General features: G+C 37.3%; 14 protein-coding genes, 1 non-coding gene and 2 pseudogenes across 19 annotated transcripts in view; 7 read left to right on the top strand and 10 right to left on the bottom strand.

Annotated features, from left to right (window-relative positions):
- Positions 1–29,774: 29,774 nt before the first annotated feature.
- Positions 29,775–58,709, bottom strand: LOC141830832 (exosome complex exonuclease RRP44 homolog A). Its single transcript, XM_074718274.1, has 24 exons — positions 58,418–58,709; positions 58,204–58,341; positions 57,970–58,127; positions 57,648–57,703; positions 50,902–51,024; positions 50,691–50,821; positions 50,359–50,599; positions 50,136–50,289; positions 47,643–47,883; positions 47,365–47,521; positions 47,230–47,298; positions 45,588–45,713; positions 45,389–45,441; positions 44,554–44,660; positions 44,005–44,059; positions 43,788–43,887; positions 43,613–43,724; positions 42,739–42,859; positions 42,576–42,635; positions 42,390–42,495; positions 41,430–41,525; positions 31,513–31,594; positions 31,370–31,435; positions 29,775–30,162 (listed from the first exon to the last, which is right to left on the bottom strand). Exons 1-24 carry the CDS (start codon positions 58,469–58,471, stop codon positions 29,961–29,963), a joined length of 2,808 nt encoding a protein of 935 aa, XP_074574375.1. The 5' UTR covers positions 58,472–58,709; the 3' UTR covers positions 29,775–29,960.
- Positions 36,687–36,788, bottom strand: LOC141831284 (small nucleolar RNA R71). Its single transcript, XR_012602029.1, has one exon. It is a non-coding gene; the product is annotated as a small nucleolar RNA R71 (small nucleolar RNA).
- Positions 58,710–66,472: 7,763 nt separating the features above from the next.
- LOC141830574 (pentatricopeptide repeat-containing protein At5g67570, chloroplastic) lies at positions 66,473–70,312 on the bottom strand. Its single transcript, XM_074717979.1, has 7 exons — positions 69,686–70,312; positions 68,764–68,955; positions 68,516–68,597; positions 68,234–68,425; positions 68,011–68,124; positions 66,738–66,831; positions 66,473–66,663 (listed from the first exon to the last, which is right to left on the bottom strand). The coding sequence occupies exons 1-7, from the start codon at positions 70,297–70,299 to the stop codon at positions 66,473–66,475; spliced, it is 1,479 nt and encodes a 492-aa protein (XP_074574080.1). The 5' UTR covers positions 70,300–70,312.
- Positions 70,313–70,487: 175 nt separating this feature from the next.
- Positions 70,488–72,946, top strand: LOC141830699 (small ribosomal subunit protein eS1-like). The gene is made up of 7 exons (XM_074718117.1): positions 70,488–70,561; positions 70,645–70,692; positions 70,808–70,913; positions 71,844–71,981; positions 72,054–72,239; positions 72,329–72,529; positions 72,631–72,946. Exons 1-7 carry the CDS (start codon positions 70,551–70,553, stop codon positions 72,724–72,726), a joined length of 786 nt encoding a protein of 261 aa, XP_074574218.1. The 5' UTR covers positions 70,488–70,550; the 3' UTR covers positions 72,727–72,946.
- A 132-nt stretch (positions 72,947–73,078) lies between these two features.
- On the bottom strand, positions 73,079–77,616 carry LOC141830736 (mitochondrial outer membrane protein porin 5-like). The gene is made up of 6 exons (XM_074718159.1): positions 77,527–77,616; positions 77,337–77,404; positions 74,218–74,328; positions 74,057–74,143; positions 73,773–73,981; positions 73,079–73,687 (listed from the first exon to the last, which is right to left on the bottom strand). Exons 1-6 carry the CDS (start codon positions 77,570–77,572, stop codon positions 73,381–73,383), a joined length of 828 nt encoding a protein of 275 aa, XP_074574260.1. The 5' UTR covers positions 77,573–77,616; the 3' UTR covers positions 73,079–73,380.
- A 904-nt stretch (positions 77,617–78,520) lies between these two features.
- Positions 78,521–83,882, bottom strand: LOC141831249 (uncharacterized). Its single transcript, XM_074718660.1, has 10 exons — positions 83,417–83,882; positions 83,127–83,286; positions 82,926–82,987; positions 82,758–82,852; positions 82,308–82,421; positions 81,709–81,774; positions 81,513–81,607; positions 80,994–81,427; positions 78,757–79,996; positions 78,521–78,689 (listed from the first exon to the last, which is right to left on the bottom strand). Exons 1-9 carry the CDS (start codon positions 83,826–83,828, stop codon positions 78,930–78,932), a joined length of 2,505 nt encoding a protein of 834 aa, XP_074574761.1. The 5' UTR covers positions 83,829–83,882; the 3' UTR covers positions 78,521–78,689; positions 78,757–78,929.
- A 616-nt stretch (positions 83,883–84,498) lies between these two features.
- LOC141830814 (uncharacterized) lies at positions 84,499–91,526 on the top strand. The gene is made up of 9 exons (XM_074718245.1): positions 84,499–84,720; positions 85,259–85,339; positions 86,666–86,783; positions 86,861–86,955; positions 87,763–87,834; positions 88,455–88,790; positions 89,039–89,144; positions 90,228–90,399; positions 91,231–91,526. Exons 1-9 carry the CDS (start codon positions 84,697–84,699, stop codon positions 91,316–91,318), a joined length of 1,092 nt encoding a protein of 363 aa, XP_074574346.1. The 5' UTR covers positions 84,499–84,696; the 3' UTR covers positions 91,319–91,526.
- A 2,006-nt stretch (positions 91,527–93,532) lies between these two features.
- On the top strand, positions 93,533–95,157 carry LOC141830402 (uncharacterized). 3 transcript variants are annotated; one of them, XM_074717836.1, is made up of 4 exons: positions 93,533–93,582; positions 93,823–94,024; positions 94,297–94,518; positions 94,612–95,157. In XM_074717836.1, the coding sequence occupies exons 3-4, from the start codon at positions 94,432–94,434 to the stop codon at positions 95,053–95,055; spliced, it is 531 nt and encodes a 176-aa protein (XP_074573937.1). In that variant the 5' UTR covers positions 93,533–93,582; positions 93,823–94,024; positions 94,297–94,431; the 3' UTR covers positions 95,056–95,157. The 3 variants fall into 3 exon arrangements, with proteins under 3 accessions (XP_074573937.1, XP_074573936.1, XP_074573935.1); XM_074717835.1 differs by lacking the exon at positions 93,533–93,582 and adding an exon at positions 93,623–93,661; XM_074717834.1 differs by lacking the exon at positions 93,533–93,582 and having other exon boundaries at positions 93,805–94,024.
- Positions 95,158–95,347: 190 nt separating this feature from the next.
- LOC141830401 (protein SYM1-like) lies at positions 95,348–98,501 on the bottom strand. Its single transcript, XM_074717833.1, has 4 exons — positions 98,170–98,501; positions 96,856–97,084; positions 95,571–95,695; positions 95,348–95,492 (listed from the first exon to the last, which is right to left on the bottom strand). Exons 1-4 carry the CDS (start codon positions 98,464–98,466, stop codon positions 95,394–95,396), a joined length of 750 nt encoding a protein of 249 aa, XP_074573934.1. The 5' UTR covers positions 98,467–98,501; the 3' UTR covers positions 95,348–95,393.
- A 2,282-nt stretch (positions 98,502–100,783) lies between these two features.
- LOC141830354 (uncharacterized) lies at positions 100,784–101,659 on the bottom strand (annotated as a pseudogene).
- A 744-nt stretch (positions 101,660–102,403) lies between these two features.
- Positions 102,404–105,543, top strand: LOC141830400 (biotin carboxyl carrier protein of acetyl-CoA carboxylase 2, chloroplastic-like). 2 transcript variants are annotated; one of them, XM_074717832.1, is made up of 7 exons: positions 102,404–102,623; positions 103,168–103,200; positions 103,299–103,453; positions 103,807–104,128; positions 104,223–104,294; positions 105,237–105,302; positions 105,381–105,543. In XM_074717832.1, the coding sequence occupies exons 1-7, from the start codon at positions 102,468–102,470 to the stop codon at positions 105,402–105,404; spliced, it is 828 nt and encodes a 275-aa protein (XP_074573933.1). In that variant the 5' UTR covers positions 102,404–102,467; the 3' UTR covers positions 105,405–105,543. The 2 variants fall into 2 exon arrangements, with proteins under 2 accessions (XP_074573933.1, XP_074573932.1); XM_074717831.1 differs by having other exon boundaries at positions 103,168–103,215.
- Positions 105,544–106,204: 661 nt separating this feature from the next.
- LOC141830404 (uncharacterized) lies at positions 106,205–106,761 on the top strand. Its single transcript, XM_074717837.1, has one exon. The coding sequence runs from the start codon at positions 106,237–106,239 to the stop codon at positions 106,591–106,593; it is 357 nt and encodes a 118-aa protein (XP_074573938.1). The 5' UTR covers positions 106,205–106,236; the 3' UTR covers positions 106,594–106,761.
- A 5,858-nt stretch (positions 106,762–112,619) lies between these two features.
- On the top strand, positions 112,620–114,426 carry LOC141830399 (flavonoid 3'-monooxygenase CYP75B137-like). Its single transcript, XM_074717830.1, has 2 exons — positions 112,620–113,534; positions 113,641–114,426. Exons 1-2 carry the CDS (start codon positions 112,623–112,625, stop codon positions 114,295–114,297), a joined length of 1,569 nt encoding a protein of 522 aa, XP_074573931.1. The 5' UTR covers positions 112,620–112,622; the 3' UTR covers positions 114,298–114,426.
- Positions 114,427–115,015: 589 nt separating this feature from the next.
- Positions 115,016–118,890, bottom strand: LOC141830605 (uncharacterized; annotated as a pseudogene).
- Positions 118,891–119,284: 394 nt separating this feature from the next.
- Positions 119,285–127,359, bottom strand: LOC141830604 (uncharacterized). Of its 2 annotated transcripts, XM_074718006.1 has the most exons (11): positions 127,056–127,359; positions 125,417–125,566; positions 124,999–125,163; positions 124,447–124,599; positions 123,841–123,993; positions 122,847–123,008; positions 122,438–122,617; positions 121,550–121,724; positions 121,272–121,464; positions 120,008–120,146; positions 119,285–119,825 (listed from the first exon to the last, which is right to left on the bottom strand). In XM_074718006.1, the coding sequence occupies exons 1-11, from the start codon at positions 127,261–127,263 to the stop codon at positions 119,806–119,808; spliced, it is 1,698 nt and encodes a 565-aa protein (XP_074574107.1). In that variant the 5' UTR covers positions 127,264–127,359; the 3' UTR covers positions 119,285–119,805. The 2 variants fall into 2 exon arrangements, with proteins under 2 accessions (XP_074574107.1, XP_074574108.1); XM_074718007.1 differs by lacking the exon at positions 124,447–124,599.
- Positions 127,360–129,230: 1,871 nt separating this feature from the next.
- On the bottom strand, positions 129,231–131,860 carry LOC141830372 (ACT domain-containing protein ACR4-like). The gene is made up of 8 exons (XM_074717809.1): positions 131,737–131,860; positions 131,288–131,360; positions 131,169–131,214; positions 130,954–131,068; positions 130,787–130,866; positions 130,119–130,715; positions 129,928–130,032; positions 129,231–129,765 (listed from the first exon to the last, which is right to left on the bottom strand). The coding sequence occupies exons 1-8, from the start codon at positions 131,738–131,740 to the stop codon at positions 129,421–129,423; spliced, it is 1,365 nt and encodes a 454-aa protein (XP_074573910.1). The 5' UTR covers positions 131,741–131,860; the 3' UTR covers positions 129,231–129,420.
- Positions 131,861–138,332: 6,472 nt separating this feature from the next.
- Positions 138,333–141,932, top strand: part of LOC141830717 (microtubule-associated protein 70-5-like) — a 3,770-nt gene continuing 170 nt past the window's right edge. The window contains exons 1-10 of the mRNA XM_074718133.1: positions 138,333–138,432; positions 139,487–139,572; positions 139,663–139,728; positions 139,821–139,991; positions 140,117–140,287; positions 140,365–140,520; positions 140,609–140,755; positions 140,945–141,016; positions 141,093–141,626; positions 141,705–141,835. Coding sequence (XP_074574234.1) covers positions 138,333–138,432; positions 139,487–139,572; positions 139,663–139,728; positions 139,821–139,991; positions 140,117–140,287; positions 140,365–140,520; positions 140,609–140,755; positions 140,945–141,016; positions 141,093–141,626; positions 141,705–141,830 — 1,629 coding nt within the window. The 3' untranslated portion in view covers positions 141,831–141,835. The remainder of the gene's footprint in view (positions 138,433–139,486; positions 139,573–139,662; positions 139,729–139,820; positions 139,992–140,116; positions 140,288–140,364; positions 140,521–140,608; positions 140,756–140,944; positions 141,017–141,092; positions 141,627–141,704; positions 141,836–141,932) is intronic.

Here is a 141,932-nt window from a genome sequence, read left to right as displayed (position 1 = left end):
AAGGACATGGTCACATATTGTGAGAGTCACAATTAGTAGTCACTATGGTGATGTTGGATCTCAACATTCTTGTAACTTGGGTAACAATGATGTGTTGCTAGATACCGCTCATTGTTTATGTTTCTAAATTAGTTTAGAAGCATTGCCAATGTTACAAGAACCTATAGGGTCACACACAAAGAGCAATTAGATGGAGATTAGGTTCATTTGATGAACCAAGAGGATTAGATTCATGTGATGAATCAAATTGGATTAAGTGTAATCCAAACTAGACTAATTGAGTTGATTTGATCAACCTTGGGAGATTAGAAGTCAAGTTTGACTTGACTTGAGAAGGAAGATTTAATGGTCAATTTTGACTTGACTTTATGCCACGTCATGGTCAAGTTTGACTTGACTTTATGCCATGTCATGGTCAAGTTTGACTTGACTTTGTGCCATGTCATGGTCAAGTTTGACTTGACTTTATGACACCTCATGGTCAAGCTTGACTTGACCAAATGACTTCTTGGTGATGTGGCATAAGTGATGGCCAATGATGGTACTCCACATCATCAAGCATGCCACCTCATGGGAGTTACCAAAGGGTTGTAACTCATGGCATTAATGGGATTGTGTAACCCCCTTGCTTGGAGTGGTCGGCCACTATAGTTGAATGAAGATTGATTTTTTCATTCATTCCCATTCAAGTCTTCTTCTTCCTTAGCTCTTTCTCCACTCCCTCTCATCCTCCTTGGCCAAAACTCCCTTGGAGTGCTAGCACACTCTAGAGTTTCGATTCTCCATCCTTGTTCATGTGAATACGTGTAGAGGGGTCTACACTTGACACCATCGAGATCCGACGATCGCAAGGACGAGTGGGATACGCGAAGGGCACGCATCGAGGGTAAAATTCTTTACATGTAGATGTAAGAGTAGCTAGAATATGTACAAGTAAATTTTTATTTCTTCACACGGATCCGTGACATGGGTTTTCTGGGTTTTCGCAACGTAAAAAGCGGTTTTTGTGACCCGTAAAACCCAACAACAGGATCGTAGGAAAAAAACTTTGTCTAATGATCTACAAGGTATGGATAAATAAGTTGTCTCCTCGAACCTAAGACGTAACTCAGTGGGAAACCTAGGGTCGGTCGAGGGGGTCCTAGAGGAAGCAGCCTCTCTGCCTCTCCTATATCGTCTAAGTATAAATTTTAACAACATTTAACAAAATTAATTAAAGAAAATGCTGAACTATTATCAAAAAGAGAAAGGTTTAGTGTTTTACTTGGGTATTTTGTCAGTAGAAGAACTTTCCTAGTTGACGTAGTATCTTCTGCGGTGCGAAAATCGAGAAAGATTGGTAGAAAGGAGGTTTTCGGAATGGATTGTACGGTGGGAACCGTGGTTGTTTTATAAACCTGCTCGAGTCGACTTGAAGGACTCGAGTGAGCGGTGGGAGTCGACTTACACTTGGGTTCAAGTCAACTGAGTCAGAAGAACGGAATTTTCGCAGGAATTTTGTCGCCATTTTTCTGACCTGGCTAAGTCGACTCGACTGTAGCTTGGAGTCGACTTGAGTCGATTGATTTTTATGATTTGATCATTTTATTAATTAAATTTTAATTAATGTTTCAGTTATTAATTTTGAAAATAGATTTAAGTTGTTTAATTTTGAAAGTAGATTTAGTTTAGTTTAATTTAATTTTCAAAATAGATTTAGTTTAATTTAATTTTGAAAATAGATTTAATTTATTTAATAAATTAATTTATTTAATTTTGAAAATAGATTTAGTTTATTTAATTTTGAAAATAGATTTAGTTTAATTTAATTTTGAAAATAGATTTAATTTATTTAATAAATTTAATTTATTTAATTTTGAAAATAGATTTAGTTTATTTTAATTTTGAAAATGGATTTAATTTATAAATTAATTAATTTTTAAAATTAATTAAGTTTTTAAAATTAGCTTTGAAATTAATTAAGTTTTTAAAATTAGCTTTGAAATTAATTAGGTTTTGATTAGGATTAATTAGGATTTTATGATTAATATTGAATTAGGTGGAATTATTTTCGTTTGTTGGGTTATTTTAAAATATTATTACCTAACTCATCTCACCTAGTCTAAGTTATCAAGCAGTGATCCTATGGGTATTTGTGAGATGATTTTTTAATTTTATCTTTGTTTATTATGAGAGGTATCTATATTTGATTACCTTTGAGTTAGATTCAGGTTTAACTGTCAACTGACTAAGTTCACATTTCAGAAATTGGTTTCCAAGCAGTGGCGAGGCACAGAGGCCTTCTTGGTTATCGGAGCAACGACCACGTTCTAAGACAAAACCAATTTGGGAAATTATGAACTTAGCCAATTTATTGATAAACCTTGCTCTAACTAGTCTAGGATGTGGCAAGGTAGCTTCGATCAGTTCGGTTCGACTAAGTGAGTCAACTCAGGTACTCCTTACCCTTCTTGATTACTTAACCTAACTTCCTTGACGTACTATCATCTCGCCCCACCCTGTTACTAGGTTGGCAAGAGTTAATCAAATAGTTCATCCTTAATCTAACCTAATTTTCTATTGCAAAAAAATAAATCTAACTTAACTAGGTAATTAAACAATGAGTCTTGGTTCCCCCGGGATCATGCCCCTTGATTGGTCGAACCAAGTGAACCTGATCCTTAGGAACCAAGTATTGGTTCAGTCCGACTGGGTTAACCAGTCTTGACTTAGGAACCCACGCTTGGACTCTAGTTTGGTTTCGGTTTCTACGTGTTAGTGCAATGAATGACCTATTTTTAGCTGCATACCCGATGCCCGATCGATTGTATCCAGCCTTCTGCGATCCAAGCATCATATCCAAATATTTGGACATGAAGGTGAATTTTTCAAGTGATATTCTAAGCTCACTGACTTGAGTCTTCAGTTGAGCATTTTCTTCCTCGAGTTGAGCTCGAGTCGAATCCTCAACCGATTCATTCTGAGTCGGTGGCTCAGGGTTGACTTTCTCCTTGAGGAGTACTAACTCCTCTTGGAGCGATTCAACCAAGGCATCGGCCTTAGCTAACTTTTTACTTAAGCTAATAATTATGGAAAAAAGACGTTCGTTACTTACATTGGGGGATCGGGCCTTCTGAATCGGATACGGATAAGTGGCTTTCATCACTGTCCGAGTCGTAGTTGCTCCGGTTCGGTTCATCCTGGGCTGGTAGAGCAAGGAAGCTGGTTGTCGGTTCCTCGTCTGATTCTTCGGAAGACAACTCGTCCCAAGTCGCCTTCAGCGCTTTCCATTTCGCCCTTTGATCTTTTCGTTGGTTCGGGCAGTCTACGATGAAATGTCCTTTCCTTCCGCATCCGTAGCATTTCATCTCAGCTTTTCTAGGTGGACGGCGGCTTTGTTTTGCTGACGACTTTCTTTATCTCCGATCATCTTATTCCACGCTTGTTCCAAAACATCTTCCGGACGAGATTGACTAACTCCGTAGTTACCTCGTTGTCTGCCTCAGATTCTGACGATTCTGAGTCCTCCGATATTTTCTTCTTATTTTTCTGTTCGGTACCTGCAAGCAAAGCAATACCTTTCTCCTGCACTTCCATATTAGATTGTTCATGAAGTTCAAATTCAGAAAACATATCGTCTAACTTAATTTTTGAAAGATCCCGAGAAACTTTGTATGCATCCACCATGGATGCCCACAAAGTATTTCTCGGAAAGGCTTTCAGGGCGTACCTTATGACATCGCGATTTTCCACTTGTTGTCCGATCGCGTGTAGGTCGTTGAGGATGTCTTGGATTCTTGCGTGTAGTCCGTTTGCAGTTTCTCCTTCAAGCATTCTAATATTATACAATTTATTTATTAGAAGGTCCCGTTTACTTACTTTTGTATCGGATGTCCCTTCGTGGAGCTCGATCAGTTTAGTCCAGAGGTCCTTTGCGCTGTTGAAAGGTCCTACTCGATTCAGCTCCTCTTTTGTCAGTCCACATTGCAGTGTTTGTGTGGCTTTCGCATCAGCTTCTATCTTTTTCCGGGTAGAAGCGTCCCAAAGCTCGCAAGGTTGTGGAGTACCATCACTTTCAGAGGGGATTGAAAATCCTGTCTGAATAATTATCCACATCTCCACCTGAGTTTTCAGGTGACATTCCATTCTGATTTTCCAGTATGGAAAATCGTCTCCTGAAAACAGGGGAGGTCTTGCGGTGCTGAATCCTTCCTGGTGGGCCATTTATCTAGCACACAAGAAAAGACAACAATAAAAAATTCCAAGACTTGGTCTTGGATTAGTAGTGCGGGAAGAAGGAAAAAATAATGAAAAACTTTTGAAAAATCAAAAATCTCCTCGATCAGTGGTTGCACTGGATTCGAGGACCCCGCTTTGATACCAATTGTAGGATCGAAGAAAATATGCTAGAGGGGGGGTGAATAGCGTGTTTATGCTTTTTCGATTTTCGATTGTATACGCGGAAGCAAAACACGGAAGCGAGAATCTTAAATAGAAAAGAAAGATAGAAAACAAAAACACACTTTGTTTTTACTTGGTTCACAGCCCAAGGCTGCTACTCCAAGGCCCACGGTCCTTGACCGTTTACTGCGGGCAATCCACTAAATCAACTTGCCCCTTACGGCAGCAAGTTAGCGATTACAAAATACAATTTGAACTTAGCAACAATTAAATAACAATTACAAATTAAATTACCCAAAGTCGAAGTCGGATCGTGCTGGATTTTGAAATTCTGGCGAACTCGGCGTAGCGACGGCTCTTGGGATGCACAAGATCAAGTAGGGCGCCAACGTCACGAGAGTAGCATGAAGGAATCGAAGAAAATGTTGTCTCTTGGCTGCTGCTCAGACGTTTCTTTTATACTGCACTTGAGTAGACTCAACTGTGATCTTGAGTCGACTCGAGTCCGACGTGGCCTCGTACCGATAGCTTTTTCTTTCCCGCTCGTTATCCGCTATCTGAGTCGACTCGAGTTGCCTTCTGAGTCGACTCTAGTCCGATGTGGAGTCTTCCAGATAGAGTTTGACTCTGAGTCGACTCCCAAGCCACCTTGAGTCGACTCAAGTCCACTTGGTGAAAAACCGATGGCGCTGACTCCCGAAAGCTGGCTGACTAAGCTTGAGTCGACTCGGATCTTCACTTGAGTCGACTACAACAGCAAAACTTAGCTAGTTTTGCTCGGAGTCTGCATTTCTCAATTTTTCCAATCCTGCACAAATGTTAGTAAAATAACATGCAAAATAAAAGTGTTTAGAGTTAGTTCTTGGAACTTCCTCTGGGTCTTAACTTCAGGTCTCCAGTGAGACCCTGGGTTAGACCAACGCCTATAGTTTCCCTAGGGAACACGTCCTCACCCACTTCTCTCAGGAGAATTTTATCTGTTGCCAACCGAGCCCTCCTAACTCGTTGGTCTTTTGTTCGGATCTGTCCTCAGCTCCCAGGGTTTATGCTGTGGCTCAGTCCTCCCTAACCAGCCTAGTCTTCTGCGGCGACTCGATCCTCCAGATCAGTCCAGTCTTCTACTGCGGCTTGGTCCACCAGACCAACCCAGACTTCTGCTGCGGTGTGGTCCTCCAGACCATCCCAGACTTCACCTGGTACTTTGACTCTGCCAAGACTTCTACCTAATATTCCATATCAGGGCTTTTCAATTGCCTATCTTTCACTAGGACTTAGGTCAAACCTGTGTTCCCTGCACACTTAGATCAACTTTATTAGTTCAATACACACTTAACTTAAACCTAGTTCCATTATCAAAACTAAGATTCGATCTGCTGGTGCTCTCTGCACCAAGAAAAACCACCACTAGTTGGAGAGAACTTGTAGATTGAGATATGTTGGTTATGCACGTCGCCCCTCCTTTTATAGCATGCTCAATTCGACTCTAGCAGATCTCAAGTTGACTCCACTTAGGCAACGATGCTCTTTCTCCTTGCTGACTTTGCCTTCAAGTCGACTTGAGTCCCTACTCAAGTTGACTCTAGTTCGACGTGGAACTTGCTGATAAACTTTGCCTTCCACTGCGTTATCTGATGCTCAGGTCGACTTGAGTACCTACTCAGGTCGACTCCATCCACTCAAGTCGACTTGATTCCATCTCAGGTCGACTTGAGTCACTTTAACTCAGGTTTGACCTTGTTGGGTTGCAAGGGTGCAAACATAGTCCCACATCTAAAACACATGGGAAAGATCATGGGTTTAAAATGATGAAAAGTATCTCCATTGGCATGAGGCCTTTTGGGGAGAGCCCAAGAACAAAGCCATGAGGGCTTAGGCCCAAAGTGGATAATATCATGTCATTGTGGAGATACGAACATCCTTTTAGACCCAACAAGTGGTATCAGAGCGAGACCGCTCTTCACCAGACTAACCGCCGGATGAGCCATGATCCAGATCTAACCATGTGGTTTGAACCTTAAACAAAGGAAGTGGGTGCTTCCGTGTCTGAATCAAGAGGACCATACACCAGGTGAGAAGTCCTAGTAGGTCGGGTGGACCGAGGGGCAAAAAGTCCTAGTTGCGGCTAGGTGAAAGTCCTAGTAGGTCAGGTGGACCGAGGGGCAAAAAGTCTTGGTGGGTCGATGATTTAGACCGGGGGGCCTGTGGTCCTTTGTTTGAGGGGGGATTGTTGGGTTGCAAGGGTGCAAACATAGCCCCTCATCTAAAACACATGGGAAAGATCATGGATTTAAAAGGATGAAAAGTATCTCCATTGGCATGAGGCCTTTTGGGGAGAGCCCAAGAACAAAGTCATGAGGGCTTAGGCCCAAAGTGGACAATATCATGCCATTGTGGAGATACGAACATCCTTTTGGACCCAACAGACCTGATATAACCCCGGACTTGATTCAGCTGCCTTTGCTTGCTTCACCTCTTCTTTCTTCATCTTGCTTCTAGCTCCTGGTTCTTGCAAGACAAGCATACAAACAAACAAAGAACCTAAACCTTACCTTATGGGTCTAACTTCACCTTATGGGTCCAACTTCAAATTTCTACTGAAATCCTAGGTTAGTCTGACGCCTACTATTCCACTCCGGGAACACACCCTTACCCACTCCACTCGGGAGAAGTTTTGCCAACAAGTCCTCCAGACTTGTTGGACTTCCTGATTAGCCATGGTCCTCAACCCCCAGGAATTTTCTGCTATGACTCGGTCCTCCAGACCAGCCCAGACTTCACCACTCTGGTCCTCCTGATCATACCTGATTGAATTTCTGTTGCGACTCGGTCTTTCAAATCGTACCTGATTAGATTTTGGCCATGCTTCCCGATCCTCCTGACACTGCATAGACTTGCACCTGGTGCACTCGACCTACTAAAACTTCTGCCTGATCCTCCAAACCAGGACTTCCCTTCGCCTAGCCTACAACTAGGACTTTCCCTTGCCTAGCTTCACTTACCAGGACTTCTACTGCCTAGTCTAACCGACTAGGACTTCTCACTAGTCATCTAGTCTAATTAGACTTCACTCGCTTCATCCAAACATCAAGTCCTATTTGGATCAACCCCTTGGTCGAACTGACCAGACCTAGGTGTATTGTCAAATATCGAAACTCTAGGTAAGATCTAGTGCTTCTTGCACCAACAATCTCCCCTTTTTTGATGTTTAACAATTTCTTAAGTTAATATGGGTCAGGGTTTAACAATCTGGGAGAATTCTATATGATTAACTTAAGTTCCCTTCTCCCCTTTTTCACACATCAAAAATATTAAGTAAATTTAAGTTCATTTTCTTTTGCACCAATAATAATGGTAAGTCTATGATGACGACTAAGTCTTGACAGTTCTTGAAAGACCATATTAGATTTTTAAATAAAAAATAGTTTTTCAATAATAAGTTTTGAAAGCTTCTTCCAAAAATTTTCAAAATAGTGTTTTTAAGTATTTTCAAACTAAGTTTTGAAATAATTTTTTAAGTAGTAAAGAATTTTGCAAAATAGTTTTTTTTAATATGTATTTTCAAGATAGTTTTCAAACATTAGTTTTGAAAAGATTTTTAAAATAATTTTCAAGAGTATTTTTAAAATAGGTAGATTTTTGAAAAATTAATTACTATCTTTTTAATTTAGAATCTCCCCCTTAACCAGACACGTGCTCAGGGCTCTTTGTTAACCACAAAGCAATCTCCCTGTGTGTCTTAGGATTTGACCCAAACCAAAAAGACAATAGATAATATGTAAAATAGTTTTTGAAATATGATTTTTGAAATAATTTTACTTTTTCAATTTGGACCTCCCCTAAATCTGACACTTCCTTAGGGCTCCTTGTTAACTACAAGGCAAACTCCCTAAGTGTCTCAGAGGTTAATCTAAATCAAATAGAGCAAATAATTTATGATTTTTAAAATATAATTTTTAATTAAATTTTTAAGCTTGGACTCCCCCTAAATCTGACACTCCCTTAGGGCTCCTTGTTGACCACAAGGCAATCTCCCTATGTGTCTTAGGGGTTGTTCCAAGTTAAAGAACAATTAATAATATATTTTACAAAATAAGATTTTTTAAAAATAATTTTTGTATTTTTTTTAAAGTTAAATTTAAGAGGTCTTTTAAAAAATAAAATCTTTCAAGAATGACCTCCTCCTGAACTAGACACTCTCCTAGGGCATCCTTGTTGATCACAAGGATTTTCTGCCTATGTGTCTTAGGGTTTTGAGTTAGTATGGATCTAGAGGTTTGTGTCTAAGTGTTGGTCAACCAATTTTCAAATGTATACAGTTTTGAAAACTATATTATAGATACATTCAACAAGCATGAATTTCAAGTAAATATCAAGTTTTCAAAAATAATTTTTATAAAAATAGTGATAATAATTTTTGAAAGCCTTTTCTAAAATATTATACTTTAATTATTCTTATCACCTCACTCATACTAAGTGTCGTAATACATGACATACATGGGTAACTTTATGAGTTATGTGAGATGAGTTATCAATTTTATCTTGACTAAGTTTAAGTTAAGTTCTAATGAATGTTTGACCTTATGTTAGATTCAGGTTTAACCGTCAATTAATTAGGTCCACATTTCAAAAATCAATTTTTAAACAGTGGCGAGGCACAGATGCCTTCTTAGGTATTGGAACAACGACCACGTTCTAAGACAAAACTGATTCAAGAAATTTTGACCTTAATTAATTTCTTGAGAAACTCTGGTCTAACTAGTCTAGGATGTGGTGAGGTAGATTCAGTCAGTTCCACTTAGCTAAGCAGACCAAGTAAGGTACTCCTTACCCCACTTGACTACCCAGACTAAATTTCCCTAACGTACTATCATCTCGCCCCACCCTAGTACTATGTTGGCAAGTATCAACCATTCATATATGTCCTTAACTAACCATTCTAGATTAAGCAATAAATAAACATGATGACATGATATTTTATATGTATTTAAAATAAAATATATGAATGGCATGTCAAGTATGCATGAATCAAATAATTCACGTAATAATTGTTAGTTTCTAATAATATATCAAATTCTTAATTTGATACATTTCGTGTGGGCCCGCGAATGTGTCAACCCACTTTGATATATTTTGACTTTTATTTTTCTTGCATTCGGTAATATTTTAAATTAATTTCATAATTATAAGTGTTTTTAATTAAGTTCATAGCTTTTAATTTTTAGTTTCGAATTTAAGTTTGAATTTTTAATTTAATTTTTAATTTTGAATTTTATGTTTTGAATTTTTATTTTAATTTTTAATTTTTATTTTAATTTTTAATTTTAATTTTAATTTTTAATTTTTAATTTAATTTTTAATTTCAAATTTTAAGTTTCAAATTTTTAATTTAATTTTTAATTTCAAATTATAAGTTTCAAATTTTAAGTTTGTATATTTTGATTTATTAGTTTGTTTAAATTATTGATTTATCTAAGTTTTAATTATTAATTTGGCTAAGTTTGATTATGTTTTGGTTAAATTATTAATTTTATTATTTTGATTAAGTTTTTAATAATTAGATTTGATTTGTTAAAATTTATAAAATTACTTTCCTAATTTTTAGAATTTAATTTCTAATTTTTTTTAGATTCCTAGAATTATTCATTGTTTCATAATTAAAGGGTACACGATTATAGTAAATTTTATTATTATTTAATTTCAAATTTTGAGTAAATAATTTCTTAGAATTATTCAATATTTTATAATTAACGGGTACATAATTATAGTTAATTTTATTATTAAATTCTAAATTTTTAATATTTAAATTTGAATTAGTAATTTTAAGATTTGAATATTTATTTTAAGAATTTTTAAAATTTAATTTTGAATTTTTATTTGTTAAATTATCAATTTTAGATTTTATCATGGTGGAGTTTGAATTTTTTTTATTATTATTAAGATTATCTTGAATTTTTAATTTTGAATTATTAAGTAAAATTGAATTGTTTAACTTATCTTAATGGTTATTAATTTTATCTTGTTTGGTTGAATTTTTATTAATTTTTAGAATTATTAAATTAATTAAAGTTGATTTATTAAGTTTATCATTATCGTGGATGAATAAGTTAAAAATTTGGTCTAAATTTTTATTTATTTGAGATAAATCTAGATTAATTATGTTTGAATTAATAATTGAATTGGTTAAATTTTAATTAGTTAAATTATTATTTAATTTAGATTTATTAATTAATTTATTAAGATTAGATGAATTTTTCTTGTTGATAATTTCTAAGTTTGAATTTTCTAAATTATTTAATTTAGAATTATTTAATAAAATTTTGGTTTTATTTAAATTTTTCAAATTTGAATTGGTCAAATTTGAATTGGTCAAATTAATTAAATTTTTTAAATTAGAATTTTCAAATTTGAATTGTTCAAACTTGAATAAGTCAAATTATCTATAGTTGAATTTTTCAAATTATCTAAATTATCTATGTTATCCAATTTTGAATTGTTCAAATTACTTAAATTATTATATTTATCTAGATTTAAATTTTCCTTTAAATTTAAATTTTCTAACTTATCTAAAATTTCAATGAAATTATCTAAATTTGCAAAAGAAGTAAATCTAGCATGCGCATGCAACCTTGGGGTATTTTTAAAATTTAATGGACTTACCCGAATCGCATCCTCTAATTTTGGTTTGTTCTTCCTCGTCTTTCTCTCCGGGCACCGGTTCTTATAGTGTCCGCGTTTCTAGCACTTGAAGCATTGGATGTGATCTTTATTCTTCCGGGCTCCTGGCATCGGTTGCTCCTTTACCGCCGGTTGTGTCGTCTGAGTCTTATGAGTAGGACACTGGTTTTTATAGTGCCCTCTCTCCCTGCACTTAAAACATATAATATGGAATTTAAAACAAACTTTTGAAATTGTACCTTTCTCCCACTTCATCTTCATCGTCTTGCTCCCTTGGCAATTAGTCCAATCAAGAGTGCACTGGCTCTGATACCAATTGTAGGATCGTTGTAACACGCTAGAGGGAATAGCGTGTTGTTGCTTTTTCAAAATCGTTCGTTCTAACAAAAATACTTCCAGCGAAATATTAGAAACACAACACAGGGGACACGCGGATTTTTTACTTGGTTCCTACATCCAAGGCCTATGTACGGGAGGCGCCCATCCACTAGTGGTCTCCTTTCCGAACTTTGTTTAAAGGTGGAGAAAGCTGTCTTACAGTCCGTATAAATAAAAATAATAAATAAGAACAAATTAGGACTAGTAAGAAATTAAACCAAAATACTTGACACCGTTCTGGAAATCCTGAGAGTCGCGCACTCCTCCTGGATCTTCCTCGGTTGCAAGATTCTAGCCTCGTTTGCGTTCAAAACCACCATTAGTTAGAGAGGAGAACTTATAAATTGAGATATATTGGTTGTGCACGTCACCTCTCCTTTTATAGTACTATCTCAAGTCGACTCTAGCAGATCTCAAGTCAACTCCACCTAGGCAGCGATGCTCTTTCTCCGCGCTGACTTTGCCTTCAGGTCGACTTGAGTCCCTACTCAAGTCGACTCTAGTCCGACGTGGAACTTGTCGATAAGCTTTGCCTTCCGCTACGTTATCTGATGCTCAGGTCGACTTGAGTACCTACTTAGGTCGACTCCATCCACTCAAGTCGACTTGACTCCATCTCAGGTCGACTTGAGTCGCTTTGACTCATGTTTGACCTGAGATGACCCCGGACTTGGTTCAGCTGCCTTTGCTTGCTTCACCTCTTCTTTCTTCATCTTTCTTCATCTTTCTTCCAGCTCCTGGTTCCTACAAGACAAGTATACAAACAAACAAAGAACCTAAACCTTACCTTGTGGGTCTAAACTTCACCTTATGGGTCTTACTTCAGATTTCTACTGAAATCCTGGGTTAGTCTGATGCCTACTGTTCCACTCTGGAAATGCGCCCTTACCCACTCCACTCGGGAGAAGTTTTGCTAGCAAGTCCTCCAGATTTGTTGGACTTCCTGCTTAGCCATGGTCCCCGACCCCCAAGAATTTTTTGCTGCGACTCGGTCCTCCTGACCAGCCCAGACTTCATCAACCCTCTGGTCCTCCTGACCGTACCTGATTGAATTTTGGCCATGCTTCCCGGTCCTCTCAACACTGCATGGACTTGCACCTGGTGCACTCGACCTACTAAGACTTCTGCCTGATCCTCCAAACCAGGACTTCCCTTCACCTAGCCTACAACTAGGACTTTCCCTTGCCTAGCTTCACTTACCAAGACTTCTACTGCCTAGTCTAACCGACTAGGACTTCTCGCTAGTCATCTAGTCTGACTAGACTTCACTCACTTTATCCAAACATCAACTTCTGTTTGGATCAACCCTTGGTCGAATTGACCAGACCTAGGTATATTATCAAACATCGAAACTCTAGGCAAGATCTAGTACTTCTTGCACCAACAGTCTTAGCAAGGTCAAGTGCACCAGGTGCAAGTCCAGGAAGTGTCAGGAGGACCGGAAAGCATGGCAAAAATCCAAGTAAGTCAAGAGGACCGAATGCATGGTGCAAGTCTAGGTGGTCAGGTAGACCAGTAGCCTAGTAGCAAATTCTAAGAGCCGAGGATCATGGCTAAGCGGGAAGTCCAACAAGTCTGGAGGACTTGTTGGCAAAATAGGAATTCTCCTAAGTGGAGTGGGTAAGGGCGCGTTCCTAGTGTGGGAACAGTATGTGTCAAACTAACCAAGGATTTCGATAGAGATCCGAAGTTAGACCCACAGGGTAAGATTTAAGTTGTTTGTGTTGGGTTGCAAGGGTACAAACATAGTCCCACATCTAAAGCACATGGAAAAGATCATGGGTTAAAAGGATGGAAAGTATCTCCATTGGTATGAGGCCTTTTGGGGAGATCCCAAGAACAAAGTCATGAGGGTTTAGGCCCAAAGTGGACAATATCATGTCATTGTGGAGATATTTTGATTCCATCGGTACTTACAAGTGGTATCAGAGCGAGGCCACTCCTCATCAGACTAACCGCCGAAAGGAGTACAAAGCTAGAAGAAAAAGAAGGAGAATGCATCCTCAAGATGGATTCGGATACAACATCCGAGTACCTCCACCATTTGGCTTGGAAGAGTTTGATCATTGGAAGTTAAGAATGGAGTATTTCTTGAAGATGGATATCGAGCAATGGTTTGCTCTAATAGAAGGATTTGAAGCCCCAATGGATAGCAAAGGAAAGCTCCTCAAGAAAAAGGAATGGACCGAGGAACAACTCCAAAAATCAAAGACAAACAACAAGGTAATTGAAATATTGGTAAATTTAATTCCTAATGATATATTGTTCAAGATAGGGCAATATCGAGATGCAAAAGATCTATGAAGTATGTTGGTCAAGCTTCATGAAGCTCCAACCTCAATGCAAAGTGAAGATGAATCCAAAGAGGGAGACTCTTTGGAACAAGAAATTGAGGAGTCGGAAGTTGAGAGGTGCTCAATCTTCCAAGGAGGATAGAACATTGACATTGGAACAAGATGGATCATCAACATCCGGAGCCAATGAGGAAGATCATGCTACCTCAACAACATCAAGGATTGAGGGGGTGGATAGAATATTGACATTGGAGCAAGATGGATCATCAACATCCGGAGTCAATGAGGAAGATCATGCCACCTCAACAAGTCAAGAGAGCTCAAATTATGAAGGTATATCAATTTCAATTCATAAAAATAAGAAACATATCATATGTTTTGAGTGTAGGAACAAAGGGCACTATAAGAGTAAGTGCCCACAATTAATCAAGAAGAAAGTTCAAATGACACCTAAGACAAGGGAGAAGCCAAAGGAAATTGAACCCTTGGTGCGAAAAGGCAAAGAGCACATTGTGTGCTTCACATGCAACCAAAGAGGACATTACCGACATCAATGTCCAAGGGGGAGGTGGCAAAACAAGAACAAAGGAGAAAGCTCAAACTTAGGGGGAGCTCCTAAGGTAAAGTCTAAGGTAACATTTTATAATGCCATTGCCTTATATCATGATGAGCATGTTAGAAATAGATTTTATCATCTTGGTGCTAATTATCATGAAAATAGGAAGCATGAGAATTCTAAGGATAATTTTAAGTCATATCATACTAAAATAATTCCACCTAATGATAGAAATGATCTGAATAAAAATTTTAAGAAGATTAGACATATGCCTAGAAATAGAAATATCAAAGTAAATCATGAAAAGTTAAAAATTAATGATTTGGAGAAAGAAAATCAAGTTTTGAGATCAAGACTTGATAAATTAGAAATGACCCTGGAGAAAATGACAAACAAGATTAAATGGTCTAAAAAGGAACACCTAGGTTTAGGTGAGCAAGAACTATTTAAAGGCAAGAAAGGTTTGGGATACAAACATAAATCTAAGGAGAATAGGTTCTCATACCATAGAGTTCCATATAGCTATGGAACTAACCCTAAGTTTAGAAGTCAAATCAAAATCACAAGAGAAGTTATTCCTAGTGTTAACCTTGAGGACACTAGCATGACTAAGACTAGGAGAGTTATTAGGAAGGTATCTAGGGAAGTTATCCCTAGTGAGTACCTAGTACACCCAAGGAGCTCCAATAGTTATTGGGTTCCTAAGAGTGTGATTTCTTCAAACTAAATGGGTACAGGATATGCCAACCTTAATTGGAAGGGTAGTTAACCCAACCTTAATGAAGTTGGCATTTTAAGATATTTTCAAAGTATCATGATATTTTGAAAATGAAATCTTATCCTTGAGGATCTTATAGTGTGCTAATAAAAGGGGTAAAGTCTTGAGATTGATTAACATTGATACAAATAGAATAGAATCACCAAATGTGTCAAATATAAATTTTTGCCACAATTCAAGGGAGATAGGGTCGCTTATGTTAAATTGTGTAGTTGACATAATGATTAGATGACAATGTTAAGAATTCAAATTTAGATATTTACATTCTATTATAGTTATCATGCTTATGTGCCCTATCACATGTCATCATCATTTCATGCATTAATCCTGTTATATGAATTGGTATAACCATGTCATATCATACATGAATCAGTTAAGTTATAATAGAATTTTAGTTATGGATTTGATATATGTCATACTCATTTACATGCATTATTTCAATAGATTGTAATTAAGGATATAAATGACATTATTTGATATCCTAGGTAGGATGATCAAATATAGAATGCCTAGATAGGAATGCATGATCCCTTAAGTCTTAAAAAAAAATTAATTTTACATCTCACAAGACAATAGGATTAACTTGTATGTGTATTAAGACACATTAGACACAAGTGAGATGTTAGGATGATGAACTAAGTTCAAGATGCAAATTTGATGTACCAAATGAGCTTTAGTTTCATCAAAACAAATTGATGTTGTGTTGGCCAATCATGGGGAAAGCAAATGTGCAAGTCATGTACATGTAGCCCATAGATCATGGTTGGAAATTGGTTTTGAAAATGATTTCAAAAATATTTTAGAAAACCTTGGTGAAGGCTATTTGTTGATAGGAATCACCATTGATCAAATTGATACAAAGTTAGAGTGAAACATTGAAGTTTTCAATGGTTTTCAACTTTGTATTATTCTTTGGAAATAAAATATATTTTCTTATAAAACTATTTTTCCCTGATATTATTTGACATAAGTAAAGTATGTATCAAATTTTATGATTTTTCCAAAATTATAGAATTACTTATGCATTTTTGAAATTTGGTCTGAAAAATTGAAAGTGCAGCTTCTTCTGTTTCAGTCGACTGATATCAGTAATCAGTCGACTGATATCTATATTCTTCACTAAAGTGCATTAGTTTAAGGTATTTAGGCTTACCCCAAATAACTTAACTATCCCTAACCATGTGATATGCTTGGATAGACATTCAAAGGTGATTTTCTTAATGAAAATAAGAAAGGGATGTTAAAAATGGGAAGATAAGGATATGAGAAGGAGGTTTAGATTCAAGGTTAAAGTTTTAACCTCATACCTTACACTTTTGGATTTTCTAAAGATTTATGAACTCCAAAATCATTGTTGGTGCAATGATAGAGGTCGGAGCATGTCTTGAGGGGGAGGTCGACATTAAAGGCATGAATTGGATATGTTGTGTGATGGATGTGTGTTTTATCTATTGCCTTATTTCTTGTCTATATCCATACATGTGTGTCTTGTTTGATACATGTGTTGCAAGATTATTCAAATGCATGCATAATTTTAGGGGGAGGTCTTGCTCTCTCTATCTTATTTCTTTGTATCCATGTGCTACTTTGTGTTTACTCTGTTTTGATATTTGTCAAAGGGGGAGAAAGGTGCTCTAAGGTTGTTGGGTTGTCAAACATCAAAAAGGGGGAGATTGTTGGTGCAATCATGCCCATATGTTATATTTTGATGTTTGACACCAATAAACCTTAGAGCACAAGATGAGATATCTAACATGTGTGTTAAGTGTGCAGGAAAGTCCTTACGAGGTAAGGCAAGTGGAGGAAAAGTCCAAGAGGGAGTCTTGGCATGAGGAAGTCCTTGCGGGTGAGAAGACCAGAGGCAAGGCAAAAGGAAAGTCTAAGAGGGAGTCTTGGCATGGAAAGTCCAAGAGGGAGTCTTGGCATGGAAAGTCCAAGAGGGAGTCTTGGCATGGAAAGTCCTTGCGGGTGAGAAGACCGGAGGCAAGGCAAAAGAAAAGTCCAAGAGGGTCGGGGAGCGAGCTCTTGGCGCGGGAAAGCCCTTATGAGGTAAGGCAAATGAAGATCAAGAAGGTCGACGAGAGGAGTCTTGATCAAGCATGGAAAGTCCTTGCGGGTGAGAAGACCGGAGGCAAGGCAAAAGAAAAGTCCAAGAGGGTCGGGGAGCGAGCTCTTGGCACGGGAAAGTCCTTACGAGGTAAGGCAAATGAAGATCAAGAAGGTCGACGACCAGAGTCTTGATCAAGCGAGGAAAGAACTCGATAAGATTTCATTTCAGCCATTTTTCACTGATGTCAGTCGACTGAAGGGTAAGTTCAGTCGACTGGGACCAAGTTATTACGCCTGATACGCCTTTGTAGTCGACTGAATTATTGGCCAGTCGAGTCGTTTTTTATCTCAGTCGACTGAATTTTAAGGCCAGTCGACTGAGGAAACTCAGAAGCGAACAGAAGCCAGAATGACTCGACTGGTCGTCCACACCAGTCGAATGAGGTCAAAATCAGTCGACTGAGGGGAAAATTCAGTCGACTGGATTTTGAATTCTGACAAAAATCAGGCGTGATATCAGCAGTTCAGTAGCCGTTTTCGATGTTTGACCATATCAGTCGACTGGAGTGGTAAATCCAGTCGACTGGTGACTTAAAAACTGAACTGGTATAAGAGGTGAGTGCACTTCGTGGAAGACTCACTCACAACCCTTGAAGCTCCAAGCTCCTGTGCTCTAGTGATCAAGAAGTGATCTGGTGATCAACCCTAAAAGCTTGGAGCAATCTTGTGAAGAAGAAGAAGCCTTCTATTGTGTAAACATCTTTTCCTTCTTCTTCATTCGTGTGCTTGATTTGTGTAAACTGGTGTAACTTGGTGTAAGAAGGTTTCTCCGCCTTCGGTGGTTTGACCGAGAAGGAGAGGAATAGTGGAAGAGTGGCTGAGTGAAGATCCCATGTGATTTGAACCTTAGATATCTAAAGCACATGGAAAAGATCATGGGGTTAAAAGGATAGAAAGTATCTCCATTGGTATGAGGTCTTTTGGGGACAACCCAAGAACAAAGCCATGAGGGCTTAGGCCCAAAGTGGACAATATCATGCCATTGTGGAGATATTTTGATTCCATCGGTACTAACAGTTTGTTTGTATACTTGTCTTGCAGGAACCTAGAGCTAAAAGCAAGATGGAGAAAGCGTAATGAAGCAAACAAAGGTAGTTGAACCAAGCCCAGGGTCAACGCTAGTCAAACCCGAGTCAACTCGATCCAGGCGACTCTATCCGATCCAGTCGACCAGATGGTCCAGGCGACTCGAAGGTTGTAACGCCCCGACCTCTCATGCTTACTTGCAAGGCCGGGTTCGTTACTATTGTACATGCATAAACTACAGCGGAAGGTTTACTAGGGTGACTAGAACTGTCTAGAACAAAATTTTCCTTGAAATCTAAATTATTCCATATTTAGAGGTTGGAACCGGCACGGCCGTGCTGCTTAGCACGGCCTGGCCGTGTCAGGTTCTGGACGCACGGCACTTCCACGCCGAGAGGCTGCCTGGCACGGCCGTGCTGCTTAGCACGGCCTGGCCGTGTCCGTCTCTGGACGCCGAAGGGCTGTCTGGCACGGCCGTGCTGGTTAACACGGGCTGGCCGTGCCAGACACTGGACGCCGAACGTCTCCAACCAATTCACAGCAATATGTCAACCTGCTCTAAAACGCATCACAATTATATACTACCATGGCTAAACATATATCTTGGCATAGCATGAGAAAACTATGGAAAATTATCATAGTCTAAAACATGTTCAGAAACTATAAACTGTTAGACACAAAGGTCAGATAAGATCGTAGTTCCAGTTCCTTTAACCCACACACATCCTTGCACTTTTGCATTGATCTTCCAGCCTCCACCAGTTCATCAATCTCTTTTTCCCTTACCTTTATCTGCAGTATAGGGAAAATAGAATCTGTAAGCTAAAAGCTTAGTAAGAAACATTCTACCTCACTAAAACATGTACGATGCATATGTTTTGAAAACATGGTTCTTGAAATCATATATGAACAGGAATTACATGGCATGGCATCGCATAAAGCATAAACTGAAAACTGAACATAAACATAAACCTGGATCGTACTGATACCCAGAATAGTGCTGAGTACACCATATAGCATGGAAACTGAGGTCTGAGCTAAATTATCTAAACTTAGCTATTCTTGTGCCTATATTGTGTTCACCTAGCTGGTCTGTAAACATGGAAACCATATACATAATAGTTGAAAATATTTATCTCATGTTCTTAATTTGGGCCCGGCACTGTACCCTGATATACGCATGCTAAGGGCGACTGCGGGAGCCCCTCCCGGGATGACTGTGGGAATCCAACCCATTCTAGGTTATCTGAACCTAGGGACCGACTGCGGGAGTCCAGCCCGGGATGACTGTGGGAATCCAACCCATTGGATCCAAGATCCTGTACAGTGCCTCATATAATAAAATACATTCCTTACTTGTTCGTATATCTTGTTTTCATAAGGGTTATCTGAACCCGTGCTAGGTTGTCTGAACCTAGAGGCTACTATGGGAGCCTACCCATGAACCGTAGTTCCCTATAACTGAGGTAAGACTACATAGCATGTCCTAAGGTGCTTAAACGTGTCTAGGCATTTTATCGAACACGTGGCGTGCACTAAGGTACACTCCAATATATGGATTCTTGCATATCACTTTATCTAGCAACCGTAAAACATAAAACGAAGCCCTATACTGCAGGTGAGGAGTTTCTTACCCGTTTCGCTAAATTTCCTTACGATTTAACCTCTAGATTTTTCGGAAACAAGAGTCGTTCAACGATTTGCTTGCGTCGATGAGTTCCTCTCGTGGAGACGAGTGCTCTGGTACTGGAGTCTTCGTCGGAAGGTGTTCCGTCGGCCTTGGAGTCTCCCTTGGTGTTCGGCGTGAAGAGAAGAAGGAGAGAGAGTCGGCGGTTGGGGGAGGAAGAGAAGGAGTTCCCGATTAAAAAAAAAATCCCTAACTTCTCTCTTAAGTTGCCTATTTATATTAAGTGGTAAATAGGTCCCAACTCGACTATAAATATATTCGGATCTCTTCTCTTTCAGCGGCCGCTGCTGGCACAACTGGTTCCCTCTATTCTGCTTAAGTCATGGGTCTCGGATTCAATTTCTGCGCAGACCATTTAAGCGACTTATTTCTTTTTGCTACTTCCGATACTCTAAAAATTTCATAAAATATGCATAAATTCCAGAAAATTCATATCATATTTCTAGAATTAAATCGAGAACTTTCGGGCGTTACAAAGGTGGATCGAGGCGACTTGATCTGGAAGACTCAGCCCAGATAAGATCGAAAAGATCGGATCGGATCAGATCTTATCCAGTCAACCGGATAAGGTTTCCAATCACCTTGAAGGGGCTATATAAGGAGGATGAATGTGCACATCAAAAGACAACTTCTACAAGTCATCTTCTTCATATAGTGGTGTTGCTGAACACAAACGGGGCCAAGCTCGTGCAACCGGGAAAGTTCCAGGAGAAATACACGGCGCTCAGGACTTCCGGATCGGCTCGACACAAGTGTTTGGTTTTCTTTTATGTCTTACTGTTTTAATTTATTGTTATTCTTTATTGGACTGTAAGACGGGTTTCTCCGCCTCCGAACGAATGTTCGAAAAGGAGACCACTAGTGGACGAGCGCCTCCGTACATAGGCCTTGGACATACTAACCCTGGGGGGTTAAGAACCAAGTAAAATCCGTGAGTTCCTATGCTTGTGATATAATTCCGCTGCTTAGTATCTCTGATAGAACGAATGAACAAAAAATATGACAACTGCACTATTCACCCCCCCCCCTCTAGCGCGCATCCACGGTCCTACAACAAACTTTTGTCTAATGCAATCAAACTATAGCACACTGTCATTAGACAAATGTTTTCACATCTGTCAACATGATGATGTTATGTCCTCTTAGTTTGATCAACACAAACTTTTGCATACAGACAAAATACTCATACAATTAGGCAACCCATAACAACATGTCCTACTTCTATATCACATATAAAAAAATTTTGTATAATCTTTCGCAAGTGGCTCTGATACCACTGTAGGGAATCCTATGTGATAATCAATAAATCACAGTGGAAAAAGGATCCCTTTAGTAATCCATGCAAAAGCGAACTCATACAAGTTTAGATATGTAAAATTATATCTAATAGGGTATACCTTTGGAGTGTACCCTTCGCTTATCCGGCTTGTCCAAAGTTTGTTGGATCTCTTGTACGTTCAAGTGTTCATGCCTCTATGCATATCCACACGAACACTTACTTTTGGAGAAAGTTTTGGTTGTGCTAGCAATCATTTGGTGTAAGTTTCAGCCAAGAAGAAGAGAGGGCAAGAAGATGAACATCCCCTCTCAATTTTTGGAAGAAAAATTTTTTTTATACTCAAGTCATTAATACCAAAGGTTTTTAGGCTTTTGGTATTCCCTCATCAATGCATGATTAATCCTTATTAATCAAGCATGATGAATTTAACTTCATCTTCTTCAATGCATGATTAATCCACATTAATCATGCATGATGAATCAAATTTCATTCATCAACTTGGTTTAATTTGAGTCTAACTCAAATTCAACCAACTTGAGTATAACTCAAGTCTCGGCCATCCAATGAGTTTAATTGTTCCTTTAGTCAAACTAAAATAAACTCATCTCCAAAATAAAATGTTATTTGTGTATGACCCAATAGGTTCTCAAAACATTCGCAATGTCTCTAAAACTCATTTTAGAAATATAAGCAATTAGTGGTATCTAGCAATGCATCATTGCTACCCAAGTAACAAGAATGTCGAGATCCGACATAATCTTCATGACTATAATAATGTATGGTTATGCTCTTCTATCCTCGATATCTAGATTGATCAATGAGGCATAAACTGTGTCATCCTCTTATCAATCTTTCACTACAAAAAAAACAATGATTCTACGATGAATTTTGGGATAAATTTCAAAAATAATTCATCGTAAAATTGTTTGCGATGAATTTAAATTCGTTGTTATGAAGTCATCGCCAAACTTTGCGATGAAAAAAAGAATTTTCATCGCAAAATTTTGTGACGAAAAACTAATTTCGTCGTCAAATTCGTCACAATTGGCGACGAAAAAAATTTCACCACCGATTGGCGACGAAAATGGTTTCATCGCCAATTGGCAACGAAAATGACTTTCGTCGCCAATTGGCGATGAAATTTTTTTCGTCGCCAATTGGCGACGAAAATCAGATTCGATTGGCGATGAATTTTGTGACAAAAACTATTTTGGTCATAAAATATCAATAAATAGTAACTTACAATAGATTTGCGACGAAATTATTTTTGTCGTAAAATTCGTCGTCAATCGGCGACGAATTCGATTTTCATTGTAAAATTCATCGTAAATTTTTTTTTTTCCCTAATCTGCTTATTCATTGATTATCCACATCAATACATAAATGATAAAACAATCCATATCAACATCTATTCATTATACAAAGATCCATTTCAATATGCAAATATCCATATCAATATCTATAATCCATATCAACATGCATAATATACAAAGATCCAAATGATACAATCCATACAAAGATCCACAATAGACATGTACACATGTCTATAAATCCAACCAACATCCAGTCATAAAAATCCAAATTCATACATATAAGTGATACAAACAAGTCTGAAGACGAAGAAAAGATACAATCGAATCATCGTGCTCGTTTTTGCTCTCCAGAGACTCTACTTCCTTCTCTGTCAATATCTTTTCTTCTCCTGCATAAGAAAACATGATAAAGAGAAAGTATTATTCTTAAAATTAAAACTTAACCCTATAAACTAAATATGTAAAGACTTACCTCTTCTTCTAAATTTTCTTTAAAAACCTGTTTAAAAAAATTAACAGTATTACTAAAAATCTATAAATTAGTAACTTGCAACTCTAATAAAATGATAAATAAATAAAATAATAATTATAAAAAATTCATACACAAAAAAAAAACTCATTCCAAAGTGCCAGAATGGTGATTATGTAATTTCTCATACAAAGAAGGCATTCAAGGAAAAAAAGTAAAAGAAAATTTCATCCGCATAAGTGAGAGATCATATTAATATTATTCACTTTATTCAGGACAGGGATACACAGATGATGTAAACATAGTGAATTTGTTTGTACATTGCTAAATGCTCACACTAAAGTGTACATGAAGGAATTCTGCCAACTTCATTCTCAAGTCATTGACAAATTCAATGAAAAAAAGTATTTACACTGTACACCTTGCATTTACAAACTATAGCATGTGTTAAATGCATAACTACATGGACAACTCTGATTCCTTGCGAGATGACAAGGATTGATACTATGTACACTCATATGCACAGGTGATGAGTCAACCAGATCTCTACTAGTCATTCAGGTTTAATGTGCATTTCTTGATAAGCTTTTAAAACCAACAAGAAAATAGTTGTGTTGGTACTGTACACGAATTCCAGTAGCATGGTTGTGCATACCTGCATTTTTCTGATCACTAAAGCATTAACTATGGTATTATAACATCTAATCTTAATATTAATTTGGGAACTAAATAAAATTAAGAAGACCAATTTAGTGAACTTTAGTCCAAAATCCAAAAAAGTAGGATGGTTGACAGGTGCACAAACCAAAAGAAAAACATGACAGTCTTTGCATTTAACATATTTTGACTAAATGAGATCCCCCCCCCCCCCCCCCCCCCCCTCCCCCAAGATTAACTAAACGAATTGCAATGCCCAGGATCTTAATGATAAAAAATAGGCGTCTTCAATCCTAATACTTGATACATTACAATTAATCGGGTTTAACCTTTTTGTATGTGGTTCGAAGGCCCTACAAATCATATAAAGCATGCTTTGCAATTTTTGTACAAATCCTATGTGCCTTGTGTATACGTTGTCTCATCATCATGTTAATTCCTTCCTCCATTACATAATGGTGCTCTATGATACTTGAAAAAAAGACACACACACAAGATAAAATAAAATCAGGCGCCATTTTGCAACAGCCAAGTGGATTTTCTAGTATATTTTCAGGTAGAGGAGACCAAATTTACCCGTGGCGAATGGTGGGTAAATAGTAGGCAGCAAATTGTGATGTATATTGCCTCTCTGTTACCAATTGGATAAACTTTCTTTTTGCAAATACAAAGACAAAATATATCACGAAGTAACAAGAATAATGGTAGATAAACATCGCGGAGCAAAGGTGAAAACCCCTAGATCTACCATCGGGTGAGATGGATCCGTACCAGCAGCCAGCGGCCAGCAGCAGCGGCCGGCAACCGACGCTTCCGGAGGCTGTGCGTGGAGCAGACGCGCGATGGAGTAGGAAAAGAAGGGAGGAAACACCAGCCAAAACAAAGTGTTTTCTGGCAATGGGCGATGGCGGCGTCAGCAGATCGCGCTAGAGAAAGGAGAGGAAGAAAATAGATTGGGTAAGTGGGTATCGGGGCAGACCAGGGGATTAAGTGTTAATTTTGGCGATGAAACCGAGTTTCGTCACAAAATTCATCACCGATTTTGAGACGAAATCGGGTTTCATGGCCAATTCGGAGATCCATCTCGCGCGATCAGCGACGACAAAACTCCATTTCGTCGCTAAATTGACGATGAAATCGAGTTTCGTCACTAATTTTATGATGAAACTGGGTTTCATCGCCGATTCCACGATGAATGCATCGATGAAACCTAAATTATTCGTCATCAAATTTTGTCGAATATGTGACTTAGAATCGTTGGTTTTGAATTAATTTGGCGACGAAATTAGTTCATCGTAAAATTCATCATGAAATTGGTGACGAAACCTTGTTTCATCGCCAATTCATGATGAAATGGTGTTTCGTCACCAAAATCTGGTGAATTGGCGCCAAAGTTGCGACGAATATTTATTTCGTCGTAAATTGGCGATGAAATAATTTTTTATCCCAAATTGACGATAAATTTTGTGACAAAAAATTATTTTACAATGACTTTTCCAATAAATTTTATATGTTACAAAATTTGCAACAAATATTATTTCATCGCCAAATTCATTGTAAAATAGCGACGAAATTTATTTTCGTTGCAAATGTCGTTGCAGATTTGCGACAAAAATATTTTATCCCTAATTTTCGTCGTAAATTTGGCATTTTTTGTAGTGTTTATGTTTCTTGATCCCCAAGTAGACTCACTCAAGCAAATGAGATCAATATCTCATATTGACTCATTAGGGCATGGTCATGCATTTCATGGTCCTACTCTATCAAGAGGCCTCAAGATATCACTCTCATCATATTGGAGGGATAGATCTCATCTACATCACTCACATCACTCACATCCCTCTACATAATTTGTTACATACCAAGTGATCGTCTTTATAATCCACCCTAGTGATTTCAGGTCTAAGGACTATTCATACCAATAGTCACATGAGAAAGTTTATGACACTCATATAACGATCCATGAAACTTTCTCATGGTAGGTCAATTCAGTATACATTCTCTAATGTATACCTATGTGTCAACTCGATATTCCATATCCATGACTTGTGAGATCAAGTCATCCAATTGACCTACATGCTAATCTCAACGCATTAATATCGTCCCTGAATATTAATACTTGAGTAGGAATGATTAAGAGTAGTATTCTCTACATTATCTCACTATCAACTCAAATAATCAATATGATGTAGATTAGAACAACCTATCCAAAAACATTATTATACTTAGTTATATGGCACAAATATAAAGTAAGTATAATAATCAAAAATCTTACCTTTATTAATAATAGAATATGATACAAAAAAAAATCCTAGTCAATTATCACATAATTAGCTCTAGGGCTACTACTAACAACTTGGAACTCAACGGGTCGTATACAATCAATCCGGACATGGATATAGAGCTAAAGCATGATTCAAATAGTACTTATCATTAGTGAATCGAACCAATAGACAATGACTCAAGCATGGATTCCCAAGTCCCACTTGACTAATTAAGTCGGACTAAACCAACATTAGGTCCCCAAGGATTAAATTCACTATCTGACTAGACCATATAAGATTCATGATCCAGGAGGAGCCAATAGAAAAATCATCATAGCTAATTAAATTGATTGTTCTTTTTTTTTTTTTGTTTTCTTTTGCTTCTGAACTTAAACTAATGGTAGGGTGAGATTTTAGTATATTAGAAAAATTTAGTCTAGGTAGCCAATTGAGGTAAAAATTACTCTACTTGGTCTACTTAGCTAAATGAAACTAACTGAAGCTACCTCGTCATACCCTAGACTAGTTAGACTAAAGTTTTTCAATAGGTCAACTAAATATATAATTTCATGAATTAGCTTTATCTTAGAAAATGATCGTTGCTCTAATACCCAAAAAGGCCCTGTGCCTCGCCATGGCCTGGAAGCTAAAATGTGAAATATATACTTAATTAATCAACGGTCAAACTTAAATTTAACTCAATATCAATCAAGTCTTAGAATTTAAAATTAAATTAATCAAAAATAAAATTGACAAGTCATCTTACACAACCCATAGAACTAACTAATTAAAAATCTATAAATGAGTGAGATGGATTTAGGGCTTAATTGGAAACTAATTAATTTTAAAACTCAATTAAACTTAACTTAAATTCTAACTAAATTTAACACTCAACCTAGTTTTAACTTAACCATAATTAATTTAATAAGTTAACTTAATCAAAATAAACCCATTAACTACCACTTAACAATTCCAACCTAATAATTCATAAATACACATAATAAGCCTAATTAAAATTTAAATTAAAAACTAAATTAAAATTTAAAACTCAATTAAAATTAACTTAAATTCTAACTAAATTTAAAATTCAAAGCATTTGAGGGATGTATACTTTAAGGCTTAAATTAAACACCATGAGAGATTTGAGTGGAGTGAATTGTATAAAGGGGTGAGGGTTAATAATTTAGACGGGCATGACGTTAGATGTGGTCAAAGTTAGGGGAACTAATTGATTGGTGTTGGAATTTAGTTGATTGGTGGCTTAAAAAATTACACCTTAGATGTATAAGGGGTTTGCGATTTTATTGGGTGTGTATTAGTCAATTGACCGCCAAAGTATCAATATCCAATGTATTTTTGGATTTTGTGATTTGCTTAATCAATTGGTTATTGGGGATTAGCTGGTTGGTGGTTCAATACCAATCAATAGACCAAGTTAGATCTGATTGGGGTATTTTGGTTAAATTTATCAAATGATGGCTCAAACCATGACAAATGAATAAAAGAATTTTTTCAATCGATTGGTCTAGTTGACCAAGGTTTGTTTGGAAATAAATAAAAAATTATGCAATCAACTAATCTAGTCGACTGTGGTTCATTTGAAGAACAAAAAGTTTCAAGTTGACTAGTGTAGTCAACTAAGTAATAATCAGTTGACTGATACAACAATTACCAATTCAAATATAAAAGATAGAAGTTCCAATGTCAAGATTTGAATAATATTCAATTGATTAGTTGATTCATGACTAATGATCAATCTATCGATAATTGTCACATCAGCAAATTGTAAGATTCAAAATGAAGGTCATAAAAGGGGCTCAAGTGGCTACAAGATCACATATTAATCTAGTGCAAAACAATACCCAAACCCCGCCTCTACAAGAGCTTAAGTGTAGACTCTTCTATTATTTTTACGGCTTGTATTTGTTGTTGTAAAAGGTTTCTTCACCTCCAATTAATCGTAGAGGACAAAGATAGTGGAATTCAAGGTTAATCCATCTGACGGATCATAAACCTAAAAGGCTCCAAATTTGGGGGAAAGGAACATGGATAAATTCAAGGGATCACTAGGAGTATAATGATGAAAATTTAGAATAAATGTAAGCTCTTTAAAGTCATCAATGACTTTTGATAAAAAAAAATACATTGATGATCTTAAATGACTTGATTTTTTTAGAAAAAAAATAGATAGATTCAGGGAGTCATTAAAAGTGTAACTCTATTTATGACATAATTTTGAGATCTTTAGTTTCACCAAACACTTCTGATTAAGGGTTATCAAATACTTTCAATGCAAAGTAATTGATGACCCTAAAGAATTTCACATCTAAAAAAAAATAATATGAACGAATTCAGAAGACCATCAGACGTTAAATGATATAAATTTAAAATAAATCTGGATGTATATATTCAAGAAATCACTAAAACTACAACAATATCAATTTGACATTAATCTAAGATTTTTATATCATCAATGATTTCAAATAAAAGTACTTAGTGAAATAATTAGGTTTTTTTGCCTTGGGTCGATTCAATTTAAGCAAAAAAATTACTTTTTTTTTTCTATTTTGATATCAAGCAGCAATGAATAAAAGAAGAGTATTTTTAAAAAGAAATAAGTTCTTTGCTAAAAAAATATAAAACGGTGTGCAGTTCGATGACAAAAACTTAAAGAAATAGGAAAATATGTACAATTATTTAAGAAACACAGAACACGGGTAAAATGAAGTTATAATTTTAATATCATATATAAATTGCACGGAGAGAGAAAAAATTACTAATTTTATTGTTGAAGTATAAAACATATATTATCAAATGATAATTATAACTATTAAAAAATAACGTGACTAATTATAGTATTAGATAATATTGTAAATTTTTATAGATTGAAATTAATTGATATATGTATGATATTTTTAAGTCTTAATTTTATTTTAATTTTATAAGTTACATTGCCAAAAAAATCTCTCCTTTTAAAAAAAAACATTGCAGGAAAAGCTATAGAACTAGAATCACTGAAACAAAGGCTCCCTGACACTAACGAAGCTATTGAGAATCTCAAAAAAAACACACAATTCTTCATCATAGCAAGCGCATGATGGAAATTTTAATCACATTATGGAAACATTGGATGAAATTGCAAATGAGCCCCTATGATTGGTGAAGGATCCAAAAAGACACCCATATCCCGTGACATATGAATCAATTTTACTTTTATTGAACCATGTCAGCCTTGGCTTGGCTTGGCTTGGCTCCTATGACAGAGCAACGCATTCAAGTCTTTAAATATAAAGGCATCAACAATAGAAGCATGAATGTAGATGATATATGTAATAAAACATTTATAAATACATTAAGGAATAAAATAAAATAAAATGATAAAGAAAACTAGTATTACCTTAAAATGATATATAACACATATAAATGATATAACCTTTGTTTAGCCTCAATAAATGTATATGATATATGTAATAATATTTTATTAAAAGGAATTGCTCATCATATGAGCTATGCCTTAAAATAATTTAATACAAATCCCCACTCCTTGCAAATCCAGCCATCCAATCATGATATACTAAAAAATGGTAGCAACTGTACTGCTATAATTTTTTAAGTTGCGGTATTCAAATAGATGATGTTATGATATCAAGGTTGGAAGATTACCCAATCCGATGTGATTTAAGATACATAAACTAACAGATTCATTCTCAAAAGTTGGATAAACGCAAGAGAGACAAAAAGGATTGAACAAAAACCTTTCTGCATAGTGCCAGCAATAATATAGCCATTCTAAAGCAGTAGCAAGAAATCCTATCACAAACCTTTACAATTTACCACATATTATCAAAAATAACTTGACATCCTAAACCAACAAGCTCTAAAACTAGAAAAATAAATAGAACACGATGATTAAGAAAAAGGAAAAACTGATACAGATTTTCTTATTGTTTGACAAACCTGAGGTACAATAACCTTTTATATCATACATACATATTATCCTAAATTTTTCTTGCATTTTTTGGTAGAAATAAACAGAGAAGAAAAATAAAGGCTAACTTAAAAATCCACCTGATGAAGCAGAACAACGTACAATGACTAAATAATTAGGGTAAGTTGAAGTTTTGGCCGGTTCGGTTGTGGCTCGACTACCTCCATATGAATTCTCACCGTCTGCAGGATGCCGTAAGTTATTTTTGTCCTAGCCTTGGTCACTTTTTGATGTGCCTCATCCACCACCCAATCGCTACTTCCGTTATCCCCTTTAGCCACCAAGTAGACCGGTCCCTCTATCCCAAACCTGAAAAACATGACAATTTGCAATCAACATTTTCACAAATATTTGTTGCATGCCAATGTCATAGAAGCAGTATCAATACCAACATGATTGAGAGGAAAAATGAACACATAAAGCAATTCCATTTCCAACATGCACATGCAGTATGCTAACCATAAGCATTGTCCATCCACTCCTGGCTATTGAAATCCATGGACGTTGCATGGGGGTCGTCAGCCCACATATTTGAAGTATTGTGGATGTGAAAGCATATGCAGTCATGCAATGTTAAATCAAAATATATAAAAAGGAAAAAAATATCAATATAATTAAACAATATTAACATTTAAGTTAAAATAGGGCACTTTATAGTAATGGTCATTTGTTTCAAATATTATGGTTTCCAAGAATATCTTTTCCTCATATTGCAGTCTTTGGCACAATGCGAAATTGTAATCAACTGAACATATCATGTTGCCAAATGAAAAATGAGGTTTTCCGGGGTAACACCATTCTACCCACCTGTCCACTCTTTCTATGAATGCCACCCCAATCTATCACGAACCCATCCCCTCCCACCCACATAGCTGCAACCTCCGGTGTCACCAGTCAGCCTCCATGCCTCAACGTCCATCAATGTTGACACCTTAGCTAGCCCTAGCCACCCTCTACTCAAATGAGCACCCCCTCAAGCCAATCCACCCCGTCTACCTCCTCTTTGGCTTCAGTAGTTACATTGTGAAGCGGCATGCACAGGAGCTCGAGCTTGAGCAAACAACCTAAGCGGTTAGGGATTGACACCATGGGGGGCACGATCAATTCATGCCATTACAAATGATCGCAGTGAGGATCAACATGCAGCAACTCCACGGACAAGCAACTGCTGGTGGTGCAAGCAGACAATCAAGGAATGGAAGGGAAATATTTTTCTTTGTACAGAGCCAAACAAGGGGGAAAATCTCATAAAATATTTTACATAATATGTTCTTTTTTGAAGAAATGAATCTTATGAGCAAATATAAATGTCTAATGCATAAATTATTGTCCTGCATATGATGCATTTTGGTTAAGATATATGACACATGATATCAAAAGATGAAAGGATAATAATACTAAAAATAGTATAACATATAGCATATGTATTGGTGCATTTTTTGGTCAAGATAAATAATGACACTAGATATCAACAAGATGCAAGGATAATAATAGCGAAAATATTAATGGAACATACTTGGGAACAAAAACTATAAATCCATTTGATTTGATCTTCAATATCCTAGCCTCAGTGTCCATTGGCCTGCAAAATAAAGTGTAAACTAGAAAACATGAAGATTTTAAAAGAAATGATAAAAAGATTCAGACAAAAAACTTTACCGATTCCTGAAGAATATAACTGTGTGAAGTTCAACTGAGGCTCGGCTTGCCATCTGAGCATTTCGATGTCGATAATTCAAATCTATAAAATACAAATTATAAATCAAAAATAAAAAATAAAAGGATTGTACACAAGGCGACATGATCTTAGAAGACTACAAAGGGCATTCAAAATTGAGACAAGGAATGAAAGCACATGTTAAGACATGCAATCATGAAAATGTATAAATCTTGAAAACAAAATTAAAAAAAAAAAAGCTATCCACTATAGAAAGAAGCAAACAAAATAGAGAAGAACCACTAGAAGAACGACAAAAAACAGAAAAAGAAGACAACAAAATAGATAGATAGAACATTATAAGCATAAAGATGCAGTGAAAAAAGCAAAGGCACAATATACTTGGGATCTTAAATTTATCCATGAACCTCCTAGGTTTGAAAAATACCTAGAATCAAGGTTCAAAGTTTCGAGCCATGATAGAGTTTCAATTTTTGGCTGAAACAAAATTATTTTGGTATCGTGCCGATGTTTTGATGCATGACACCAAAAATTGATTTGAGTTGAAAAAAGAAAGAAATGAAACATAGGAAGGAGACATTATTTATGTCGAGCATAGTTTTAAATCTTATACTGTACCGAGTGAAACAGTCGAAATATATCATTCTGATAAATTATCAAAATTTGCTACCACTCAGCACAGATAATAGTCTTCCTTTGCTTCGTCTCCTTCCTTCAACCTCCAATTTGTCACCAACACCATGAATTGAGCTGTTGGCACAACACCGAAATAGTATCTTTTCAATCAAAGACTGAAATAGTATCTTTTCAATCAAAGACCAAAACTACAACACGGTTTGAGATTTGGAACTTTAATGCCGAATAATATTGAATTTCGGTGATTTACTAGAACCATATGTTTCGACCATTTTACACAATACAGTACAAGATTTCAAACCATGCCTAGAACTCTATTAAACTGTTACACTTGTCATGGCACAACAAATATTGTTGAAATTTATCTTTGAGCCACATCATACTAAAACCTGAATCAGGTCTTGCTTGGTTACTAGTGGGATTGAAGAGAGACCTGAATCAGGTGATATAGCCTGCTAAGACAGGTAGAACACCAATTCTATCTGATCTAATTAAAAGTTATATGTCTTCTGCTCGCATGAGGGCATACTAAAACCTGCAAAAGATTTCCTATTTATTTTCTCACAAGTTCACCACCCATCAACTCACTACTTACTATCTAATCACCTAAGAAATCCACATCAACATTTAGGAGCTTTGCCACAAGTCGAAGGGTTCAAACATTTTCATTACAACAAACCAAGAAGTCTAGACAGAGCCAAGCTGCAATCATTGAAAGTTATATGACCTCAGTAAATATCTCATAACAAGGAAATGATTGTTGAGTAATGGGGAAAAGTTAGGGAGTCCAATCCAAGATTTCTTATGTTTTTTATTCATCAATGTAGAATTACACTTTAAAATCTGTAATATTTACTAGTTACATCAAGCCCTTCAACATAACACTCCCCTTAAACTGGCTCAAACAAATCTTTTACACCCCAATGCGAGTTATTCTGTGGATTGGTATGAATTTTTTACAAATGTAATTTTTTTTTTAAGTATAGCTATTTTTGGACTATTAATAGCATATGTTTTATATGGGTATGTTTATTCATTGTTCCAGAACTTGGGAATTCATTAATTCATTTATAAAAGGAGGTCCTAAAAGAATTTCTTAGACAAAATAAAAAATAGAATATACAATTGTGGTTATATAGATATATTTTTTTATACTATAGTTTTTACCTTGGGTATAAGGGGGTTAACCAAACTAACTCAATTTTTTGATAGAATTATAATTGATGAAATTATCAATGGGGTTGTTGCAAGTTTATTTATAGGGGAAGGAGTGTCTTTCTATTTTTTTAATTTTTCTTTTTGATTCAGTCATAAAAAAAACCTATCAATATTGATCCCAAGCCCGAATAAAAAAAGGTAAGGGTTGTGTGTTAGATTGTCAACCAGCGACGTGGACTTTCAAGTAAATATTCAATGAATGGATACATCAAACTATTGTGTTAATACTTGGATGTTCTCGATAAAAAACACATTGCAAGATCCGATTGTAACATTTTGGCAAAGACCACTACATCTTCATGAGAACTTAGTATAATATTAAATATGCAAGAGTTCTCACACTATAGATTGGGTAATAACAAATATTATAGAAAATTTAATTGAGTAAGATTTGGAATATAGAATTAGGAACACTCACTGATAAAGCAAAGAAAGTAGTAAATACGATGATTAAGAGAAGAATTAATATTTTTTGTGTATAAGAAACAAAATGAGTAAAAGAGAAAACAAAGATAATAAAGAATTCAAATTTTAAGTAATAGTATACAGGAAGGAGTAAAATAAAAAATAGAGTAAATATTATTATCAATAGTTCACTAAAGGATGAAGTAGTAGTAGTAGTTTAAAAGGAGATAAAATTATAATTTTCAATATAGTGGTGGCAAAAAAATTATTAATGTAATTAATATATATGTACCTCAAGTAAGATTAGATAAACATGTCAAATTTAAATTTTGGGATGGCCTAGATCCTCGTATTATAAAATATTCCGTCAATTGAAATGATTTTAATAGGAAATCTAAATGAACATGTAGGAGAGAAAAATAAAAAATATAATAGGATGTAAGAGGTTATGAGTTTGAAACAAGAAATAAAGAAAATTTATATTGGATTTTACTATAACATATGACCTTAAACTAGCCAATACATTTAAAAAAGAAAAAGAAAAACACATGATCACATTCAAAAATGAAATTAATAAATCGCAAATTGACTTTCTTATAGTTAAGAAGAATGATAGAAAGATTTATAAAGATTCCAAGATCATCCCTTGAGAAAACTTATGTGTGTGATTCACACACAAATTTGAAGTCTTATTTTGCATTTGTTTCCAACATTACATGAGCATATTTGCATTAACCTTTAGCATTTCATTTATTTTCATCTTTTTAGTTCAGGAGATTTACTCTTTTGCATTTTATGTTGACAAGATATGGAGCATATTTGTATTAACCTTTAGCATTTCATTCATTTTCATCTTTTTAGTTCAGGAGATTTACTCTTTTGCATTTTATGTTGACAAGATATGGAGATCTTGGCAATTGGACAAATTTAGAGGTGGAAAGCCTTATTTCAGCACCTTACACGGCCTACTCGTTGCCTCTACCATGACCGCGTACCACACTTGGAAGCAAAGCGTTCATCGGAGCAACAACGAAGATTCCAACACCGAACACGGCCTGATCGTATCACCTAAACAGTCATGTCCACCACTGCGTAGTGGACCATATCAGCCAGGTAACCACATGGTCTAGCCATGTTCTCCAACACAGTTGTAGCACATGTGGCTGTTTTCCCCCTAAATATTTGGAATCGATTAAAGACTAAGCAAACTTCAAAAGCTATTAAAAGGGATAACGGGGTGTCAGCTAAAAGGAAATCAAAGAATCTGGAGGCTTGTGATAGAAACCCTCATTAAGAGAGTCGTCTTTAAGGATCGAAGATTATTCCGCCGCCAAAAAGCACATGGAGGGTTTTCAAAGACATCGAGATTGTCTACAAACTGAGTTCCTTCTATACTTCCCTTTTATTTCTAGTTGTAGAAGGATTATTCTAAATATTTGTGGCTTGTAACTTGATCGCTATGGAGTAGCCTCTCTAATTCTAGAATTAGGGAGTAACTTGATATTTGTTTAACGAAATAATGTATTGATCGTCTTTTATTAATGATACGTGTGATTTTTTATTGGTTCTAGTTCGTTTTCTCTCTATCTATCTATGTTGTTGGATTCAAGTTATATAGTAATCTCGTCGGGATAGGGTGAAGGGTGAACCCTAACCCAAAATCAAGATATATAAATATACGATTGGATCCATAGAGAATAAGATGCGGACCTAACAGTGAACCCTAATCTCCGACCTATAGAACTGACTTGAGAGTTCATCTTACGAAGGGTAGTATCCAATAGATCTAGGGCTCTCATGATAAGAATTTCCCTAAGAAAGCATCTCCTAGTACAACTACCACGAAAGTAGTCAACTCTTCGAAGGCTTTCACGATCTATTATAGAACTTAAAGGATGTATCCTAATTCACTTTATAAGTTACAATTGGAACGAACACATCGGTGTTTTCTTACTTTTCTTCTCATAGACACATTCGATTATCCTTGGACAAATCCCTTCAACATAACCATACGTTGAAATAGAAGCAATGCATTCATCAACAATCATTATAGTGAAATTGAAATACTAGGATTGATTTCCGAATCAGCTTTCTCACCATTTTTGTTTGATCACTTTTGGTTCTCTTTCCACGATACACCTTTTCTTGATTGTCTAGATAATCCGCTTTGCGAATAATTTGGTACTCAATAATATACTTCCAGTGGACGATATTTTTATTACTTGACAACACCATGCACTTGCAGTACGACCTACATCAAGTTTTTAATGTCGTCGTCGGGACTGTACCTTTGTTGATGTTAGTATTTTTGCGATTTAGTTAATTTAGATATTTTTCTTTCTTTTTCCTTTTTATTGTGATTTCTCATTTCTTTCTCTTGTAGGTGGATGAGTTCTTTCTTTTATGCGAAGATCTAATAGATCGGACATTAGTCTGTATTTAGACCCTGAGATAGAAAGAACCTGTCGTGCAAGAAGAAAACTCCAAAGACAGAAGCTAAATCAACACCAACCATGGCTGCAACAACAAAAGTCATCTTCTAAAAGACTACGCCGCACCTAGTGTAAGGGGATTGAGGTCTAACATCATAAGACCTCCGATAGAGACAAACAATTTTAAGATAAAGCCATCACTGATTTTTATTGTCCATCCACACTAATTTAGAGGCTCACCCACTGACGACCAGAATCAACATCTACAGGTATTTCTAGAAATTTATGAAACTTTAAAAATTAATGACACTTCTACAAATGGTATCAGATTGTGACTGTTCCCTTTCTCGTTGAGGGACACAGCAAGAGCTTGGCTACATTCCTTACCCTCAGAGAGCATCATGATACGGGATCAAGTGGAGCAACGGTTTCTCGACAAATACTTCCCTCCTAGCAAGACCGCACACCTTAAAAATCAAATCACGAGTTTTTCACAAAAGGGCGGAATATTTGTTTGAGACGTGGGATAGATTCAAGGTACTTCAATAATGCCCTCATCACGGATTGAAAAAATAATTAATCATCCACACATTCTACAATAAAATCACCTACGCTGCTAGTGTTTCATTAGACTCAACTGCTGGAAGAGCCTTGATGAACAAGATGTTAGATGAAACCTACGACATTATTGAGAACGTGGCATTGAATCACCATCAATGGGCTTACGAAAGAGGTGACCCTGGAAGGAGTGCGGGTAAGTATGCGATAAGTGCTTTAGAACTTATTTTTGCAAAGATGGATGCTCTGTCAAAAAGGTTTGATTCTCTTAATGTTATTGTTGTGAACGTTGTTAACATTTTCTTGCAAGATTTGTGGTTCATCAAGGCACACAACTGTGAATTGTCAAGCACTTTCACAAGGAGATCAAATAGAGAAAGTGCATGTAATCAACAACTACAACTAGAGGTAAAACAACCATATTCCAACACTCACAATCCTAATTGAAGAAATCATCTAAACTTCTACAGAAACTACCAAGAGCATAATGGGTAAGGAAATTACAGAGCACCACCAGGTTTCAACAAACACAAAAGTCTAACTTGAAAACTAAGCTAGACAACTTCATCTCCGCTCAGGCCAAGCAGAATGATTAGTTCAAGAAACTACACCACGATATACGAGAAGTGCTCAGATAAATGTTAGGTAAGTTAAACACTTTATTTAATCATACTAAAATGTTGGAAACCCAAATTGTATAGGTTGTGAGTACCTCTTCAAGAATAGCAAAGAGATTTCCCAGACAACCAAAGATGAATCAAGTGGAACATTGCAACGCCCTTACCTTAAAGTGCAGTAAAACTTTGAATGGCCCAAGGGAAAGCAATAAAATTGAAGGTACCATTGACGAAGATGAAATAATCCGCACATCACTTATTAGAGAGTGCACAAAAGGAACCGAAGAGACAATTGAAGAGCCTAAAGCCAAAGCACCATTGAGGACGTTTATTCCCTCAACGATTGACCAAGGAGAAATTAGACGAACAATTCAGCCAATTCCTAGAAAACATCAAAAAGCTTATTGTGAACATACCCTTCCTCGACGTCTTACAACAAATGCCGACATATTCGAAGTTCTTAGAAGATATTCTTTCGCACCGGGGGAAAAAACCAAAATAAATGCCGACATATTCGAAGTTCTTACAACAAATGCCAACAAATGCCAACATATTCGACGAAGGAGTGCAGCACATTAATCCAAAATAAATCGCCTCTTATACGCAAGGATCTAAGTAGTTTCTCTATCCCATGCACAATTGATGAGACTAACATCAATAGGATTTTTTGTGATCTTAGAGCTAGCATAAGTCGCATGCCTCTCTATTTGTAAAAAACTTGATTTAGGTGATTTAAAATTGACAACCATAGCCCTACAACTTAAAGATCATTCCGTAAATACCCACTTGGTATTCTAAAGGATGTGCAGATGAAGGTGGGAAAATTTGTGATGTTTATCGATTTTGTGATTTTGGAGATGAATGAAGACATTCAGATCCCTATCATTTTAGAGAGGTCTTTCTTAACCACCGTCGAAATCATAATAGATGTTAAGAACTGCTCTCTTTGACGGTTGATGAGGACAAGATTAAATTGGATTTATCTAAAGCCATTAACCGATTCCTATTAAGAATGTATGTTGTCGAGTAGATTGTTTGTAGGTACAAGAACCCCGAGAACATCCAACGAGTTGATCCGGTAAAGAAGGGGAGCATTGATGAAGGAATTGACGAGGGAAAGCTAGACAAATACATCATCCCATTGCGAGCAAAGAAGCAACTCCAAAGTAAGTTTGTCCAGAAAGGAGGGAAACACAACCCCCTCAAACCGAAGGCTCCAAGTTGAGATTTACAAGGGTCAAGCTTGCGACCTAAAACAAACTCTTCTTGGGAGTCAACCCAAATCTCTCTCATTTTTCCTTTGAATTTTTCTTTTATTTCCTTTTTTTCTCTATTTTATTTTCAGCACTAGAAAGTTCCACAAGCTAGCCGTGGCAACCACCACGCCCGTGGGGGACACTCCAAGAAGCACAAGGAGCACGTAGCAACCGCCACAGGCATGCCAAACTTTCCAGAGGAAAACACGGCCTGGCCATGTTCTCCAACATACCCGAATCAAGACAAAAATACAATCCAGATCGCAATTTTGCGAGCAAAAGATGAAAGTTGTAGAGATGAGAATGTTAAGATAGATGTGCGAACATACAAAGATAGACAGAATAAGAAATTAAATATTAGAAAGAAAGTTGGGATCGTACATATTGAGGAAAAACTTAGGAAAACACATTCAAGATGATACAGACATGTATGTAGGCATCCAATAGATGCACCAGTTAGGCGATATGAAATTATGACAAATGTATACATCAAACAAGGAATAAGAAGACCCAAAAAAACTAAGTTAGCAACAATAAAACAAGATAAACTTATTTAAATATAAATGATAATATATAAGAAAGTTCAATGGCGTAGAAGCATCCATATAGTCGACCTCACCTAATGGGATAAGACTTGGTTGTTGTTGTATTCGGTCATAAATACACTATATAGAAATTTTCTTTTTTTAATGAATTCATCCATCTTTTTCTTTTTTATATGACGAAAATATATTATGAAACTAAAACATAAAATAAATCCTAGGGTTGTAAGCAAATTGATTAGCAAATCTACTAATAATCATTAATGTTGACAGATTAGAGCTGACAAATAATGTAATAATCTTATTTGATTATGCTTCTCTAACAAAGCCAAAAACTATCTTTTGTGCTCATAGGAAATTAAGGGCTATGCGCATGCAACGTTAGTTATCATGATCATAATTATAACTATTGGTTGATACCAACACAAATCAACCAACTTGGGACCAGCATCAGCAAGAGTTCATCCAATCTTCACTCATATCGGATAAGTTCTCAAGGATCATACAAAAATAAAATCAGGAATCATTGAGGTCTCACAAAAATGTAGTCATGTGAATAATCAGGAAGACCAACAATTTTTTAAACAAGAGAAAGAACAATAAGGAAAAGAAAAGGTTAATTTGCCTCCATCAACAAGGATAGGGCTGCCCTTTGAAACTTATGGTGCTAGTTCACATCAGAGAAGAGAAGCAAGCACAAGAAGAGGGGAGAGGCACTCAAGCCAGGGAATTTCAAGGTGGGAAATTGCTAAAGTTGCAAAGTTCATGTTGCAAAGAAGAGAAATTGGCTGGGGGATTTGCTAGGTCATATGCGCTCAAGGGAGGAATAAAGATTTTAAATTAATTAATATTTTATATTAATAAGCTAAGTAATTGACAATAAATACATTGCTATAACACCTACATATCCATCAATATAAAATTACACTTCAAACCTTGTAATACTTAGTATTTACAATCAGATTCTTTTGTACTGATATTGGTCTTTTCCTTTCTTATTAATTTATTATGATCAAGATGGCATTTAATCCCTGAAACCATTTAGTTGTGCTCGAATATTGAATTTCATATGAATTGTGAGTTTTTTCTCTTTCTTTTGGATGTTGTGACTAGGATTATGTAAAGGGTGATTACAGAGACTTTTTGTGTGTACGCATTGTGTATACACACATACACATGTGCATACATGAGCATGTGCAACTGTACGCACATGAGCATGTGCAAGCATGTGTTTGTGTACCTACATTTGTGCTTAAAAAAGGTTGTAAACGAGTCAACCTTAGCCAAACTTTGTATTATTTAAATTTATTTGATAAGGTAATCGAGCCGAGCCGAGTCAAGAATGAACTAAGCTGTTGAAGTTTGAGTTTAGTTCAAGCTTGGTTTGAACTTAGTTTGTTTAGATGCTATCAAGCTCTCAATTTGAGCTTGTTTAATTGTTTGAATCTTTTAAACTTTAAAGCTTGTTTGTTTGTTTTGAGAGCTTGTTTCTCTTTGTACAAGTTTGATAAGAATTTTGTTGACGAACATAGTTCACAAACATTGTTCCTTAACATTGTTTATAATCTTTATTCATGAACATTAATGAGTTGAATACATGTGTTTGAACTTGTTTATTTAATTTAATAAATTGTTCAAATTTGTTCATTTAATTGACTTTTTGTATATTGAACAAACATACACAAGCTCTTACCCAAGTCAAATACCAAACTTGCCCACGAATATTTAATTCACTTATAGCCCTAAGTGTAAATAACAAGAATCAAAAGGCACGCCTATCCAAATTTGATATAGAATCATAGTGACTCTACGGAGCTTCATTTCTACAATGAGACAAATCAAGTGAATGAATTAAAGCATATTGAATTTCAATAAAAGTGGTTGCAAAACAGATGCCATGCTGGGCCTCACATATGTCAAACTTACATATGCATGATTTTCATTAGTTATTTGAGAAAACCAACCATAAAAGTTGGTAGACAAGACAGTTGATATTATGTTAGTTAATGGCCAACCATGGATTTATGGTTGTTGGGCATAGAACAAGTGCAGTCTTGTCTTCGAAGCTTTGTAAAGTCAAACAAAGGTCTTGAAGACATTGTGCCTCACTTGGAATGAGGTGCAAAATTAAGCAGTTTGGTAAGCTTCATAATTTAAAAAATTTGGCATATGACATTTAAATAAGTTTGATAAATCATTAATCAAAATACATAGGATTAAAAATTAAGTCTTACTGTCAGCAATGGATGTAAGCTGTGGACCATCCATGAAAATCGGAGGAAGCTTGGCAATTCCTAGTGCAGCAGCCAGCAACCGATGCACAATAACATCTGCAGAGAAGAGCAAATCCAAAGTTAAACTACTATTTTAACAGCCTTTCATTTACCACAAGGACTCAGATAAGCAGGAACAAGGAAAGAACTGACATAATAGAAGATAAATAGTGTAAAAAAATAAATTCATTAATAATAAAAAAATTAATTAGGAGCTTTCATGGCTTTTCTTTAGCTAGCAAAAGGATTTCATATGAATGTCATTAGAAATGTTGACAAACATTTGCTATATAAAAATGCAAGTGTTGTAGGTTTTCCAAGGCTACTTGATCTTGAGTCATTAGAAAGCTCCAAGTCCAAAAGAATGAAAATTTTAAAAATGTGAAATGATAAGAGCATCATGCAAGACTAGTAGACGGGTGAAGAGGTCAATGTGCTTTAGGAAAGAGAACATATGAAAGAATAAAGCAATAGCCATGCCAAAATTTATGAAATTTTCACAATCATAATAATTGATCATCTACATAACCCATTATTTGAGAAGGGAACAAGGAAGGCAATATCTGGGATTTTCCATTTGATTTGGTTGAATGCAAACTATGTTTCATAGTTTACCTGATCCTAACTGAAGACAACTGTATCTGGGGACTGCACAATCTATATATGATTGGATTTTGATGGTTGTTGCACTGTTAGGGAAGAGGGAATATAAACTGGATACATACATGACTTGCAAATAAATTAAAAATCCTCAATATAGATTGGCATCAATGAAAGGGTTCCAGATCAATTAGAAATAGTGAGAAAACCCACAAGGCAGAAATGAAGATTGAGTAGTATAATCAAAGGAATAATTAGTGTTAACTGGAATCTCAAGGTTTTTTTATGTAAACATGATTAGTTAAGAAGCAAGAAACTGACCTGCATATCTACGGATTGGTGAAGTGAAATGGGTATAAATAGGTGCTGCTAGACCATAATGAGAAAACTCAGACGGGCTCAAATCTCCACTAGAAAAGTAAACGGCCTAAAATTTGACAGATAAAGTTCATTATACAACATTTCCACCTGTACATAAACCAGTACACATTTTGGCCTTCAATGTACCTGCGTCATGCATCGGGTTGCCAAAATTCTGATTAGCTTATTGAAATATGGATCATCACCCTGCAGAAGCTCTTGATGAGAAAGTTTCACACAAATATGGCATAAATACTTACACAGGGAAGTGTGCAATTCACAATGTCAAGATTAATTGATGTGTTCTTACAACTGCCCGATCAAGGGAATCAGCTAATGCTTTTGAACATGAAACATCCAAATCCAGACCAACAGCAGCAGCAGTTCGTAATAATGGTTCGAGCATCTCCTTGGTGGGGCTAGGATGATGCCTGTACACATAGCCAGTTAGGTTATATCAACTATTATTGAATGATGTTTCAAGAGAAAAAGCAAAGAAAAGCATTAGGCATCGAATGAGCTTCTATAGGCTTCCCTCAGCAAGTTATTTTAACCGTGATATATTCTATACAACTAACAAAATCAAGTCACAAGACAATATTTTGGGTTCACAATATAAATAGATCACAATGCATTAGATTAAATCGCCAATATTTCATATCAAAAAGAGAAAAATCATCTAAAATCCCCTAAACCCTCTAATTCTAAAAAGCAATCCACAAATGTCTGAGAACCTCAAAAATACTCTGGATAATCAAACATAACCAGAAAAAATGTTCTCAATTATTAGAAAGCAGCTATGTTGCTGAAATCCCTAAAAAGGACTGGGATTAACATAAGCACTCTAAGTTATAAAAATCAAACAAACTAGTCCATTATTGTGGTTAGATTGTTAGATCAACAAAGTACTGAATGTGCCCTAGCTAGCTATTCCATCTACCTGTTCCTATTACCACCTACTTGATTCTGATGAACACATCCTACCTAAGAGAACCGAAGAAAAAAAGGATACATAAGATAAAAAGCAAAATGCAGAAAGCATCTATTCTCACAAGAGAATCACAAGAACTAAGTTTTTTAAAAATAAAATATGGATACAGATAAATTACAGAATTGTGAGAAAAAACTTCCAAAGAAATAACATATAAATTCAAGATCAACTAGATATGATAAATCATGGATACCTTAATAAAGAGCATAAAGGAAAATGCTTCAAGATCTTTTCTGCAACAGAAATATTTGCAGCCAACATAAACTCCTCAATCATTTGATTAGCCTCGCGAATTTGGTACATACCTACCAAAAAAAATCAAAAATAAGTGCTCTGTGAAATGAAAGAAAAGAAACAATTCCACATACCAATGTCAAGGGGATCATGAGTTTCAGTGTCAATTTGAAATTTGACTTCGGGTGAAGCAAGTGTAAGAGCTCCTCTTTTAATTCGTCGAAGTCTCATTATCTGTCTAGGCAGAAAACATTTATGTTCAAACCATCAAATCGGTCTTCGGAATAAGATTTATAAAACAATAGCCACCTAATGGCTAAAATAGTAAATAATTAAACCAGATAAGCTGACCTTTGCTAATGAATTTAAACTTCGCAGATCAGTGGTTAGTGGATCCATCAACCGACTGCAAGAAACATTCTCTTAGTAGTTACACAAGAATCATTCCAATAAATTTGAAAAGAGATATTGAAGGTTATTAGAGAGCAAATTCAATATGGCTATCGTTGATTTATACAGGCAATAAAAACTAATTAATCTAGTGGTCTAACAATTTATTTAATCATCTATGCTATTATTTTAGGTGCTTCAGGTTAAGAACATCATTTCTATTGCTATTAAAAAGCAAAATACTAAATATAGGAAATGGCTAGTATTTGAATCAATAACCAATGCATGGTTCTAGAGCTTCCATAACAGCAGAAGTCTTCATTTATCAGCTAAAGATAACTCTATCAATTCCCTTTAAAGTGGAAAGTTTTGGTAGTGCTGAGCTTCAGAAGTATCAGGATGACTACTTCACAAAATATCATTAGAATTCTGTAAAACGAAGATAAGTCTATTAAATTATACTTATGGTTAATGATCAATATATTAGCGGAAATAAGAAAAACGAGAAACCTATCATCCATTCTCGCTTGGGCTTCAACATATGACAATGCAGCGCATGACTTGATAGCACTTTTTGTGTATCTAGTTGATACTATATTTGCATCAGGTGTTAGTTCCTGCCATGGAAGGAAAAGGAACTTCTGTAAATTGAAGTAGAAAGCAACTCAATCAACATGAATGGAGTACACAACTCATTACCATAAAAAGAGGTATTTTAAGAATTAAATATTCAAGTACACAAAACAAATTTAAAGAAAAATAATAGTAAAGCTAATTTTTCGAACAATGATCCAAATATTGATCATAACAAACAGTTCAGATGTACTACCCAATAGAGCTCCAAATCAAAAACTGAAAATAAAGGACCTATAGCCATCAGCATATCATTTCATAAAACCTACAAACGATACGAAATTAAACTATCAGGTATTTGGAATTTGGTCCAACCATGAATTTGTTGAGAACCTTATGTACCAAATACCAGCAGTGCAAACCAAGTCATCAACTAAAAAAAGATTCTATATGTTTCCTTCAGCCATATCAATATGCAATAAAATCAAAGAAACTTTTCAATATCCTATACCTTAATTTACATATTCACAAATAGTGGAAGTACACCTCATAGTTGGTTTTGCCATTGTTCTTACAAAATTCAGTACATGGAGATGGAGATTTATAAACAGCAGAATTAGGACACAATGCTCTCTTAGTGGTTCCTTCTCAGCACAAAAATGGATATAATAGTCTTTGCATTCGGAATTTCAGGGATATCAAATAATCCAATCCTTCTACAGTCATCTAAAAGATGTAGAAAAAGTAAATGGTAGAATGAAACCAAAGTTACCCATATGACAGAGAAAGCCAGCCTCTCCACATCAGAACGTAGAGAACAAATATCTACATGAAACAACACACGAGTGAGAATTCAGTTAGGTTTCCTACTCTAGAGGCCAGTTCAAGCCACCTCATTCCTAATTACACAAGAAATATGTGTTAGTTGTAAATATCAATCAACCATAAACCAAAACAGGGAAAGAAGAAACCTTCAGTCAAAGATTTGGGAAGCATGTCAATCCGCCTCTCAACAAGATAAACTGATGTGCCCCTCTGGGAAGCCTCTTCATCGAGGGGAGTGCCAGGAAGAACAAAATTTGTGACATCAGCAATATCTGGTAATATTATGATAAAGGATCTCAGTGCAATATCAAGCCACGCAAACAAGCGATGCATACACCTAGTAAAATTTATGAATTCTAAATGACTCGCACCCTGTTTTATCTAATCAAAATCACTGTTTCATCGCTCTAAGTGCTTGCAAACTTTCTTAAGAAACACAAGCTTGAGGCAATTTCATGAAAGAAGTAAGACTTCTCCTGAGATTTTATAGCTGTTCATAGGGAGTTGAATAATGACTGAGAGTAAAGCATGAAGACAGAATGAATATTTACTTAAAGTATATTGTTTTACACCATATAACTCAGTTTATCTGATAGCTGCAATCACTAGTTAGCATGTTCTGCTGAATATTTACTTAAAGTATATTGTTTTACACCATAGAACTCGATTTATCTGATAGCTGCGATCACTGGTTAGAATGTTCTGCTGAAAAGTTAGCTTCGGTTTTATACAGGAGCAGTAGTAATATATGATAGCAGCTCTAACCCAAGTAGGTAGGCAAATCAATTACAATGGTTTCAGCTTTGTATTCAAGTAGGGAAATTCAAGGAATCCTAGTGGCCTGACTCAATTATAAATAAGGGTCAACAAAGAAACAACTGCAAAGAGATACAACACTTTCGGACTAGGATTCAGTCATTGGATCACTAAATTAGACACCATAAATCATCAAAATGGTGGAAAACTATACTCTCTTGTGACAGTTTATCTTTCATTAGAGGAAAGTCACAGAGAAAATTCCCTAGATACATACAAGGGTGGCCTTGATTTCAAAAGACCACACCTCAATGTCATAATAGGTAGTTAGAACTGAGGAACGAATTCAGTATATTAATAAAACTGCAAGCATGTGTGTTTAGTGTAGTATGGAAAATCTTCCCTCTTGAAAACGAGTTATGATAATGGAAGAGATCAATAACCTGCTAATTTGCTTGTACTTATTTGGATATCAAGATAGAAACCAGAAAATATTCAAATACCAATCAGCCTGGTCATTTTGAGACATAATTGCATATGTATGGCAATATCAATAGATAGGAACTGCAACATCAAAATAAGCCAACCCATAAAACATACTTTGCAATGGGTAATAGATCACTTATACTAGAAACCAGGCTTTTCAATGACAGGTCAATAATTTACAGCATACTGCAACATACAGAAGATCATTTCAATGACAGTTACATAAATCCATCCCAAACTTGGTTAAATACGCGTTGATTCCAAATGAATAATTCAAACTTGAATCCTAGGTCATGCACAGTGGTTTGGATATTAGTAATTTATTTTTTTTAATGAATCCAATTTACTCACGCAGTCAGGCAGACCAAGGTTTTGCAAGACATTCATAGCATGACACAAACCAAGCAAATTAAAGAAGCATTAAGTATCTCAATAAAAATTGAAGTCAGCAAAGAGATGCTGAAAAGGACGCTAATAGTCAAATTTAAAGCAAGTTATTTTTCACACGAGCAAATTTCACTTTAGTTATAACCACATAAAGGATACGAACTCCCACTTCAAAGTTTCCATTCCCAAGTGGTTTGCAATGTAATGCATCATCAATATCCTTGCAACCTGAGACAAACAAAGAAATGTGACCACCAATATAACAGCAGACGAAGATTGATGATGACAACGCACCAGGAGGGTCAACACTGAAAACTCTCAAATGTCGCAAGTCTTCTCGATTGGAATTAGCCAAATCTTCTAATGACAGAGACCATGGTAAAGGAGGCAAGCAAGCAAGAACTTGTGATGAAAAGGGCCTTGAATCAATGTCATTCTCAATCAACAAAACCTATTTTAGGAATAGAGATATAATTATTCAAGTGCACTGTATGTATTTTCCCATTTTAAGAATCACCCACAGGCAGAAATTTTAAATAGATAGAAAAGCATCCTACTATACAATTACTTGCCTCACTTTCAGTGTCTCTATCCCCAATCTGCCCAATGGTACGTACATAATGCCCTGATGGATAGCGAGACAAACAATCCCACGAATCCACAGCAACAATAATTCTTTTATCTAGAAGGTTTCCAAGTTGCCGAGTTTGAATTCGAATTTTAGGAATTCTACGGTCCTTGGAGGCAAATAAAGCATGGGCCACACTGGCATTACCCGCAGGCATGGGCATTGGTTCTAAAGACCCACAATATCTGTACAATAATAATCAAGAGGCAATGTCAACATAAAGTGCAAGCAATCAAAATTGTTCTTTCTATGGCAAAAAAAGCTATCTCTAGAAAAAGGGCAATGATAACACAGTTTTGTATTTACTAAAATGTTAAGGACAATTAAGACTAAATCGACAATGTCGCAAACTAAATTTGCCTTCACTTTGGTATCATCAAAATGTGAGATTCATACAGGGCACAAAAATAGGGAAACCTATACTCGTTCAACAAATACAAAATCAAAGTTTAATAAGGAACATGGCAGAAGAAGTCAAATCACAAAATGAATAAGTATAGTGCATACAAAATTTGATTGGTTAATGATTTATCTCAAAAACTAGACTTAATACCAAGGACATCAATATAGGTCATATTATTGACACTACCCTCATGTGAATGGACAAACTGTACAGAAGAAGTGGCCTAAGCGATAAGCATGGAATAATTGGGAATGTGTTACTTCCACTCAAAAGATTTAAACATAGAATCTCTGCTATGGTACCAAGCTAAACATAACTGGTTAACCAGTGACTATTGTTATGAAATGCACCAATATATAGTGTTAATTTTTAGGAAGAGACACTCAAATATAAGCCAAAGATATATTTGTATCTTTTGGCTCTAATCATCAAACTTCTCATATAAAGTGATATTGTATCATTAAATGCCCAACATGAAGCCTAATTCAACCTAAAATTCTTATTCACTAAGGTGGTAGATATCTTGGTTTGAGAATCCTCATTTGAAGATGTGGGACTAAATAATCTCCTTATCACTTTCTACCCTCATTAACAGTCCCCCTCCCTCTCAAGGACAACATCAATAGATGTAGTAAGGGATTAGCTCTAATAGCAAGAATTGGATTGGGTTTCTTGGGCCTTAACATGGTAGCAAAGCCACCCATTTAGGATTAAGGTATCTAACTTGATTTTTTCCATCACATGGTATCAAAGCCATAGGTGAGTATCTCGTTTGGTCCCTCCTCTCTTTCCATTGTGCAATCTCGATCAAGATCACAGCTTCAGACCACACAAAAGACTCTTCCTTTGCCAAGCCTCAAAACCTAGCAGGGACTGCAAATAAGCCTTCCAACTCACAAACTGATCTTGACTCAAAATCCTTTAAGGTGTCTTGTGCACAAGAAGCATCACATCTTCCTAGGTAGTGTCCTATAGTGAATTGTTCAAGAATAGAAGGTAGACATGACAATTAATAACATGTCTACCGGCTCATCCCTGAATCTTTTAGATTAAATTGCGATAGGGAGAAAGAAAATTTACATATTGATTCTGCCGCATGAATGTGAGTAGTCTGTTTTTCACCCTCACGGATTGAACCAAACTCCATTATGGCACCAAAAGTAGTTCTTCAAACAACGCAACTAAGGTTGCTTTTGCCGGAAACAAAACTATTCTTCACTAAAAGGCATGACTCACATAGGAGAAAATTTCCCATCGTGCAATAATAAGTTTGCCTTGACTATCGCAAACTAATTAGCGTGGTCAATAAAGCAAAGTCCACCAAAAGGATCATGTTGGCTTCTTGCAAATAGATTGATGCATTATCCCTCTTGTGCCCTTTGAGCCCTTTGAAAATGTGGCAAAAGGCAAAAAAAAATCCATGGACTCAAGCCCATCATCTCCATAAGAACTATGAGATTCCATGCAGATCATATCTTCTGCTCTGCATCTCCGCTAAACCAAGGTGTCTAGGTCAGATCGCCTTTACCACCACATCTAGATTGTATCTTAAGATCTTGCAAACTAAAAAACACATTTTGAGGATAGTGACAGCCACCACCTCCATTTGCTACAAGCAAATGGTAACCATTTGTCTTAGGATATCTTACTTGATTTTTCTGTAATAGAAATGAATGGAAAAAAGTTGTTTCTAGAGCAAAACTACCTTAATGTGATGAGAGAGCATTTTACTTGCAGCATCAATTATGTGTGTGTACACATGCACATCAATCAATCTTCTAGTGTATCCAACTCCCAGAAATGACAGTTTTCATCTTGGCACATTAAGCTAAAAGTAAAGATAGATACTATAAGCTAAGCAATTTGTTTCCCTTATTTCTAGATACAATGTTCAAAAGAAGTCATCAGGTTTCCAATGGAAAACTAACCATAAATCTTTAAAATAGAAGTTATAATTAGCTAGTTATGCCCAAAGGTTACTATTAGTATATCTTTCAAGAAAGAAAAAAGTCTAAAAATATGTCTCAAACTCACGAGTGCCAATTCCGCTTTATAATTCCAACAACTCGCCCTGGTGGATGACTTGATACAGGAGGTGCAGATCCACTCGTAGGATGAACTGGATTTTCAATCCTTGGCACATCATCAGCACTATTAGGCACCAAATGAACTTCTTCCTCATCATCCTCTTAAAGAAATATTATAACAACTCATCAGCCAATGCATATGTGTTTTTAACAATAAAGAAAAAACACACCATCATCATCAATGATCATGGACTTCCCATCACGCCATTGATCCTGAGGCAATAGCTCGACTGCAACTATATCTCCATGAAACGCCCTATTCATGTTAGCTCGTCCACAAATGACTATTTCCTCACTAATGCTCTCACTTCCAACATAAGCCTCAAATGGGTTATAGCGGTTCACACGAAGCTTTCCTTGATGGTAAATTCCATGTAGCAGTCCAGAGGTTACTTCTGACATGGGTTTATGCTGCATGAAGACGTAAATGGATATAGCAGTTATTAAGGAAGAAACTAAGGAATATTGCAGAATTTATGAAAAGAATGTTGAAGAAGAATACCTCACTGTAGATAATTTTTTTCTTTGATGGTCTATGATCTTCAACATCTTCCATAGGTACATCCACAGAAGATGAAAGAACTACCAGGTCAAGTAGATCAGGTTTCCCAAGAGATTTAACATATGATTCAACTGGAACAAGATAGCTCACTGAGAATCCAAATCTTTGGCTTACCATAATTTACTTACAGATAGGTTGTAAGAAGGATTACCTGTTTCAGCAGAAATACCCTCCTCAGTGGCCCTTTTCTTATTTTCTCTATCATTGGTAACTAGTAAAATTTGTGTGCTTTCACCTAAATGACTTTGATACCAGCGAGCGGCAACTCGAATTGCTAAAGTGAAAAAATACGGTAATCATAACATTAGTAGCAAGATTAAACTACAGAGAAAATTGCTCTTAAACAATATGCATGTTTATAAATGCATTTCTAACTTCAAGACATAGGATTAATTAAGTGCAATAAATAAGATCAAAGCTTGGACAATTTAGGTGATGAAAATCAAAATGCTTTACATGTCTATACAAAACGAGAAAGAAGAGAGCATATAAGCCAAGTCCATTTGGAATGATGAAGATCTTAGGTTAGGATTTCATTGAATAAATCACTCTCATTAAGACAAGCATAATAGGGATTGTTTACGAATAGTAAATTGTTGTGAGAGCCTTTTATTTCTACACCACTTCCCTAAGTTGTCCAAATAGAAGAATGGTATACCAGAATGTGGAGTGCAAGAAGCTGAGAACCATTGAAAATTGTTAATGGTGCCATATAAGAAGATAGATTAACAAAATGAATGATGACTAAAAGACAATGTTTGGTTTTCAATTATTGCACAATGAAGGCATAAAACAAGGTCTGAAGATGACCTTGTAAACATAAAAGGTAAACAAGTTAGAGATATTAAAGAGTATTGCACGGTAAAATATTAACAATCAAATTGCTCAAGCATGGAAGCATCAATAAAATGTGTGATTGTAAATTAGTATCATTTTCTTTCCTCCTGATAACAAGATCATACCTGAAGGATGCGAATTATCCTTCAAAAAAATAATTATTATAGAGCTATCAACATCTCATCATTCACAAGAAAGTAGCGTATGTTGTATCAACCTCCCTTAAAGCTTTACACAATCCATAGCTGTCAAGATCAGTCGATACTTATACAGATTGCCCAAACTGATATGGATTGTTGAATTGGATTTTGTATCAACAAAAATAGATCCAATCTTTCCCAAGAAGTGGGTCATCTCACAAAGATCATTGGAGAAGTATAAAAAAACACAAGATTCAAATATACTACTTAAAAATGGTTTAGATTCCACTAGAAAAGAAATGGATTGAAAACAATTGAAATTTGAAGAATAGAGAGCAAAATGGATAACTTGTCATTTGCCTCAAATTTAAAATCTTAAACTGTGCTAGAGTTTCAGACTTTGACTGACAATAGTGTTTTTGGTACCGTGTCAGTATTATGATGTTTAGTGTCAGGTGAGAATTAGAGAGTGAAGGAGATGAAAAAGTAAAAAAGGCCACAACTATACATCAAACTTCAGAATATGTTTCTCATTCAGGATGATATGATTTTAACATTATATTTTATAGACACAAGCTAAATTGAAATAATTTTACCAATATGGCAAGATATTCATTACATAATTGACACATTGATATATAATAAATTACTATGGCTCGTAGTATTATGTGTCAATAAGTTGACTGAATAATTCATTTCGATCGTGTCGCTTGACACCGAACAAGATTTCAAGATTTCAAACCATGATTTGGCTAAATTACATCAATTCAAAATACTCAAAATTAGCAAACATTTGTTGATCCATGCTTGAATTATAGTAAGCATGCACAAGATAGGAAAAAATTGATAGTTCTATCTATTGCTCACAAAAATGTATTGGCTTAGACCATGCCTCTCATCTATCTATCTCTCAAGTACCATTGATTGAGAGAGGTCCTATAAACCTAATTTCAATGTTTGAGGTGATTAGCTCCCAACTAAGCCTTACAATGTGAAAAAAAATAATTAAAAATAATTTTATCAAATAAAATTAAAAGTATATTCAATTTTACAAAAATAAATAAATTTTTTAATAAGTGTTAGAATATTTAGGGATATTCCCATATAAAAATATATATTTTTATATAGAATAGGTCTCCTAGAATAGGTCCCTATAATGGTGTATAAATAGGACATTGTTCCTTATAATAAAATAAGAGAGATTTTCTATATTATTTTACATGGTATCAGAGCGCGAGGGTTTAAATTTATCCGCCTAACCCTAATTCCTTCTCCTCTCTGTTCGCCGCCGCCACGCACCGTGAGCGTGCGTCTCGCCTCCTCTCTGTTCGCACCCACAATCCTGACACCTTCCGCTCGCTAGCCAAGATGCGGCCCGGGCCCGGCTTCGTCAGCGACACCTCCGTGAGGCATAGGACATCGCGACGCCCACCACTAACGCTGCCATGGATACATCTTTAGAGCCAAGTCTTTCGCCTCGTCCTCCGGTCCCATCTCCTGAATCTGATATTCCCATTGCACTTCGGAAAGGTATGCGTTCCACTCGTAATCCTTCTCCTCATTATGTTTCTTTTAGTTATCATCGTATTTCTCCTTCCTATTTTTCTTATCTTTACTCCTTGTCATTTGTTTCTCTTCCGAAGACTGCAAGTGATGTCTTTGTCCATCCAGGATGGAAACAAGCTATGCTCGATCAAATATGTGTTTGACAGAGCAGTGGGACTTGGGATCTCGTTCCTCTACCACCAAGAAAATCAGTTGTTAGTTATCGATGGGTATATACGGTGAAAATTGATCTAGATGAAAAGGTTGCCCGGCTTAAAGCTCGCCTCATTGCTAAAGGCTATACTCAGATTTTTGAATTGAATTATAGGGACACTTTTTTTCCTGTTGCCGAGATGTCCTCTGTGCGCATATTCCTGTCCATTTCTGCGATTCAACATTGGTCTCTTTATCAGTTGGACATCAAAAATGTTTTCTTACATCATGACCTGCTCGAGGAAGTCTACATGGAGCAACCTCCATGTTTTGTTACTCATGGGGAGTTTCTGGTCTTGTATGTCACCTGCAGAAATCTTTATATGGCCTCAAGCAGTCTCCCAGAGCATGATTCAGTAAATTTAGTACTGTAATTCAACAATTTGGCATGACTCGGAGTGAAGCTGCCCATTCCGTCTTTTATCGTCACTCATCTACTGGTTGCATCTACTTAGTAATTTATGTTGATGATATTATTATCACAGATAGTGATCATCTTGGGATTTCACAGGTGAAACAACATCTTTTCAAACATTTCCAGATAAAAGATCTCGATAAACTCAGATATTTTTTGGGAATAGAAGTAGCATAGTCCAAAGATAGAATTATCATATCCCAAAAGAAGTATACAATGGATATTTTAGAAGAAATAGACATGTTAAACTCAAAGACAGTTGACGCTCCCATGGATCCTAATGTCAAAGCAGAGGGAGCCTCTTCTAGATCCTGGACGATACAGGCAATTAGTAGGGAGACTACCTTACTTTTACTCGTCCGGATATCTCATTTACAGTAAGTGTAGTAATTCAGTTTCTCAACTCTCCATGCAAGGAACATTGGGATGTTGTGACTCGCATTATCCGATATATCAAAGGCACTCCAGGAAATGATCTTTTATTCGAAGACAAAGGACATACTCGAGTCGTAGGGTATTCTGATGCAGATTGGGCAGGATCTCCCATTGATAGAAAATCTACTTCTGGGTTTTGTATATTTATCGAAGATAACCTTGTTTCTTGAAAAAGCAAAAAGCAGAATGTTGTGGCAAGATCCAGTGCAGAGGCAGAATATCGAGCTATGGTCATAGCTAGTCAAGAGCTTATATGGCTCAAACAGTTGCTTCAAGAGCTAAGATTTAAAGAGGTTACACAAATATCACTTATATGTGACAACCAAGCCACCATGCATATCACCTCGAATCCAATTTTTCATGAGAGGACAAAGCATATTGAAGTCGACTGTCACTTTGTCAGAGAGAAAGTCATATCTAGTGAAATATCTACTAGTTTTGTTAACTCACATGATCAACTAGCAGATATATTCACTAAGTCACTGAGAGGTCCTCGAATTGACTACATATGTAATAAGTTGGGTGCATATGATTTATATTCTCCAGCTTGAGGAGGAGTATTAGAATATTTAGGGATATTTCTATATAAAAATATATATTTTTATATAGAATAAGTCTCCTAGAATAGGTCCCTATAATAGTGTATAAATAGGATCTTGTTCCTTGTAATAAAATAAGAGAGATTTTCTATATTATTTTACAATAAGATTAGAATACATTTTGATTCCATTATTTATTATAATATATATTTTATTGTTATGTAGAATTTATTATTTATTATTGATCTTATTCATATACATTCATAATTAGTGGTGTTATCTAATATTTAGAATCTACTATTGCTAAATCGATCTTATTTCTCTATTTAACTCTATGAAAGGCAATATATCACTGAAAATTTAAAGCAATTAAATTATCATTTGAATTTTCTTTGCTCTTCCTCTGTCCCTTAATCCTTTCCACTCTAAGCTATCCAACACTTTTATCCTATATATTTATCTTATTAATTTTCTTTGATACTTTCACTCAAATCTATTGGAGATCCAAATAATTGTTCTCAAATATTAATATTTTTATTTGTACTTTTTCATGAACCCACATGTTCATATTACGTAAGACTTTTAAAAATACTAAATCTATTATGCAACAAAAAGATATTGGCGAATGTCATTAATACTTATGTTACTTGGATTCAGATATAAGTATCTCATATAGTTATAGATCCAAGTGTGCAATATAAAACCTTTTAAAATTAGTGATACACAAACTCATCAAAAAAATGCAACTTTAGGAGACGGGTACATGGATATGTTATAAAATGTATAAGTCATATATCTTAATTTCAGTTATATTAGTGTTACTAAAAGTTATTAGTCATAAAATATAATATAAAATTATATTACATGAGTAATATATTATATAATCTCCTAAATATATTATGTTATTAGTTATATTATATGTTATATAATAAGTTTTAAAAGACATATTATAATCCTAATTGCCCAACGCTAGACACCACATGTTGCAATCCCCTTTTCCTCTTCCTCTTAATGCAAAACCATCATCGTCAAGTGATGCTACCCACTACACAAGCTTCCTTACATGATGCCGCCTATGACGCCCTGTGCAACATGATCTAGCTGTGAAGCCCAAAGATTTACTAGTTGAGGCCCTTCCTTCTATGTGCAATGCAAGTTGTTGTCAAGAGGTCAACCCATTGGACTTGTTTTTTTATATCCATACTTACGTTGTGTCAATGTCAACATGGGTATGAGAGGGAATAAAAGGTGAGTTGGATTAATAAGATAAAGAATACGTCATTAAGATGAAATGCAGTTTCTAAAGTCGTGTGATCATTAAGTGTCCCTTAACCCAAAAAGAAAGTCATATACCACTATCCTACAATAATCACACTTTATGGATAAGAATGTTGAATTGTTCATGCTAATTAGGTGTAGCACTAAGAGGTGATAAAATGGGAGGAAATAAGTTGATAGTATGGTTATATTCCAAGGCAACCAATATATATTATAATTCATGAGGTTAAATCTATTAAAGTGGAGGTTTAAAGGATAGTTGAAGATCAACGAAAACCTTTCTAATAAACCTACTCCATTCTAGCCTTTTTAATGGTTTATAGGATTGATGGATATAAGAACTCCATTCCTTCTCATTTGTTAGAATGGAGTAGGGGATCTCTTATACTCCTCTAACATAATACCTACTCCATTCTCTCTTTTAACTTTTCTAATAAATCAAATTTTAAAACCTTCAATATTGTATCACCTATTTCTCTAGCCCTTTCTCAACTCATTTTTAAATATTATGCTTTTTGTCCTAATCATCACATCTACTTTTTCTAGTTTTTTTACCCTAAAGTGTTATGACATTCCAAGTTGCTAACTAAATCCTATAATCACTTACCAACTTTTTGCCCCACATTGGTTGACATATGTGGAAGTCCTCAAATATTTTGAGGCATCTCAGGGTGCTAATATACTAGATTGCTTTTGAAAAACCTTCTAGACCACCCTTTACATATCATGGTTCTTAAGTGGTGAAGGCCCACATGGCAATTCCAAGTGATGAACTAGCTGAATCCATTCACATAAGAGTTTAGGCATCTAAAATGATGCAACCCTCATCCTTTTCATCTAGGCTTGAAACTATATTTTTGTTTATTTACCATTACTTTTTTTACCAAAATATGAAAAACAATCTTAAAGCCCTATGTTACAAAATAACTAAATTGAGCATCTCAAAGATGATAGACCTGTGCAGCAAAACAACACTCTAAAGTAAAAAAAGCAACAAAGATGGGTCTTTTCAATTCTAAAATCCCTTCCATCATGTGATAGTTAGTTAAAAACTAATGTAGAATCTTGCACTCAACTTGATATGACAAATTCCCTAGCTCACCCTCTCTATCTAAAGGAAATTTTCTTTCTCCATATTTATTTGACATTTACTTTACTTTGTTCCATTTCATACCTTGTCAGTGCTAGAAGCCAAAAAACTAGATTTTATGTTGTTTTACATCAATACGTTTTAAAATAGAATAAGCTGAGCATGTTACATGATTTGTAAGAATCAAGAATGCCATATGAAGGTACAAGTGGATGCAACTTAGTTCTCAAATATGACAGCAATTGAAGTAAAATCTCAAAAATAATTGTTCATATAAGATGTAAGGTGGGGATCATCTACAAGGATAAAGTAGTTCAAAGAAGACCAATTACTGTTCTGTTCTGCATTGAAAAAAATCTAACTAGCATAAAAATAATTCTAAAAATAAACATGTGGATGCAATACCTCTATCATTACGATCATTTGGGCTTTCTCCAATCATTTCTTTCACATAAGTGTCCCTGTCTCATTTCATAAATAAAAAAAATGAGTTTAAAGATGTAGAAAAGGAGGAATTACACTAGATCACGTGACTTCAAAGATTTATAAGCACAATGCAACAGGGGGAAAATTTTCATAAACAGTAGGAGTAGGAGGATGGAAACCCAAATGAGTGAAACCCGCAAATTACGTGGTTTGAAAAGGCAGCAGCTACTTTTTTATCTTAAACAAGAGAAAAAGAATGCAGAAAAGTTAGAGGAGCAATAACACAAGAAAAAAAAACTACCTGTGATGCTCGTTAGTGAACACAAAGAACTTCCTCAGAGGATTAGTGCAAAGAGCCTTCACCCTATTATACACAGAAAGGTTTTTATGCCGCACCTCCTCCAACACCACCGACAGCACCACCACGTCATCTATCTTCGGGTTCTCCAGTAGATCAATCTGTAAAATTGCTCAAAAATCAATAAGGTGAGGCCACGTCGGGGCGTACCACGCAGAGGAGGGCATCGAAGGAAACCTGATTGAGAACGACATTAGTGTCAACTATCAAGATGGTGGACGCCGAGGCGCTGAGGCGCGCATCGGAGGTATCGCAGACCTTGCAGGAAGTGGCCCCGCAGTAGATGTCATCCCTCAAGTAGTGTTCCCTCACCACCTGAGCAACGGAAACATAAGAAAAAAAGGAGAAGAGAAAGAGGAGTAGAACTAGGGTTTGGGGAAGGAAAGGGAACCTTGATCACGCGGCCTTGCTTCGTTTTCTTCGCGAACGATTTGCTCTGTAACATCGCTAAAGCTTTGTGTTCCGGGCAAAGACGCCGAAGATGTCTTTGCAAAACTGAAGCAAGCGAAGGAGAGAGAGGGAGCAAAACGCCGAAGAGCTTGCAGAGGGAAACAGGATTTTTTTGGTTAGGTTTTGGAGGTCAAGGCGCTGTGTGCGCCGGTAGAGAGCAAGGGGAAGAGGTAAAAACGTCGGCGTCGAGCTGAGGCGCTGTGTGCACGCAGCGTCGGTGATCGCGCGCAGGATAGGATACGCGGAGCAGCGAGAGAAATCGAAATTAAAACCTAGGTTTTAATTAAAGAAATTTAAAGAGCGTTTGGTTTTTAAAAAAAAAAAAAAATATTTTTTTTTTTTATTTTTTATATTAATTTTTTTAGAAAATAAAAATATATTTAGTATGATATATTATTTTTATTTTCTAAAAAAAATTAAAAAATACATTTGATTTATTAATATGAATAATTATTCAAAAATAGTTTTTTTAATAAAAAATTTATTTTATTCATGGAAAAGAAAAAGTAGATCGCTTGCATTACAAAGTGATGATGAAGACAAATAGACTAGACCCTGCATTTGGAAATTATTAGATCAATATTTTTTTTAGGAAAGGAAAGATGAAACTAGCAACAATCAAAAATCATGTTTGCTCAAAAAAATTTAGTAAACTTCCCTTTAAGATCACGTCAAAGGATGAATAACTTCGAAAAGACACTATTATAGCGTAAATAAATAATGCAATAACACCTTTGTTAAAGGCTGAGAAATGATGTGCCTAATAATCTGACTAAGAGCTTCTATAAAAAAAATGTTCAACAAAGCTTATTTGAAAGCTTGACTTTTAAACTCAAATCGGACTAATTAAATGCAAGCAACTAATAAGAATATCCACTAAATAAAATCACTAACATTGAAGTATTTCGAGGTTTTTTAACATCAGCAACAAAAAGTGAAGATAAAGGGAGGTTGGACTAGGGTTCCGACGTTCTGAAAGAAGAGGCCCCAACAGATAGTGTTCTTGATGGTGGAAGCGTCCCAAACAGTAGAGAGATTGGAGGACTGGTAGCCATTGGTGAGAATTAGGATGTCAACGAAGCCCTTGATGAGGAACAAGAGATCGTCAAGAGTGACGTCGGGATGAAACCAACCCATCGCACCATCCAACCTCCATTTTGATACCCTTGATCTCAAACCCAAGCAAAAGTGGTGACGGGCTTCACGCTCTGTTTGGATAGGGGTGAGGGGAAGGTGAGGGGAGGGAGGGTGAGAGCTGCCTTCAACCTCCAAAGGCCACTCTTTTCCTCTTTGCTTTACGAGAAACAGAAGAAAGGCCCAATTTTTAGTACCGACACTGTGGTTCCCATCGGAGGCTTCGGGTTCATGGAGGGCAAGGTGGAGATGCCTAAATTGTTGGGGTCAAAATTACAACCCTTAAGCTGGGGGAGAAAAGAAGTTGTGCGAAGAGGTTGTGATGTCGGGGAGAAATTTAGAGACGTGTGGTGTTACTATAGCCGCGTTTTCGCATTTTCTATTTGTCAGCCACAGTTTCTATTCTTAGAAAATAGCTTCTCATTTTCCAGAAAATGAGATTGGAAAACACAAAGTAAATAGTAATTTCTAAAAAATAAGAAAATAAAAATGGAAAATGATCAAATCAAACAATCGTCCAAACAATCGTAGTCAAACCTAATAAAATTATTCTTTAAAAATAGTTTATAAAATCTATTTTAAAATTTAAAATTTCTAAATAAATTTTATATATTTATATTTATTTACATTATTAACCTATTATTATTAATCAATTTAATATTATTATTAATTTAATTATTAATATATTTTTAAATAATAAATTCTTCATAACATTATATATATTCGAGAGAAATGATACACTACATGAAAACGTAGCATGATACACTACACTAAATGGATGTGGGACCTAAGTCTATAGTGTATCATACTGTGTTTTCATGCTGCATTTTCATGTAATGTATCATTTCTCTATATTCGATATATAACAAATATTAAGGATAAATTGGGTTAGATTGAAATACAATGCAGTCCGTGTGAGGCAGACCGTGTAGGACCGTTAGAGTGATGGATTTTATCTTTTTATATAAAAAAAATACAATGTAGTATGCATATTTTATATTTCTAGCTCATAATACTATGCTTGATTTATGCTTTTCAGATAAGGAAAGCACTACTATTGTTTGAGGCTTTCAACAAAATATTAATAAAAATTAATGAGTTCTGGAAAATAAATAAAGTTAAAACAAAAGGGAAATAGCATAAAAATATTTAAGGATGACAAATAATTTAACACTATTAGTTTAGTCCTAATCTTGGTAGTTAAGAATATAGATTGTTATATGCATTAGTTAAACAATATTATAACAGTTATAGTCTAATAGTTATTACGATATTATAACAGCTATCAAATTGATAGTTGCTATAATATTATTTAACTGTTATAAAATCATTACTGCCATAATAATAACATTTGGATGTCTACTATGAACTCAAGGTGCTTCAATTGTATGTAAAAACATTAGAAAAAAAAGAATTACAAGATATTCAAACATTAGATGGAAAATTGAAACGAATCCTTTAAAATCCTAAACAAACATCAATGCTAAATCCTAAAAAATAACATAGAAAAAAAATTAAAAGATAAATAAAAGAATATTAACACATACAATAAGATGAATATGAGAGAATAAACCTTTTTTCTTGTATGTCTAACAAATTTAGACAAATCCTACAGTTGAGAGATGACAAGTTCAATTGTTGATTTATATAATAGTAATTTACTGTTTAGGCGGGATTTTTGTCCATCCTTAACTAAGTTAATCATTACGTGAACAAGAAACTCAAGTTAGTCAAATTGAAATAGTTTGAAGAGAGGAAGTTAAGGAGACAGATGATGAATTGATTGGCGAAGGCAAGCAAGCAAAAGATTTCAGAAAAATTTTGAAGTAATAAAGAGAATTCAAAGCATCTGATCTAGTGTTCCGGCTCCTTACCGACGACAGTTGAATCACCGGACAGGGGGAGGCCGCGTCACCCGATATTTCCACAGCGAAGGAAAGAGGACCTGCAAGGGGGACACTGAACGCACGGATTAGCGGGGCGCCGGGGGATCCCGGCGTGGCCACTCCGACGCTCAAGTCAGACCGAGAGGAAATGCGAGTGTATATCCCGGATTTCAGATGGACGGAATGTCATACCTGAGAGGTTTATATAGGGCAAGGGGGAGCGATACCTTCGGATCTGGCTGTCTGTGATTGGAGGAGATGACGGAATCATAGGATCTAGTGCGTGACAGATTTTGCAGATCAGACGGCTCCTCTGTGTATCTTATCTCGTTTGAAGGGTTATGATTGTACTGGACCAAGTAGTGAGATTTGGTATCTAAGTCGTCTCCTTCGGATAAGTTTTGTGAAGAAGTTGTGACATCGATCCGTTAGTATCATCTCCGCGTCGAGAGTGACCGATATGTATGGTTGAGATGCACTGATGCAAAGTGTTCTCAACCGTGTAGATGAGATGGGCTGGGCCCATTCCGATTTCTTTATGTGCTTCGTGACGGAGGAGATCAATAGGGAGTCCTTGCTTCGAGGTAGGCATAAGATGCTGCAACCAGGTTATAAGGTCGGCATACGATGCGACCAAGCTATGAGGTCGGCCTGCGATGCGACGACCTGGTCATGAGGTCGGCTTATGATGCAGCAACCAAGTCATGAGATCGGCCTTGATGCGGCGACCAAGCTATGAGGTCGGCATGCGATACGACGATCGGGTCATGCGATCGACTTAGAACCTTGAGCTCTGAGGGACTTTGACGGGCCTATTGGTCCTTCTTTCCGAACTGGCTGGCAGGTAGGCCTGGGTGTTTTATATGTTGTTGAGCTTGAAGGGTGATGATAGATGAGATATATGATCCGATAGCAAGGTCGAATTATGCGACCAAGCTATGAGGAGTTCAGCTAGGTGCGCCGGGCTCAGTTACGGACTTAGGTTATGCGGACTCTACATATTCACGGGGCTTTGCCTCAATGCAAAAATTTAACTAGCTACCACTCTACCTCTTCCAGCAATAAGTATGTCAAACTTTACTTATTTTGCAAAATTATTTCCGAACTTATTTCTTACTGAAAATGTCAGTTCTTTTCAGTGTGAGTTCTGTCAACTTGCTAAACATACATGAGTATCCTTTCCAAGCTTATGTTACACATCTAAACCTTTTTCGCTCATTCATAGTGACGTTTGGGGACCGTCCTGTATTAAAACTCTTCTAGAAAATCGTTGATTCGTTTCATTTGTTGATGACCATACTCACCTGACTTAGTTGTTTTTAATGAAAGATAAATATGCAGTGAGTCACATATTTGAACGGTTCTATATTATAATTCAACCTCAATTTCAGACATTTATTCAATCACTCAAAACTGACAATGCTATGGAATAATTTGTCTCGAATTTTAGCACTTTTCTATCCTCAAAAGGCATCATCCACCTTAGTTCTTGCATTGACACTCCTCAATAAAATGGGATTGCCGAATGCAAAAACAACCATCTTCTCGAGGTAGCTCGCTCATTCATGTTCTCTTCTAATGCACCAAATTTTTTTGGGGTGATGTCGTCTCCACAACTACCTATCCCATCAATTGAATACCCTCTCAAGTCCTCAACTTCTATAGTCCAATTCAACTTCTCCTCATATCATACTCCCACACCAAGGTAATGCCTTAAAACATTCTTGCAAAAGTATTTGGTTGTACATCATTTGTTCACATCCACCATCACTATCGTAGTAAACTTGATCCAAGATCCACCAAATGCATTTTCCTTGGCTACTCACCATTCCAAAAAGGCTACAAATGCTACTCACCTGTCACCAAGAAAATCTACAATACCATGGATGTCACTTTCTTTAAACAACAGTTATACTACTCCAGTTCTGATATTCAAGAGGAGAATCTTGAATATCATCATCTATCACACTGTTCCGGACCAAACTCCGACATCATTCACCCTCTATCCAATCCGCTTGTGTCACATCCCATTCCTTCACCTGCATCACCTCCTCCGATAGTGAAGAAAGTTTGTGCATACACAAGAAAAAAGACACATTCAACACCAGTTCAAGAGTCAGAACCGAATCTAACTCCCACAGACATCCGATATCAGATTTCCCATCAATGTGGTAAGTTAATTTATGAATAGTCATACAAAAGAACACATGAACGCTATTTACAGAATCTTAAGATATCTCAAGAGTACCACAGGCAAAGGGTTACTATTTTGAAAGAACAAAGATCGAGGTATGCATGTGTACTTAGATGCAGATTAGGTTGGGGATCTTACAAATAGATGATCAACTTGGGGCTATTGTACGTATGTTTGGGGTAATTTGGTAGCATGGAAAATTAAAAAGCAATCTGTGGTTGCAAGAAGCAGTGCTGAAGTGGAATTTAGAGTTCTTACACTCGAAATTTGTGAAGGAATATGGATTCACATAATCCTAAAAGAACTCAAAATAATCACAGATAAAACTGTCAAACTACAATGTGACAATTTAACAGCCATCAACATTGCAAAGAGGCATGTTCACTATGACAGAACGAAACACATAGAAATTGATACACTTCATTTCAAAAAACATGGCGAAAGGATCTATGGAACTCTAGTATATTCCTTCATAACATCAAATCACAGACATACTTACAAAAGCTCTCCCAAGGATCAATTTCGAAGAACTACGTGACAAGTTGGGCATGTATACAATATGTACAGCCCAACTTGAGGGGGAGTGTTGTAGAATATATTGTAAATATGGATAGTTTAATTTAGATTTATTTGATTAGATATTATTGGCAGATTTACACGGATGCAAATTTGTATCATGGGCAGATTTGGACAAATATAGATTCGGGCAAATTTGATTTGATTATATTTCATTCCATAAATAAGTAGAAAATAAGTGTATAAATAACAATGATCCTCATGTACATAATTCAATATCAACAATTCTTCAATCTACCAGTTGTTTCTCTAGATAATTACATAATACTTTTTTTTTCTAACTATCAATGGTTCTTAACCTAAACCCACTGATTTTATTATTATTATTTTATTTAAGTATCTTCTTTCTATGCGATAATTTGGTGGAACCCTCCCAGGCTAGATCCGCATTTAAATTTTAGGTCTCCCTAATTTGATTTTCAATCTATCACAATTTTTGTTAAGGTTCCTATTTCTTTTCTCCCTATCCTAAAGCAAAAGAACTGAATAGTTTCATTGTTCTTTAAAGTACTTCACTCTTAGTTACATATCTTTTATGTTTAACCTTTTAGACTTTACCAAACCATGCAAATCTAGAGATTGCAAAATGAGAAGATGACTACAAAAATCATTTATTGAAAGAGGAAAACCATGGGTTAACAATTACCTTCTATTTCAACCACAGGCATTGAATGTTACAAGCTACACATTTGCCAACAAAGCATAATGCAAGAATATGCACATGCTTACCCAAGTTGGCCTAGAGTATATGGATACAAGATGGCAGTTTAGGAATACAATTTTGAATCAATTTGGTCCAAACCTTTACAACAAAGGCATGCTGAGTAGGTAGAAACAAATGGGGTGCCCCTTTAATGATAATGAAAAACATAGCGTACATTTTTTACAATAAGTATAGTTGGGTTCAATCGAAAGTAAGATCCAAAGCATTCTAATAGATAAAAGATCAAAAGTCATTCAAAATTACTCAGATTTGAAAAAAAATTATCGCATACCCATGTTGGATACAAGTCTCACAAGCGTAATTTTTTAAGGATGAGGACACATGGAATCCTTAAGAAAAATCCAAATTTAGGATACAAGTATGGGAGCACTATTAATATAATATTTATACATATAATAAACTATCTAACATATTAAACCTGATTTTATAAGTTATAATATAGCTTATAGGTATGTAGATTGTATAACTTATAATAGTTGATTTTTTTCTATATAATCTAACTCCCAGCCAAGTCCTAACTTGTTCAGAACAACTACACAAATAGAGCAATATCCACCCATTCTCTTCCTTTCCATGACATACACGAGTTCATTACACCTCCCATCATGGGTCCATCAAATTCTCATCACTCCCTTCCACAATATACACAAGTTCTATACACCTCCCATCGTGGGTTCATCAAGCTTTCATCTCTGTTGCTTGCTTTGGTGACAAGAGTTTGACGACCTCATGATGGGAGGTGGATTGCATTGCTTGTGTCATCGAAAAGAAGGTGCTTTGCTTCTCATTCTCGTGGAAGAGTTTGGCTGCTTCGACTCGATTTTCATACCCATATCCATGTTGTATTGACATGGGCACAGGATGGGTAATCAGCAAGTCCTATATATATATATATATATATATATATATAGTCAACAGATATATATATATGCAACAGAAATAGAGAACATTTTTTTCTCAGACAGCAAGTATGATTTCTCATGTGTTATGCACTTCAGTTTATGATTTTCAAAATGAAAGTGTTTAACAGTGCATGTTATTCACAAAGTATTTCTAGTTCAATTAGCAAAATCTATTAGTAGTATCAAAGGCCAAAGTCACTGCACCAGAGGCAACAATGTATTTAATTCCCAGAGCCATAAGATCAGATGTGCATGATGCATAACAATAACATCTAAGAACATGTTTTGAAACAAAATTACTAAATTGATTGAACAATTACAGACTCTGAACTCTCCTTCTGATGTGAAAACCAGAAAATATAATCAGTGCGTGCATGATGCATATATGCTAAATCAGAAGCATGAAAGAAAATGTTTTACCACACAAATACAATATCATATGAAATGGTTAGAGAATCAGAAGAATAAAGAACTCTCATTCTTCTACTATGAAAATCAGTAAATAAAAGAAATACATTCTATAGTGGAACACAACTAAGATAATATTGTGCATAGGTTAGTATAAATGCATACGGCTGCTTTAATAGAACAGATGCTGATAAAAAAACTGCACCTCAATCATCGCATCTCGCCATCTACCATTGTTGCAAAGGCAACAAGCTAACTCGTAATAGACGCTAGCTGCTCCAACAACTCCTCTCTGTTCCATTTCCATGACAGCTTCAAGTGCGTCATCTACTTTACCTTCTTCCCAAAAGGCTCTGACAAGAACTGCAACCATCAAATCAGTGGAATTCTCCCCCCACATCAGAATCGATGTAAAAAAAAATTCATAAACATAGTACCTCTGTAGGTTAGTGCTTTGGGAGCTATTCCACCATTTTTCATCTTTTCAAAAAACTTGTGTACCAGATCATACTTCCCCGCTTTCAGCATGACCTTTCAACAAGCAGTTCCTGTAAGACTATAGTTGAATGTATCTCTTCAGAAAATAAGAGGGAGATGAGTATATCAGGCAATCTTAACACTGTTTGGTGCCAATATGGACAATCAGAATGTAGTATTGTATAGTGTAAACACAAAAGAGGTAAAAAGTAAGCACCACCACCACTCAATATCAAAGAAGAGGAACAAGGTGCAGGAGAGGCAAGCTCCCTTCCGTGTCTCTCTCCCAGCCTTTCCACTTGGTATTAGTATATCGAGTAATCACCACCACTCATTGGTCTAACCCAGTTTGACCAGCTCCAAAACTAACAACCACCAAGCCTTTATCCCACTAAGTGAGACTATATGGATCCTCCTACGCCTGGATCCATACATAATATTTGTCTAAGTTTTAACTATGGTTGGCAACCTAATGTGATCCTCCTCTTTTATCCAGGATTAGAACCAACCATGATAGAGTATTCGCCATGGATGGAACAAGCTCCAAAACCACAATCTCAAAATCAAGATATTGTCTTTCAGTTGTTACCCAGTCATTTAAAGTTGTTCAAAAGACTTCCATCCTCCAGTATGTAACAACCTCAAAAAAACATAATTAAAAAAAACACTATGCTGTTTAACAGATTTTCTATAAAAATGATCAAATATTATCTTGTAATGAACCTCCATCAAAATTATTCTTCTTTTACAATTGATTCATGATCCAAATCTTCATACCAGCAAACATAAGACAAATCTTCAAGATTACAGCTTTGGCTTACATCCTTATAGTAAACCATAAATTAGGTTCACCCACAAGCCACAAAACATTTGATCATCTATAACAACCTACTGAATGTGCTCACAAACAAAAATGATCTAAAGAGAACTATGATGTTGTTTTTTGCAACAGATATAAAAGCTGGCAGACTCATTGTTAGAACAAGATTATACATTAGAAGCAGATACTATGAAGAATCAAGAATTTCAGAGATCTACGGTGAATGAGAGAACATTCAGTCATATGTCACAACTTCTAGTTTTTAAGCTTCTTAACAAGCAGTTGAGAATTTCAAGAGAATAAACAAAATGGCAATGATTTTCAAATTGAGGACTCAAGAGTTTTTGCCAAGTTGAAAAATTAAAAATTTTCTTGCTTATGATATCTAAACCAAAGAGTCATCCAGAACATACTTCCATAGCTAAACCATATGTCGCTCCAGTAGGTTTTAAACCACTATGTCTCATCTGTTCCAGCACCCAAAACACTCCTTTCCATTGATGGGATGGAATGCAAGCATTCATAACCTACAAACAAGTTAACATAAAATAAAAAAGAAACAATTAACAGAATGCAGTTAATTTAATTTATCATGCAAAAAAAAAGACAATTGTAAAGAGATAAAAAAATTCACACAGCATTATAAATGACAACATCTGGCTCCAAGCAGGGATCCCAGTTTCTGCGATTCATGTTCTTAAGCTTTCTGGAGGGTTTTACTTTCATGCAATTGATAATGTTGATTAGCTCATGTACAAGACCAGCTTGACCAAGTGTGACCGAGATACTATGGTATGCAGCCATGTCTGGATATAACTGCCCATCTTCCTAAGATCATTAAAATAGGAAAAACTATATAGCTAGAAATGATAAAGTGCAAAAGAGCATGAAAATATTGAAATCAAATAAAAATATTACCTGCATTTTCTTGAATAGCTGAAGAGCTTCAATTGGTCTCCTTTCCTTTCCAAGAACAGACAAAAGCTTGGTATACACAAACCTGCAAAAGGAGCTGAATGCATCACTACCAAGTTATTCACATAGTTATTCCAAACTTTCAGTTATTATAATGATTCAAGGAAAACAAACAGTCCACAATTAGGAAAGGCATGGCTGCAGCAAGCAAGCACCAGTTTTAAGGTGAAACCCACTTCCATATGCCATACCTGCTTTTCTTATGCTTGTAGTTCTTTTCGTTGTATACCCATTCCACAACAGACAGAGCAGAACTCCACTTTCCAAGATGTCCCAGCCGTTCGACTATTTTGAGTAGGGACATCTCTGTAAACAAGATACCTGATTTCCTCATCATCCATGAAAACTTCCAATCTTGCATACTTAGGTCTGAACTGCTCAGCCTGAATGATATATAGATGCTTATAGTGGTTGCCTTAGTAGTTCAAATGTAAGCAAAGAAACTTTCTGATCATATAAGCTAAAATCAACTAGTAGTTGGTCTTCAAATTAAAAATGTAAGCAGAACATATTTGTTATTATACAGAGAAATGATGATAACCAACGTTTAGGTGATAAAGATTGATGTGCCATATCATATGAAAACATATAGTCCATATTAACATTACAAGAAGAAGAGTTATGCCCCAACTATTTGAGGTTATTACATGGATCTTATCCATCATTATGCTTCATGTAAGGTCATATCTCACATGATAACCAAACTCACTCCCCAAAATTCTGTTAGTTGATCGAGAATCATTAAAAAGCAGAGTCTCTCGAGGTTAAAAATGTGATAGCACCATTCACCATTATAACACCAAATAACAATCTAGTCAATTTGTTCAGAAAATATATTCTGTTAGTAAACTCAGAACCATCTGCAACATAAATAAGCATGGAATGATTAACAAATTAAAGAAAGAACCTTGCATTCTTGCAAAGAAGAAAAAACAATTTCATTTGAAGTGGCATTACCAATAGTGAAAGCCAATCTGAACTTTTCAAACTATCAGCCAATACAAGTTCCGAAAGAAAGATTCACATATCAAAAGGTTGTGCAACTAGGTAGAGAAGAAATATAATCAAGGAATATGTAAGAAAGAGAAGAGGCCAAGCGCATATAATTAGTACCTGTCAACAAGCAAACGAATTCTTTCTTCCTCTTCCATCATCAGCCATGATTTCGGTGGTTTTTTCACTTGTTTATTTCCAAAATCACAACCCGTATCTTCTACTTCATCATTAATCAACAACCACCGGAACCGCTCCCCATTCCTCTCCGCAAGCATCCGCCTCAGTTCCTCCAGGTGCTCAGTCCTCAGTCTCCCATCTCCGAGGGTTTCTCTCGCACTCGTAAGATCTCTCAAGTCCACAGCCTTGGATCCCTCCCATGGCTTCCCGGCGAGAACCACCGCCTTCTCGTCTCTACGGCGGAGCTCCTCCCTCACGGCACGGTACTCAGCGGAGACGGTGCGGAAGAGATCATCGTCCTCCAAGTCCTTCTTCTGCGACTCCGATGCAGAAGAAGGTTGTACTTGGAGGGCTTGTTTCTTGGCTCTGCGGAGAGCCTTCTGGGTCTCTTTCTTGCGGAGGGCGTGGAGGATCTTAGGGGTGGGGAAGACACCCTTGCGGAGAAGCCGCTTCCTGATGGCCTCGTTGTTAGGCTCGAAGGGCTTGTGATCGGATGAGGCGGCCGATAACGAAGCGGAAGGGGCAGCGGCCGAGACCGCCATGGCCATGGCCATGGCCGCGGAAAGAGGGGAGAAATGGCAATGGCTTTGATATTTTTTTCTCTTCTGTTATTTATAGAGGAGGAAATAAAGAAGAAGATAATTTCGAACTATTGGGCCTACTGGGCCTGTTTTAATGGGCAACTAAACGGCCCAGTTCTCGAACTATATAATACATCAGTGGAGACCTAGGGCAGCCTCTCTCGTCCCCCGTATCCACGCGCCGAAGCCCGAGCAAAGCGAGTGCCGCATCAAGAGCTGCAGCCATGGCGGTCGGGTGGGATTCGGACATAACTACCAGTAACTTTTATGTCGTTGATCTCATTTCTCACCTTTGTTTCTGTTTTGGCCCATTTGCAGGAAGAACAAGAGGATCTCGAAGGGGAAGAAGGGAGGGAAGAAGAAGATGTAATTTTTTTAAACTCAATTTCCATTGTTTCTATATTTTCCTTGGTCTATATCCCTTGTAAGTCTTAAAGATGTTAGCTTTACTGGTTTTTGATCTAGCGATTTGGTGTTTCAGAGTTGATCCTTTTGCTAAGAAGGATTGGTACGATATTAAAGCTCCGTCGGTCTTCAGCGTGAGAAACGTGGGGAAGACCCTTGTCTCGAGGACTCAGGGAACCAAGGCATGTTACTATCATCTTTTTAATGTAGTATTCCCTTGAGATATCTGTGACTTATATGCTACTTTACTCAAGTTGTCGCTGTGGTTTATTTAGTAGCTTAATTAGTTTTTGTTGTAGTAAAAAAAATTTTTGTTCATTTGAAGAAGCTGTCTCTTGGAAGTTCCCTATCTTAGAAATTAAATATATGTTGATGGTGTGACCATATTGTTGGCCATGAATGAAAGGGAAAACTTTAATGCTATCTTGTCGAAATTCATTATCATAGTAATTGGTGCAGATACTGGAAAACAATATCTTAGTCAGGGACAAAAATTTGGCCTTGGTTGGCAGGTGGCTCCTCTGAATCTGATCTTAATCCCCTGCCCCTCTGTTGGCATTTGCTACAATTAGGAGCGAAGATTCTAATACAATTTTGTGCCTTCCTGAGCTACCCTGAATGCTAAATTCATCTTGCATCGTATTTTTCTTAAATTATGAATTTTCATAGCTTAACACTAGCCTTTTATGTCTTCCCTTTGAATCGGTTGGTGAAGAAAATTATTTCTCAGCCAATCATACACCAGAGGTACTTTTGAATAGCTAATCAAATCCCTGCCATTTTCCACCCAACTGCCATTCCAAAATATGGAATTTTTTAGAAAAGAGAAACAGGTTTGGTTGTTATGGTGGTGAATATCAATAATATATCCACTAAACACACTATTTTTCCATGTAGAAAACTTTCTGTGATTCACTTTTGTTTTCAGTTGTCACTTTTGTTTCCAGGTATCAAGTGCAAAAAAAAATTATATGTGGTTAGTTTTTCCTGGTTAATTCAAAGACTGTATTTCTATCTTGTTGACAAGTGCCAGTACATGCAAATTGCTCAATGAGGATGTCGACATTCCCGGCTCTTGTTCTTTCTTCAACTTGTCTTTCTTTTTGTTTCAGATTGCCTCTGAAGGTCTCAAGCACAGAGTGTTTGAGGTTTCTTTAGCTGACCTTCAGAATGATGAGGACCAGGCATACAGGAAGATCCGGCTTCGTGCAGAGGATGTTCAAGGGAAGAATGTTCTGACTAATTTCTGGGTATGTTTCTGGTACTCCCACAAGTTGATCAATTTTATGCTCTTGATATTTGACCTTGTTTCCTTTTTCTAGGGAATGGATTTCACAACTGATAAGCTTCGGTCCTTAGTCCGAAAATGGCAAACTCTCATTGAAGCCCATGTTGATGTGAAGACCACTGACAATTACACCTTGCGGTTGTTCTGCATTGCCTTCACAAAGAGACGTCCGAATCAGGTGAAGCGCACTTGCTATGCTCAATCTAGCCAAATCAGACAGGTATGCCCCCATTAAACTATGCAATTCAAGTTCTCTTTTAAACCAAAAAGATTGTTGTGGAAGATCCATAATGCAATTTTTTTATCCAGATTCGTCGTAAAATGACTGAAATCATGGTTAACCAAGCATCATCATGTGATCTGAAGGATTTAGTACAGAAATTTATACCTGAGGTTATTGGTAAGGAGATTGAGAAAGCAACAACCAGCATTTTTCCTCTGCAAAACGTCTTCATCCGCAAAGTTAAAATCCTGAAGGCCCCCAAGTTTGATTTGGGAAAACTCATGGAGGTACTTTTATGGACTCCAAATTCGTTGAGCTCACGATATCAACATCTGAATCGGTAAAATGTAAACATGTCTCAAATCTTAAAAACTGCTGTGATTTGTAGGTGCACGGTGATTACAAGGAGGATGTGGGTGTCAAACTGGAGAGACCTGCTGAAGATGTGCAAATGGAAGGTGAAGCCGAACCTGTTGGTGCCTAAATGGATTTTACTTTTCGTTGTATTGGTTACCAGAACAGCACCTTTTTTTCTGGAAGTTTGCTTTAGTTTTTGCAATTTAATTCGATGAAACTTGCTGTTGTTTCAAAGTCGCTTTATTATCCATGGGAGAAGCATGGCATTGCTAGAGAAGAGAAGTACCCGTGTAGACTCTTTAATTCATGATAAAGAGAATTGAGAAGATAAAGTTGAGTGTTTTTTTTCTTATCACCATCCAAAATGATTTTCAGATAGTAAACTATTTTTTTTCTTTTAGCTATTCGCCATTTATATATTTATATATATAATGGCTCATTTAGTTAAGCATTTAAGTGTTAGAGATGACAAATGAACAACAACAAACAGGCACAGGCCCTGACATGCTTAACAGGTTCCACAAACATGCCCAAGTCTGATCTAGAAACTGGCACAACTCAGTGCGTGGCAACTGAGCATACGTCAGTTTGAACATAGATTTGGCAGCAAAAATTACAAATTGAAAATTTCGACAACTCAGAAATAGAGGGATTCGCCGTGTACATGGCGACACTTGAAAAAAAATTCGAAAACCACTAAAATGTTTTTGGAATTGATTTATTTTAACTTGTTGTCGGAGCCCTAAAAAATTATGCACGAAGCTCTGCCTAACAAGTGCATTCAAGGTTTGAGAGCAAGAGCCAAACCAAACTTAGGAGCCTTTTCCAAAGCCTTGGTGTCAAACTCACCAGCGAGGGTGAGAAATGATTTTGGTTTCAGTTCATGCTGCAGAAGAGCTGTAACTTTGCCTGAGTTGTTGAACCGTGCCTTCACAGTTGTTAGGGGATCTAATTCGTATTGCCCTCCAATTGTAACTATGTTCTTATTCGCAGAGAACTGCCTCACAATCTCCGCAACCGCTGAGGTCTTTTGTTTCTCATCCAAATGATGGAGATATGATGCTCTCAGAGTATCTAACTTGTCCTCCCTGGTCAAAAAATGCACCGTATCAATAAATTGTTTGAGAAGGCCATACATGAAGTTGACGTGGTTAAGTTTCTAAAGGCACTTACAAAACTATGGAAGCATTGTATTCTGGCTTTGTTAATCCAATCCCAAGAGTATATTTGGCAAAGTTTCCTGAGGCAGTGTCAAAACCAGCCTCTACGCCAAATGCAGCCGCTTTGGTACCGAGTGTCACAGAAAGGTCGACCACCGGAGATTGTTTCAGAGCTACTACTGAAGCAAAGCTTGCGTGATCATGGAGATATTGCAGCTCCAACTAGAAAGATTGAAATGATAAGTTAAAAATCCTCCATAAAATTTTCCATGATGTAAGTGAAGAAACAATACTTACCTTTCCAGAGTTATAATCAGGTATCTTGAAAGACGCAATGGCCTTAGAATATGGAACAATGTCTGTGATAGTAAGTGTTGTTGAGATCTGATTTAAAAAAATAGTCACTTAACTTACTGCTCATAATGGGTTTTTAACAGGGGAAAGCACAGAAAACACACATTTGAGTTTGTATCGACTTTGACATCAATAAGAGTGTTCTTGTACTTGTATTGTGAGCCAACATCAAAGGTATAAACTCCTCCTTTGTTGACTGCAGCAGCAGTAAGACCCTGAATTTCGGTCAGAACAAGTTAGGGGATTTCTTTTTGCCACAAGAAGCCAATAAAGATAACAAAGAAGCCGAAGAGTAATTTACAGTACTATAATGTAGGGTCGATCATCTGGAAATTTTGAAGAATGTAAAAGTCTAGGCCAAATATCAAAGTCATCTCTGCAGACTTCAGCAAGCGAAGTCAACAGGATTCATGCCAATACTTGACTTTTATCAGTTAAAATATCATATTAAATAACATTCAAGCAGAAATTAAGAATCACAAGTATATAAAGCAAACTTAGTCAAAACAAATGGGAATAAAGCAAATGCAACGATCAATAGGCCATAAAAAATGAAATAAAAAAATTGCAAGAGATGCAAATACAAAAACTGCCATAAGCCAATCCTATGTTCAGGGCTGCATTAAATATTGTCAATCAGCATAAATCTATGTTAAAAGCTTAGTGAACATGGATCTTAGTCATATTTGTTGAGCTTAATGAATCTTTAAATCTGACCCTAAATAGTGAGGAATAAGACCCATATAATACACCCCAAACAGTTGACGCATTCAGATTGTACTTGTTGTGCAAGATCCTGCAACTAAAATCAGAAATTAGAAGGCCAATTATGAACCTTAAATCTCTAAGTAACCATTACAAGATATGGAACCGATTCTCACAATTTTATCAAGAAAAGCAGCATTGGAATATCTAGAAAAAATTATTCTTTAAGGGTGAAATACAAACCAATCAACTTGCAAATATGAGAAGAGACAACTGAATTATTATAAGATATCAGTTAAAATATCATATTAAATAACATTCAAGCAGAAATTAAGAATCACAAGTATATAAAGCAAACGTAGTCAAAACAAATGAGAATGAAGCAATGCAACGATCAGCATAAAAAAATTGCAAGAATCACAAATAGGCCATACAAAATGAAATAAAAAAATTGCAAGAGATGCAAATACAAAAACTGCCATAAGCCAATCCTATGTTCAGGGCTGCATTAAGCATTGTCAATCAGCATAAATCTATGTTACAAGCTTAGTGAACATGGATCTTAGTCATATTTGTTGAGCTTAATGAATCTTTAAATCTGACCCTAAATAGTGAGGAATAAGACCCATATAATACACCCCAAACAGTTGAGGCATTCGGATTGTACTTGTTGTGCAAGATCCTGCAACTAAAATCAGAAATTAGAAGGCCAATTATGAACCTTAAATCTCTAAGTAACCATTACAAGATATGGAACCCATTCTCACGATTTTATCAAGAAAAGCAGCATTGGAAGATCTAGAAAAAATTATTCTTCTTTAAGGGTGAAATACAAACCAATCAACTTGCAAATATGAGAAGAGACAACTGAATTATTATAAGATGAAAACAAGAAATTAGTTATTGAGTTGAAACAAAATTTGTTTCAAATTACCCTGAAGAATGTTGCAACACTAACATGACTAACTGATAACAGTATTCAAAGGCTGTGCTCATAGTGGTGTTACATAAAGAAATAATATATGTCCAAGACACAGTACATAAATTGAAGGTGTGCCAGATTGATGGGCGTGTTAGATCTCATATTTTGGAGGAAAAAACAAGATCGTCAGGATGGAACAGAAAAAGATTTGAAATAAATGTTCTCAGCAAGAAAGTTAGCTAATAGATTCTGCTTACTAAACATGTAAAGCAGAAATGTGTTCATAAAATTCATCAAGTGCCATAGACTAAACAACATTGGATGTTTGGCATAATAATTGAAGCTCCAAAAGCCAACACCAACACAGAACAATCTGTTAGGAGTTGACACAGCTTATACAGTAAGTTTTAACGAGGTTGCCTAACTAAGGTTAACATCGTGAATTGTTTTGACAAAAGTTTCTGTAAAGATATGCTTCAGACAACATAATAAAATAGGTTAAAAAGCTTCCAACCTTATTTACAATACCTCTACCACTAAAATATATAAATATCTTACATTTGGAAATTATTGTTTAATTCATTAAAATGACAATTCAAATAAAATGGGAAATAGACTGTCGAATGTTTTTGACCATAGGAAATCATTGCGAAGGCCAAGGCCATCTTAGATGAAGAGAGGAATGCTTTTGTATTTTAAATTCAAACTGAAACCAAAATTGAAATCCTTTCTGTTTTTTTTACGTGGAACTTAACAATAAACCTTTTTTTTTTTGTTGTTCAGTTTCAGGAGGCAATCCCTAACAAAAGATTCATCCTTTCATTCTTCTCTAATGCCTTCAGTTTATTTCTGAAGTTATAGGTTTAATTTAACACCTTAATCTGCTAGGTTTGCTTTTGATTGGTCAAATTTATTCTAAATTTTTTTTCTCTATTACTATAACTAGTACAGAATAAGATTTATATTCAGTCAAACAAAAAGAGGCAAATTGTCATAGTTTGTTGAAGTTCTATTACAGCTGAATCATAACATATATGGCAAGACACGAAGCGTGAATCAAATTACTCTAACAACTATGCTTTTTAAAACATAGCAACTACTTCGTGTGAAAGAATGATTATCATGTCTAGGCCATGCAAAATGAATATTTTGGGACGTTGAGTGCTTACAAAGCGATGTTGATTATTAATAACTGTCTCATACCATTGATTAACAAACAATGCTGCATTTACGTATTCTTATTTTCTATTTATTCTGATACTTTTCGAACAATTGAATACCATGAAATTTCATATTTAGATACACATATGTTGTTTCAGAACGCAAAACGTCGAGGCAACGAAAACGCAAAAGCTAACAAGCTGTGCTGATCCCTAGATAAAAACCATAAACCCTTCTCCCATCCCACCTTTCTGCATCGCTCTCTTTTTTCCAATAAAATATTCTCAAGATCTCACCCTCTGACAGACACAAAACAACAAGTGAATCAAAGATTTTTCACACCGACTAACAATCCCAGAAAAAAAAAACAAGACAAAATAGGGAAGAGGAAAGAGAATTCAAGGTGAGAAATCAGCTGTCAGGGAGAGGGCTTACCACTCCGGAAGCACTATAAGTGGAGATGGTCAGTTTCGGGTCGTAGGTGTAGTCCTTGTTCAGCAGATCTGCATTCCCAACAACGGAATCAAAGCCAGAAAAAAATAGAAGAAACGATGCAAAACCGACTCCATCTTAGAAGCTTGACGAGGAACCGAGAGAAGCCATCAAAGGTCGGATCGGAGCATACCCTTGGCCTTCTTGCCGATATCGGAGAAGAGACCCGGACCCCTCATGGCGGCGACTGGCCTTGAGAGAGAGAGAGAGAGAGAGAGAGAGAGAAGGGATAGTGCGTCAGAGAGCGAGTTCTGAGATCGAGAATTTTAAAACACCTGGATGGAGCACGATCCGGATGCCAAATTCGTGTGCGGCCCATCACGGGCCCATTTAGGACCACAGCACTTCATTTTCCGAATTTATCCTCTGGAAAATCCAAGTTAAAATTTATGGCATATTTTGATAATTATCGAGAAGCACTTTCCCACTTCTTATGTGTTTATTATACTAATAATTTTATTAAAAATTCTGAATAAAATCATTTTAACTTTTTTCTGTAATTCTGAACTTGCTAATATCTTTCTTATAAAATATCTCACTCGATGGAGCTAGAAAGCCGAGCATCGGAGAGACCAGACGCGATCTTGATAATGAGCAATGATACACTATATAAAAAATATAATATGAAACTCAACATGACATACTGCATACAATAGATCTCACATCTACACAGTAAAACCCACATCCATACAATTGAGTGTGTCATGTTGAATTTTATGCTACATTTTTCATATAACGTATTATTTTTCCTTGATAATCGATAATGGCAACATCGTCATGGTTGCAGTTGTCCCAGAAGCCTCTCATCATACAAATCTTGCCCAGTGGTATCAACCATCAGGATCCATTCCTTTTCTACTCGTAAATAAAAAGAGCGTTATTGCAGGGAGTGACACTAATTGTAAGGAGAGGCACTCAAATTGTAAGTTCATGGGATTCCATTCATTTTTTTTTCAAAATTTTATTCAAGAAAATGGATATGCTTGTCAAGATATTTATTCAAAAAATCACTAAAACTTATCAACATATTTAAGCTGAAATTTGAACAAGTCGAATAGATAATGTTATCAATTATGCAGGTATGCTCAGGCTGCAGCGAGCGAAGTATATTAAGCATGCGCCAGAAGTAACACAATGAAACCCTTTATAAAAGTGAGAACATTAAGTTGTTAATAGCTCAGATCTTTATTAATACATAAAACATTAATTTATAACATGCATTCCAGTACCTATTGACTGCACCTTTCATCAATTGTGCCATGAGTGTGTCTTGTGCGATTAAAAGTCTGCATCGACCTAGAGGAAGGGTAATTCTGTCAACATGAGAATGAGAGAGAATATAAAATGGGTTAAAACACTTTACCTCGCAAAAGGTTGGTGCTGACTTATCGTTGTATACATTACCAAAACTGAAGTCGCCATTGCAGCTGACCAAACAAACACAATCAGGCTTGACATGTTCCACAATGAAAGGATTATCTATATACAATTTGGGTGACAGTATATGTGCTGCGCATCTGATCAAAATAGAAACATCTAATGTCCAGTCATCCCTGATAAATGCTTCCTTATTGCTCTATCCTTTCTGTGGTGATTCCCACCTCCTCTCCTTCCTCTTCCTCGCTGAGATGAGTTCCCTCTACCTGAATCTCCTGCAGGATCAGATATCTGATCATCCTTCTCCTCAGCATCCAACAATCTCCTAACAGCTCCGACAGGTAAATTGCCTCCGCGACCCAGACCATGGATCATCTCTTTCTGGGCTTGATTCACAAGAGCTGCATCTTGAGCATTTAAAACAGCAACTGAACCTGCAACTTTATAGCTATAGTTCTTCCCATCCTTGACATAAAATTGTGTCTTCTTTGAATTCCATTTTGAGTTAGAATTTGATGAAGTTTCTATCTCTGAGCCAGAGGACATTCCTGGAATAGGTTTAACTCTCTCGGTTAAGTAATCCGTCTCCTCAGTTACCGATTCGACTATACTGAGACCTAAATCATCGAATGAATCGTCATACTCATCCTCGTATTCATACTCTGCTGCAAGCGCTGCAGTCTTTGCTGCATCTTTGGTAGTTTTAGAATCAAGAATAGTAGAATCAGCCACATCAACATCAGTCTTTCTAGTGTATCGCCCAGCTGAAGATGAAAACGAAGAAGACGTGGGCCCATCTTCAACTTTACTCATCAACATGGAACCCATACTAGATGGGATGTTACCCTTAGGTTCAGGTTCTATTAATAAACCTTTCCCTTTGTCATTCCTTGCAGATGCTTGTTTCCTCGACGGAATTTGTTCTAATGAAGTATCCAAAGATAATAGATCTTCATGAAGGGTTCCTTCTAGTATTCTCTGGATCACTTCTTCATGATTCTGGTTATAAACTTCCAGACAGGCAGATAGAAATCCTCTACCATATTCGGGGAAGAGGTCTTTGATTTGACTAATTTTAGACTCAGCAATTGCAGTCTCATCGGTCTGGACTTTTCCATTGACTGAAGGGGTAAGGGTCGTAGATTCTCTCTCCCAGGACTTTGTATTTAGTGGAGTTGCAATATTAATTAAATACTGAAATTGTTCCTCATCCATATATAACCATCCTGTAAACAAAGTAGAAAATAGATAATCAGACAACAAAAATAACACACAATTACATCAAAGTTAAAGACATATCATTATTAACTACGATCCTGTTTCTAAACCTAATGCAGCCAGTTACATAGAAATTCATCAATTTTAACAGGATTCCTGTAATATACTACACACAGCGTATGCATCTTTTCAACAAGTCCAATTCCTCAACGTTGATGTCATATATATATTCCTGCAGAAGAGCATGACCTACTCAGGGAAATTAACCAAAATAAACCACTATCTGCTCTACCAAATCTACCTAAGGAATACACTACCTAAAAGAGTGGTTCTAGAGGCTACACAGGAGTCAAACATAAGAATCTTGCTCTCCAATTCCAGCAATAACCAAGTTTATGTTAGGCCACAATCACAGAATAGAAATTACTATCGATCAATCAAGCACAGTATGCGATTGACCAGGCCGTCAAAGTACAAAAAGCATATCAAAATCTCAAGTAATCAACAAACTTTGTCAATTAATTAGTTGGATTTAATCTGATAATAACCTGAGAAATATGAGTTTCAAACAAACCCACAATTTGCACCTATGATTCTCTAGGAATCTTAAAGAGCGTGAATAGCAACGAAGCAATTAGGCTCTGAAATTCATTTGCTAAATTATGATGTAAGCCACATCTATGCTCTTTAAGTCACAGACAAAGTCCTTTCCAAATTCAGCACTTGAGTTTATGAGTTTGAAATGCAATTGGATGCTCATTCAATACTACCAGGTCATGTTGAGAAAGCATTCTAATGCATTTTCAATTAAAATCTGAAATGTTCATCAACAGAATTACAGGCAAATGCAAGATGAAAAAAGAAAAGAAGCAACTGCTTTTTCAGTAACATGAAATAAATCCAGCATAAAGAAGATGGAAGTCAAACAACATACTGAATGGAATATCAAAGTTATAGAATTACTAGACAAATCACAATAACAATCAGAAACTAAGATTAACTTACCGTTACTTTGAAGGTTGTTAATGTGGTTCAAAATCTTGAACTCCTTTTCAAGTTTCTGGAGAAATCTTTCATTACCATGATTTTCAGAGAAATTATAAGAAATTTCCTCATTAATCTCTTTCAAAGTATGAACAATAATGTCACCCCTTATTACAGGATCCTCAACTTTTGCAGGTAACATTTTTGAAGTGGTCTGAAGGTTATCCTCTATTGGAGTATCACTCAAATAGCAATAGTTGAGCAATTTCCAACCAAAATTAACAATTCTTCCTGACAACATTCTTAGGCTGATAAGTGTATCAGTGACCATATCATTGGAATTTGATGCCATATCAGACTTTGAACTAGATATAATTTTAAAACCTTTCAGCAAACATGGCAGCAATGAATCATGCAACCTTGCTAGAGTTTTGAGCATATCTCCACCTCCATGACTGCGAAATCAAATAACATTACAAAATTCAGAAAAAAAAAAAACACAGATGTCTATTCCACAATGATAGCAACAAAAGCAGACACCTCATCTCAAGTAGAGAGAAGTACAAACTAGCAGGTGCATATGTAGCAGCAAATGCATCTAGCGTCATGACAGCATCATTCACAAAATCCATTACCTGAAGATAGATCAAATACTTAAATAACCATAGATTACATAAATTAGAATGGTAACATAAACATGTTGCAAAAAAAAAAAGGAAAACGAAAAGTGACTTGCCTCCAAAAAATCCTTATACAATTGATCACATCCATGAATTTCTTGTCCTCCAGATGAAAACAATACCTAAGAGCCCCATCAGTCAAATGTTTTTTGCATGCTTTGGCATTGAAACACAAACAAAAGAAGATTTCCAGATTCATTGTAATAAAGTTAACTCTAAATTTTGGCAATATTCTCCAAAAACATTTGAAATCTGAGAAATGGCAATAGAACACTCTTCAACTAGCAATCATATCTTAGTCAAAGAACACGTACTGTAGTCTACATGAACTTCTTAATCTATGAAACAAGAAAGAAAGTGGAGATCTTTGTAATAAAAGGGCAGCCCAATGTATGAACCTCCAGCCAATGCAAGGTCCCAGGGAAGAATCAGACTACATTTTGTAATATTCAACTAAAATAAGTGATTGGTCACAGTTAATTGATAAAGTTAAAAGTTGACTCAGATCATACTGAGTTAACCATGGCAAAAATTTCAAGGGCAACCCTTTAGATGGATAATAGAACTGAAGAAGACTCTGTTTATATAGATAAAAACAAAAGACCCTTCTTAGATTTTTTTCTAAAAAAACACTTCTAAGATTGAGAAATAAAACCTCTAAAGAAGAGCTGCATCGTTCATGCATAGTTTGCACTATATTCAGGAAATGGGAGACCACTTCATCAATTCTGTTAAGAAGCTTCGGCTGGGCCTTTATAGCATTGACAACCTGAGAGTAAAATGTCAATAAAGAAAAAAAAATCAGCAACAATAATGATAACAGGACATTGAATCTGTTAATATAGCACTTTCTGTTATAAAGGTCACAAAGCCATAAACAAAACATCTTGAGAAAAACATTTTGACAACCTAAGAAACTAAAAGGAAATTTGAATTCCTTTTCAGAAAATTAAAATTTTAATACAAAATCGTAAGGGACTTCTTATAGTGCCTTTTTAGGAACCATAATTTTATTTTCCAACAAAATTTGGCCATCCAACTAAGAGAAGAGTAACTAAATAAGAAAAAATAATGAATGCATCTTGGCAGATGCTAGGGACCATACCAGGGACTTGGTTAGCTCTTCATTTTCATGTCCATAGATAGCACAAATTTCTAATAGTTTTGGCAAATCAAGCAGATCCTTTTCCTGCAAGAGAGCTATACAAGGAAGAATGGATGAAGGAAGTTCATCATTCTTTAAAATTATGTTACCACGGAAAAGCTATGCCACCTGTGTGCTCTTTAATGCTGAGACAATCATTTGGCCGCGCCCCAGGATCCTTGTTGGAAGACCTGCAACAATGTTTATCATCAAATGTCCTAAGGTTCTTACATTGGTCATTATCGAAGTGTCATAAATAACAACAAGAACAGCAGATAAAAATCAGGAGAACCCCCAAAAGAAATGACAAATCACTAATAGCGAGCTTACATTCTGTAGAGAATCATAAAAACTCGCCGACATAGCTCAAGCTCTCCAACGATGACCCCTGCAACAACTCCCCTTGCCCCTCGATGTGGAAAATCATACCATCTATTCCGAAATTGCAGATAACTATCCAAAAACTCAAGCAACTCAGCGTTCCTCGCCACTGAAAAGCAAGTAAAATGTACAAAACAGAATATGGAATCGGCACGAGGGTTTTAACTAAAGGACTAATGGAAACAATGTCCCATTTTAGAAGATAAAGCGACTAAGCTTGCGGGAACCAGGATCCCAACCTTCTCTCCAGAAATCCTTAGGTCTCATCTTAAGTATCCTGGATAGTTCGTCGTTAAGGAGATCAACGACCATCTGCGACTCGACCGCGTCCAGCCCGCCGGCGTCAGCGCTGAGGCCGCAAGCGATGGCCTCATCGTGGGGCAAGTAGGCGATGAAGTCGCCTCCATCGCCGCGCTTCTCCTTAGATCTAGATCCTGAGGATGCAGAGGAGGAATCCCTCAGGGCGATGGTGAGGGATGAAGGAAGGTTGCCGCTAGTGGAAATCGATGGATTTGTTGATGCAGATGAGGAGGAGGAGGAGGAGGAAGCGGTGGTGGCGGAGGAGGGGGAATTGTTTCTGGGGACGAACTTTTTCTGATAACGATACGGCGCTCTCGATCCTTGGGAGCGCTGCGGCGGGGCAGAAGCCATGGCGTCGCGAGCTCTGAGGCGGCGGCGATGGAAAGGGGATCGACGCAGAATAACGTGGGAAAGGCGGTGTGAGTAAATTGCCGAAAAGAGGTTAAAATAAAAATTAAATTCATTTAAATTATATTTTTAAAATAATTTAATTGTTTTCTTATAAAATTTTAATAAAAAATGGAATTCATTATCAGCAATCTCACACGATCAACTTCTATGATCATCCGTAAAAAAAATAAATTGAAAAAAATATTGTGATGATATAAAATTGACAATAAATAAAAACTAATTTAACATGATAATAATTGTTGATATGCCTATGATTATTTTTTTCTTTGATTGTCATACAAATGTTCACCTATTATTATTATTTTTTAATTTCATGTTTCTCTAATTCATAAAAATCACTGAAATGTTCGACTTTGAATCATAAATTATTAGATTTAGAAATGTGTATAATCTTGAAATTGATTGTCAAAGAATTGAACACATATTTTAAAAAATAAATATAAATTTTAAGTTTTCTTATTTATATTATTTAAGATATAATTATTAGCTTGAATAATTGTTTATAAATATATATAATTTTGTATAATAAACTATACATTACATGGACTTTTGTAACGGCCCGTCCGTTTCCCCGTTATGTCGAAACCGGTTTACTCGCAGTTCATCCTTGCAACTTAATTCATTTCCTTTCCGAATTCCGAGCACGTATGAAATCTGTTCTCCTGGATTCGGCGTTATAATTCAATCCCAGATCTCGCCGTTGTTCGGCTTCGTGTTGCTTTCCTGGATCGCTTTGATCCCAAGGTTTCATTCGTTCATTTTTCACTCCGTTTTCTCGCCGGTTCTACCTGGATCTGCGATCTATGCGATGGTTGTCTGCAAATGCCGCAAGGTACTTTTGGATCCGATTCCACTGCTTATCGAGTTGTTGTTACTGCGTAGTTATGCTAATTTGTGTTCAAAAGACCTTTTTGCGGCCATTTGTCCGTTCAAAATCGTGTCAGGAACTTCGAAGCTATCGCCTTTGGGCTTTGACCCTTTGCAAAATTGAAAGCAAAAAAATTTGGCAGATTTCTGCTTCAATATTTGGTCGATCGGTTGTGTTCAAAGTTTGATTAAATTTCCCCTTTTACCTCGATTTGTTTGAGCTGTGTCTTTCCAATGACGAGGAAAGGTAATATTGGTAGGGCATCGATTCTTTCCCAGATCACTTTAGTAGGGCATCGATTTCTAGCTTAGATTTTTGCGGCTAAATATTCATTATGAGAGGAGATTATTGACAATCTGATCAATGAATACGTTTCTATTGATGTTATTTCAGACTTCCGTTAATAGAGAGCTCCATTTATTCTCGAAGGAGAAGTACTGTTGTATATTTGGTTTTTTTGGGTGGCGGAGTTTTCTTGAACTAATGCATCTTTGGTTTGCAGGCAACTAGGCTTTATTGCTTTGTCCATAAAGCTCCAGTCTGCGGAGAATGCATATGTTTCTCAGAACATCAAATCTGTGTGGTACTCATCTAAACTTTTGTGATCTGAGTCGATTTTTCCCCCATAGCTGAACATTTGTGGTAAAAGAGTTCTTGTGCTAACTTGCTGATCTTAGTTTGTAGTTGATTTGTACTCATCAACTCTTGCTATTTTTTATAACTTGAGGCACTCTGATGCGCTGTTCAACTAAGTTTTAACTAATAAACTCAGAAAACCAGTTCTTTCATATGGCTTCAACTCACAGTTTTTTATTTTTTACATAGATAGACTTGACACAAAAACCTAGAGGTAAGTGCACATATAAAGGTTCTTGTTTAATGTTGCAAGTCAGTCACAAAGATATCCCTGTTTCTAAACTCATCGTTCAACAAAACCTTCTTATTTCACATAGATGATGATACAGATCCAAATAGTGAGTTTCCTTCTTCCAATATTCTGAGTTAAGGTTGCTGCTCTGATGTGTCAAGATATTTATAACTTGATATTATCATTGTAGGCCATAAGTTCCAGTACATTGATTTGACACTTACCGTTGCCAAGGGGTAGGTTTCTTCCTTCAATCATGATTCACTTACATGTGATGGAAAACCCATATGGTTGGATCTAGGCCCTTTGACTTTAATTACATGTGCAGTTTCTTAACAAGTGCAGCAAGTTTGAGAAGAAGATAAGGATGTATTCAAATACTTTAACACCTTGATATTAAGCCCTGTTGCTTGTGCTGTTGGACTTTAAGTAGTACACACATTATGATGATCACTAACAATGTTGTTTTTGCTCAATAATTCAGACATATGGTTTGCATATTACTCTTGTGGTTTGGCTGTTTTTTCCATTGACTATGGTGGTTTTCTTCTCTATGTTTGATGAGGGATGTTGGAAATTTCTCAAAAACAATTTTACTAGAGTTATAGAAGACAAGTAAAATTTGAAACCATTTATGATTATATTACCTGCTATGTCCAATTATAATTAAGGATCAGTTTTCTTCCACCTTTTCATTTTTCATTTACATGAATTTCTTGTATATTCTTATTGTTTGAAAATTCACCGTGTCAATGGTAATGATGTACTTTTTGTTAATTATGAACAATACTCATGATTATCTTCAACTATTTTTTCCTCAATTCTCCATCTTTGAGTCAGGGTTGTAGTTTGCATTGCAATTGTCCATGTAGAAAGAATCTTCTGGTAACTTTAGGCATGATCTTTTCCTTCTTACTAATTAACAAATGCATATCCAGGTTAATGAGATTGTAATGTAATTCAAGAGTGATCACCTGACTTTTTCTGAATTTTCAGGTGAAGAAGTACTCTGACCAATTCACTTTATTTTTTAATTTTCAGGTGAAAAAGTACTCTGATTGGGTCATTGATGGGGAATATGATTGGCCACCGACATGCTCTTTCTGCAATGCTACATTAGAAGAAGGAAAGGATCAAACTACAAGATTGGGTTGCTTGCGTAAGTCGCTTATATGTCTATATTTATTCTTGCAAACTGAAATTGCTTATTACTTTTTATATTTTTTTAAAATTTAGATCTTATGCACACGAGTTGCTTGGTCTCACATATTAAGAGCTTCCCACCTCAAACTGCACCTGCAGGATATGTTTGTCCTACATGTTCTACCCCTGTAAGTTATACTAGCAAACCTTTCATCAAATGTTTTTTGGTTGCATAATCAGTTAGCAATTAGGGGTTAAGATTTGATACATTACTTTTATGTCAAAATACAAAAATTAAATGATGCCTGATGGTTAAATCTATTTATCCATGTAATTGTCCTTAAAGAGTATTATTTTGGGCTTTATTTTGGTGTACATATGGAGTTTTTTGTTTTTTTTTCAATTTCAATGGATTTTCTCAATACAACTACAGGCCATTGTATACTATTTATTTTATTATGGTTCTCAAATTTTGATCAAATTAGCAAGGAAAATTATGGGAAGAAAGCAGAATGACTGAGTCCTTAAAACTAACTAGAGTAGAAAGGTCATAAAGTAGTTCGAAGATACTGGTTCAACAACAGTATAACTAGAGTAGAAAGGTCATAAAGTAGTTCGAAGATACTGGTTCAACAACAGTATTTTCTGATGAAACTCAAATGTAAAGTTTCCAAACATCAGATACATGGAAGACCACATTGAATATTTTCATGTGTCATGAGTCAATTTATATAGGATTTTCCTTGTCTTTTCTTTTGTATTACTTGTAAAAGACTGAAATAATTTATTACTTACACTTACCTTTATATATGCTTATTACTGGGAATTCTAAATGTTGTTGCTGTTTATTTTGATTAAACTCAAGTCATATACATGATTCCTTGGGCTCAGTCATTGAAGTAAAAATTATATGGTATTGCATGTTTAGTTGAGAAATTTGTCCTGGAAATGGCGATGAGTTTTTTCATGACTCAATTAATAACACTTTGTTGTAGATATGGCCCCCTGTAAGTATCAAAGATACAGGATCTCGCTTGCATTCAAAGCTTAAGGCAGCAATAATTCAGGTAAAACCTACTTGTTTATAAATCCTTACTATTATATTCTGTTAGTTTGTATTATTAATCTTATCACCTAAAAGTTTCATACTTTAAGATATGATACTTGTTTATTTTGGTGTTTTATCATCCATCAATTTCTTGTCATGTCTTTTAAATGCAGTAGGACTATTTCAGATCATCGAACTATGAAGCTCTTGTTATGTGCTATTTGAGGTGTCATCTTGGTTATTAATTTTAGTGTTGTTGATTTTGTAAGCCACCTACTAGATTTTTTAAAAATTACACATGAAATTAGAGAATTAGCAAGGGCAATGTAAGACTTAGTTTAACTTAAGACTTTGGTTCAGGTGAACTCAATCAGCCTGCGTGATGTATCTCTAGAAGATAGCAACTGGAAATTACTTGTTTCTCATCATAAGTATCATATATCCATCCCTCTACAAACTATGACTCAGTTAAAGATGTTTGAGATTCAATTGCACTGTTGGCTTTCATTTTTCAGTTACTGCTTTATGCTTACTCTCCTTAGATGTTTTTATTTCCCATAAATATCCTCCAGTCAGAATACTGAAGTCCAAGCTGTTTGAATTGTTAAACATTTACTATATTCTGTCTAACTTTTGCAGAGTGACCTGGAGAAAAATGTATTTGGAAATCATGTAGTTTCTTCTCCTGCATCAGATCACCAAGTTCCTCCTGCTTTTACTTCTGATCCATTGGTTCGCATATCTGTGGCTGAAGAGAAAGACAAAGGTAGAACATCTTCAGTTAATTCTGATAGAGATTCAAGACCGACAATATCTTTACCAGTCACAGATGACAAGTACTTTGATGAATTATATAACTCGAGTGTTGGAGCTGGTTCTTCGAAGGTTACAGAATCTGAGATTATTGAAGTTGATGGTCCTAATGCTTTAGAAAACCAATTGATGAAAGATCAGGAACCCCTTCTTATAAAAACTGTGAGTTGATGAACCTAGGTCCTATTTGATGCAATAAGCTTCTGTATACAACATTCATAGATATATTTCATGTTTCTATCATCTGATTTCTTCCAAAGTGCCTCAGTGATATTAACAGTAGTCTTATTCTAAGCAATAAACTACTGTATAGGACATTCAATGATATATATTTGACATTTCTATCATCCAATGTATTTCAAAGTGCCTCAGCAATCTTAACAGTATGCTAAATTTTGTCTCTTGTCCAGCCAGGGGCCACTACAAGGAAGCTAACTTACAATGAGAAGAAGTATTCTGAAACATCGTACCATGCAGATGATGAAGATGGAACAAACAAAAAGTACACAAGACGAGGTAAGATAATGAAGCCTCTACCTTTGTGTTTGCCTCTACCTTTGTGTTTGCCTCTACCTTTGTGTTTACATTGAGTTTTCTGAAGGTTTGTGATCTCTATTATATCTGTGAATTTGACTGTTAAGCATACAGTCAATTCCTATTGTATATTTGGTTTCATCAATAAACAAAACTCATGGGTTTGGAAGTATATTTTCTTGGTGCATTGTCTTTTTTCCAAGGAAAGATGGGCCAAAAGTCTGCCTTGTATTTGATGTATGGTATATACAAGGGTATTCAGGTATCTCTTAGCTATCTACAAGGTGAAACATTGTGACTCAGTAGTTGCAATGTCCTGAGTCACCAGAAGTAAGGGGATTGCCTGACAGGGTTAAGCCAATCCAAGATCTGAAGTTGCTTCAATTGTAATCAATCCAAAGCTCCTATCTTCAGACCACCAGCCAGATTGTCTCTAAGCCAACACTTTTGGCGTGTTGAATAATACTCACTAGATCTTTACATCTGGAAATATGGTAAAAATGGACCTCAGTGTTTTCCCAACAATATAGTTTACCATGTAGTTTGCAATTATTCAACCTTTACTGAAAAATGCAACTTATTACACCCTCACTTCCAATCCTCCATCATCTGACAATCTGGATGTAGGCTTGGATAATTAGGAAACACATATAGTAACGCACCACTAGCCACAGTGTGCCAGAAATCTATTTTTCACTCCTTGCTCCAAATCTCTTTATCGCCAGGACTGGTTTCCACAAGTTTGTGTGGAACTCCCCAACCTTTAATACAACTTCATGTTTCTTCACTGTCTACTTATGTTACAACTATTGAGCTTTCAAATATCTATCAATTAGTTTCCCAACAAAGAATAATGAGAAGTTGCTTCTTTTGGTTGAAAATATTGTATGTAATAATGATCTATGGAGTTGGTTCGCTGATGATGTTCGGTCAATATGGTAATCCTTAATCTCAATCTTATTGTCTGGATGTTTGAGATTGGCTTGGATTGTTTAAGTAACAACCTTCTACAAGCCAACGGTAATTTAAATTAATTCATATCTCACTGACTTTTACTAGCTGCAGGTCCCTTTCGCAACAAGTTTCTGAGGATGTTGCTACCTTTCTGGTCAAATGCACTGCCTACTCTACCAGTAACTGCTCCAACATCACGCAGTGGTGTACATGAAGGAAAAGTGCGCCATCAAAAATCTTCAAGGATGGACCCTAGGAAAATACTACTCATCATGGCAATCATGTAATTCCTCCACCTGCCCTTGCTTATATGGTTTATTGATTATTCCAATTACGACATCGTCATCTCTATAATAGAAATCTTCTCTCGATAAAAATATGCGTGTCGCGTGCAGGACTTGTATTTATATGAAAATTGAAAGAAACAATGCCTCTCCAGGGAAGGGAATCTGATTTAATAAGTTTTGCATTTTGCTAGATAAGAAGATTAAAAGGACTTGTATTAGCTGTTGAGAAGCAACTAGCCAACTACTTGTCTGCCTTTCAAATTTTAGATGCATAGAGGCTGTCCTAAGTGCTTGTCCTTCGATAGATTTCGTTCCAATCTGAAAATTTATTACATGTTAAGTAATATTGTATCTACTTGAGTAAATTGAAGAAATAAAGGAAAAGTGGTGAGGAAGGGAGAAATACAAGGAAAGGAGAGGGAGGGGTTTCCTTTAGTTTGTCTATTTGCAAAATTAACCCTTTGATTTTGTCATTCTCAAGATTTGCAGGGCTAAAACAGTTTATTCAATGCTTCTTTTTTTTTTCTGCACTTCTCCTTTCTTCCATCCACTTTTGTACAAGATCACAAGTGTGGAGAAATGAGCTTCAAATGGGGCTCTTCTACACTTTTGCATCTTCTTCTACGTAGACAAGGGAATTGACTACTTTCATCTCCCCTTTCTCTCTAATTGTGCTACCTTCTCAATTAGACACAACATAAAGGTTAATATTTCTTTTAATATGGTTTATAAATAGCCTCATGTGTAATAATACGGTGATAGAAACTGCAAAGTGGAAATCTATGCCTACAAGCTTAGCTTATTGGAAGAATGTTTCTTGTGAGCAGGGCATGCATGGCAACAATGGGAATACTGTACTACAGATTGGCACAAGGCAGTCTAGATGAAAACACACCAGAAGATGAGCTCCAGTAGGTACAGTCTTTCCTTCTTCATTGGCGATTTCTATCAGGGTGCTTTATAGTTTGTCCAATGCCAACTTGTCATTAATTCTTCGCATTGCTGTCATGAATTCTTGAGGCACAAGAGGCATACAGAAAGAGAGAGTGTTGTTGAGTATATTTTTCTTTTCTTTCAAGAAACAATTGTTGTCGAAGTATTAACTGCAGAAAATGTTACTTCATATACTTGTCTCATAAAGCATGTTACACAAAGACATCTTCCCATTTCCTTCTTTGATGAATGTGCACAAAATATTTTCTAGATTGTAAATGTAAGCTTGTTACATGTTCATGGCTCTTGTTCTTAGTATTTTCTAGATCAGTGTGGTCATTTAGCTGAATCTTCTTCTTCAGTAGATTTTAAAAATAAAAAATAGGATGCAAAAAATGTCCTTTTTAATATTTTACGAAAATAACAAATGTCTTTTTATATGTCTTTTTAATTTTAATTTGGTAGAGAAAGGAAATAAATTTCAAAATCATTAAAAGCATAAAAATATAGAAATGCAAAATATACTTAACAGATAAACTTTTAAAATGCATCAAATTTAAGCTTGAGTTATTTGTTTCAATTTTGTTTAATCAATCCTTAGCACTTAAGAGTTTATCTAGGTGCACATTGCTAAAGATAGATAGAGATCCACATGAAAAGAAAGAACTAGCATTGAACTTACATTTAATTATTTGGCCCCTACATTTTTATATTATTATATTCGAGTCGCACAAAGTGGTTGGGCCGTCATAATTCAAGTCAATGAAGCACATGTTTCGCAAGGCGTTTGGTGGCATGAACACCAAGACCGCCAAATTCTACAAAAGTAAAAATTAATATATATATATATATATATATAAATAAGGATGCTTTGAAAAAAATTGGAAAATCTTGGTGGGCAAAACAAAAATTTTTCCAAAGGCATTATATATAATAATGGATCTAATTTGGATCAATCTCATTTTTATTTATTATATTTATCTTCATATATTCAACTTTTATCTCATCATTCTCATCGAAAGTTAAATATCCTCTGTACTAATAATTTTTTTCATTTCATTCAATTATTAATTAATTTTTATTTGATAACCACCCATCAATATCATTATGATATTAAATTTTAAAAAACACCACCACTTTTCTTAGGTGTTATATTAAACGCACACCGTCCTCGGGGCAATGGTGCAACGGTAGACATCCAGGTTGTGACCCAGACACCTACGGTTCGATCCCCAACTACGTATTTGCAGAAATTTTCCTCCAAATGGGGAACGCAACAAGGGTTACTGGACATCTGAGTTGACTGCCGTGTGCGCTTACCGATTTAACCTGGTGGCCGATGGAAAACTTCCGTGGGACCAGACCGATCACTCCCAGGGCTTGAGTCAATAGACTGACTGGGATTCATCATTTTTTTTATATTAAACGCACACCATAAGCGATTAGTGTATATATATATATCTTGTCCGTCTTAAAACACATGATCATACGTGACATCAAAATCGAAGCACTCGAAAGAATTCCAAACACCAAAAATAGTAAATAGTATCATTTTATTTTATTTTTTATTTTTTAACTCATGATTATATCATTTAAAATTTTTTCTTTAAAATTTATGAATTGAATTATAATATTAAACATAAAAAAATTAATTATTCACAAAATGTGTAGGATTGTTATCCCATATTTCTTATCCGGCATACCTCACCTCGTAAATAATTATTTTTTTTTATTTTATCCGGAGAAGTCCGTTCGTCGGATTGTTAAATCAAAGGTCACTCACTCTCCTCCTTCCCGAGAAGGATCGATCGAAGCTGGAAAAGTGGAAGCTTTTTTGCGCGATGAAGTCATCAGCATCAACCTTTTGCTTAATTCATCATTCCCATAATAATAATATTCCTAAGTGGGATGGGCTCATCGATCTGTCTCGGCACATACTGCACATTTTGTATTAGTGGTGGTGGAGCCGCCCCAACGTACGGCTGCGCCACCCTTCGCCGGCAGCGCGTGCGCCCATGTCGGCCCTCTCTCTCTCTCTCTCTCTCCCGGACGTCCATGTGAAGCAGCGATGATCAAAAATAAGAAGAAAAAAGACAGGGAAGTGATAAATGAATCCTTGTCGTTTCCAAAAACAACTTGCTGATATTTGGATCCTCCCTGACTCATGGTCCCTTTCAGTTTCAGCTCTGCAAAGTCCCCTGCTCATGCTTAAAAATTACGCCTGATGAGTTTGTACCTCCAACTAGGTCTCAAACTGGAACACAGACTCAAGGGCCTCATCATCTCCATGCTCATGTTCATCTTTTTGTTCTCTTTTCCAACCATGTGATAATATCCTTTGGAAACATCATGAACTCAGTCAACTTTGTCACTGTTGAAACCCATAAATATGAACCTTAACTATAAATATGAGTCCTGCAGTTTCCCTTTCAATTATTGATTTGTTATCTTTCCCTGACACTGTCTGAGGCATGTTTTCCCTGCAGGCCTGGCCAAGGTATTGGGATTTGTTTGCCGTGCTTGTGAGAGTCAGTCTATTTAAATATTCCAGTGGGAGCCTGCGTGGGGAATCTTAAACCTTCCGTCTGCCTCGCCAGATCGATCGTTCCAAGCAAATTGCGGCTTCAAGTTGTGTTCTCCAAGTTCTGCCACGGTTGCTGAGGAAGGTGGTTGATAAAAAGGACTCAGGTGAGGGTTCCTTCTTCCAATTTTGCATGGAAAATTTTGAGTTTTTCAGATGTGTTCTTCATGTAAATCTGCTACAAATAGAAGAGTTAATGATGGGGAGAAATCGATATTACACACAAAGGGGAGATCTTGCTGTTTTTTTTGGAGTCAAGTCAATTTCAGACACTATAAATGATTAGAAGTGCATCTTGCCAGAAAGCTGAAGATGAACTTAATTTCTTAGATTTGTTGTAGTTCTTGAGGATACACTTACCTTGACTGTACATCTGCAGTTTGTTTACAGAGGTGTTGATCCTTGTTTGAGATCATTTCTTGGGAGAATCAGCCAAGAATCACAGGAACCTCCATTTTGGGGAATAAAAGTACTGAAGATATCATTTTGGAAGAACTATTCTCGCATTGCGTAAATGGAAGGATTCCTCAATCAGCACGGCAAAGAATACATATCAGTGAAGAAGGTGATGTTGAAGCAGGAAGAAACTTTCAGACACCAGGTAGGACTTGCTTCCTCTTCTGATTTGAACTCTGATCATCCATGAAGTCGATGTAAGATTCTGAGATCTCTTTTGATTCCTCACCTGATCCAGGTCCAGGAACTTCATCGCGTGTACCAAATTCAGAAATTGTTGATGAGAGAAGCGCAACCAAACCACAAGCCCTCGAAACAAACAAATCAAACTAACTCAGACAAGGGCACACCTGAACACTCTGATGAACCGAAAGTTGATGCTGATGAAGAGAGTGACTTGGAGCTGACACTTGCCACTGGCAGTAGAACTCAATGGAAGAAGAGAAGTGCTTCATACATTTCAGACTCAGGATCATGTTTTTCTTCGACCTCAGGCGACTCAGCAGGTAGGAGGCCGAAGAAGAGTGTCTGGGATCTGGCACATGATTCTGTAAGATTCGGAGGCGAAAGGAAGAATACAGGTTTGAAGATTGAGAAAATGAGACAGGATGAACTGAAGCAGCCTTCTTGGCTCTTCCTCTGCAATAAGCAACATAGCATGGTAGCTTCTTTAGGATTGTAATGAAAACTTGAAACATATTCGAACTGTAACGTTCTCATTCAAAAACCTTACAATTCATTCTACAATGCAGAAAAAAAGGTAGGAGTTCTGTAAACACAAGCATGCAGAAGTTAGTAATCTCTGAAGTTTCAGTCTTGTGCATGTTTTGTTATAAATGCAAGCACCAAAAAGACCTATTAAGATCTAAGAATACCTTCATTATCGTTGGATCACACTCAAAACTTGGTAAGTCTCATACAAACTTACAATTTAAGAAGCTAAACTATGCAGTTCGTTGTAACTTAACAATGTCGTGAAATTCAGAAGGAAGTGGATGCTAAGACAGTGATGGGGAATTGTCACATAGCCAAGATTGTCTCAGTGGTTGCCTTCTCCAAGCTTGCCATGTATGTCATATAGATGGTCCAAACAAAGGCGAATAAATTGCTCACAAGTGGCTGACAAGAAATAATGGAAATGGTTAATCACCAAACAGCCTGCTAACAACAATGTCCATAATGATCTTTTTGAAATACCTGCAGATGAATAGGGATGAATTTGAAGGTGAGAAAGTCACATATAGGCCAGTACACGATGCCACTCTTTAGCGCGGGAAGCATGTCTCTATTTAGCCTCGCAAAGATTTCTTCAACAGTTTCACCTAACAATGACAATAACAGATTGTATTAGTTATAGCAGAAATGAATGCTGCTAATCTACATAAGAACAATTGAAATGTATCTAGTATATGAATGCTGCTAATCTACATAAGAACAATCGAAATGTATCTAGTAAACAGTAGTTTCATTTAGACGTACAACTTCTCATGATAAGCGAGTACTATAAAACAATGGGCAAGAAACTTCCAGAATTGGATGAAAATAGGTGTGTGGTCCAAGGCAGTATCCCATGTGAGCCTAGGTAAGCACTAGAGCGAGCAGGGAAACTAATCAGAAAGCTCAAGGGGTCGTAAGAGTAAAGTTGTCCACGTCCAAACTGCTAACTGTATCTTTAGTTAGCTTGACGACTATCACCCAGAGTACTAGGAGAGAAGGGCTAAATGTTGAAGGATTACTTTGATCTTTACTCAGTCTTTCCAGTTTACCTGGCAAAATAGAGTTGTGTCCTTGATCTTGATAATCGCTATACTTGAAGAAGCATCCCTCTAGATAATGCAAGTAGAAGACTGACTTTTACTGGGAAAAAAATGGTAAGTGGTTTTACCGGATGCACCATTGAGGTAAATTTCAGAAGATTTTTACATAAAATAAAATAGAGTTTCTTGGAAATGATCCAAACTGTAAGCAAAATTAGGTAAAATATGATTACATATAGTGTGTTGTTATGAAAGCACCAACAAAACCAGTTAACCAATACAATAAAACCGATGCTAATAAATACTAAAAGGATCACATACATCATGTTTAAGGCCTCGAGGTAGAACTTCATACAGATTCAAACTTGAACCGATGCAATCTTATGCGAGCTTCTAAGCATGTGTTTGTTCTGCCTTGAACTCAATACAGATTCAAACTCATTTAGTTTTGTAAATAACCAAAATGTTAAATCGAATTTGTTTATCTATTTAAGTGAATCAAGACTCAGCTTGACTCAGCTCAAACCAAATCAAGATCATTTCAAGCTTAAATCTTGTCGTTGAAAATTTGAAACCAATAATCAGTTACCTAGTTAGAAGGGGCAATAAGAAAAGTATTTGTAATGGCACCAATTATTTATCATTTAGAATAATGCAACATCTCCCATATCGATCACAACATAGATTCATTTACTAATGTAGTTCCTGGAAAGAATGTACACTACCTTGTAGTGCTGCATTTAGTGAGAAGAAGACTCCGGTTATTATAGGCCCATATATAGTTTGTCCAAGTGCCATCTTTTTGAAAGTAGTTAAAATATCCTGTTTGGGAAGAATTCTGGAAACAAAATTGAACCAAAAATGCAAAGACGGTCCCGAAATGAACATCCCATAGCCAGCCATTCTTATGATTCTTACGAAATCAAGACTCTTGAACGAGGAGGATAAAATTATCTGTTAACAATGCAGAAAAACTAGATGTCATTAACATCCAATCTAGAATTATCAATTCCAAAATAATAAATGGAATCAAATTTGAAAGGCAGTAGATAAGGTCAGATGCTGGAAAACCTATGTAATAGCTACTGAAAAGAAAGTCAACAGTGCACCTTAGGAAGGAGTCATTCAAAAGGCAGAAAGTCAAACTATTTACAAAAGCAAAAAAGTGAAGTACAAAATCGATCCAAGGAAGAATGCATTCAGATTTACTCTGCTTAATATATGTAATGACTTCCATTTCACTATGAATTCTAAACCCGATTTTCTTCTCAATCGAACAATGAATATCAATCCCACAAATGTATAACACAAACATAAGAATGAACATCTAAATTTTCACAACAAGAGATACTGATGAAGATAGCATCAACAAGATACATAATGTAGTTACTTTAGTCTTATGAGTCTAACAAAATTATCCGCTAGAAATTATGTGTAGCTCCAAATGGAGGATTAAAAGATGAGAAAAGATCGAGATTATATGGGCATGTTCAAAGATGACTAGTGAATTCTATAATTTGACAAGTTGAAAGTAATGACGTGGTGATAGAGAGACCAAATAAAATTGGATATTACTAGCCACATAGCCCTAAATAAACTAATGGAGTGATAAGATCAGTACAGTCAATCTCAAATAGTTGATACACACAAGTTGTTTACACACGATGACTAGAAGCTGCAGCCTGCATGAAAGGTCATTCAAAAAAGTGAAAAACAATTATCAGTTATCAACCCTCCAAGCCTGTTGTCTGGTCTTTTGGATGTTACAAATAACAAAAGCGAGAAGATTAAGCATAAGATAACTAACATTACCATATTTCAAAATAATTAATGATTTTCAAAGTAATGCATGAACTCTAAAAACTTGGTTTACAAATAGTGGAATCGAAAGTAAACCATAAAAAAGTGAGGTTCTATCAGAATCACCATCCGCTCAAACACGAAATCAGTTGTGGATTCCAATAGATAAAGATACGACCAAACTCTCGACAAATTCAGCGGAAAGAAAGGATTTTTAATCGATGAGAAATAACAGAAACCTGAGAGAAGAGGTCAGCGGCAACGGTGATGGCCGCGGCGGTGAGGCTTTTGGTAAGTACAGGGCGGGCTTCGAGGACGGCGAGGTACCAATTTACGAACCCACTCCGGGCCCAAGAAGAAGACGCGAAAAAGGCCACCGAAGATAAGGCTGGTGCCAGGTGGTGGGGGCGGACGTAGGCTCTGGCCCGCGTCGACGGAGACTGCGGTAGCTCACGGCGGAGAGGAAAAGCTCGAAAACGGCGGAGGGGGAGGTTGGCCACTCCGAAGCAGACATGTCGAACGACGGCGCCGCTCATTTCTAGCGCCGGCGATTGAGGGAGAGGATACGGACGGTACGTGGTTCGGCGCGCCATCAAACTTCAGCGGGGGCGGAAGGTAACTACAAATGGACGCCGCAGATCTAGGGCTGCAAACTCGTCAACGGAAGATCCGCCGCAATGTGCGGGAATTTTTCACTTTGCTCCCCAAAGTTTTGACGATATTTGAAGGTCTGAGACCAAATCCCATTAAAAAAAATGTGTATGAAAAGGTAATCAAGTCAAATTAAATTAAATTAAATTTAAAATAAATTAAAATCTTAAAATAATTATTTAAGTTGGACTTGATTTCTTTTTTATATATTTAAATTTGGTTCAAGCAACTTTATTTGTTTAGATGTTATTAAACTCTAAATTCAAACTTATTTTATTATTTAAAACTTTTATATTTAAATTTATTTAGTTAATTATTAAATTTGATAATATAAATTTATTTATTTATTTTAAAATTTTATAAAAATTTAGCATGTTAATAATAGTTTTATTAGTGAATATTGCTTACGAATATTGTTCACAATATTAACGAGTTAAATACATATGTATTCAAATTTATTCATTTAATTTAATAATTGTTAAACTTATTCATTTAATAATTTTATATGTATTAAATAAATATAAATAAGTCCTTATTAATTTATCAAATTTATCAAATTTATTTATGAACGTTCAATTTATTTACAATCTTAATAAAAAAAAATTTCATAAACATTACACAATTCACCGAGTCACAAAGGAAACATATGGCATTTGATTGGCAAAAGTTCAATCCATAAACAAGCCAATCAGCAGTTCATAGTTGCGGAAGAGTCTTATTTTTCCGAAGAAAAGCAATCGTAAAGATAAGGGTGTAATCGAATTAAGCTGAGTCAAATATTAAGATGTTTGAGTTCAAGTATCGTTCGTTTTTTTTAAGTTCGAGTTCAACTTAAATTCAATTCAAGCTTTAATTCATAAGTTGAGTTCAGTTCAAATAAAATTAAATAGTTCAAAATCGGTTTAAAAATGACTCATTTAAAAGTTAAACGAGCTTAATTCGAATTTAATTTGAAAATAATTTATTTAAAAATTAAACGAGTTTAATTCGGAATAAATTCGTTAATATATAATATTATATGATATGATAAAAGAGTCTTTTAACAAATATATTTACAAGTCTTTTAACGAACACATTCGCGGACCTCTAAATGAATATATTAACGAGCTTACATGAATTAAATATTGTTAAACTTCGAGTTCGATTTGATAATATTTTCAAATTCAAAATTAGACTCGAGCTCGGTTAATTAACTTAATCGAATGAACTTGAACGATTTTTTTTTCAAATCTAAGTAAAAATAACTAGAGACTGGCAGAAACATTCTCCATTGCAGTAACAATCTTCAAAGACATGAGCAAGCTGGAGATGAAAAGTAGAACCATCCTCGACGTTGTACTCTTTGGCAGCGTAGATCAGCCGACAAGGGGCTTAGATTCGGTCCACCATCGAATGCCGACAAGATCCAATTGCGCTGAATCAACGAGGTGGACCTTGACCTTGAGCTTGGCCCCCTCGCAGGAATGTTCCATTTGTACACCAGGGACCGAATCCAATGACTGTGAGAACGAGTTCACTGGATTCGCCCACCCAAAACCATAAAACAATTCAATCAGCTCGCGTCCAAAGCATTAGCTTCCAAGGCTGATGAACAAGCTGCTGGCCTTCCACTACGGTAACCGGAGTCCACGTTGTTCGTCTTTGGAACATAGCTGAGTTGGTTACGACGTATATAGATATTATAGAAGAGGACAAAGATTTGAATCCTGACGAAGCTAGACAATATCCTCCTACATCGTGACCAACCGCAATTTTTCAATTTACGCGTTGCTCTGCCTGTTCGAGATGATCGTGGAGCCGGCAAAAATTGTATTCTACGCTTCTTCCAACCAAATGATGCATTCTCTTCCCTACTTTCATGATTCAGTCACGTTCAGTGCCCTCTCCATCATTCATCTCCTCCAACCGCTTCTCTCTCGCTTTTGGCGAACGAACTGCCTCGAATTAATCGAGTTCTTTATTTTAGTAGTGGTGCTTTGGACGCATGGCTTGTTGGTAATTGAGTTCTTTATTTTAGTAGTTCGTCGAGCTCTCCGTGTTTGTCAGTTTGTGGAATTCAAAGATCGAGCTTCGTTTTCGCTCCGCCATCATCGAAGCATGTTGCAAGATTCGAAGAACAGGAAAAAGTTTCTATTTTTTTTTTCAGAAGGAAAAATAAATTTAAAGAAAGTTGTTCGAGAATCGATTGCTGATAGAGAGAATTCAAAACGACGCGTGTTCCTGATTAACGCCTTGCTGCTGCATTTGCAATTGATCGTCGTCCTTGATCCAGCCGTTCCTCCTTCTTCTTCCTTGGTACGGCGACCAGCTCCACCGCTTCAGGCGAGCAGCTGCAGATCAGGCCGCGTCCGGCGGGCTTCTTCTGGACGGCCTTCGCCCCGATTTTGTCGTGGCTTCTTCTTCGAGTGGTCTGCCTCCGCGTTGCTCTTCCGGGCACTGACGCCGCCGCCTCGAGCGCCGTTGCTCGGCCTCCGAGACATGATGTCGTGCAGTTCGATCTCGGGGGCTTTGGCGATCCCGAGCCGGAATATTCCCCATCCCGGCGGGGCAGAGCTCGCGCTCTTGCGCCCTGCGTTTATGTTTCTCTGAGTTCGGATCCGCGGCGTCGGGCTCGGGCGCGCGTAGAAGTTACTCGACGAATTGCTGCAGTGACTGTTCGACGAATGGCTCCTGCTCATCCCGCTGCCGTTGCTGCTGCTCCGGCTGCTACTGCTGCTGCTCCGGCTCGCTCTGAAACCCCAGCCCGAGGATGGCCGACGAGTAGTATTGGTCCAGGGACTCCGACCGCCGGCTCGCCCCGTGGTGACTGAGAAATCCGCTGTCGGAGCTGACAGAGGGCCGCAGGGGGAGAATTTGGCCCTGGAAGAACACCTCGTCGGCCGCGCACATCTCTATCTCCGCAGCACTGGTCAGGAGTCCGCCGGCTGCTGATATTTGGAACTCAAACTCGTCTGCCGCATTGTCGCCGGCCTTGCACGTGCGATCATCCTTGCCAGAGCACACCGGGAAATCAGAGAGAGACAAAGTCTCCTCCTCTTCCTCTCGCTCAAAGCTCTCTCTTTTCGGCTGGAAAGCCATGGCCTTTGCCTCTGCGGAAAGGAAGGTGCGAGATTTATAAGACTTGACTGAGGTTTGAAGGGGGACAAATGGAGGGAAGCTGGGGAAGTAAAAGTAAGGAAAAGAAAGCAAATGCAGGCTAACACTATTAAAATTCGCAAAGACTTTGCCGTTGTGTGGGGCTGCGACACAGGTCCTGCATGCCTCCTCCTTTATTGGTAGTCTAGAGCAAGATCTCCTTTTTCCTGGGTCACTTGGTCCCTCTGAGAAAGAAAAAGCAGGTGCACAAGAGAAGATGACTGAATGCTTCTTTTTCTGAACAATTCCAGTTTCACAATGCAGGTCGAGGGAGTAAAACGCCAGGTTTATTATCCATAACTGCAGGCAGTAGCAATGGGGAGCTGATCTGTTGGATCTGAACCTGACCGAAAAGGCGAGACAGTTCATGCCTTTTGAGAATTCTTCAAGGAAGCTTTTGAGTTCAGTGGCCATGGAATCTGATGCCTCTGTTTAGGTGTTGTGTCGGGGGAAGGAGAGCACTGCAGTGGGCCGAGGGCCGGGCCGGGCCCGGCCCGGCCCGGTCCGAACAGATTTGTCCGTTTGTGATGTGCGTATTCTACTTCCGTACGATATGCGTGAGAAGCACGTGAGGGCCCGGCTTTCCTCGATCGCATCGATCGGAGGGTGGAGATCTCATCATCAGCGCCGACCAGAAAGCATCGTGCTCTCCGCCATTTTCTCGTTAAACTCTCCGCTGGCTCCCGATCCAGCGCCGCCTGTTTCCCTCTCCGGACTGTGGCCTTGGCTTCTTCCTCCGACGCTGGTGTCCATGGCGACGATCTCTGTTCCGTGCCCTAAGTGCTCTGCGATCCCCCGTAGTGGCGCGGGGAGTCGAAATTCCAGTACGATGGCGAGTATTTCGGCCTCGTTTCTGAAGCCGGGTCCCTCTTCGATTCCAGGATCTACTCGGTTTCCTTCGTTGAAGGTAGTCTTCGATTTTCCTTCTTGGTGTCTTTTTGGTCATTTTGTGATCTATGCGTCTTCTGTGTTAGATCTCCATCCTTCCATAGCGTTCGCTTTGGCAATTATATTGTCAATTTAGTAACATACAATAAGAAGACAACGGTCTAGCCTCTTGCATAAGAACTTGTCACCATCATAGGAATGAATTTCGATAAGGAGTTATGAAACAAAAGAATTGGAATGAAATTGTAATACATTTAATTTTTATCTAGATATAAAAGTAGATAGTGGATTCTGCATTTCCAGTAAGCTAAACCAAAATGTGGTGACGTAGTGAATTGCCCATTCTGCAATAGCCAACTGGTGGATTCCTAAACTTATTCTTTGATATTTAAGGATCTGTATCATTGTGCTACTTTCCTAAGGGATCATGAATTATATTCAATCAAAGGTGTTCTGCTCTTAATGACAAAGGGGATTGTAAACTTTTTCACCTCCTGAGATTGTAGACTTTCATTTCTTTTGTAGTAAAAAAATTTCTATTGAAAGGTTTGATTTTGTCACAGGAACGGAATCATGGACATTTCCCTATTTTGAAGGTGCATTTTCAAGATGTATCTCTCTTATCTGTGATTTTAAATTTATTAAATAAAATGAAAACAACATTTCTTTTGATTCCTTTCCAAACGTTGTTCAGGCTCAATCGAATTCTTCCCCTTTGGTATCAACAAAGTCGGACACTCAATTTCCAAAGAGTGAAGATGCAGATTTGCTGGAGGAATCTTCTGGTCAACATGGAATGATGGATACCACTATGTCTACTTTGATGTCTGAAGTTTCAAGTCTTGTCGTGTAAGGAAATTTTTCTCTGTTCAAAAGGGGATTGCATGAATTATATGACTATCTTTTCTTTGCCTCAAATCTTTTTCACAAGTTAATTTCATCAATAAATTTCTAACATGCAATGAAAGGTAGAATGACATGAAAATTATGCCATTGCAAGCTAAACTTGGCACAGCTGCAAATTTGGTATATTACTAGGAACGATCATGTAATATCATACCTTCTTGATGTATTTGATAATTTTTATCAAGACAAAATGTAACACTTCTTATCCATGTAATTTATAGAAATTCAGCTAGTACAAATGTTGAGTTTCAAATCAAGTTTGATAAAACCTTTTCCTCTACCATGTCTCTGGGCAGGCTTGTAGATTCAAAGGATATTGCAGAGTTGCATCTAAAGAAGGATGGATGTGAAATTCTAATAAGGAAAAAAGAAGCCTTACCTCAGCCAGAAATTGTTACTCCCCCCATGATGTTGCAAAATCAACCGATATTTCAGCCTCAACCTTCTGTGACCCCTATTGTCTCTCCACCCACCCCACCCGCACCATCTAAAGCACTTCCTGCTCCATCAGCAGGTCCTTCAACTACTGCAAGCAAGTCACCTCTCCCAGCTCTCAAATGTCCCATGGCTGGCACATTCTATCGTTGCCCTGCTCCAGGGGAACCTCCATTTGTTAAGGTAACCATCTTATTCTATTGAACATTTTTTTTTACTGCTATTATAGCAAACTACTCTTGAGTTTTTCCTAAATTGATTCGAGAGTAACATGTAGGTGGGTGACAAAGTCCAAAAGGGCCAAGCTGTTTGCATCGTCGAGGCTATGAAATTGATGAATGAAATTGAGGTAATTTCTTCCATTCTACTTCAATCATTACATTGGAGAAGTTTATTTTGATTAAATGCAGTAAAGAAAGGATTTTGTAAAACCTGGAATGTATATATTGTAAAATCGTGAATGAAATTAACAGGCTACTCTAGTATAAAAGATTAACAGTCGACCTCACTTTTCTTGTATGCCTACCAGTCTGATGTCATCTCTATATATGAGGATTATACAAACATACTGTAGGGTGGGCTTTGCAAAGATCACGTGAAAAGTAGTCTTAAGATTAACTATTGCCCCTTTTGCTTCTTTTATTAATCTCTGTGATTAGGCACGTCGAAAAGACTAGTATCCATCTGCAGACACACGAGGGCTTTGGTCGTTAGGAGTTGGCCACTATCTGTTTGCATAAAGTACCCTAATAATAATTATCAAAAGACACATTCTAGGTTGGCCACTCAGCCTTAATATTATTTGTGTATATGAAAGATAAGAACTTATTATTTCCAATAAGAAAAATTCATTCTTTGGGCTTAATGATCTTTTGTTTTTCTTTTCCCATGAATTTCATTTTCTTTCGGTCAAGAAATTAAAAAATGCTGTCAGGCTGCATTTACTGAATTTCACTTTGAAGGCTGAGTTTACTTGGGTGAAAAGTTAGGAAAGGGAGAGGCAGAGAGGGAAAGGTTCACAAGCTTACATGTGAAGCTCCATTTACTCAAGTACTCTGCCCTCCTGCCTCTTCTATGTTAATCCACCTTAAGGCAGGCAGGTAATGATCATACACGCAGACGTGTGTATCATGACATTGGAGGTGAATTTTATGTTGTACTCTTACCATGTTGCTGCAATTTCTTATTATTAAGGTTAAAACAATGTATGTCCTCTTTGTTGAATTCACATGGGGCATAATGAAACGAGTGAATTCCATCCATGTCTTTTATTGTTTTCCTCTTTGTTCAGGCTGATAAATCTGGAACCGTAGTCGAGATACTCGTCGAAGACGCCAAGCCAGTGAGCGTCGACACGGTATACATACCTCTTTCTAATTCACTCCACAATCTCCACTTGTTTGCTCTCTTCTATAACTATCTTTATTTTTCGCAGCCTCTACTCATCATCCAACCATGAAGTGATGATATATACTCGGAGTTCCGGCTGATCCAATACGTATATTCGTTTAAATAATTCTAGGGATGGTGGGAGAAGGAAAAAAAAAATGTTCTCGTTGTGTTCATGGAACCTACTAAAATACTAAATGTAATCAATCTTTCAGGAATTGCCACTCTGTGTCTTCACTAATATTTCTTTGGTCAAATCATAAATGAAGGTACGGCGCCCACCTCCGCCTGCCTCTCCGCCGACGTGCTGCTGCTGCTGCTGCTCCTGTTCCAAGCAGAGCACCAAATTCAACGTGCCAGCCGCTCCCCTGCACAGCGCCTGAGCCCTGCCCCGCCTGCCTCCGTTCGAGATTTCAAGGCTGGCTGGCGTACACATGCAGCTGTTCTGAGGACGAGCCATCGGCTGCAGGCACGGTGGTGGCGCCCAATATACGTCGCCACAGGTCGGATCTCACCTGCCCTGGCACACACGTAAATAAAATAAATATTTTAAAAATTGAGTTATAAATTTAAAAATTCCAAAGTGAAACGCGATTTGGTCGATGGGCTTCTTCTTTTTTATGAATTTGTAACGGAGCGTTTTGGACATCGAAGCACGTGAATATTTCAGCTCCCCACGTGCTCCGTGGCACGGTGGCAGAGGGCTGGGCACACACCGCGTTTTAGACATCGAAGCCTTCCATGGCCATGGCATTATTGTTAGTAATATGCTAAACGTACAAGGGTATTTTTGTCTTCGTCTGTTGTTCGTGTCTATAAGACTCAGAGGCGTCGCCGCTGCGTGCCATCTCATTCTCCGGGCGACACTTGTTCCGCTCTCTCCTCTCCCACTCCTCGCCGCCATGCCCACGCCGGCGAGCATCGGCTTCGCTCCCGAGGACGCAAGGCCGACGCTGAGGACGAGCGATCGGAGAAGAAGGAAGGGGCTTTCCTGCCACAGAGCCGGCGCCGGAAGGAAGCTGGACAAACAAGAATCCGCCTCGTCGCCGCCGCCGAAAGCCGTGGCGGAGCGGCTGGAGGCGCTGAGGAACCTCGTACCGCCCAGAACCGGCGGCGCGAAGGAGACAGCGGCGGCGGCGGCCACCGACAGGCTCTTCGAGGAGACGGCGGAGTACATCCTGCTTCTCAGGAGCCAAGTGGCGGTGCTGAAGCGGCTGGTGGCCGTCGCCTACATGGACAAGAGCGACGACACTGCATGAGCAAATGGTATAATGTATTTAATTAGGAGTAATTAAACTTAATTAATTACAATAATTAGCTTGTTCTCCATGTAATTTAATCTCAACCTTTGCATCCACAGTGCGCAATGTTGGATTTATTCCATATTTATATAAACCAAAAATCGAACCACAAGAATTTTGGATCAATTACTTAAATATATGATTTGATCTTAAAGTTGAAGAATAAGAATGCTGAACATCGATGGTAAATAGCTTCTTCAAACAGATATAAAGAATTTCTGATGAACCAAAGAATAAATTTGACGTAAAATAAAGTCTCATCATCACAGTTATACAAAATTAATACAATTAGTTTAGTTCGAAATAGTCGATTGTGATACATATGCTACTATGAAATTGCCATCATACGATACGAAGAGAATAGTGTTCACAACCTCTGCGAGATTGAAGTAGGCATCATACAATTTTCTGATGCAAGTCGCAGTTGAATCTTTCTCTGCTGAAAATATTTGAATCGTTGCCAAAATATCAACGCGTGTACTACGAGCCACTCTGACACAGCTTGAAAAGTTTCATATATAGTGAACTGTCAAACGGGTTAACTCGCGATGAGATGGATTTACTCGTCAAAAATCTATCATATGTTGAGACGGTTCGAATTGGTCCATTCTGACAGATTGAAAAATCTATGAGTCCATCAAAAAATATAAAAAAATTTAAAATTTTTAAATTTACATTGTGATTTAAACGGGTGAAACTTACTAACCCATTAAAAATTTCATTTTAATTTTAAATTTTAAAAAAAAATCTCAATCCACGAGCCAACCTGAGCCTGTCACAAGTTGACCCGCATGGATTGCGAGCCTAGGCGATTGACTCGCCTGGGCCTACTTTGAAATAAATTAATAAATTTTTAATCCAGTTCGCTTAAATTATTTGACGAAACAAGCTAACCCGACGAATTCAACATAAATTGACGACTCTGACATATCAACCCCTGTTACAATGCAATAGCAAGAAGCTTTCGCAGTTAATCAGATATCCATAAATCAATTCCTAATCATGATGCACTGTGAATTAATTTCCTCCAATGGGAATGTTGGTTGTGGAGCGACACACCATTCACGTTTTCCGATTTACTTTATCACCAATGAAAAATTTCTATCGAATCGAATCAGTCATCTCCATGATTAGTCAGTTAGCTTCGTATCGCCAACCACATTCAAGGATGCAATATTTTTTTTGAATGATTTATGTAGAGAGGAATCTACCAGTTTCAACTTTGAAAGCATAAACAGGTCGCTATGATGATGATGAATAAGATTTAATAGAGGAATAAGATTTATTTGCGAGAAACAAAGCTTGATGTTGATGATGATTAGGCATATCAAAGAATAATTAATAATAATCTTAAATTCAGTGAATATATATAAAAGTATAGATTAAGCCCAAATAATGAGTTACCCAAAACCTTAGCACATATGTAGTTTTCCAATACTCCAAGTACTATCATCTTACCTTATTTTGTTCTAGGATTTTTATCGGCCACACTAAATGGATTAAACTCTTCTGCAAAGGTGGATTAAAATTTTAAATCGTAGTTGAGTTTAATCATCTGTAGTAACTTTCCGATCCGTATTCCTAGTTAATGTCCTATCAACTGAGTGACAAATCATGAATTGATAATTTTGAATCATAAATCATAATTATTTTTAATAATTAAAATTAAAGATTCATCTGTCATTTCAGTAAAAAGAAATTTGTCATTCTACCCATCTCTATAATCATTTGTAAAAAAATAAATATAAAAAACGTTGAATCTACGATTTCAAACTGTTGATCGAATTTAGACCCGCTGATGTCATGTATCCCTTAATGGTCAGTTTACTTAGAAGCGTGGATGGAGAAAGGGAAGGAATCCACGATGGAAATAAATCCCTAAGGAAAGGGAACGGAATCTTTTCTTCTTTGTATTTGTTTACTTTGATACAAGGGTGATGAATAAATCTCTTATATTTAAATTATTTATTTATATAAATAAAAAAATTAATTTATTTATTTACCAAAATACCCTATCCCCATTGTCCCGATTTCTCTTTTGCCCCGCCCCTTCTTCCCTGCTCACCGACACCTCGGTGGGATGGTCCTCCATCTCCCAAACTCTATCTATCACCTACTCTACCGGAAGATGTATATAAGGATCCCGAACGTCGGCGCCTCTACCGGAAGTGTTGGCGCCTCCAACGCGAGGAAGATCTAGGCGCAGCGACCACGCGTGGAACAGGGCTGCGGTGCTTGGGCTGCGCTTGAAGACAAAAGAACTGGAAGCCATCAAGGAGCAGTACCTAGGATCCAAGAAACTGAAGAAGAGGGTTATCAAGCCGAGCGAGAAGTTCCGCTTCTCCTTTGGCTGGGAGGACACGGAGGATACCTCCCAGGACATGAACGCCCTCTACCAGAACCCCCATGAGGCGCGTCTGTTGTTTGGGCGCGACTTCATCGCGGGCATGGACTGTCGGGAGCAGAAGAAGCAGGCCGCACGCCACGAGAAAGAGACACGGGAGGAAGATCCCAACGCAAGGAAGATCTAGGCGCAGCGACCACGCGTGGAACGGGGCTGCGGTGCTTGGGCTGCGCTCGAAGGCGATCACGGTTTGAGCCCCTCGCGGTGCAGGCGAAGGGAGATCGCCGCAACCAGAAGTGAGAGCGCAGCGAGGGCCTCAAGAGAAGTCTCGGGCGGCGGAGAACGGAGCTCCGGTCCGACGCTCGAGCAGTGCTGGTCGCCGAGGAAGGCTCTGATTTGGAGCAGGACGAAGAGAGAGTAGGGAAGAGAGAGAGGATAATTACGTCTTTTTATTTTCCATCCTTCGTTTCCGCCCGATTTGGAGGGGAGCGATTTTGACAGAAAATTGATCAACAAATGGATTAATTTTCTCTTCCCTCATAAAAAATTATAAAAGTAAACAATGGATGGATGAATACTGAGGAAAACTTTCCTCAGTTTTTCTTCCGTACTTCCAAGTAAACGGACCCTAAGAGTGCGTTTGGTTGGGGGTCATCCATGATTACCTTGTAATCACATAACCAAGGTTATAGGGAATAAAACATAATCTAATATTGTTTGATTTCATCTTAAGTAATGAGCTATTTGTGTATGAGCTAGCAAAAGGTAACTGGGAATGGAGTTGGGTGGACAAGTGGATTGCAGCACAGCCATGGGAGACGAGGCCTTCTGCTCAGTCTCAAGTTAAGCCAGCTTTGAAAGCCAACAAGATCGCCAACCCCTCAATCCAGACACTACCCACTTCATCAAAGCTCGCAAGCACCGATGCAAAGGATTCAATCAAGAAACCTCCTAAGCAATCAGATGAAGAAACTACTCTCAAGAACACAAATACTGCTCGCCTGAGAAGCAAGAGTGGTAAATCAAAACAAGAAGAGCAACCTTCTCAAGGAGGGGAAATTGTCACATGACTTATTTTCTCGCAAGGCCAGAGGCACCAGTTATATAAATAATTGTGTGAATTGAAATTTGTTTGAGGTTTACCTTCATGTCGAGAATAAGAGTTCATTACTGCATGGACATGTAAATGTTTTACAGAATATGTGTGATATGAATTTGAATTGATGTGAGGCAACAAAGAGTTTGGTTGGAAGTTGTTGGAGATTTTCATTTTTTTTTCTCGCTGTAGAGTGATGGTGTAGGGATCTATATGCGCGAAAAATCGATTAAACCGCATATAACGCAGCGGAAAACAGGATCCCTCCAGAAGATCCATGCGAAAAACATATTCGTTTGACGATTCTACCTACTAGAATTGAGGTTACCTTCGATGCGTGCCCTTCGCAATCCCGACAGCAACTCTTTGCCTTCAAGGTCGGCGGATCTCAGCACGATCAGTGCGTTCGTGCCTCCACGATATCCACACGAACACTGATATGGAGAAGAACCCAGCTGTGGTGCTAGCCACAAGAAAAGGTTCGGTCAAGGTGGTAGAAGAGAAGAAGAAGAGGGAGAGCAAGAGCATCCAACAACCTCTTCATCAAGAGCCTCTCACCCCTTTTTATATCCCACCATGGGATATGAAGGATAAAGGATTTTTTGATTTTTAGTGATCTAAGGAATTAATATTTTATTAACTCTCATGCATCTCATGCATGAAGATCTTTCTCTTCTTTTAATGAAGATCATACATCTCATGCATGATAATCTTTCTCTTCTTTTAAGGAAAATCATACATCTCATGCATGATAATCTTTTGATAAATTCAAATTGGCTTGTGTGACTTGAGTCCAACTCGAGTCTCACACAATCTGAGTTGACTTGAGTCCAACTCGAGTCCAACTCAATCCGAATTGGTACTAAGAGCTAATTCTAACATATGATTTGGATGATTGAGACAGGTCTTCCCAATTAGCTAGGATTGCTGTGTTCGCCTGCAAACATGGATGGCAGGTTTGGTCTCTTTCAGCCACATTGAATTCTAATCAATGGAGAACCTACCAGATATCGAGGCTAATTATTTCCTTCCAGGTATTTTCCTCTAGCAAAGGTATACTACTTCACAAGATTAATCTCCTAAATGCAGGGCAATCTATGTATTAAGTTTTACAGGCCACAAAAGAGAGAGATTGTAATGTAAACAGTGTACCAACTTCCAAAAGATAAAAACTTAGTAGCATTGTAATCAGTTGGAGAATTCTCATGTAAAACAAGAGCAGTAAAAGCTGATGCTGTTAAAGAAAGAGATCTATTGTGCAACATGAAGCTACCACAATACAACATGAAGATTACTAAGTTTATAACAAATAGTAAAGTCACTAATTGTATCATTTTCAGGATGAAAGACCTATGTAGCAAAATCTAAAGTTCTTTGAAGTCTAACTAGCTGAATTCAAATAGCATCACGAAAAAATGGCAAGACTCATTAGTTGTACCTTTGCAGGCAAATTGAAGAGCTTGAAGTCACTTTCGCGCAAACGATTATGGTGAGGGAGGAAGAAAACAGCTTTGATGCGGGGATGAACGGAAAGAAGCACCAACAGAAGAGGGCTCGTCAGAGGATCAGGAGGTAGGTAATAGGCTAGGCTAGGGTTAGGGCTCGATGCGGGGATGAACAGAAAGACAGAAGAGGGCTTCGAATCGCCGGCGCCGCTGTTAGAGAAGGGAGCAAGCGGAAGCGGACAGGAGAGGAGGGCTTCGCTCGCGATCGGGGACGGGTGAGGCTTCGCTCGTGATAGGGGATGGGAGAGAAGGGTTTCGCTCGTGTTCAGGGACGGGAGAGCAGGCTTTTTTTGCTCGCGATCGGGGATGGGAGAGGAGGCCTTCGCTGGCGATCGGGGGCAGGAGAGGAGGCTCGCTCGCGATCAGGGATGGGAGAGGAGGCTCGCTCGCGAGATCAGGGACGGGAGAGGAGGCTTTCGCTCGCAATGGGAGAGGAAGCGGATCGGGGACGACTGCTCGCGGAGGGTAAGTGGAGGATAATTTTGTAAAAAGAAATTACTTAATTCCGAAATCCAGAAAAATCTAAGTTTTTCTTGATTTTTTAATTCTGGATTAGATAACCTCTTTTGCTCATATATTGATGTATCGGACATGACATATTATTTCAGAATCAGCGATTATCTAAATCAAATAAGATTTTAATTGATAATTTTAGATGGATAACTAAGGTAATCACATATTACTCCCAAGCACCATAAATGTCAACAACAGTGCAGCACGTGTATATCCCTTAAATCTCCTCTGGTCCTGATGCGTCATGCAATCTGACAAGGTGAATCTGGCATCCAACTACCCTTCTAAGATTCGACATTAACAGTTAGATCGAGGAGTGGTAAGTCGGGATAACGTGCGGCAACGGCGCTGCCGTATCTCCCCTTCTCTCCTTCCCTGGGAACCAGAAGGAAAGGTAACAACCCTACGTTCCTGGTCGTCGGATCGACCTAACCATCCCCGGATCATCATCAGCTGGTCGCTGTCTTCCTCCCCTCACTCCGCTTTATAAACCGAGCGGGCATCTCCATGCAACAATTAAGGCAGAACCATGTTTGAGCTTCTCCTACTCTTCCTCTCCATTCTTCTCTCTTGCGTCTTCCTCTTCTATTACAAGCCGACGCCTCGAGGCAGCGGCGGCGGCGGCGCCAGGCTGCTCCCTCCCGGACCACGCGGGTGGCCGGTGCTCGGCAACCTGCCCCAGCTCGGCGCCAAACCGCACCGGACACTCCATGCTCTGTCCAAGGTCTACGGCCCGCTGTTTCGCCTCCGCTTCGGCGCCGTCGACGTCGTCGTGGCCGCCTCCGCCGACGTCGCCTCGCAGTTCCTACGTGTGCATGACGCCAACTTCAGTGACCGCCCGCCCAACTCCGGCGCCGAGCACGTGGCCTACAACTACCAGGACCTCGTCTTCGCGCCCTACGGCCAGCGGTGGCGCTACCTCCGTAAGCTCTGCTCCGTCCACCTTTTTAGCGGTAAGGCTCTCGGCGACCTCCGGTGGGTTCGCGAGGGTGAGGTGGGGCTCCTGGTGCGCGCCCTACGCCACGGGAGGACGGCGGTCGACGTGGGGAACGCTGTGAACGTGTGCGCGACCAACGCGCTGGCGCGGGCCATGCTGGGGCGGCGGGTGTTCGAGGAGGAGGGCGCGGAGTCGGGCGAGTTCAAGGAGATGGTCGTGGAGCTGATGAGGCTCGCCGGGGAGTTCAACGTCGGTGACTTCGTGCCGTGGCTGAGGTGGCTCGACCCCCAGGGAGTGGTAGCACGGATGAAGCGGCTGCACCGCAGGTATGACGAGATGCTCGACGGGATCATGGCGGAGCACCGCCGTGCGGATGTGGCCGCCGGCAGAGGAGAAGGAGAACGGAGGGATTTGTTGAGCGTTCTGATAGCGCTGAAGGAGAAGGGGGATGACGAAGGCGAGGGCGGCAAGCTTACCGACACGAACATCAAGGCTTTGCTATTGGTGCGGATTAAATTTTGTCTTCAAAGTTATCATCGTGAACGATCGATCAAGAATATTCAACCAAAAAAAACAAATTAAGAACAATTTAATTTTGATTTTTGAACAGAATTTATTCACGGCTGGAACGGATACGTCGTCGAGCACGGTGGAGTGGGCGCTGGCGGAGCTGATCCGGCACCCGGCCCTGCTCCGGCGAGCGCAGGCGGAGCTGGATGCGGCGGTGGGCAAAGCGCGGCTGGTGCAGGAGGCGGACCTGCCGAATCTTCCCCTGCTGCAGGCGGTGGTGAAGGAGACCTTCCGGCTGCACCCATCGACGCCGCTTTCTCTCCCGCGGGTGGCGGCGGAGGCGTGCGAGGTGGGGGGCTTCTGCGTGCCCAAGGGCGCGACGCTGCTGGTCAACGTGTGGGCCATCACGCACGACCCAGCGTCGTGGGGCCCTCATGCGGCGGAGTTCCAGCCGGACCGGTTCCTCCCCGGCGGCACGCACGAGCGGGTCGACGTCAAGGGGAACGACTTCGAGCTGATCCCCTTCGGGGCCGGGAGGCGGATCTGCGCCGGCATGAGTCTGGGGATACGCATGGTGCAGCTGATGACGGCGACGCTGGTGCACGCCTTCGACTGGGCTCTGCCGGAGGGGCAGACGCCGGAGCAGCTGGACATGGAGGAGGCCTACGGCCTGACGCTGCAGCGGGCGGTGCCGTTGATGGCCCACCCGGTGCCCCGGCTCGCCGCCGAAGCCTACTACAACACTGCAGCCAATTAACAAGGCCTCCAATCAACTCTGCAAGTTTATTTTAGGCACTATTTATTGTACGTCTTCTGTATTCTCTTTGAACGAATAAAAGGGATTATAAGCAGCAAACTCTAATACGCTCTATATTTTAGAATAAGAAAATTTCGTCCCCAAGGCATGGTGCCGCGGTAGGATATCCATATTATCACTGGGCTAGCTACTGTGTGATTTTTTTTTTTAAATGGAGAGCGCAATCAAATGATATTGGATGTCTGAACTTTTCTTTCAAACGAGGAGCGCAATCAAAGGATGTTAGACGTCCGAACTGACCACTGCGTGCACTTTCCGATTTACCCTGATGATCAATGAGAAACTTCCATGGATCCAGGACTACGTATACTTTTCGATTTACCTTGATAATCAGTGAAAAATTTCCGTAGGACCGGACCGATCACCCTCAAGGATAATCAATGAGACTAATTGAGATTTATCATTTTACCCCCGAAACATAACTGAATTGGTTACGACACAACAAAATTGTAAAAGAAGATAAGGATTCAAATCCTGATGAAACCAAACAATACCCTTATACGTCATAATTAATTATAATTTCTTGATTTATATCTTCGTAGATGATCATATCGTAGAATTGATCATATGAAATCATTAAGATAATAAATTTCATCTTTTACAGAATAGAATAAAAAAATTGCGCAAACAAAAAACGCTAGATCTCAATGAACAAAAGTTGTGAAACTGCAGCGTGGAGAAAGCTCGATGCAATCTCCAATTTTGTTTTAACAGAAACATCAAAATAGCAACGTAGATCTGCATACAAACAATCTAAGTACAAAGGTTCACAGATTTACTGTCTGACATGATGGGCACTGCTGGTAATGGCTTAGATCACATGTGTTCATACACTACCCTCGTTTGGCATAGTCGTCCGATTTGTCATTGTCATTGTCATCATCATCATTAATATAACCTTTGAATTTGCCCTCCAACACTTCGTTCTCATCCTCTTCATTGTCATCTTCGTCAGCATCATCACCGTCTTCTTTGAATTTGCTCTCCAATAAGTCTTCCTCATTGTTGTCGTCACTATAACCACCAGTATCAGTGGTCAGGTCACTGCTGAACTTGTTGTTGTTGAATCCCGTGGATGCACTCTCGCCAAATTTGGTGGCACCACTGCCATAGTTGGCAGCATTGTCGGCCGCGACATTGTACCTACCACCACCGCTACCACCATATGATCTATTGTTCTCTCCGTAACCACCACTGCCTCGATCATAACTGCCATCAATTTGGTAGTTGTCAATGCCACCGCCACCCCCAGCAACGCCATAGTTAGCACCAGTATTGGTTTGATCATATCCCCTACCACTACCTTCGTAGCTGCGACCACCATAACCGGCACCGCCATAGCTACCACTACCGTATCCATCAGCACCAGCAGCACCTGCCCTAGTATTGTAGTTACCTCCGCTGTAAGTATTTGCACCGCCACCTCCATAGCCTCCGCCTCCACCGCCATAGCCCCCACCACCATAGCCCCCACCATAGCTGCCGCCGCCACCACCACCACCATACCCACCACCGCCATAACCACCACGAAATCCACCAGTTCGTTCATTTGCATAGTTTACCCTAATTATCCTTCCATGAAGATCCTGAGATGGCAATGATCATCATTGATATTAGAACATATCATATAACATTATGCATATAATTCTAAAGATAACAAAGCATATTCTAATGGATGATTTTCTTTTAAAATGATTGTTATCAATTACAGATAAGAGTGTCCTCTCAATCTAATCATCTTCAATCACACATTTATGAAACACAGCTAGAAGGATAGCCTACTATCAGTAGCTACAATTATAATGCCACTATCCACTTGTTGTTTGCAATTTGCAGGGGAAAACTTCATTTGAAACACTAAGTAATGGCAGTACGGACCATCCTTCTTTCCCAAACCAGAAGGATGTTTAACTTGTAAGTTCTCAGTTCTGATAAATTAACCAAGTATATAACCACTAGAGTTGCACTGATGTAAACATTGCTTTGGGTGACAGTTATAAAGCTTAAAATGGGTGATAAAGGATTAGTTCAAACAGTAGCCAATATGCAAAAAATGAGCTGTCATATCAAACCTACCAAATAATAGTAGCATGTGTAAATGTGCAATTAGATATCAACAGGCATCTGATGTTAGTATGCAAGATTGATTCTAAAAATTGAATGCAATGACACATCATTCTTTGGTTGGCCAGCAGTGTGATTTTCTGCATATTCATAGCTCATCATCATAAACAAAAGATTGCCGTGCAAATTCTATAACTTCCCTCAGCTATGGCATTTTCTTATTTTAAATTTAAAACTTCTTATGTGACAACATCTAGGTTCTGCTTCATTTGAACAATAACCTTAAGTAAACAAACAAAAACAACATAGCATATGCACCTTCCCATCCATGCTACTGATGGCAGCAGTGGCCTCTTCACTGGATGTAAAGGTCACAAATCCAAAACCTCTAGATCTTCCCGTTTCCCTATCCATTATGACTCTAGCTGCAAAAACATATACGCAAGTTCATAAACATTTAGTTCAAATTTTACTATAAATCAGAAATAACATCACAACTTACCTTCAATTACTTCACCACAACTTGTAAATGCTTCTCGTAAACTCATATCATCAGTGCCATATGAAAGTCCTGTAAAGTGCCAAAAGCATCGAAAGTTGTACAACTCCCCAGTGGCGTGGCAAAAAAGATATTGAAAAGTATCATGACATACCTCCTACGAAAAGTTTGGAAGATGACATGCAACGTATTGCTTGAAACAATGATGGACTGGAAGTCACAGATTTCTTTAAAAGATTTCCGATTTTACTTGCTAAAGCCATTCTGGAGACCTGAGAACCATATAAACAAGAAAGCAGACACAACGTCTTCAACTGTAAAATTAGAAACAAATAATCAAAAGAAAGAACTGTTAATAAATAACCATAATTGACAAATGTAGTTCACTTCAGAAATTGTGTATAAATTTGCCATGGATTCTTTGTTTATACACATTTTTAGGCATAAAGGTTTCAAATAGGGTTGATTTAATGGGTTGATTTGCTACTGCTGGATCATGATGATTGGTATCAAAGTTGTTGACATGATTTTATGCTAGATGAGGGAAAAGGAGGAAAGCAAATGGAATTGGGAGATGATAACTATAAGGGGGAGTTCATAGCAACAACGTGAGGTTATCAGGGAGCAGCAGCAAGGCTGCTATGGGTAGGGATTTGGAGATAATGAAAAGGGGAAAGGGAATGATCTAATTGCTGATGATGGCTACCTAAAAGAAGAAATTGGAGAAATAAATAAGAAAGCTTAGGACAACAAATTAGGTTTTATTTTGATTTTTCTTAATATTTTCAAACAGCTGTTTCAAGCCAACTAAGTCTGTCTCAATGGCACAAGGCCAACATCCAAGTAATGAACTTGAGTAATAAATTGACTCAAGCTCATGCCAACTCAGCTTACACAGTCATAAACTTGATTACCGAGCAATTACCTCCTAATCCAAACATTCCTATGACCCTAAAAATTGATAATTGTAACCACCAAGCATATTTTATTAACAAGTTTGGTACTTTGCCAATGAATTACAATGTAGTAAAATTCTGCCAGAAAAAGTATGTTATCAGATGAATTATTTATTTCATTTAATCTATATAATCCATCGGATACATTTCAGATCTTAACTCTCAATAGCATATTAAATTGGGCATGTGTCCATTTTTCCAAGTGGATCTTTTGTTAGATATATACTTTAGTCCTTGTGCTAGATCAAATTTATGTTGTTTATTCTAGATGTTAAGTAATTTATGCACAAACTAAGAAAATCCACTGTTTTAGTAGTTAAATCTGCATATTCAAATAATGAACAATACACAGCACAGACAGTTATTGTAGTTTCTTTCCTGTACCAATACATCTCATTATATGTGGTCAAACTATAGCATTGCATAAGATTGATGGAAGGATAAGATCCATGTAGCTTATCTCCAAAACTCGAGACTAACATGCACTGATAATTATGACGATATTTAGCAAACGCCGGAGATAACATCATTATTATTGCAAAAGTACAAGTAATTCTTAACACATAATCAGAAGTGCATTCGTGTTTATCTTTCATGTTTCTAAAAGTTTTGAGATTCAAAGACACATATGAGAACCAGATTAGATGGTCAAACATTGCGAACTCTTCGGATCAAAACACCTCGATGACCAAAACGCTCTAGCTAGAACCAGAGCAAACTGAAAACCCAAATTTTAGTATGTAAACGCCTAAAGATAAAGGACAAGCATCACATTCTTTACACTTTAGAGTGAAACAACAAGAGTAAATAAACCTAAAAATTGCAAACAACTAGCATCATAAACAATCGAAAAGAAAAACAAAATAAAATAAAAAGACCACACTGCAGATCGAGGAGCGGTAACAATCAATCAAGATAAGAAACAAACGAGTCTCAAGAAGAGATTGGATTCATGGTTTAGGGAAATCAGATACCCTTCTCAGGAGGATCTGGCGACTGCTCCTCTTCTCTCCTCTCGCGCCTGCCCCAAAACCCTACCGGGTCAGATGGCATCCGGCGGATAATTATTTCAATGGTTTACAGGTGGCATCTTGGCCGTGGGCTCTTCTTGGGCCGTTGATGGCCTTCGATGGATAAAAGAGACGGCGAGGATGAAAGATGCTTCATTCTGCTCCCGTTACCACTTAAGACTGCTCGCGCGTGCTTAATTAGTATTTTGATATCAACGTAAAAATAACAGAATAATAAAAAATTTATTTTCATGCCCATCAAATTCTACTACAGCCATTAGGGATTTGATTAGAGCTCAATTGCCGCCCACTAGGGGCTTTGTAGCCTCCAGCAATACAAAGTTTCAAGAAACTATCACCTCTCAATTCTTGTTACCATACCCAACAACATAATGGACAAACAAAATTAGAAAACTAGATACACTAGTTCATTATTTCAGAACCTGAACAAGAGGAGCAGATCAATTGCTACAAACTCTGGATGTTCGACAGTACAAGTAGTCGCCTCTCCTATCATACAAACAAGGACTATGTTACATGCTTCGTTGCCCAGCATCCTTACCATGTGCTTGTAATAAGGCATCTCAAGGCAAGATAGAGCTTGCCAAGTAGCAAGAAAAAGCGACATAATGATGCATCCTAACGGGTCCCTTGACTACAAGTGATGAGGTTAAGGATTACTCTAGGATCGACCATTCTGTTACAGCAATGCTGATAAAGGCATCCCTTCAAACTTGGACTTGGGAATCAAGCCTCCGTTTTGGAAGTAGTCTTGTCTTGATCATGTATGTGATGCTTTTCATCGGAAGCCTGAAGATTTTCTTGCAAGAATGCTGCACATTTTACACACCTACCGAAGTTATTAAAGACCCTGCATTCAGATCCTGTGTCTACATTGGTTGCCAATACCCTTGCGACTTCAGCTCCCTTGTTTGCTTCCTGACAGTATGGCAAAACAAAAACTTAGCAATTCCAGATGATGCATATGGACTTGGACTTGAAAAATAATGTCATTGTCATTGTCATTGTGGCTGACATTCTGATATGTAAATGAGTACGTTTTGCAGTGATAAATTAAGAACGCTATAAAGAACAGACAGAAACCCAGAAAAATGTCTTACCGTCGTTCGGTAATGATGCATGTGCTTCGGCTGGCAAAGACCTATTCTCAGATAGATCAACCGGAATCTTTTGGCTATCTGAGACCTCATTATTCTTGTCTCCAGGTGCTCTGGAATCCTGATCTACATTACCCGGGGCCTATGGATAATAAAGTTTAATTTCATCTTAAAACATAGAACAACTGTTTTTGTAGAAATTAAAGCTTTGATCCGACAATCTAATGGATTAATGAGAAATAGAGAGAGCGACCACATTACCAATCAGGTTCAAGAACCAAAACTCACTTGAAAAACCAATCATAAATTCCAAAATCCAAATCAAGGAGCAGTTCTATTGGGTATACACCATAATCTAAAAAACACCTAGACATGTATCTCATCAAAATCTAAGATATGCATAAAATAGAAGGAAATAGGCACTGCCAATGTAACATTGAGTACTATTGTTTTGAGATGGAGTGTAAATAAAAAGTATTAAAATAAAATAAAATTTTCATATCATTACAGTATTGACATAAAAAAACGATAAATTTGCAAATAGGTTAAGACAAGCTAAACTCTTGCCTTTGCAAATGAAGATTGTCCACTGTACATGTGTTAGTTTGATTAACATATATTTCAAGTATATAACCAAGTGATGTGATGTTGGGCTCATGCTGAGTACTCTAGATCATGTGTGAACTGTAGTCTTAAGCATCCATGATTGAGATCATGTAATAATTGTGGTGTCATGTAAGTGATTAAGCACTTGTGTGTCATTGGTATAGTCAGTATCCACAACATACTGGATCCATTCCTTAAGTTTTGTACATAAATTTGCAACAAAGATGGATAAATATGATTATGGATATGCATACGTCAAATGAAGATTACCAAAATTCACATAGAACTTCCACTCAAACCAAAGTGTAATTGGAAAAAGTAGCAATATCCAAGTAATTCAGTCATTGAGAGACAAATTAAAGCACTGCTGCATCAGTAATAAGTCTCATAATTCATAAACTAGACATCAATTGAAGAGTAAATTTTCATTCATGCATAGAGGTGACTCCTATGAAAGAAGCTGATACTCTTCAAGGCAAACACTAGGTCATAAAATGGATACATGCAGATTATCGGCTTATAAAAATGACATTTTTGTAAAATTGACAGTTTGTTTTCATAAACAAGGCTTTGTAGACTATGAGTTCTATACTAGTATCAGTAAATATCTTATTAGGAAAATTGGATACATGTGATACTATTTCTAGACTGACTGATATACCTTGCCACAAGGAGTTAAATTGGTCAAATTTGATCCAAAAATTTCAACAGATGGGCTGCAAAGTTTTGGTCCTTTGGCATGAGGATTATCAGATTGCTCCTGATCTGATATTTTCTCTCTCTCAGCAAGTATATTGGTCACATCAGTAGGTTGGTTCAAGTTTGCCTGATTGCTCATGTTGTCAACAACCATTCTGTCAGCAGCATAACAAATTCACCAATAAAGAGAATCAGATTAGTTTGGAGCTCTAAATATTGGACCGAAAAGCAATTTCATACTTCTTGTAATGAGTATGATTATCTATGCTAATATTTGATGTGCTGGAGAACAGCATGCCGTGGAGCAATTTTCCATCAATGGTTGTTTCAATTGCATATCCAAATTTGTTTACATTTATAACTCTAGCTTCAAATTTGACCTCTCCAGCAGACATCTGATCAGATCCTTTTTTGCCTGGGTAGCAGCAAATGCATGAGTGGGAATTCAATAAAAGTTAAGCACTTTTAACAAACAAAAGCATCAAACTTTTGACAGACTTCAATATTTTGCTTTGGGTCCAGGATATAGTGAAGCCTCATAAGGAACTCTTATTGAGTTAGCAGCATGTTTTTTTAAAGTGATACTAGTTGAGCTGATAATAGGAAACATACATTACTAATCCATGTACATGATTCCAAGCTTTTAAAGAACAACTTTTCAAGACTGTTAGCTGGAAGGAAAACAGTGCAACCTCACAGCATACTAAGTAAATAACAGATAGTTGCAAAAAAGTACTTTACTTATGAATATTAAGTTATACAATCACATGGTAGCTCGATATACAACTTTTCAGCTCCATATTCATTATGCAAATAGAAAGCTAACGTCTGGATTCAGTTAACTTATATTCATTACTTTTTTCTAAGGTACCTAAAGTATGAGGAGAAGATGATTGAGTAATTACCATTGCTAATTGCTAGCTGCATTGATACAGAGATAAATGTAAGGCTCCATGGAGGAGCAAAGTTAAATGATGTTAAACATCCACCAAGGTTCCTAAACCAATATCTCACAGTGAATAATTATGTTTTCTCCAACCAGCTAATTGAAAAACATAAAACAAATTGCTTCGTGTGAAAATTCTGTTAGAATTAAAAGCAGTGTGAAAATCACATACAAAGTCCTACCAGCCCAATTGGTTTGTTGTGGATGGTTCAACAAATCATATTCTACATGGTGTTTAAGTAATTTATCTTCTTTTCGTATTCGCGGACTGAGAAGACCTTCTTGCTGACATCTTTTCCTCAACTCTCTCCTTATGGAAGGCCTCTTCAGTCTTTGATCATATAACCCATCTACTGACATATCTGATATTACAAGAAATCAAATATTAAATGGCAAGGGGAAAAATTGCATTGAAATAGTATATTACTAGTTTTGAATACAATTATATCTATAAGGCACATCAAAATGAAATGCTTCTAATGCAATATAAAAAGATGCCCAAGAAATCACCAATGCAGAAATCCTATATGGAATCTAGTTTGAGATGGGAGGGAAAACAGCCAAAATTATGTATATATATATTGATCAAACCTGTATGCAAGTAATACATATCATCAAGTGCGTCCAGAAATTCATTACATCCACCCAGGAAGGCAATAATGCCTTTACTATAATCCAGGCATTCACCAGCAACAGAAAATCGGCCACAGGGACCTTGGTTATCTGGTACAACTTTGCTCCAGGTCTGTCTCTCTAGAATCCACCAAAAGAAAGTTTAGTCCAACCCAAAAAATTATTTTCTTCTAATAAACGCTTAGACTTGAATTTACAAAAATAATATGATTCAAGTGTTCATACAGCTTGTTATAATCTTAAAGCCACTGTGTTTACTTATGCCTAGACCTAGTAATATTAGCATGGCTACACCTTTTAGAAAGACAAATGACAGAAATGGATTATTGTTTGAACTGCTAAGGACTTAGTTGGCAAGGGCACTATGCCGAGAATAAAGTGGAATTTGTTATGAAAACCTAGAACATTTGCAAATGAAAAACTTCCCTTCTATCGAAATCATAACTTTAAAAAATCAGATAAGCTTCAAAAAGAGTATATGACAAACCTCTCAAATAATCTCAAGCAAAGGGAGATAATATAAAGTAGAAGCTCGAAGAAAAATAAAATGGCCCCTAACCATAAGCTTGTAAACTGAAATGCTTGGGCCTCAACTATTTTGACAATACAAATTAGAATGCAACTGACTTTTTTCACATAATACATTGCCCACAACGAATTTCATGACGTGAGATTTTGAAAAACATGTTAATGTTGGTGCAACACACTGACATGTTTGATGTGCCATTGATCCATATTGATGATTGGGTGAGATAAGAATGAACGAACAGTATCTTAACAAGTTATCTAAGACTATTTCCAAAATGCTGAATGTCATTTTATCTAAAAGTTTAACCACACCCAAATAAAGAGAAATAAGCGTTCTTAGTACTAATGCAGAAAATACAAATTTGAAGAATTAGCTATCCTAAACACAGTGCGTTAATAAGAATATATTCAATAATTCACTCACCCAGGTTTAGGACATAAAGGTCATCATAAAGGTTTTTAGAATCACTGAAACCACCAAAAACAAATAAATCATTCCCAAGTGACACAGTTGTATGCCCAGCGCGTGGTGGAAAGATCTTTCCAGAAGTCTTCATGGGCTGCCACACAAGTGTGTCTGCTCAAGGTGAAAATGTGTCAACATTAGGTGCATGGAGAATGCAGGGCATTATTTCCACATGCAAAAAAGGAACAATAGATATAAAGCTTTTAGACAATATAGCAGACAAAACAACAAAAGCTTCTCCAGGATGAAATTTAACCTTTTACAGGATGTTTGTAACATTAAGTGATTTTTAACAGAGCCAAATATGTAAGCTTGTACTTTGTTTGAAACTATCTGCATATATTGCTATTCAAACATTGTTGAGATTATAGATCTGCCAGACATATTAAAGCAACGCAATTTACTATAGAAAAATTGTTAACAATGTCATAATGTTCATTAGGTAATACTACGTCATGCAATCATACTAATACAAGTACATCGCTACTTCCAAAAAACACTAATGGTGAACTTATCTCTGGGTTTGATAGCTTGGACTTTGCAACATCATTACAGGAGATATACCTACAATTAATATGTGAACATCGGACAAATAGCAACCAGAAGAGTCTTCGCCACCAAGGACTATGATTTGGTTCTTCCATGATGAGCAGCTATGACAATCACGGGCAGAAGGCGGAGAGCCAGAAGTTACAGCAGGTTCCCAAGTTAGTTTCTCTAGTGACAAAAAAGACAATTAACTAAAATTTAGATGTTGACTATTAGCACATTTAGTGACCTTGAAAGTGTTGAAAGCATGTGAAGATGATTTGACTTTGTTGACAGGAATAATATGGAAAACAAATATACCATAAGCTTCACATAAGAAGTATCTTTAAAAAATGGAGAGGCCAGCAGCTGCCAATCTAACATGAATGAGCATCTCTTGAAAAGATAAAGTGATTCTTATACACTGTTTCTATATGGAGTTAAAAAGCAATGAATGCATGAGAGATTTAATCAATTAAGTGCTTATACTTTACAGTGTACAGTGAAATCAATCAGAAACGAGCATACCGTAGCAGATTATAAAAATAATTTCAAAGTAGCCTAAAAAGAAACATGTAAACTTCATACCTATATCCAATATGTAAGTATCATTATAATACTTCTCTTCATTAGTCTCAGATTTGCCACACCCACCAAAGATGAAAAGCCTTTTGCCAACAAGTACAGCACTATGCCCTTCCCGTGCCTCTGGTCCCTCACCATATAAGTTTGGCAAAATCCAAGTGTTTGATGCTACAGAAAAAGGAAATAACCAAGATGACAAAATGAATATCACTGAAGGACTACAGTCTTATTAGTAGCACAAACAATAATAAGGTTTAAAACTATTTATGAAGGGCAAATGATGCTTATGCAACATGTGTATCCAGAAACAGTAATCTGAACAGGTTGAACCAATGACCACCTGCTATGCATGAAGATAAATGAAGAAAATAATGTATCATGGCACTTGCATCCAAAGTATCATATAAATTAGTATGCTCACATGTATCCAAAATATGTGTATCCTTGAGCGGGTTCTTTCCATCAGTTCCCCCAAACAGAAACAGCTTATCGCCCACAGTAGTACAGCTGTGGCTATCCCTTGGTGGGGGTGGAATACCTTTCAATGTGGGTTTACTCCATGATTGTTTAACTGTGATGTTAACAATGTACAGATGTCAATTTATAATTTCTTTTTAAAAAGGAAAGTGTACGATGAGATTGTGTCAAAAAAAGGTACAACAAGAATCTGTAAAACACAAATCTAATAACAATCACCAGAAAGTGAGCAACCATGTAATTAGGTACAACAAGAATCTGTAAAACACAAATCTAATAACAATCATCAGACAGTGAGCAACCGTGTAATTAGGTACAACAAGAATCTGTAAAACACAAATCTAATAACAATCATCAGAAAGTGAGCAACCGTGTAATTAAGATTTTTTTTCCAATACAATTTTTTGCCTGCATATGTTAAAGAAGAAAACAGCAAAAGAAACTACAGTGTTGTGTTGGGTCTAAAAGGATGTCCGTATCTCCACAATGGCATGATATTGTCCACTTTGGACCTAAGCCCTCATGGTTTTGTTCTTGGGCTCTCTCCAAAAGGCCTCATGCCAATGGAGATACTTTCCATCTTTTTAAACCCATGATCTTTCCCATGTGTTTTAGATGTGGGACTATGTTTGCACCATTGCAACCCAACAATCCCCCTCTCAAATAAAGGACCACTGGAAGCTCCGCTACCATTTCTCATGGTCCGGCTGCCATGTCCCTCATGGTCTGAGCCTCCCCTACTTCTTTTGTTTTCCCCGAGGGTCCCCACATGGTTAGATCTGGATCATGGCTCATCCGGCGGTTAGTCCGGTGAAGAGCGGCCTCGCTCTGATACCAATTGTTGGGTCTAAAAGGATGTCCGTATCTCCACAATGGTATGATATTGTCCACTTTGGGCCTAAGCCCTCATGGTTTTGTTCTTGGGCTCTCCCCAAAAGGCCTCATGCCAATGGAGATACTTTTCATCTTTTTAAACCCATGATCTTTCCCATGTGTTTTAGATGTGGGACTATGTTTGCACCCTTGCAACCCAACATGTTGCACAGATAAATATTTTAAAATGAAACATTCTAGCTCTGTCTAAAAAATTTAGAAAATAACAATCACCCCATTCCTGAATCTTGACGATTGATTCAAGTGGTGCTTCTTAAATACTAAAACGTGAATAACTTATAGAATTTAAATGCTGATAGAGCAATGAGAACAAACAAAATAAAGAGGCATATAACAATCAATCAGTCTCCCTAAGTCAGCAAAACAAAGTGAATGGAACCTTATAACTCCCTAGAATCGTATTTGACTGAACTACAACCGATGAAAAAAATTGCCTAGTCCTCAAGTGTCCTCGTCGTAAGCACCAACTAAAATACAGTCAATTAACGAGTGGCACAAACTCGAATCTCTGCACAAAGCATCGGACTATAGCATCAAGATCAGAAGCGTATGAAAAGTCTCTTCGGAGACATCCGATAAAAATGGGAAGATCAGAATCGTACGAAAAGGACTAAAGAAGCAGAGGATGGAGAAAGAGAAGGAGAGAGAGCTCCAGGTAACAAATAACCCTTAAATCAGCCACCACCTACCAGTGTCGAAGACGTAGACATCGTTGGTCTGGCAGCGGTCGCGGCCGTATCCGCCGAAGACATACAAGAACCGCCCTCCCTGGACGGCGTTGCAGCTGTGGCCCCACCGGACGCCAGGACCACAAATCGCGCCCGCGTTCGCCTCCGCACTCCTCCGGTCGGATGCTTCTCCCCCTCTCGCGCCCGCGCGCACCACCTCCCACCTCATCTCCGGAAGGGATTCGACCAAAATAAGGTATACCTAACGATGAGAAGGAGGAGAGATTGGAGCAGAAGAGCTCGTAGATCTCAGCTCTAGGGTTACTTCTGCTGTGTTCTGAGACGCGGACAGGGACGTGGTCTGAGGCGTCGACGATCGACCGTTCAAATAATTTCGGGAGGTTGTCCGCACGTGGAAAGGAATTCGGATCCTGGAAGTCCACGGGATCGCGAGTCATACCCAAGCAGCTACCCTTTTAATGATACGTCAAATGACAATGACCACGCTACGTATGCAAGTGTTTCGCGACGTGTACTTTTTTAAAATTATTTGTTCTTGTTTTTTTTTAATACCCAAACTGGACGAGCTGGGCCAGCTTATTGGGCTGATCGAATGAGTGTAATTGGGCCCTCTTCAATGTCTTCTTTTTCATAATTTGGCTCATTATCGCGTTTGTTCACTTGTATTCAGTTGTTGTGTGTGTATATATATACGATTTTGATATTTTGCGCGTCTCCCTCGTGCGCGTCCATGAGCGTCATCCGATCCACCATTCATCACGCAATCGTGCGCGCAAATCTGATCGTCCAAAATGTGGGAATGCACAGTGCCACCCACCCCTGACCCCGCCGCTGCCAGCCGCCATCGCCACGTCGTCCGACCACCGGCTGTCCAGGCACGATCAACGCGTCACTCGTCGGCGCGTCAGCCGACGTCGGATTCCGGCCGAATTGTGGCCGAAATCCGATGAAATTTAGTCGGAAACGTGGCCGACAGTGACGCACCGATTTCCAGCCAAATTGCGGTTGGAGACTGGCCGAGGAAGGACTGCCGTCGCACGCCGGTCCTTCCTCGACCGGTCTCCGACCGTGATTTGGTCGGAATCCGGATGCGATTTGATCGGAAACCGGCGCGTGCGGAAACATTGCCGCCGCTTTCCAACCAAATTTCGTCAGATTCCGACCACAATCCAGTCGGAATCCGACGTCGGCCGACGCGCCGGCGAGTGGCGCGTCGATCCGGCCCAGGGCCAGCGACCGGCGGTGGCCGGACGGCTCGGCAAAGGCGGCCGGAAACGGCGGGGGTCGACTGTATCGCGCACGGGGTCGCGCAGCGCGAGTCACGCTCAGTTCTATATATATATGGATGATCCTCCTTGTCGCTGTAAAGTGCGTGGCCATGGTGGTGCTCTGTGATGCCCAGGCATGAAAAGAGTATGCCCTGATCTGATCTGCTGCTGTCCTTGCTTATTCATTCACCTTCACTTCAGGACTTTTCATGGAGATGATGGGAAACAAGAAGAGTGTGAAGCACTCGCAGTGCAGCATTAGACTGACAGTGCTTGCATCAGGTGATTCCCTTCATTCCCTTTCCCTCTAGATCTGTTATTATTTCATGCAAATTCCTAAACAAGTCTGTCGGTAAAAAAAAAACTACTAAGCCTTCAATAATTGGTATCAGTTGGCATGCATCACAATCTCATGTGAATGAAGACTGACTCAGAGGACAGCAGGCCAGGCATGTGAGAGGTACTTGGAATCCAACATCTGAGTTTGACCAAATATGGAGGACCACATCTAAAGTGAGTGATTGCAGAGGAGACTCAGGACCCAATGGGACCTCTGTTTTGGTGTTGTGTTCTTCAGTTGCTTAGCTGAGTGTTTGAGATGGAGTTCATGTCATTCTGGAACACACGATAATGTGCTCAGCTTGGTTGGCTTGCATATTGTTTACAGCGTCACACCCCACGCCACCAATTATTCTTTGTGATGTGAGTAGTCACTGGACACCACTCGTCTTCCAATAGCTCCTGGTGTGGTCAAGATCTAGCTCTGGATTTGCAGAAGCAATTCCTGGATATTGTATTATCCATGGCGAGATTGCATGTGGGGAACTGGAGTTTGAGTCAGAAACAGTTTTGTCTGATTGTGATTATCAAGGAAACTTGGATATCAATGGAAAGTAGGAAGTACGAAGAGAGTTCACAAATGAACTTTGGTTATGCATTGATATTAACATTCGTATGTACATGTGATCCAAGGCACCCATCTGTAACATTTTCACAGTGAGTGCTTCATTTTGTTCCCTTTGTATTCACATAGTTTTGCTCGATGAAGCAAATGGCAAACTAACAATTATGTACACGAGTGGGACGAACAAAGAAAGCTAAGTGTAAGACCTAATTAATCCAAGATTATAAAGTGATCTTGACCTGAATAAGCCACCAAAGAGCAGTCGGGTAGAAGAAGACTCCTGTGGAGATTTAAGTTCATCAGAATTGCCTCTCACTTGTAGCAGCACTGTCTGCCCTATCGCGGATCGTATGTCTTCCAAGGTCTTTGGATCAACTGAATTACCAGCAACATCGCGGACGTAAAATGTGTTGATAGCTTTGCCATCTCTTGTAGACACTTCAGCTCTTGTGACTGTCAGGCCATGCTCACGGAATATTCTCGTGACATCAGATAACAGACCTATTCGATCACTTGTAGACAACTCCAACTTAAGACCCTGGGAAGAATATCAAATAGAAGAAGAAATCTGAGCAAGGAGAATGATACTATAGGATGTCATATGCTGAGCTGAAACATGGAAGCAACATAGATGCGTGTAATTCTAAACACATCGATAATCAAATGTTAAGTGAAACTTAAACAGGTAAATCAGTTGTACCTCAGACACTCTCCTCTCTATGGCTGCTTCAAGGCACTGAACAACTCGATGACGCTCAGCTTCTGAGTTAACTGGGGAACCATCTATATGTCTAATGCAGTACTCCTTCATAATGATAAGAACATATAACAATCAGTATAGCACTGTTTCATCAAAGTTTAAACACAAAGTAAAGCCTTAACAGAAGATACCTGATAAGCTTTTGGGCCCTCTGCGTCCACGCTTCCATGGAAAACCACATACTGCATATCCGTCAAAGTGCAAACTGTATCAAAAAGAAGCTTCGGCCTATCCTTACATTGCACTGTGACAACAGAGCAATCCTTGTCGAACCAGTTAACGACAGTAACCTTTGGTCGGCAATGCTCATTCTCATTGTCCTCATCTGACTTCTCATAATCCCTATCATCAAACATCATCTGATGGAGCCTCCTCTCTTTGTGGGTGATACCCATTGAAACTGCAGTCTTGGCTCTCCTATGCCTGCTGTTTCCGTTTAGAACATTGCAAAGGAGCTGTTTGATTTTAGAGAGCCTTTGGGGATCTGTAATAGCAGAACCTGTATCCTCATCAGTCACCTGCATCACTGCTGCAGCTCTAGCGTTGTGCGTCCACACCTCGGCACTCACCACATTGCATTTTAGATCTGTGAGAACTGAACTAACTTCAGAGAGCAAGCCAGGGCGATCTGCCCCAGTTAGCTCAATTGATGTGTGATCAGAGGACGAAGAAGGTGCGAAATCTACGGATCTACTTAGTGATGGTACAAAAGAACCTTCCCCTATTGACTACAATAACAGAGCATTAGACCATGTCAGCTGCAATAAGAGAAAACATGAAGATGGAGCAAAAGGTATACTTTTCGGATGCAGTCCTTTATATTTTCAAGTTGTTTTTGTGTCTCAATTTTTTTCCCATCTGAATCTGTCACTTTAAAAACTGCAACAGTCCAAGAAGAACAAATCGAATTAGCACAAATCACAAAAGAATCAGGAAGCTAGAGGAGCTATTAAACCAATGACAAACCATCCATGAACCACCCTCCATCAGATGAGATATAAGCTTTCTTGATAATGAGATTAAGGTCTATGAGGACCTGAACAACTTCCAAAAGGATTCCATATTTATTTGCACTATCGACCTATGCCAATTACAAAGAACAAAACCAAGATATCATGAATCGCAAGCACCAAGGTTCATTCAAGGAGCAACCAACAGGGAATCAGAAGATCATAGATTACCTTAATAACCGTAGCATTTGGGCAAGAACTATTATCCATAACAACCCTAACAAGAGAAAGAAAGGATCAGAAAATTCCAGATTCAAAAGCGACTACTCGATGTAAGAGAATTTACAAACCGTGGAGGGTTCATTCTTCGGATGAATTTCTCATATTCACCGTCACTGTCCCAGGAAGAACTCGAATCTCCATCTGCAAAAGCAGTTGCAGTTTCGAGAAATTAGTAGCTAATCCGCACATAAATCTGCAAGGGGCCAGTTCCTTCTTTTCCCATCAAGGAAGAACGCATTCGACGCAAAATCGCAACAAAACAGGCTTACACTAAGGGAAAAAGGCGAACAAACAAGCGGAAAAACCAAACGAATAAATCAAGAAAACAAAACCCGCAGGAAACTCAAACAAATAGGAACCCAGACAGAAAATTTTCAAGGGAAAGGGGGGAAAATCCTGCAGCGCGAGCAACTCGAATCCAACCAGAACTGGCAGGAAGCCATAACAAAGAGATCAACCAAATTCCCAACAAGAAACGGAGAAACAAGGATCCAACGAGGGCAGAGCGAACGCATACCCATCTAGGTGGTGCAGTGTTAGGTCGGAAGCGTCGCTTGCCTCTCCCGTCCGCCCTCTCGCCCTCTCGCCCTCTCGCGAGCTGCGCTGCGCAGGGAGAAAAACGCGATCTTTGTCGATCGGCCGTCGGACGCCACGGTGAAGGAAGCGGTGCAGGTTAAAAAGCGCACTTTTGGCGTACGAGTACGTATGTATGATCAATGTATACGGAATTAATTGATGTACCTGATTCATTCAATTTTATTAAAGGCTACGTATAATAACGCTCGAAGCCGTTATTCCAGAGCGGCGTTTATAAAAGAAAATAATGTATTTATAGGAGAATTTTATTTCATCTTCAAAATTTATTCGTGTTTAAATGACTTTAAATATTTTAAAATCATGAAAATACACGATGTGAATTATATATATATATATATATATATATAAACTTATTTTTGACGTAGTGTGCTGAGCTGTTCTTCCATTCCATTAATAAGTAATTTTGCTGTAGTAATAACTGTAACAGTTGGAATCCGCTATCCTAAAAACACGAAAATTTAATTATTATCTACGTAATAAATCTATCTCACAGTAATCAATTTAATCGAAGACTATTTAATAAAAACACCTACCTTGCAAAACAATTTGATCTAAATTATTTGTAACAATATTATTTATAACTTGTACTAAAATATATATATATATATATATTTATAAAATATCTTTTTATTTTTTAAAAAAATATGATATCTTTTTAACTATAATAAAAAAATGCCCTTTCTCCAATATAATTTTTTCAATTATGTTATTATTATTATTGATAATATAAGTATTCATGATTAATTTTAAAAATGATTGATCTCACTCCACAAAAAATTTTTATTGATCACCGTAAAAAATTTTTTATTGATCACCGTAGATAGAAACATTGATGGGTTCTAATAGACGATCTAAAGTCATAAATTTTGTAAACTTCTCAATTGTAATGTGTCCTGAACAAGATTTGAATCCTCGTTGTCTTAGAAAGTTCATCCCACCTTTTATTATCGCATCATAACCCATGTTGCCTAAGTATCCAGGTCTTCAAATCTATTAATTTTGGAGATGACTAATTCAATTCAGCTCTAAGGAAATTTTTCACCAACCACTTGGATAAATCCGAAAGTGTCTCAGTACTACGTTAACAGATCGACGTTTATAGTTTTCCACCATTGTAGAGTTGTTTGGACTCCGAATCAAATACTTCAATTGTAGATCCTTAGATATTACTTTTTTTCTCCAAATTAAGCACTCAAATATATTCAAATTGACGATCGAACCATGGTGCTTTAAGTTTTTTCTTTTTTAACAAAAGGTGGAATTCGCAACTCAACGATCTCACACGGTCAACTCTACGACTATTTGTGAGGAGATAAATCAGGAAGTTACAGTTAATCACTACGAAAGAGAACATTATCTCGATTTTACTTAGATTCGATTTTTATCCACTTCCATAAATACCCCAATTACTAGTTAGAGGATACTTTTTAAAATTTAAAATAATAATTAATTACCTATAAAGATCCCATCTTAGTTGTTAAAACTAGAAGCTAAAAAGAAAAAAAGGGGTAAAAATATGAAAAAGTGAATTGAGTGTAATTTTCCTTTAAAAAAAAGTAATAAATGTGAATTTTAAAAATTTAAAATATATTTTGGTACTTAATAATAATGTATAAATTCTCAATAAAGAACCATAAATTATATATACCACATGAAACAATGAGAACAAATTTAAAGTTAACTTAAATAATCCCAAATTTGATATTTGTGTTAAATAATAGCACGTTTTGCTTGAACACTTCAACGGATGACACATCACGCAACTAAATATCATAAAAATTAAAAGTTGCTTTTAATTATTTATTTCTTTTTTAACTTTGTTAATATTAATATTGAAGATGATATATATCGTGTTGTCAACGACTACTACAATATTAGGTAATGGTAGAACTACTAGCTAGATGGCTTACCTAAATATCCACAATTTAAATTTAAATTATGACGTATTATATGATATTTTTTTTAATGAGATAAAAAAATTTGATATATTAACTATTGAATGCAAAGCTATCACGCTTCTAGATGTACTATAGTGATAGATGAGAAACTTTCATGGAGTTGGATTGATCATTTTTCTAATAAATGAATTGTGTTGTTTGAGCTTGAGCCATGTTATTAGTAGGGGTGTAATCAAATCAAATCAAGCCATGCAAATTGAAAAGTAAGAGGCTCGAGCTCGATTTATTTTTTCTAAGCACGAGTTCAATTCGAGTTTTAATTCTTAAGTTTAAGTTCGTCTCGTAATAAAATTAAATAGTTCACGAATGACTCGAATTCGATTCAAAAATAGTTCGTTTAAAAATTAAACGAGTTTAGTTTGAACTCGATTCGAAAATAACTCATTTAAAAATTAAACAATCCTAGTTTGAATTCACCTCGTTAATATAAAATAATTATAATTTATGTAATATATATATATATGCTATACTGCGCGACTTCTCTTGCGCAACTCGTATGCGACACCGCTGACCCATCGCCGTGCGGCTGCCTCGGGCGCGATCGACGCGCTGCTCACCGACGCTCGGTCCGACGTCATATTCCGATCGGATAGTGGTCAAAATCTGACGTAATTCGATTGGAAACAGGGCCGACAATGACCGGCAGTAGCCGGACGGGGCGGCGAGAGTGATGGCAATGACGATGGATCAGGGCGTCACACATGATATCAGATTCGTGTATATCATGAATCAATTATTATTAAGTTCGAGCTCGATTCGATAATATTTTCGAGTTCAAAATCAAGTTCGAACTTGCCTTATTAACTTAATCGAACAAATTTGAACAATTTTTTTTTAAATCGAGACGAAGAGTTCACGAGTAATTTGACTTATTTACACCCGTAGTTATCAGTGATACCATAATCATCTTGACAACTAATTAAGATAAAGAAAGAGATTCTAAATAAGCAAAGATTAACGACAGAGTAGGTTAATTAATCAAATCAAAGTTCCATAAGTTTAAAACTCTTGATTAACTTTGACTTTGCAAAAGAATATTAAATTTTCGTAAAAAAAAATTTTAGACTGTGCTTTACAAACTATTGCATATTTATTTAGTTGATTCCTTTGGAAAGTCAAATTATTAAATTTGTGAAAATATAAACTCAATTTTTGAGATAACAAAGTACAAATGAACATTGGGCTTGGGCTTTGGGCCCACAAAGCCCATAAGCCACCAAAATGAATAAGTATGAGAATTTTCAAATTTAGATACGAAGATGAATTTGATACAATTTTACTCATACATAACTCAAATATCTGATTAAATAATATATATAATAATTATTTTTTCTTTCATTTCATCGATAATTAATTAAAGAAAAAAATAAATTTGATCTTATAGTTCTGACCTAATAGATGATTAAATTAGAAATAGCCTATAGATATTTAATCTATTATCATTAAATTATATATTTTTTATATGATATTAATTCTACTATATTTTTGTTGAATGATGATAATTATTAGGGGTGTAAACGAGTACAACCGCTCGCGAGCTAATTGAATCTCAATTCGAAAAAAATTCATTTGAATTCGTTCGATTAAGTTATCAATCCGAGCTCGAGTTTGATTTTGAATTCAAAAACATTATCCAACCGAATTCAAATTTAATAGTATTTAATTTATGAACTCGTGAATATTAAAAGACTCATTTATCATATTATATATATATATATATATATATATATATATATATATATATATATATAAATGATATACTGCGCGACGGATTCCTACACGACCCGTGCGCGATCAATCCACGCCGTCCACGCCCAATCGCGATCAACCCACACCGTCCAAAAATCGCGATTGCATAGTGTTTCTCCTCGGACCTTCGCCGCTTCCCGGCGTCCGTTCATCGCCGTCCGACCACCGATTGCCGCCGGACCGGATCCGTTGGAACCGCAACTCACCGGCGGTCCGGCGGGTGCCGGAGTCCGGCCGAATCGGGGCCCGAAATCACCGCCAGACGCTGGCGGCCGATTTCGGCCAGATTTCGGCCAAATCGGGGCCGGACTCCGACCGCGGTCGACGCGACGGCGCCGAGCGCGTCGACTGCGGCTGGATTCCGGCCCCGATTCGGCCAGAATCCGATCGGATTCCGACGAAATCGGCCACCAGCGCGTCTGCTCTGTTTCGGCCGGAATCCCGACCGGATTCCGGCCCAATCCGGCCGGAATCCCGACCGGATTCCGGCCGAATGGGCCGGAATCCGGTGCCGATGTGTGCGCCGTCGAGTTGCGCTTCCAACGAGCCCGGGATGGTGGCCGGCGGTGACCGGACGGCGACGAACGGCGGCGATGAACGCGGGGAGGTCCGGCGGTCGCGCAGCGGGGTCGCGCGGGGGCGTCGGGCAGGATATCAGAGCTGTATATATATATATTAACGAGTTGAATTCAAAGATCGTTTAACTTTTAAATTAACTATTTTCAAACTGAACTCGAACTAAACTCGTTTAACTTTTAAACGAGTCATTTTCAAACCAAACTCGAGTCGTTTATAAATCTATTTAATTTCATTACGAGCCGAACTCAAACATAAAAAATTAAAATTCAAATTGAACTCAAGTTGAACTCGAGTTTAGGGAAAATAAATTGAGCTCGAGCCACTTACTGTTTGATTCGATTCAATTTGATTACACCCCTAATAGTTATATGAAATGAAAAAATAGAGATATAAGAATGAAAATAAGATATCCGATCGAAAATAAAAGTTAAATATATGATGAAGATGAATAAAATAAATAAAAATGAAGACAAAAGATATGGAATCCGACTCATCCCTAATAAGCATTTTACTTCATTTTTTTTTAATAATGAATTAACAAAGTCAGTCAAGTGAAATGGACCAACCGAGTCGACCAATCCAAATGATTCAAGCCAATTAGACGAGAGCTAGCTAAGCCAAAATAGATCGGAAATGCTAGGGAGCTCATGTGAACTAGACCAGTTAAATACATTATTTCATATAAGGATATCTTATCATTATGAAGATTATATCTTTATCACTCACAATATTTTTACAGTCAAATATAGAAATCTAAGTAAACTACATTTTAGTTTATATATATTCTTTTAATATTTTCAATTCTTTTTTCTTCTTTTGAACAATGAACACTCTCCATCTTACTTTATTTTACACATGAATCACAATCATAATAACTACATTTCAGTAAAGATTTGCAAAAGTAGAAGAAAAACAAGTAAACACAAAGGTAATTATAGAACAATCCAAGTCCAATAGGATTACCTATTTCATATTTGACCTTAATTCAAAAAAGCATACCTGTCATCGTCTCACCAACCTTGTAATCCACACACTTCCATTGTTGTTCCTGGTCCAAATCAAAGGACCACAGTTCATTTTGACCTGTTCAAGAACACATTCAAAGAGTGTGATTGTCAATCCAAAGAAGCAATGATAATAAACAGAAGGACATTTCACATGAATCCCATGATCCATTAATTGAGCTTTTCTGAACCGCGTTCACCTACTACACAGATTGTGATATAAAAAAAAAGAACCACTGAATTATTGGATAATCTTCATATCACAATCTAGTTTTAGTTGGAAATAGTGTGGCTGTCCAATGCAATGTGGATTCAAGGAGCAGAAGACAGTAATGTTGCTTTGGATAGTGATCGAATATTTATCCTCCTCTAAAAAGAGCAAAAGAATAAAATCAATGGGAAAAAACGGCAAGGGAAAATAATTCTTATTAAAAAGCTAAGAACTGAGCCTCCTTTTTTTTTTCTGTATCAAAAAAGTCTCTTTTAAGTCACTTCAACCTTAATCGTACCTGGGTTTATGTGCTCTGCTACGTGCGAACAGGGGAACATGGCTTGTTGGCTACTGACTTTGATTGAACAAACCCTGATAAAACATTCTTCATGGTTCAATGAATCCGCAACTGACAAGAAAAGAAACAGTGCCGACTGCATAATTCAGCTGAAACTTCTTTTTCTGCCTTTTCTTGCAACATTCACACATTTATAATTTGATTAACAAGAAGAAGAACATAATAAGTATAATGCAAAACGAATACACTGTATGTATTGGTGTGTCCACTTAATTCTCTTACAAGATCGACACTTGGTTTTTCCTTTGTTTTTAACACAAACTCTGATTAATATCTATCAGCAACAAAAGTACAATACAAAACCGTTGTCTTGGAAGACTGGACCATCTTGTGGAGCATGTTGTCAAATCTACACGCTAAAAGCTATTTTTTAGTGATAAAAGAATATAACAAATGGTGATTGAGGAGTTGTACCTACAAAATGATAGTTATCAGGCTGATTTATTGCTGGATTCAGCTGCTCGTTCTCTGGATGTGTCAATTCTGTCCATTATCTCTCTTCTTCTTTACGGTGATTTCCTCCTGGAGAATGGCTGTCTCTTACGATACCCTCCATCATAAATTGCCTCGAATCCTCCAGTTTTTGGCACGGCAGTCTTCTCTGGAAGTAAAAAGAGGGGATAAAGAGCTGTTTGAAGAAGTGAAGTGTGCCGCGCAATGGGCAGCTTGGGTGATGCAGCTGGAGCCAAGGAACTCTTTGCGAGTCCTTCTGACCCTATAATAATTGAGCTCAACAGGCTACAAAATAGTATTTTGGGTACGTTTGTCCTCCAAGCTTTTTTCCTTCATGAGTTACTGTTCTACTTCTAGATCTTGGCCTAGTTGTTCAAATATGATTTCCTGCTCAAAAGGTCCAGTTCTCATTGAAGAATATGGACATTCTGTCGCTGAAGCTGACATATTTCTAAGTCCATTTTGGATTTCTTGAACTCAGAAAATTGCCTTGCTGCGGAAAGAGTTTAGTTCATACTCATAGAAAATGCCAAATTTCCTAAGCTAGAAATTAGGTAACCAGTAAGCATGAATTTAAAGATCAAACTAGTGGGGTCTGAGTTTGACAGGATAAATTCTAAATATTGATTTCCAATGATGGCACAGAGAAAGCTTTTATTAGAGATAAAATGACAATCCACACAGATGTGCATACTACCTTCAAAATAAATATATGATTCATAAAAGTTTAGGTTCTAGGTTACTTGCTAGAATCCTCAAGAAGCCTAAGATCAACTCAGCTAGCTTCAACCTACAACAAATGATGCCAACTTTTATTCTTTCTGGATGAAATCCAATGTAATTTTTGATAATCATAATTGCCTTCTTAATAACAGAGTTTTTGAAGTAAAATTCACAGACTGGCTCCTAATTTTACTCATTTGTCACAGTAGTCAGCTTACCTGTATGAAAGGAAAGTATTTGCATGAGTTCCCGTCCACTTGTTTCTCATCCGAATGATTCAGTTTCAATAACATCAAAGCAGTACAAAGGATTAAAGGAAGTGGATTGACTATCAATCATTTTCTTTCCAACAGTGTTCTAGTTATTTGAGGATGGAGCATCAATTTCATGGATCCCATTATTAACCAAGTCTCCGTTATGCTATTGTCTGAATAGGGGCTCCTACTTCTGGACTTGCACTATTTTTGTCCTTTTCTTATTGTAAACAACAGAAATTACTTTAGTTTCTGCAAGATCATTTGACATTATCTGACTTGACTTGACTTGACTAAATATATGGCAACAATGAGGCAATTGAGTTTGATTGCATAAATCCATTTGAACTGACTTGACTAAATTCTGAGCTTAACCTGCAGAGAAGGAAAGGGAGTTGGGACTTGCTAAAAATGAAATCAAAGCCTTGCACGCAACTGAAATCTTGAAGGATAAGGCCATCATGGAGGCAAGTACAGAATAAGTAAACAAGACAATCAGTAACCACAACCAAGCTTTATTGAGTTTGTGCTAACCTTTTCTATTTCATGTTCTCTAGTTAAGCAACGAACTGAAGAAAATGGATGAAAAACTCAGGATCACTGAGAAACAACTTGAACAGAAGGTTTCCTCAGTCCCTACATTCTACAAACAAAAATCTTGAAGAGTTATTAGTGTCTTGGCTGGCTGACAAAACCATCATCTGTTACATTGCAGAATCTTGACATAAAAAAACTAACCAACGAGAAGAAAGAGGCATTGGCAGCACAATTTTCTGCAGAAGCAACTTTAAGAAGGGTATATGTGACACAAAAGGACGAGGAACTTATCCCTATCGAGGTTCTCATAGCACCACTTGAGTCAGACATCAAACAATACAGAAATGAGGTACCATTCTTTAACATGCTCCATTCTGGAGGAATGACTAAATTGTAGGTTTTTCAATATTCTGTAACATTATAATTCCAGAAGCATGACCCGATTATGGAATTTTACATACTAATCACACGCAGATTGCAATGCTTCAAGAGGATATAAAAGCATTGGAAAGATTGACAAAGTCTAAAGAGGCGGCACTAGTGGAAGCAGAAAGTCTTCTGCATAATGCACTTGAACAAGCAAGGAATGTAGAAGTCATGAAAAACAAAAATCTCGAATTGAAAAAGCAAATAGAGATCTGCCAGGCATATTTCCTATCTTTAAATTATTACTTTTGCAAATTAACCAAGCATCAAACCGGACTCAATGATATTTTCTGCAGGAAGAAAACAAAATTCTGGAGAAAACTTACAGAAAGAAAGTTATTGAAGTAGAAAAACTTATGAAAACAATTCATGAGCTTGAGGAATATATTCTAGCTGGTGGTGCAACTGCCAATGCAATAAGGGACTATCAGCGCAAGATCTCTGAGTTAAATGTAAGTTTTAGTACATTAAGTTTTGCAATTTGGCTCTCTGTAGTTCTCCACTGGAGGCTAAATTTTTAGAGCATCAACAAATGTATAGGAGGAGAAAAGGATGGTTGAGAGAGAACTGGCAAGAGTTAAAGTTTCAGCAAGTAGGATAGCTACATCAGCAGCAAATGAGTGGAAGGATGATGGAGACAAAGTCATACCTGTCAAGCAGTGGCTGGAAGAGAGGAGAATTTTGCAGGTTTGCTAATTTCTATGACAATTGTCTAATATTCTTAATAAGTTCTATTCAGAAACTATCTATGAACAGTTTCCTTTTCCTGTTCAATTGCAACAACATGGTTTCTAACAGGTGTGCGCTTCCATTGCTAACACAAAATTTTGGTAATAATATGATTTCCCTGATAGCTCTTAACATGCACAATTGTAGGGGGAGATACAGAGGTTAAAGGATAAGTTGACTTTAGCAGAAAGAACAGCAAAGACAGAGACTCAACTTAAGGTGAGATACTTATCAATCAGTTCTAGTCTAAATTGACAATAATCAGTATTTTATAAGTTTCAATTTACCATCACAGGAGAAACTACGCTTGAGGCTGAAGACGTTGGAACAGTGCATGAAGCATCCAAGTCTTCCAGAAAAGAGAAGAGACTTTTGTGAGAGAAAGAAGTGTGAATTGGCATCGCCCAAGGATGTCAAGAAGGTTTCTCATGCACCCAACAACGACACTGTATTGCAGAAGCCTAACTTAAATTCTGGAGATGTTGACAATGCCAGAGGAATGGAGAGCTTAAACTCAAATGTTGTGCAAAAGAATTTACTAGCTTTGAGAAGCAAGTCATTCAATGACACTGGGAAGGAAAATGCAGAAACAAATGTCAGGTCCAATAGGCATGCAGATGATATTATGACTGGAAGAAAAGAGGTCAACCGTGAGGTTAATGAAAAAAAATGTGGAGACAGCAAGTCACAAAATGAGAACCTAGAAAATGGCTACGAAGATATGGTGTCTGGGTTTCTTTATGACAAACTGCAAAAAAAAGTTATAAACTTGAGAGAATCTCACAAGGAAAAGGATAATGTATTGATCATGAAAGATGAGGAAATCAAGGTATATATAGAACAGTTCATTATCCTAGGGTTAATGCATAAGTGTTCTTGCTTAATTAAAATAATTCTTTTCTTTCAGTTTCTCCAAAGGAAGGTTGATGTGCTAACGAAGGCTGTAGAAGTGGAATCCAAGAAGAAAAGGAGAAATGCACGAGAAAAGGAAATGATCAAGTTAGAGGACAATAAGCATAATGCTGACATCTAAAACAGGTAGGTAAAACTTGGTTTCAGAGGGTGTGTAGCTCACTTTATCCATCTTTTACATTCACTTAAGCACACTGATATAAATTTGGATCTAAATGGTAAT

Source organism: Curcuma longa, chromosome 6 (genome assembly GCF_044706935.1).
Source record: "Curcuma longa cultivar G26 ecotype Majalengka, Jawa Barat chromosome 6, ITB_CL_G26_1.1, whole genome shotgun sequence".
NCBI classification, from domain to species: domain Eukaryota; kingdom Viridiplantae; phylum Streptophyta; class Magnoliopsida; order Zingiberales; family Zingiberaceae; genus Curcuma; species Curcuma longa.
Note: the sequence above shows the minus strand (reverse complement) of the source record. Positions and strands in the feature narration are given on the sequence as shown.

Coding starts and splice junctions, on each gene's coding strand:
- LOC141830372 (XM_074717809.1), bottom strand. Junction 131,215..131,287: donor CGAAGAATGAACCCTCCACG/GTTTGTAAATTC, acceptor TTCTCTTGTTAG/GGTTGTTATGGATAATAGTT. Junction 130,716..130,786: donor TAAAGGACTGCATCCGAAAA/GTATACCTTTTG, acceptor CTGTTATTGTAG/TCAATAGGGGAAGGTTCTTT.
- LOC141830699 (XM_074718117.1), top strand. Junction 72,240..72,328: donor AATCTAGCCAAATCAGACAG/GTATGCCCCCAT, acceptor TTTTTTATCCAG/ATTCGTCGTAAAATGACTGA. Junction 72,530..72,630: donor ATTTGGGAAAACTCATGGAG/GTACTTTTATGG, acceptor TGTGATTTGTAG/GTGCACGGTGATTACAAGGA.
- LOC141830401 (XM_074717833.1), bottom strand. CDS start 98,466: ATGAGCGGCGCCGTCGTTCGACATGTCTGCTTCGGAGTGGCCAACCTC. Junction 95,696..96,855: donor ACTAAATGCAGCACTACAAG/GTAGTGTACATT, acceptor TGTCATTGTTAG/GTGAAACTGTTGAAGAAATC. Junction 95,493..95,570: donor TCATCCCTATTCATCTGCAG/GTATTTCAAAAA, acceptor ATTTCTTGTCAG/CCACTTGTGAGCAATTTATT.
- LOC141830736 (XM_074718159.1), bottom strand. CDS start 77,572: ATGAGGGGTCCGGGTCTCTTCTCCGATATCGGCAAGAAGGCCAAGG. Junction 77,405..77,526: donor TATCGGCAAGAAGGCCAAGG/GTATGCTCCGAT, acceptor TTGGGAATGCAG/ATCTGCTGAACAAGGACTAC. Junction 74,144..74,217: donor AAGTCGATACAAACTCAAAT/GTGTGTTTTCTG, acceptor TTTTTAAATCAG/ATCTCAACAACACTTACTAT.
- LOC141830814 (XM_074718245.1), top strand. CDS start 84,697: ATGGTTGTCTGCAAATGCCGCAAG. Junction 89,145..90,227: donor CAAAAAGTACACAAGACGAG/GTAAGATAATGA, acceptor TACTAGCTGCAG/GTCCCTTTCGCAACAAGTTT. Junction 90,400..91,230: donor CTACTCATCATGGCAATCAT/GTAATTCCTCCA, acceptor TCTTGTGAGCAG/GGCATGCATGGCAACAATGG.
- LOC141830400 (XM_074717831.1), top strand. CDS start 102,468: ATGGCGACGATCTCTGTTCCGTGCCCTAAGTGCTCTGCGATCCCCCGT. Junction 103,216..103,298: donor TGAAGGTGCATTTTCAAGAT/GTATCTCTCTTA, acceptor AACGTTGTTCAG/GCTCAATCGAATTCTTCCCC. Junction 105,303..105,380: donor AGCCAGTGAGCGTCGACACG/GTATACATACCT, acceptor TATTTTTCGCAG/CCTCTACTCATCATCCAACC.
- LOC141830604 (XM_074718006.1), bottom strand. CDS start 127,263: ATGAGGTGGGAGGTGGTGCGCGCGGGCGCGAGAGGGGGAGAAGCATCC. Junction 122,618..122,846: donor TATGTATTACTTGCATACAG/GTTTGATCAATA, acceptor TTGTAATATCAG/ATATGTCAGTAGATGGGTTA. Junction 120,147..121,271: donor ATTTAACTCCTTGTGGCAAG/GTATATCAGTCA, acceptor TATTATCCATAG/GCCCCGGGTAATGTAGATCA.
- LOC141830404 (XM_074717837.1), top strand. CDS start 106,237: ATGCCCACGCCGGCGAGCATCGGCTTCGCTCCCGAGGACGCAAGGCCG.
- LOC141830832 (XM_074718274.1), bottom strand. CDS start 58,471: ATGTTACAGAGCAAATCGTTCGCGAAGAAAACGAAGCAAGGCCGCGTG. Junction 47,522..47,642: donor ATAGAGACACTGAAAGTGAG/GCAAGTAATTGT, acceptor TTCCTAAAATAG/GTTTTGTTGATTGAGAATGA. Junction 44,060..44,553: donor CAAGCGAGAATGGATGATAG/GTTTCTCGTTTT, acceptor TGTTTCTTGCAG/TCGGTTGATGGATCCACTAA.
- LOC141830399 (XM_074717830.1), top strand. CDS start 112,623: ATGTTTGAGCTTCTCCTACTCTTCCTCTCCATTCTTCTCTCTTGCGTC. Junction 113,535..113,640: donor ACATCAAGGCTTTGCTATTG/GTGCGGATTAAA, acceptor ATTTTTGAACAG/AATTTATTCACGGCTGGAAC.
- LOC141830574 (XM_074717979.1), bottom strand. CDS start 70,299: ATGGCCATGGCCATGGCGGTCTCGGCCGCTGCCCCTTCCGCTTCGTTA. Junction 68,598..68,763: donor TACAAGCATAAGAAAAGCAG/GTATGGCATATG, acceptor CTCCTTTTGCAG/GTTTGTGTATACCAAGCTTT. Junction 66,832..68,010: donor CATATGGTTTAGCTATGGAA/GTATGTTCTGGA, acceptor GCTTGTTGAAAG/GTCATGCTGAAAGCGGGGAA.
- LOC141831249 (XM_074718660.1), bottom strand. CDS start 83,828: ATGGCTTCTGCCCCGCCGCAGCGCTCCCAAGGATCGAGAGCGCCGTAT. Junction 82,422..82,757: donor AAGAGCTAACCAAGTCCCTG/GTATGGTCCCTA, acceptor TTTTACTCTCAG/GTTGTCAATGCTATAAAGGC. Junction 81,608..81,708: donor TGTATAAGGATTTTTTGGAG/GCAAGTCACTTT, acceptor ATCTATCTTCAG/GTAATGGATTTTGTGAATGA.
- LOC141830402 (XM_074717836.1), top strand. CDS start 94,432: ATGGAAGGATTCCTCAATCAGCACGGCAAAGAATACATATCAGTGAAG. Junction 94,519..94,611: donor AAGAAACTTTCAGACACCAG/GTAGGACTTGCT, acceptor CACCTGATCCAG/GTCCAGGAACTTCATCGCGT.